The 142516-nt window shown below is 47.4% G+C and overlaps 4 protein-coding genes, 1 long non-coding RNA gene and 1 pseudogene across 32 annotated transcripts; 2 read left to right on the top strand and 4 right to left on the bottom strand.

Moving 5' to 3' along the window:
* Positions 1-36360: 36360 nt before the first annotated feature.
* Positions 36361-44104, bottom strand: LOC145536160 (uncharacterized). Of its 3 annotated transcripts, none has more exons than XR_014075675.1 (5): positions 44007-44104; positions 42115-42194; positions 41595-41685; positions 38797-38922; positions 36361-36550 (listed from the first exon to the last, which is right to left on the bottom strand). It is a non-coding gene; the product is annotated as an uncharacterized LOC145536160 (long non-coding RNA). The 3 variants fall into 3 exon arrangements; XR_014075674.1 differs by having other exon boundaries at positions 44021-44104; XR_014075673.1 differs by lacking the exon at positions 44007-44104 and adding an exon at positions 43266-43617.
* A 17892-nt stretch (positions 44105-61996) lies between these two features.
* On the bottom strand, positions 61997-77395 carry PPP1R3F (protein phosphatase 1 regulatory subunit 3F). 2 transcript variants are annotated; one of them, XM_081564876.1, is made up of 4 exons: positions 76386-77395; positions 66964-67016; positions 66667-66749; positions 61997-63769 (listed from the first exon to the last, which is right to left on the bottom strand). In XM_081564876.1, the coding sequence occupies exons 1-4, from the start codon at positions 77372-77374 to the stop codon at positions 62474-62476; spliced, it is 2421 nt and encodes an 806-aa protein (XP_081421002.1). In that variant the 5' UTR covers positions 77375-77395; the 3' UTR covers positions 61997-62473. The 2 variants fall into 2 exon arrangements, with proteins under 2 accessions (XP_081421002.1, XP_081421003.1); XM_081564877.1 differs by having other exon boundaries at positions 66667-66746.
* On the top strand, positions 76722-96116 carry FOXP3 (forkhead box P3). Of its 23 annotated transcripts, XM_081564895.1 has the most exons (16): positions 77208-77297; positions 78409-78537; positions 80539-80570; positions 80710-80881; positions 80974-81161; positions 88909-89140; positions 89660-89764; positions 89854-89992; positions 90375-90462; positions 90531-90635; positions 91552-91639; positions 91822-91902; positions 92680-92830; positions 93507-93583; positions 94761-94862; positions 95051-96116. In XM_081564895.1, exons 5-16 carry the CDS (start codon positions 81142-81144, stop codon positions 95198-95200), a joined length of 1338 nt encoding a protein of 445 aa, XP_081421021.1. In that variant the 5' UTR covers positions 77208-77297; positions 78409-78537; positions 80539-80570; positions 80710-80881; positions 80974-81141; the 3' UTR covers positions 95201-96116. The 23 variants fall into 23 exon arrangements, with proteins under 23 accessions (XP_081421010.1, XP_081421021.1, XP_081421012.1 ...); XM_081564886.1 differs by lacking the exon at positions 80974-81161 and having other exon boundaries at positions 78409-78469; XM_081564887.1 differs by lacking the exon at positions 80974-81161.
* CCDC22 (CCC complex scaffolding subunit CCDC22) lies at positions 96031-110822 on the bottom strand. Of its 2 annotated transcripts, none has more exons than XM_081564878.1 (17): positions 110670-110822; positions 109415-109592; positions 103605-103737; positions 102735-102841; positions 102517-102583; positions 102247-102425; positions 100070-100264; positions 99497-99559; positions 99288-99407; positions 98449-98568; positions 98239-98355; positions 98036-98137; positions 97618-97725; positions 97267-97362; positions 96986-97045; positions 96831-96905; positions 96031-96402 (listed from the first exon to the last, which is right to left on the bottom strand). In XM_081564878.1, exons 1-17 carry the CDS (start codon positions 110717-110719, stop codon positions 96289-96291), a joined length of 1884 nt encoding a protein of 627 aa, XP_081421004.1. In that variant the 5' UTR covers positions 110720-110822; the 3' UTR covers positions 96031-96288. The 2 variants fall into 2 exon arrangements, with proteins under 2 accessions (XP_081421004.1, XP_081421005.1); XM_081564879.1 differs by having other exon boundaries at positions 109415-109587.
* LOC145536486 (small ribosomal subunit protein uS2 pseudogene) lies at positions 106323-107184 on the bottom strand (annotated as a pseudogene).
* Positions 110823-110952: 130 nt separating the features above from the next.
* On the top strand, positions 110953-139669 carry CACNA1F (calcium voltage-gated channel subunit alpha1 F). 2 transcript variants are annotated; one of them, XM_081564874.1, is made up of 49 exons: positions 110953-111041; positions 112044-112214; positions 113579-113828; positions 114205-114310; positions 114749-114888; positions 115147-115289; positions 115394-115546; positions 116789-116985; positions 117097-117200; positions 117728-117918; positions 118169-118252; positions 118365-118458; positions 118624-118650; positions 118799-118959; positions 120092-120317; positions 121299-121506; positions 121604-121724; positions 121841-121922; positions 123236-123278; positions 123463-123514; positions 124429-124576; positions 124796-124925; positions 125418-125477; positions 125967-126073; positions 126156-126243; positions 126836-126943; positions 127035-127087; positions 128824-128970; positions 129754-129955; positions 130046-130204; positions 131154-131264; positions 131712-131795; positions 132610-132630; positions 132840-132968; positions 133293-133358; positions 133616-133707; positions 134355-134514; positions 134745-134872; positions 135157-135253; positions 135441-135543; positions 135806-135907; positions 136089-136219; positions 136451-136588; positions 137073-137242; positions 137943-138050; positions 138162-138289; positions 138395-138507; positions 138890-139087; positions 139368-139669. In XM_081564874.1, exons 2-49 carry the CDS (start codon positions 112190-112192, stop codon positions 139596-139598), a joined length of 5919 nt encoding a protein of 1972 aa, XP_081421000.1. In that variant the 5' UTR covers positions 110953-111041; positions 112044-112189; the 3' UTR covers positions 139599-139669. The 2 variants fall into 2 exon arrangements, with proteins under 2 accessions (XP_081421000.1, XP_081421001.1); XM_081564875.1 differs by lacking the exon at positions 110953-111041 and having other exon boundaries at positions 112190-112264; positions 113732-113736.
* Positions 139670-142516: the final 2847 nt, after the last annotated feature.

Raw genomic sequence — 142516 nt, 5'->3', positions numbered from 1 at the left:
TCAAGGTCTGAACTTAGTTGATAATCACTCATTTTTTAAAAAGTTTGTTGAAAGGTCTTAGAAACCTTTAAGGCACAGATATGGAGGCTATGTTCCTGGTAACTCTGCCCCCCACGTCCTTTCTTCCCATCCATGCTCTGTGTAGACATCTCTAGGCCAATGGGCTGTCAAGTGTCAGTACAGGCAGGGTTCTGGAACTCCAAATAACCTGACTTGGTACTGAATTTTGATTTATCTTCCATTTTGGGGTTTCCCATAAGATGTGTCTTGAAAAGAAGATCTGCTGTTTAAAAAGTGTTTCATAATACCCAGAAATTCCATTCCTTTTACAAGGAAATGAAAATATATGTCCATGTCTTGTATGTGAATGTTCATAGCAGCACTGTCAATAACAGCCAAAGAGTAGATGCAAGCCCAATGTCCATCAACAGATGAATAGATAAACAAAATGTAATCTATCCATACAATGGAATATTATTCAGCCTTAAAAAGTAATGAACTACTGAGAATTCCCTGGACTGGCAGTCCAGTGATTAGGACTCAGCACTTTCACTGCAGTAGCCCAGGTTCAGTCACTGGTCAAGGAACTAAGATCCTTCAAGCTACATGGCAAGGTGAAATAAAGGTGGGGCGGGGGGGAATGAAAAACTGATCCCTGCTGAAAATGAGTGAACTTTGAAAACATTATGCTACATGAGAGAATTCAGTAATAAAAGGCACATATTGTATAATTCTATTCACATAAAATGCCCAGAATAGGTAAATCCATAGAAATAGTTGATTAGTTACCTTGGTGCAGTGGAGATGGTGGGGTGGGGGGTGGGAATAGAGACTGACTTATAATAGGCATGAAGTTTCTTTGGGGGAGGGAAAAATTGTTCTAAACTTGGATTGTGATGATGTTTGGTTGACATTATAAATACATTTTAAAAACCACTTTTAAAGATGAATTGCAGAGGATTGGTTAAAGATGGCAGAGTAGAAGAACATGCGCTCATCTCCTCCTGTGAGAGCTGAAATCACAACTAGGTGTTGGACAACCATTGACAGGAGGACACTGGAACCCACCAAAATCAGATCTGCATCCTGTCCTGATTTGCTGAGTAAGGTTTTGCAATGATCAAATTGGTACTCAAGGAGGAAGAATGAGAAAAACTGTCCTCTCTCCTCCAAAATACAGGACATATAATAATATAAGTAACAAGTAACAAGAATATATAAGTAACAAGAATAAAAAATTCTGTATCCTAGGGAAAAAAGATGCCCCATGTCCAATGATAAAGGAGAAGCCACAGCAAGATGGTAAAAGGGGCACAACCATAATAAAATCAAATCCCGTACCCACCGGGTGGGTGACCCAAAAACTGGAGAACAATAACACCAAAGAAGTTCTCCTACTATTGTGAAGGTTCTGAACCTCACATCAGGCTTCCCAGCCTGGGGATCCAGCAAACAGACTAGGAATTCCCAGGGAATCTGACTTTGAAAACCAATGGGATTTGACTGCAGGACTTCCACAGGACTGGGGAAAACAGACTCCACTCTTGAAGAGCACAGACAAAATCTTGTGTGCACCAGGACCCAGGGGAAGGGTGGAGTGACCCCACAGGAAACTGAACCAGACCTACTAGTGTGGGAGGGTCTCCTGCAGAGGTATGTGTTGGCAGTGGCTCATCGCAGGGATGGGGGCACTGTCAGCAGCAGTCCTGGGAGTTGCCCTTTGGTGTGTGCCCTCTTGAAGGTCACCATTAGCCCTACCATAGAGCCTGTAGATTCCAGGGCTGGGTCACCTCGGGCCAAACAACTAACAGGAAGGAAGCACAGCTCCACGAATTAGCAGACAATTGGATTAAAGTTTTACTGAGCACAGCCCTGCCCACCAGAGCAAGACCCAGTTTTTCCCATCACCAGTCCCTCCCATCAGGAAGCTTGCACAAGCCTCTTAGCCTCATCCACGAGAGGGCAGATAGAAGAAGCTAGAACAACTACAGTCCTGCAACCTCCAGAACAAAAATCACAATCACAGAAAGTTAATTAATATGAAAATGCAAAGGATCATGTCTCAGATGAAGGCAAAAGATAAAACCCCAGAAAAACAACTAAATGAAGTGGAGATAGACAACCTTCCAGAAAAATGATTCAGGATAATGATAGTGAAGATGATCCAGAATTTTGGAAAAAGAACGGAGAAGATGCAAGAAATGTTTACCAAAGACCTGGAAGAACTAAAGAACAAAAAGAGATGAACAAAACACTAGAAGGAATCAACAGCAGAATAACTGAGGCAGAGGAATGGATAAGTGACCTGGAAGACAAAATGGTGGAAATCATTGCCACAAAACAGAATATAGAAAAAAGAATGAAAAAAAAAAAAATGAAGACAACCTAAGAGACCTCTGTGACACCATTAAATGCACCAACATTCGCATTATAGGAGTCTCAGAAGGAGAAGAGAGAAAGGACCCGAAAAAATATTTGATGAGATAATAGCTGTAAACTTCCCTAACATGGGAAAGGAAATAGTAAACCAAGTCCCAGGCAGGATAAACCCAAGGAGAAACACACTGAGACACATAGTAATCAAACAAAAATTAAATACAAAGATAAAATATTAAAAGCAAAAAAGGAAAAACGAAAAATAACATGCAAGGAAACTCCCATAAGGATATCAGTTGATTTCTTAACAGAAACACTTCAAGCCAGAAGGGATTGGCACCATATATTTAAAGTGATGAAAAGGAAGAACCTACAACCAAGAATACTCTACCCAGTAAGACTCTTGTTCAGATTTAATGGAGATATCAAAAGCTTTACAAACAAGCAAAAGTTAAGAGAATTCAGCACCACCAAACCAGCTTTACAAAAAAATGCTAAAGGAAATTCTCTAAGCAGGAAATACAAGAGAAGGAAAAGACCTACAAAAAATAAACCCAAAACAATTAAGAAATAATAAGATCATACATATTGATAAATATCTTAAATGTAAATGAATTAAATGCACCAACCAAAAGACATAGACTGGCTGGGTGGATACAAAAACAAGACCCATATATATACTGTCTACAAGAGACCCACTTCAGACCTACAGACACTTACAGACTGAAAGTAAAGGGATGGGAAAAGGTATTCTGCACAAATCGAAATCAAAAGAAAGCTGGAGTAGCAATACTCATATCAGACAAAATAGACTTTAAAACAAAGACAAAAAATAAGGGACAAAGAAGGATGCTACATAATGATCAAGGGTTCAGTCCAAGAAGATATAACAATTATAAATATATATGCACATATATATGCACCCAACACCCTCAATATGTAAGACAACTACTAACAACCATAAAAGGAGAAATCAACAGTAACACAATAAGAGTGGGGTACTTTAACACCCCCACTTTCACCAATGGACAGATCATCTAGACAAAAAATTAATAAGGAAATGCAGGCCTTAAATGACACTTTAGACCAGATAGTCTTAATTGATTTATAGAGCATTCCATCCAAAAGCAGAAGACTACACATTCTTCTCAACTACACATGGAACATTACCCAGGATTGACCATATGCTGGACCACAAGTTGAGCCTTGGTAAATTTAAGAAAATTGAAATCATATCAAGCATATTGTCTGATCACAATGTTACGAGATTAGAAAGAAACTACAAAAAATACAAACTCATGGAGACAAAGCAATATGCTACTAAACAACCAACTGATCACTGAAGAAATCAAAGAGAAAATCAAAAACTACCTAGAGACAAATGAAAATGAAAGTACAATGGCCTAAAACCTACGGGATGCAGCAAAAGCAGTTCCAAGAAGTTTATAGGATTACTGTCTTACCTCAAGAAACAAGAAAAATCTCAAATAAAAAGCCTAACCTTATGCCTAAAACAACTAGAGAAATAAGAACAAACAAACCTAAAGTTAGTAGAAGGAAAGAAATCAGAAAGACCAGAGCAGAAGTAAATAGAGACAAAGAAAACAATTGCAAAGATCAATGAAACTAAAGCTGGTTCTTTAAAAAGATAAAAAAAAAAAAAATTGGCAAACCTTTAGTTAGACTCAGCAAGAAAAAAAAGGGAGAGGACTACTCAAACCAATAAAATTAGAAATGAGAAAGAAGTTAGGACTAACTCCACAGAAATACAAAGGATTGTAAGAGACTACCGTGAGCAACTGTGCCAATAAAATGGACAACCTGGAAGAAATGGACAAATTCTTAGGTACAGTCTCCCAAGACTGAACCAGGAATAAATAGAAAATATGAACAAACATATCATAAGCACTGAAATTGAAAGTGAGATTTTAAAAAACTCCCAATAAACAAAAGTCTAGGACCTGATGACTTCACAGGAAAATTCTATCAAACACTTAGATAGATAAGAGTTAACACCTAAGTGAATCACCTTTCTGTGCACCTGAAATACTGTAAGTCAACTATACTTCAATAAAATATATATATTGAAAAAAATAAAATACTTAACGCCTATTCTTCTGAAACTGTTCCCAAAAAATTGCAGAGGAAAGAAAACTTCCAAACACATTCTATGAGGCCACCATCACTCTGATAGCAAAACCAGACAAAGATACCACCAAAAAAAGAAAATTACAGGGGAGTATCACTGATGAACATGAATGCAAAATTCCTCAACAAAATACTAGCAATCTGAACCCAACAATACATTAAAAAGATCATACACCATGATCAAGTGGGATTCACCCCAGAGATGCAAGAATTTTTCAGTATCCACAAATCAATCAATGTGATACACCACATCGACCAATTGAAGAATAAAAACTATATGATCATCTCAATAGATTCAGGAAAAGCTTTTGACAAGTTCAGCACCCATTTATGATAAAAACTCTCCAGAAAGTGGGCATAAAGGGAACATGCCTCAACATAACAAAGCCTATACATGACAAATCTACAGCTAAAATCATACTCAGTGGTGAAAAGCTAAAAGCATTTCCTCTAAGATCAGGAACAAGACAAGTATGTCCACTCTTGCCACTTTTATTCAACATAGATTTGGAAGTCTTAGCTATAGCAATCAGAGAAGAAAAAGGAGCAAAGGGAATTCAGATTGGAAAAGAAGTTAAATTGTCACTGTTGCAGATGGCATGATACCATACATAGAAGGTCCTAAAGATACTACCAGAAAACTACTACAATTCATCAATCAATTTGGTAAAGTTTCAGGTTACAAAATTAATAGTCAGAAATCTGTTGCATTTCTATACACTAACGATGAAAGATCAGAAAGAGAAATTCAAGAAATAATCCCATTTACCATCACATCAAAAAGAATGGAACTACATACCATGTTTGTGGATTGGAAGAATCAATATTGTCAAATGACTATACTACCCAAGACAATCTACAGATTCAATGCAATCCCTATCAAATTACCAATGGCATTTTCCCCAGAACTAGAACAACAAAATCTTAACATTTCTTTGGAGACCAAAAGACCCCAAGTAGCCAAAGCAATCTTGAGAAAGAAAAATGGAGCTAGAGAAATCAGGCTCCCTGACTTCAGGTTATACTATAAAGCTACAGTCATTAAAACAGTATGGTACTGGCACAAAAATAGAAATATAAATCAATGGAACAGGATAGAAAACCCAGGAATAAACCTACGCACCTATGGTCAATTAATCTATGACCATAGGCAAGGAGGCAAGACTATACAATGTTGCAAAGACAGTCTCTTCAACAAATGATGTTGGGAAAACTGGACAACTACAATGTAAAAATTGAAATTAGATCATTCTTTCTTTAACACCACACACAAAAATTAGCTCAAAATGGATTAAATACCTTAATGTGAGACAAGACACTATAAAACTCCTAGAGACAGAACACTGTCTGCCATAAATCACAGCAGTATCTTCTTCAATCTGTCTCCTAGAATAATGGAAATAAAAACAAAAATAAATGGTATCTACTTAAACTCAAAAGCCCTTGCACAGCAAAGGAAATTATGAACAAAACAAAAAGACAACCCACAAATTGGAAAATACCTGCAAATGATGTGACCAGCAAAGGATTAGTCTCCAAAATATAGAAACAGATCATGTTGCTTAACAGCATCAAAACAAACAACCCACTCAAAAAACGGGCAGAAGACGTAAATAGACATTTCTCCAAAGACAGATGACCAAGATGTTCAACATCACTAATTATTAGAGAAATGAAAATCAAAACTACAATGAGATATCACCACACCAGCCAGAATGGCTATCATCAAAAAATCCACCAACAATAAATGCTGGAGCAGGTATGGAGAGAAGGGAACCCTCCTACACTGTTGGTGAGAATGTATATTGGTACAGCCACTATGGAGAGCAGTATGGAGGTTCCTTAGAAAACTAAAAATAGAGCTACCATATGTCCCTTCAATCCCATTCCTGGGTGAATATCTGGAGGAAAACATGATCCCAAAGGATACATGCACCCCAAAGTTCACTGCAGCATTGTTTACAATAGCCAAGACATGGAAGCAACCTAAGTGCCCATCAACAGAGGAATGGGTAAAGATATGGTACATATATTTGTTGTTGTTGCTGTTTAGTCACCAAGTTGTGTCCAACTCTTTGATTCAGCCTTTAAAAAGAATGAAATAATGCCCTTTGAGGTAACATGGATGGACCTAGAGACTGTCATACTGAGTGAAGTCAGACAGAGAAGGAGAAATATCATATTACATCCCTCATAGGTGAAATCTAAAAAGAAATTATATAAATGAACTTACAAAACAGAAAGAGACTCATAGACTTCAAGAATGAACTTATGGTGGCCTGGATGAAGTATGGGGGAAGGGATAGTTAGGGAGTTTGGGATGGACATATATGCACTGTTATATTTAAATGGATAACCAACAAGAACCTGCTGTGTAGCACAGGGAACTCTACTCAATGTTATGTGGCAGCCTGGATGGGAGGGGACTTTGGGGGAGAATAAGTACATGTATATGTATGGCTGAGTCCCTTTGCTGTTCACCTGAAACTATCACAACATTGTTTGCTAATCAACTACACCACAAAACAAAATAAAAAGTTTTTTAAAAAAAAGATATATAGAGTTTTTTTTTTACTTAAAAAATTTAGAACCTTTTACTCTAGGGCAGTGGGCAGCAAGGAGATGATTTTGTCCCCCAGGATACACTTGGCAATATCTAGAGAAAATTTTTAATTGTCACAAGCAGGGAGGTGCCTCTGGCATCCAGTAGGTAGAGGCCAGTGATGCTGCTAAATATCCTACAATGCACAGAATATCCCCCACTACAAAGAATTATCTGGTCCAAAATGTCAGTAGACCTGAAGCTGAGAGACCCCGATCTAGGGTATAAGGGCTTTAAAAATAAAGGTGATTGTCCCTAATACTCTCATCAGAGTTCATTGTTGCTCTTTTATGACATTTGCACCTGCACCGCCTATACACCCATCAGACTCTGGAGTTGTTTCGCATTTTTTGTAACTAACCTCTCAGGCTAAAGTGGCCACTGAGATGCATAAATTCCTGTGTTTATATCAGTGATCAGCTCCTCTCTTTTCACAATGGTTAGAAACCACTTTAGGATCACAGTAAGAGGTACTGAAAATATTTATGCAACAAACAATTTTTTAAGATAGTTATGGCTCTACAAACTGGACAGGGCTATCTTAACATTCTAAATAAACCATCATATTATAGAAAGTTAAAAAAAAATCCATATTTTATAATCTATAAAATGTAAATCTATGCTTTAAGAAAAGACCTTACATGAAGTGCATACACAAGCCAGTAAGTTTATTTATCAGTATACAGTTGACCCTTGGACAATGTGGAGGATTAGAGGCTCTGACTGCCCCAAGCACAGTTGAAAATCTGCATATAACTTTAGACTCCACTCTCCCCCACACCCTCAGTTCCAGCAGTACTGTAGTGTATAGTTATTTCTCCCCCAAAATTGCATAAATGTAATGGACCCAGGCAGTTCTAACTCCTGTTGTTCAAGGATCAGTGAACTATTTATACAAAAGGTGTATTGTGAAGCTAGGGAATCTGGTGAGACTATTTATAGACCAGCTCCAAAAAAAGGCAAATGGGTGTGTGCTCAGCTGTGTCAGATACTTTGTGACCCCCATGGACTGTAGCCCACCAGGCTCCTCTGTCCATGAGATTTCCCAGGCAAGAATACTGGAGTCAGTTGCCATTTCCTACTCCAGGGGATCTTCCTGACCCCAGGAATCAAACCTGTATCTCCTTCATTGCAGGTGGATTCTTTACCACTGAGCTATGGGAGCAGCCCTTATGAAGGCAAATGCCTGTGGAAAAATTTTGCGACAGGCAAGCTGAACTTCATGGAGATAAACTCTGTACAGGGGCAACGCTACAACACTGAGAAACCAGAAATATCTGTCTTCATGTGTCAGAGCCTCCCTTGCCTGCTTTAATGGTTTCTCTCAGGAACAGCTCTCACATGTTAGAAGCCTTATTCTTTCTACCTTACCCCCATCACACTTCTAACAAAATCAATTCCAAGAAAAAAAATCCGACAAGGTCTTCACCTGGAAGTGTACATCCTATTGTGAATATGAGCTGGGGGGTGCACGTTTCTGTGGGATTTGTTAGCAAGAGCAATATTTGAACAGCAGTCTGCAACACTGTAGGTCTTGTTCTACTTCATACAAGCAGAATCATGCAGTATTTGTCTTTTTGTGACTGCCTTATTTCACTTAGTTTTCTGTCCTCGAGCTTTATCCATGTTGTATTGGTAGCATGTGTCAGGATTTCCAGGATCTATATTTTTTTAAGGTATAAGTCTCCACTGAAGATGTCACAGACTTGTTCTAGAACACTTGGAGTCTGAGTTTTATTCTCCCACTGGGGCTTGCTATAAATTCTCCACCATCTTTTCCCATCACTGATATTTCCAACATCCTAATGTCACTTATCTCACTCATCCTAATGTCACACATCTCACATGCGAGTAGAATAATGCTCAAAATTCTCCAAGCCAGGCTTCAACAATAGATGAACCGTGAACTTCCAGATGTTCGAGCTGGTTTTAGAAAAGGCAGAAGAATGAGAGATCAAATTGCCAGCATCTGCTGGATCATAAAAAAAGCAAGAGAGTTACAGAAAAACATCTATTTCTACTTTATTGACTATGCCAAAGCCTTTGGCTGTGTGGATCACAATAAAATGTGGAAAATTCTGAAAGAGATGGGAATACCAGACCACCTGTCCTGCCTCTTGAGAAACCTGTATGCAGGTCAGGAAGCAACAGTTAGAACTGGACATAGAACAACAGACTGGTTCCAAATAGGAAAAGGAGTACGTCAAGGCTGTATATTGTCACCCTGCTTATTTAACTTATATGCAGAGTACATCATGAGAAACGCTGGGATGGATGAAGCACAGGCTGGAATCTAGGTTGCTGGGAGAAATATGAATAACCTCAAATATGCAGATGACACCACCCTTATGGCAGAAAGTGAAGAAGAACTAGAGAGCCTCTTGATGAAAGTGAAAGAGGAGAGTCAAAAAGCTGGCTGAAAGCTCAACATTCAGAAAACTAAGATCATGGCATCCGGTCCCATCACTTCATGGCAAATAGATGGGGAAAAAGTGGAAACAGCGGCAAACTTTATTTGGGGGGGCTCTAAAATCACTTCAGATGGTGACTGCAGCCATGAAATTAAGACACTTACTCCTTGAAAGAAAAGTTATGACCAACCTAGACAGCATATTAAAAAGCAGAGACATTACTTTGCCAACAAAGGTCCGTCTAGTCAAAGCTATGGTTTTTCCAGTAGTCATGTATGGATGTGAGAGTTGGACTGTGAAGAAAGCTGAGCACTGAAGACTTGATGCTTTTGAACTGTGGTGTTGGAGAAGACTCTTGAGAGTCCCTTGGACTGCAAGGAGATCCAACTAGTTTATCCTAAAGGAGATCACTCTTGAATATTCACAGAAAGGACTGATGTTGAAGCTGAAACTCCAATAATTTGGTCACCTGATGCGAAGAGCTGACTCATGTAAAAGACCCTGATGCTGGGAAAGATTGAAGGCAGGAGGAAAAGGGGATGACAGAGGATGAGATGGTTGGATGCCATCACCTACTCAATGGACATGAGTATAGGTAAACTCTGGGAGTTGGTGATAGACAGGGAGGCCTGGCATGCTGCAGTCCATGGGGTTGCAAAGAGTCGGACATGACTGAGTGACTGAACTGAACTGAACTAATGTCTGCCAGGTCATATGGCCTAAGCACTAGAGCTGCTTGAACTGCTCCTTGAACGTGATACAGGGCCCTTTCCTGCTCTGGGTTCCGATCAAGTGTAGAAACCTTCTATGCCATCTAGCATGTGGCCCAAAGCTATAACCCCAGGTGCTGAACACCCTGCCTGCAAAATCTCCCTCTTTGGTGGGAGATGCAATATGCAAAAATTATTCTTTTATTTTGGAAGGGATGTTCTGGAACTGAGCTCTGGACCACCACTGAATTCCAAACATTTTTAGGCATGTGACAGATTCCTGAATTTTCATAATGGTCATCTTTCACCCTCTGGAGCACATGTTTTTCAGTCACCCAGTGTTCTTGCCACCTCTTACATGATAACTGATATAATGAATCAATATGATGTTCTGTGGGGTAGCCAGACAGTCCTGACTATTTTGTACCTAATTATGACAGAAGGCAAGAGAGTTAAAAAGAATTTTAGGGCAAAACTGTAAATTAATATTATTATTCATTCTGTATGACAGTAAACTCTATTTTATCTTATTTTCTGATAGGGATAGTAAAGGATGCATTCAACAAACTGAGGGCCACATACCATGTATCTGAGGCCATGTTAATCTTCTCTGGCAATGATACCACATTTGGCTGCCACTGGGACTGCTGCTACTTAGTTGAGCTTGTCAACTAAGCTCTGTCAGCCTTCAGAATACAGCCAGATTCTGCAGGAGCCAGACTGACAAATTAAATGGATATACAATGAGGATCTATTGACAGAGATTCGTGACATTGTACAGGAGGCAGTGATCAAGACCATCCCCAATAAAAAGAAATGCAAAAGGCAAAATGGTTGTCTGAGGAGTCCTTACAAATAGCTGAGAAAAGAAGAGAAGCGAAAGGCAAAGGAGAAAAGGAAAGCTATACCCATCTGAATGCAGAGTTCCAAAGAATAGCAAGGAGAGATAAGAAAGCCTTCCTCAGTGATCAATGCAAACAAATATAGGAAAACAACAGAATGGGAAAGATTAGAGATCTCTTCAAGAAAATTAGAGATACCAAGAGAACATTTCATGCAAAGATGGGCACAATAAAGGACAGAAATGATATGGACCTAACAGAAGCAGAAGATATTAAGAAGAGGTGGCAAGAATACAAAGAAGAGCAATACAAAAAAGATCTTAATGACCCAGAAAAACACGATGGTGTGATCACTCACCTAGAGCCAGACATTCTGGAGTGTGAAGTCAAGTGGGCCTTAGGAAGCATCACTACGAACAAAGCTAACAGACATGATGGAATTCCAGTTGAGCTATTTCAAGTCCTACAAGATGATGCTATAAAAGTGCTGCACTCAGTATGCCAGGAAATTTGTAAAACTCAGCAGTGGCCATAGGACGGGAAAAGATTAGTTGTCATTCCAATCCCAAAGAAAGGCAATGCCAATGAATGTTCAAACTACCGCACAATTGCACTCATCTCATACACTAGCAAAGTAATGCTCAAAATTCTCCAAGCTATGCTTCAACAGTATGTGAACTGAGAACTTCCAGATGTTCAAGCTGGATTTAGAAAAGGCAGAGGAATCAGAGATCAAATTGCCAACATCCATTGGATCATATAAAAAGCAAGGGAGTTCCAGAAAAACATCTTCTTCTGTTTTATTGACTACACTAAAGCCTTTGACTGTGTGGATCACAACAAACTGTGGAAAATTCTGAAAGAGATGGGAATACCAGACCACCCTACATGCCTCCTGAGAAATCTGTATGCAGGTCAAGAAGCAACAGTTAAAACCAGACATGGAACAGTGGACTGGTTCCAAATTGGGAAAGGAGTATGTCATGTCTGTATTTTGTCACCCTGCTTATTTAACTTATATGCAGAGTACATCATGCAAAACGCCAGGTTGGTTGAAGCATAAGCTGGAATCAAGATTGTCAGGAGAAATATCAATAACTTCAGATATTCAAGTGACACCCCCCCTTATGGCAGAAAGTGAAGAGGAACTAAGAACCCACTTGATGAAAGTGAAAGAGCCAAAAAGCTGGCTTAAAACTCAGCATTCAAAAAAAGAAGATCATGGCATCTGGTCCCATCACTTCATGGCAAATAGATGGGGAAACAATGGAAACAGTGACAGACTGTATTTTGGGGGGCTCCAAAATCACTGACTGTAGCCATCACTGCAGATGGTGACTGTAGCCATGAAATTAAAAGATGCTTGCTCCTTGGAAGAAAAGCTATGACAAATCTAGACAGCATATTAAAAAGCAGAGACACTACTTTGCTGACAAAGGTCCATCTAGTCAAAGTTATGGTTTTTCCAGTAGTCACGTATGGATGTGAGAGTTGGACCATAAAGAAATCTGAGTGCCAAAGAATTGATGCTTTTGAACTGTGGTGTTGGAGAAGACTCTTGAGAGTCACTTGGACTGCAAGGAGATCCAACCAATCAATCCTAAAGGAAATCAGTCCTGAATTTTCATTGGAAGGACTGATGCTGAAGCTGAAGCTCCAATACTTTGGCCACTTGATGCGAAGAGCTGACTCACTGGAAAAGACCCTGATGCTGGGAAAAATCAACAGCAGGAGGAGAAGGGGACAACAGAGGATGAGATGGTTGGATGGCATCACCGACCTAATGGACATGAGTTTGAGCAAGCTCCAGGAGTTGGTGATGGACAGGGAAGCCTGGCATGCTACAGTCCATGGGGTTGCAAAGAGTCAGACACGACTGAGCGACTGAACTGAACTGACAATGAGGATCACCATTTCTACATCCTTTAGATTCTTAAAGGTGGCACTAATCTCAGCCATACCTCCAGGATGTAATATTGCTTTGGAGTTAGTACCTTTGATGAGTGAAGGGCAGTGGTATGAGTTGACCTGAGTCCACTTCAAATTCATATATTGAAGTCCTAACCCTCAGTACCTCAGAATGTGACCTTATCTGGAAATAGGGTTGTTGCAGATGTAATTCGGTAAGATGATGTCATACTGGAGCAAGATGGGCCCCTAATACAATATAATCAGTACCCTTATGAAAGGGAAAATTTGGAGACACACACACAAAGGGAAAATGAGATGTGAAGATGAAAGCAGAGATCAGGGTGATGCTGCAGAAGCCAAAGGGCACCAAAGGTTGCCAGCATACCACCAGAAGCTAGGAAGAGGCACAAATAGATTCTCTCTCACAACCTTAGAAGGAACCTACCCTGCTAACACCTTGATTTTGGAATTCTAGCTTTCAGAACTGTGAGATGATAAATCCCTATTATTTAAACCAGCCAGTTTGTGGTACAGCAGCCCCAGGAAATGAATACAGGCAGTTCCAAAGGTTTCCAGTTAGCCTTCCACACTGTCACAGCTCTTACCCTACAGGCCAAGGGACCAATATAGGAGTTGCACCAACTGCCTATGTCAATCTCAATCATACGTTCAAAGTCTGGCAAAATGACCACAGGTTGGGACCATGGACTCAGTGCCCCCACTGTAAACTAGACAAAGTCTCACTGGACTTGGGTCAGGACTCTGTTTATTACCTGGTCCTTATACACCCCCACTCTGACAGTGAGGCCATGATGACACAAAGTTTCCAGGTATCAATGTCAACTCAGACCCTATGTCCAACAGTCCTTAGGAAATATGGCCATTTCCCTTCCCCAGTGTAGTTGTCCAAGACCAGTTGCAGTCGCAGGGGTTGTAGTTCATCCCACTAGTCTCCTTCTTCCAAGTTACCCTCAGGAACATAGGTCCACTAGAACTTTGGAGGAGTGGCACCTGATCATATGTGCAGAAGTAGATCGATGTGACACAAGGGGTGGGCTGTATAGACACAAACATGAGCCTCCCAGGCCTGCTTCAAGCTCCTTTGGTGTCTGCCTCAGCTTCAGAAAACCACCTGGGTTACAGCCCTCCCAGGACTGTGCACAAGCAGTGACTGAAGGAGGTAAGAGGAATAAAGGCCTGGCCAGCTCTGCACACCACAGGACACTCTGATGAGCAATGCTGACTGCAATGGGTTGAATGTTTGTGTCCCCCCCCACATACACACAAATTCACGTATTGAAATTCATGTATTGAAACATCCCAATGTGATAGTATTTGGAGGTGAGCCTGGGGGAGGTAAATAGTCATGAAGGTGGAACCCTCAAGTGGAATTAGTGCTTTTGTAAAAGAGACCAGATACCTATTGGTTCTTTTTCTTCCAGGTAAGGATACAATGAGAAGTCAGCAGCCTGTGACACAGAAGAGGGTTTTCACGAGAACCTGATCATTCTGGCACCCTGATCTCAGACTTCAAGTCTCCAGAACTGTGAGAAACAAGCATTGTTGCTGAAGCTCCCTGGTCTATGGTAATTTGTTGTAGCAGCCCAAATAGACTAAGACACTTGCTGCAGGGTTCCCTCCCAGATTGGCTGGCCAAGGCTTTGTCAGGCTCTCAGTCATAGTTCTACTTCTCCCTCTGCCCATTTCCACTTCTATCTCTCTTTCACAGGTGTTGGTCCTTAATAAATGCCTTGCTCTCAACTGTCTTGGGAGAATACACATGTGACATATGTGTTCATTCTATATTTGTGTCCGGAGAAGGCAATGGCACCCCACTCCAGTACTCTTGCCTGGAAAATCCCATGGACGGAGGAGCCTGGTAGGCTTCAGTCCATGGGGTCACCAAGAGTCGGACATGACTGAGCGACTTCACTTTCACTTTTCCCTTTCATGCACTGGAGAAGGAAATGGCAACCCACTCCAGTGTTCTTGCCTGGAGAATCCCAGGGACGGGGGAGCCTTGTGGGCTGCCGTCTCTGGGGTCGCACAGAGTTGGACACGACTGAAGCGACTTAGCAGCAGCAGCAGCATGTTTGTAACTTTTTGAAAATTGTACTTTAACAGAGATTTCACAGGCAGTATAGGAGTGTTACTAGTGCAAACTCCTGGGTGGAACAAAGAATTAGTTCTTTATTAAGAGCTGTGTGAGGTCAATTAATGTTTTAATATCATCTCAAGCAAAACTTATTTTCTGGGTTCCTCTCCTTGGGAACACATGGAGTCCGGTGTAGAGAGGGAGCTACACTAAAGAAAATAAAGGGAGGGATTTCCCTGGTGGCCCAGTGGCTAAGACTCCATGCTCCCAATGCAGGGAACTTGGGTTCAATCCCTGGTCAGGGAACTATATACCACATGCTGTAACTAAGTGTATGCATGCCGCAACTAAGACCCAGCACAGACAAATACATTAATTAATTAAAATAATTTTTTTAAAAAAGGAAAGGGAAAGGAACACTTCTTGTAACATTGTAGAATGTGTTATGTTCCTTCATGGTCTTCACTTTTCTCTTTGAGAACCCTCTCTTTACCCTCATTCTCCTCCATTTATCATGTGAATGCTCACTGTGACCTGGGTTCCAAGCAAAACTCCAGGAACTTGTCCTTCATCAAACTCTTCTGCCCACCAAAATTGACCCATTCTTCATCATCCCTGTGGGGAAGTGAAAGGCAAAGGAGAGAAGGAAAGATATATCCATCTGAATGAAGAGTTTCAGAGAATAGCAAGGAGAGATAAGAAAGTCTTTCTAAGTTGAACAATACAAAGAAACAGAGGAAAACAATAGAATGGGAAAGACTAGAGATCTCTTCAAGTAAATTAGAGATACCAAGGAAACATTTCATGCAAACATAGGCACAATAAAGGACAGAAATGGTATGGACCTAACAGAAGCGAAGATATTAAGAAGAGGTGGCAAGAATACACAGAAGAACTATACAAAAAAAGATATTAATGACCCAGATAACCACGATGGTGTGATCACTCACCTAGAGCCAAACATCCTAGAGTGTGAAGTCAAGTGGGCCTTAGGAAGCATCACACCAAACAAAGCTAGTGGAGGTGATGGAATTCCAGTTGAGCTATTTCAAATCCTAAAAGATGATACTGTTACAGTGCTACACTCAAAATGCCAGCAAATTTGGAAAACTCAGTAGTGGCCACAGAACTGGAAAATGTCAGTTTTCATTCCAATCTCAAAGAAGGGCAATGCCAAAGAATGTTCACACTACCGCACAATTGCATTCATTTCACACGGTTGCAAATTAATGCTCAAAATTCTCCAAGCCAGGCTTCAACAGTACGTGAACCAAGAACTTTCAGATGTTCAAAGTAGATTTAGAAAAGGCAGAGGAACAAGAGATCAAATTGCCAATATCCACTGGATCATAGAAAAAGCAAGAGAATTCCAGAAAAAAATCTACTTCTGCTTCATTGATTACGCTAAAGCCTTTGACTGTGTAGATCACAACAAACTGTGGAAAATTCTTAAAGAGATGGGAATATCAGACCACCTTACCTGCCTCCTGAGAAATCTGTATGCAGGTCAAGAAGCAACAGTGAGAACAGGACATGGAACAATGGACTCGTTCCACATTGGGAAAGGAGTGCAACAAGGCTGTGTATTGTCACCCTGTTTATTTAACTTATATGCAGAGAACATTATGCAAAATGCCAGGCTGGAAAGCACAAGCTGGAGTCAAGATTGCCAGGAGAAATATCAATAACCTCAGATATGCAGATGAAACCATCCTAATGGAAGAAAGCTAAGAGGAACTAAAGAGCTTCTTGATGAAGGTGAAAGAGGAGAGCCAAAAAGCTGGCTTAAAACTCCATATTCAAAAACCTAGGATCATGGCATCTGGTCCCGTCACTTCATGGCAAATAGATGGGAAACAATGGAAACAGTGGCTGACTTTATTTTTGGGGCTCCAAAATCACTGCAGATGGTGACTGCAGCCATGAAATTAATAGACGCTTGCTCCTTGGAAGAAAAGCTATGACAAACCTAGACAGCATATTAAAAAGTAGAGACATTACTTTGCCTGTAAAAGTCCGTCTAGTCAAAGTTATGGTTTTTCCAATAGTCATCTATAGATGTAAGATTTGGACCATAAAGAAAGCTGAGCGCCGAGGAATTGATGCCTTCAAACTGTGTTGGAGAAGACTCTTGACAGCACAGACATGAAACCATTCATTTCGAAAGGAAATCAGCCCTGAATATTCATTGGAAGGACTGATGCTGAAGCTGAAACTCCAATTACTTTGGCCACCTGATGCGAAGAACTGACTCATTGGAAAAGACCCTGATGCTGGGAAAGATTGAAGGCAGGAGGAGAAGGGGATGATAGAGGATGAGATGGTTGGATTTCATCACCGAGTCCTGGACATGAGCTTGAGTAGGCTCTGGGAGATGATGAAGGACAGGGAGGCCTGGCATGCTGCAATCCATGGGGTCGCAAAGAGTCAGACACAACTGAGTGACTGAACAACAACATCCCTATAGACAAGTGTGAAGTAAGTAAGTCATTAATCTGGATCAACCAGACTATTAATAGGTACTAATAGCAATGTAAACAGTCCCCTCCTATGCTTTTTCTAGAAGAGGAGTATAATGCAGGGATTTTAAAGCTATATTGGGGCCAGTAATGCAGACTGTCATAAGTAGAGGCAACCACCAATTGTGGCTTCTCAGCAGCTGCTTTGACATGGAAAGACAGAGAATGATCAGAGTGGGATTCTAAGAAACGGTTAATAATAAGCACCACGCTGGGTTATGGCCCTTGGTAGCTAGAGTGACCTGGGATACTCCAGGGGCTGGAGAAATGGTGAAGGGATCGGGGAGGAAAGTGAGACTACTCAAGTCACCTGCTTACCCAGTCTGAATCTTGTATTCTGAGGCAATTCCAGACAAGTAACTGATTTAAACAGGCTGTTTGGACTTACCTAGTGGTCTAGTGGTTAAGAATCTGTCTGCCCACTGTTTACAATAGCCAGGACATGGAAGCAACCTAGATGTCCATCAGCAGACAAATGGATAAGGAAGCTGTGGTACATATACACAATGGAATATTACTCAGCCATTAAAAAAAATACATTTGAATCGGTTCTATTGAGATGGATGAAACTGGAGCCCATTATACAGAGTGAAGTAAGCCAGAAAGAAAAACACCAATACAGTATACTAATGCATATATATGGAATTTGAAAGATGGTAACGATAACCCTATATGCGAGACAGAATAAGAGACTCAGATGCATAGAACAGTCTTATGGACTCTGAGGGAGAAGGTGAGGGTGGGACGTTCTGGGAGAATAGCATTGAAACATGTATATTATCATATGTGAAACAGAACACCATTCCATGTTCGATGCATGAGACGAATGCTCGGGGCTGGGGCAATGGGATGGCCCGGAGGGATGGGATGGGGAGGGGGGTGGGAGAGGGATTCAGGATGGGGAACACATGTGGACCCATGGCTGGTTCGTGTCAATGTATGGCAAAAACTACTACAATATTGTAAAGTGATTAGCCCCCAACTAAAATAAATAAATTTATTTAAAACAAATCTGCCTGCCAGTGTGCAGGACATAGGTTCAATCCCTGGTCCAGGAAGATCCCCCATGCTGTGGAGCAACTAAGCCCACACACCACAACTACTGAAGCCCTGTGCTCCAAAACAAGAGAGAAGCCACTGCAATGAGAAGACCACACATCACAACAAAGAGTAGCCCCTGCTCACTGCAACTAGAGGAAGCCCATGCTCAGAAACAAAGACCCAACATAACCAATAAATAAATAAATATTTTTTAAACAGGCTGTTTATCCAGTCTGCCTTTGTCTTGGAGAAATTGGCTTCAGATAAATGACACCATTCTGATTAAAACAAATAGAAATCATTCAGAAATCCTGACAAGGAGAAATGACAATCAGTTGAATACTGAAGACTGTATTGAATTGAATACTAGAGCCCTACTGACACAGTCAGCGAAAGTTATCTGGAAGACTACTTTTCTCTGTGGGTTATCAATTAGATCAAGAGTGAAGTTCATTTACCCTCCTACAGTGTTGGTGGGAATGTAAATTGGTGCAGCCACTATGGAAAACAGTATGGAGGTTCCTCAAAAAACTAAAAATAGAACTACCACGTGATCCATTAATCCCACTCCTGGGCATATATCCAGACAAAACTATAATTCAAAAAAATGCATAGACCCCTATGTTCACAGCAGCACTATTCACAATAGCCAAGATAAGGAAACAACCTAAATGTCCATCGACAGAAGAATGGATAAAGAAGATGTGGTATATACAGTGAAATACTACTCAGCCATAAAAAAGAACAAAATAATGCCATTTGCAGTAACATGGATGCAACTAGAAGTAAGTCAGAAAGAGAAAGACAAATACCATATGATATCACTTTTATAGAGAATCTTTTTAAAATATGACACTAATGAACCAATCTACAAAACAGAAACAGACTCACAAACACAGAGAACAGACGTGCGGTTGCCAAGACAGAGGGGGTTGGGGGGAGAATGGAGTGAGAGATTGGAGTTAGGTGTAAGCTATTATATATAGAATGAATCAACAACAGTTCACTGTACAGCCCAGGGAACTATATTCAGTGGTGGTGGTGGTTTAGTCGCTAAGTCATGTCTGACTCTTTGCAAGCCCAGGGACTGTAACCCATCACACTCTCCTATTCATGGGATTTCCCAGGCAAAAATACTGAAGTGGGTGCCATTTCCTTCTCCAGAGGATCTTCCTGACCTAGGAATCAAACCCACGTCTCCCGCTTGCCAGGCAGATACTTTACCAATGAGCCACCTTGGAAGTCCCAATACAAAATAAAAGTTAAAAAAATAGCTAACTTTTTTTTTTAAGAGTGAGGTTCATTTCTGTATGCTTGTATTCATTTTCAGAGTTTGTTTTTCCTCCCACACTATCACATTTTTACTTTTTGACTATGTAGCCTTCCCCACTTTCCTATGCATCACAAGAGAAAATGTTGGAAATATATGCAGCAAACACAAGTATGTATCATTGCCTTTAGATAAAGATTTCTGTTGTGTTTTAAAATTAAATTGCAGTACGGTTTCAAAATAAACCTGGTTAGAGGCTTAATATATTTCTGGAATTAACAGTAAAAACAAAGCCCATATGGGAAAATATTTCACTGCCAAAGCACCAACTGCTGGAAAGTGGGCTCTCTAAGCAGCCCTGCTCTGTGGTCCTGGGCTCATGGGCCCTCCACCAGGGCAGGATTTTGTGAAATTTCCCTAAATCTCAAATTCGACGATGCAGTTTTAGCAATGGAGAGAATGAATGGTGAATGCAAGAAGGTAAAATAAAGGAGCCCGCTGGAGAAGGCAATGGCACCCCACTCCAGTACTCTTGCCTGGCAACTCCCAAGGACAGAGGAGCCCGGTAGGCTGCAGTCCATGGGGTCGTGAAGAGTCAGACACGACTGAGCGACTTCACTTTCACTTTTCACTCTCATGCACTGGAGAAGGAAATGGCAACCCACTCCAGTCTTGCCTGGAGAATCCCAAGGATGGAAGAGCCTTGTGGGCTGCCGTCTATGGGGTCGCACAGAGTCAGACACGACTGAAGCACCTTAGCAGCAGCAGCGGGACTTGTGACTGAGCTTAGGGGCAAATGGGGAATAAGAGACTGCAGTTGTTCACTCGAGGTCAACCCCCATCACCCTGCACTCAAAAATATAGTTTTAAATTCTGCTACAGGAGAAGCTTCACCACCTTTGACAAGTGAAGAAACAGGCAAGGAGACAAGGGTTGAACTCGCCCTCTATCCGGAAAGCCCCGCCTCCACAGCCCAGAATTCTGCCCAAGCAACCACCGCGCCTGCGCCAAATCAGCGACCAATTGGAGTTTGGCGCTCGCCGCGGGGCGGGGACCCTGTGCGCTCAGAAAAAGCTCCGGAGCGCATTGACCAATCAGATTCCAAAACGAGCTTTGCGACCCCCTTCAGTTCAGTTCAATCGCTCAGTCGTGTCCAACTCTTTCGACCCCATGGACTGCAGCACACCAGGCCTCCCTGTCCATCACCAACTCCTGGAGTTTACTCAAACTCATGTCCATCGAGTCGGTGATGCCATCCAACCATCTCATCCTCTGTCGTCCCCTTCTCCTCCCATCTTCAATCTTTCCCAGCATCTGGGTCTTTTCAAATGCCTCTCCGTAGATCCAATCGCTTCCTCCATCATGTTCAAACCACTGATTCAAAGGTAAAATACTTGAAGGGCGGAGACCGAAAAGCTGCGAGGGAAGCCTCGGCAATGTGAAAGTCTCAGTCCAATAGAGGGTGCCTGCCAGAGACTCGGATAGGAATAAGGAAGATGGGTGCGGTATGCGGACGGTCAAGGTACATTCCTGCCTCCATCCTGAGCTTGTATGGAAACCCCCTACCTGGGGGTGGTAGCGGCCCTTAGTGTCCTTCGCAGTGGTTTGTTCCAAAATAGATGCCACCTACCCAGTGGTACCTCTCAGAACTGACTGTTCCATCTGTGCCTCACGCAGTAGTATAACCCGAGTGTGTGCGTGTGTGTTCAGTCGTGTCTGACTCATTGCCATCCCATGTACTGCAGCCCGCCAGGCTCCTCTGCCCATGGAATTTGTTAGGCAAGAATACTGGAGTGGGTTGTCATTTCCTCCTTCAGGGGATCTTCCTAACTCTGGGATGGAACCCGCATCTCTTGTATCTCCTACATTAGCAGGCAAATTCCACACCTGAGGCTCGCTTCCCTCGTAGCTCAGTTGGTAAAGAATCCGCCTGCAATGCAGGAGACCCCGGTTCGATCCTTAGGTTGGGAAGATCCCCTGGAGAAGGGAAAAGCTACCCACTTCAATATTCTGGTACTGGCGCAAAGAGTTGGACACGACTGAGCGATTTTCACTTTAACTTACCTGAGGGTACTGGTTCGCTTACCAACTTCTCATCCCTGCGTCCCGTACGCCCTCTAGTGGTGTGATGAAGGAGGTTTCCGTACAGATGCCCTGTGAACTGTTCCTTCCTTAGCCTCCTTCCACCCACTCCCTGGACCCTTCCACCCCTGTCTCTCCCCACTCCACACCCATATCCCCAAATGGACCGTCCCAGGCCCTGACCCTAAAGGCCTTGCAGAAAGCGAAGGCAAAGGAGTACACCCACCCTCCTTAAAGCTGCAACCCTGGAAGTAGGCTGAGGATGTCAGTAATTTGGATAGCAGTGTGGCAGCATCTATTAAAATAAAAACTGGAAATATCCTCCACTGTAATGTCAACTCCACGAAAGTAAGAACATGTGGCTTTCTAGTTCCTCGAGTCTCCCCAAAGCCTTGAGCATTATCTGGCACAGAGTAGGCACTCAGGTTGTTGACTGACTGACCCCTTTGACTAAGCAGTTCACTTCTAAGACTGTCTGCTGAAGAAACACACACATGTGCACATAGCTGTGTGCACAAGGCTGATAAAGGAAACTAAGGGAGAGGGTGGGGTGGACCCCAAATAACCATTTATAGCCAATAGCTTACAGAGTAAAATTAATGACTAGGGTTCATGTTATACCACACAGCACCTGCTGGGTATGATACAAAATGAGTGGGACCTGTGTGTGCCTACAGGAACAAGGGGGAGTGCCTTCTCCAGAACACGCAGTTAACAAAGAACAGCAAGTGGAGTATGTGTGTTGCAGAGAAAAGTGTCTGACCCCATGAGGCTAGTGCCCGATCCCTGGGGGAGGAACGGGGACTAGGCTTTGTTCACCGCAGGGCTTTCTCAGAGGAGGGGCTTGGGGAGGGCTGGCTTAGGAGCCTGGGAGTGAGCCATTCTGAAAGTCATTCGTTTATTCACAAACGCAGTGGGCTGCCAGTTATCTTTAGGACTTGGATGAAGCAAGAAGCTTATCCAGACTGACAGTGGACGGACAGGAATCCCCAGATCTTAACTGTCTCTGGGTAGTCAGGCCCCTGGAGTGACCTTCAACAGGGCCCTGAATAAGGCCCTAACACCCAGTTGGGCCCTTGCATTGCAGGGAAAGGGGGTTCCATGTCGCTTTGGGAAGGGACCTTTGGGACCCACCCGGAAATCTTGGAGCCAGTGTAACAGGAGTGCGGTCCATCCTGCTAAGGGATGGAGACTAAGCCCTAGGACTAAGGCTAGGGCTTTCTTAAAGTGACATGAACACTTTAAGAAAGATGTAACAAAATAGGCACAATAAACTTGGGAGGGTAGTGCTGTTATCACCTCCACTTTATATGTGAGAAGACCTTTATGTCTTCTTCCCCTGTGTCCCTTCTTGAACTTCCATGGGCTGCACTTCTAATTCAATGTTTTAAAAGGGTTTCATTAGTAAGCACTTATGAAATAGTTACTATATACCAGAAAGAGTCTGAAATTTTTTTGAAATATTAACTCACATAATACTTCTCACAAGTTTTCCCCTTTTCACAAATGAAGCACCTGGGAAACAGGTTTAGAAACCTGCCAGAGGTCACACAGCTGGGAAATCATGGAGCCAGAATTTGAACCAAGGCCATCTGGATCCAGAGTTCCATCCTCACAACCACATACCGCAGGGCCTTATCTTTTCTTTTTGTGCTTGTGTATATGTGAGAGAGAGAGCATGTGTGAGCATCCTTCACCAGACTATGTGACTCCTGAGGGTTTTCATGATGCCTGTGGAACTGCCGGCTTCCCAGCAGCCAGGATATACTTGACATTGTGTGGGCATCCCTCAGCAGATGCTGACTTGATGGGTTAACCCCTCCCCCTTCCATCCTGGAGTAGGCATCTCAGTTTGGGCATCTAGGGGAGTGAGCTTCTGTGTGCCTCACCCCAGGAAGATCCTTCTGGGCAGCTGGGAGTGGTTGAAGGGCTATGAGCCCATTCTGACTAGTACGGTTGTCTCAAATTTTCTGTAAGATTGAATCATTTTTGTTTTAAATGGAATAGAAAAGGCTATATCACTACACAAAGTCAGAAGCAATGTATTACCACAGAAGGTAACTGTAAAAATAAACAACGAAAAATACCATATCTTATCATTCTAAATGCCTTTTTAAAAATATTTCAACATATCAGAAATCAAGAATGCATCTTACAGTCACTGAGATGAGAAGGCCGTGGGGCACAGTTTAATTCGCCACACCCTTTCTTTCTTGTGTGTTAGTCTGTGTTAGTTGCTCAGTCGTGTCCAACTCTTTGAAACTCCATGTAAGCCCACCAGGTTCCTCTATCCGTGGAATGCTCCAGGCAAGAATACTGGTTATTTAAAATCATGATGTGACACACTGTCTATAACATCTGAGATTTAATGAGCTATGGTTAAAAAAGTTCCAAAACTTTAACTTTTAAATTTAAGGAATAATTTTGTTTTTGGCAATCATTGATCTGTCTGATTTGTAGTGTTCTAAGCACTTCTTTTTCCCAACTTTAGTGAGATATAATTGTTATATACCATTGTATGAGTTTCAGGTGTACAACATAATGATTTGATACGTGCATATATGATCACCACAATCAGTTTAGTTAACATCCATCACTTCACATAGTTACAATTTGTTTTCTTGTGATTATAACTTTTAGGATCTATTCTCTTAGTGACTTTCAAATACACAATACAGTATTGTTAACTATAGATAGTCACCATGCTGTACATTGGATCCCCAGGGTTTATTTATCTTATAACTGGTAGTTTGTACCTTCTGACTCCTTTCAACCATTCCCCAGCCCCCACCCCACCCACCCTACCCTCACCCCCACCTCTGACAACCACCAGTCTGTGTCTGTTTCTATTAATTTGTGCTTATTTTTGGATTCCACCTATTTATTAATGAGATTATTCAGTCTTTGTATTTCTCTGTCTGACTTATTTCACTTAGCATAATGCACTCCAAGGTCATCCATGTTGTCACAAATGGCAAGATCTCATTCTTTTTTATGGCTGATCCCAAGAATCTGTTAAGTGCCACCTCACTTCATCCTCACTAGGCCCTTTGAAGAAAACCCTGTCGCCCCTGTCAGTGAAGACACTCAGGCCCAGAGACGGCGCTTAACAGATTCCGTTGTCCAGCCCCGGCAGAACAGAGCCTGGCCAGGTGCCAAAGCCCATGAGGACAGCAGTTGGGGCCATCCTCATGTTCCTGCTGCCCTGAGTCCTCCAAGGGCTGTTCCCTGTCCTCACAGACCCAGCCCTGCCCTGTGTCATCCCACCTCCCGTGGGACACTGAGCCCAGCTCCTCTCAGAGACCCTCTCCCTTTCCCCCAGCCCTAAGAGAACTACCCTGGACTCCTGGTCTGGGCCTGGATTTTCTCTGGATTCTGGAGAGATTTTCAGTTCCTCCCTCACCAGGACTTTATGACAGACCCCTGTGTGTGGGCAGGAGAGAGGTGTCCTGCAGAATGCAGGGAGAAGGCAGGGTCCTGAGGGGATCCTCTGAGGCAGCACAGGTGTTGGGTGAGAGGACACAAATCGGGTGACGGTGTAACTGAGGCCCTGTGAGTAGGGCTGGGGGAAGGACTAAAGAGGCCCTGAGAGTGGGAGGGGATGCCTGGTGGCAGGCAAAGGGAGGTTTGGGAACAGATGTGTTGAGGTGTCCTTAAGTCCTGGTCTAGACCCCTGCACTGACCTCCCTCCAGATGCCCACAGGAGACTGTCACTCTCCCTGGCTGCCTCCCCCTCATTCTCAACAATGAGGCCATCTTAATGGGGGACGGGGCTACAGAGCTTTGTGTAAGGCATGCCACATGTGTGCTGAGGATCATCATCCCGAGTTTTATAGATACATAACCCCTGAATTCTGTAGATTAAGCCACAAGTATAGCATACCATGCTCTGTGTGTGTGTAAGAGACAGACAGACAGAGACATAGAGAATCAGAGAGTCAGAGACACAGAAAAAGGTGGAACCAAACAGCTTCTCTGTAGATTCATAAAAGGTAGTGATTTAGCCACTGCATGCAGGCATGCTAAGTCGCTTCAGTAGCATCTGACTCTTTTGCACCCTCATGGACTGTAGCCTTCCAGGCTTCTCTGTCCAAGGGATTCTCCAGGCAAGAATACTGGAGTGAGTTGCCATGCCCTCCTCCAGAGGGTCTTCCGGACCCAGAGACTGAACCCACATCTCTTAGTCTCCTGCATTGGCAGGTGGGTTCTTTACCACTAGTGCCTCCTGGGAAGCCCTGATTTGGCTGCTAGCAAACCCTGAAATTCACCCTAAAATTCTAGGTGCATTAACAATCCATTCTAAGGAGGCCTCCCCTGACCTCTGGTGGTCGTGGTCATAGTCATAACTTGAAGCAGTGGCTAAGGGCACAGGCTGTGGAGAAACCTGGTGTTCTAAGCCTGGCTCCTCCACTATTCCTGTCTGCATGACAGTGGGCAGATCATAGAACTTTGCTGGGCCTCAGACTCTCACTTGTAAAATGGAGACAGTGGCAGGTATTATTCATGGAAAGCACTGGCACATAGCAAGCCCAGTGCAAACAATGACTCTTAAGATCAATATTGTTGCTATTATTATTCCTAGAGCTGTCTATTGTTGCTGTATTTTTCTCCTTCGTGGGATGGGGACTGGCTACTCTCAGAAGTAAGCCCCATCTCTCTACCTCTACGGACCCATTTGGAGACAGTCACCACAAGGGCTTGGGGATGGGAAAGGAGGGTGTGATACACAGAGTAATGGCCCCCCACAAAGATGTCCACATTCTAATTCCCAGAACCTATGAATGTGTCACCTTACATGGCAAAAGGGACTTGGCAGGTGTGATACAGTTAAGAATCTTAAACTGGGGAAGATTATCCTGGATTATCTGGATGGCCCCTACGTAATCACACAGATCCTTATAAGTGAAAGGAGGAGGCAGGAAAATCAATATCCATATGACCAAATCCTGAGTCATAACAAAATCTTAACAAATTTAAAAGAACTTAAACAATGCACAGTATGTTCTCTGTCTGTAATGGAGCTAAACTAGAAATCAATGACAAAAATATCTGGTAAATTTCCAAATGTTTGAAAATTAAAGACACATAAATAAGGTACCTCAAAGCAAGTTAGAAAACATTTTTAATTAAATGACAATGAAAACACAACATAATAGAATTTGTGGTATGCACCTAAAGCAATGCTGAGAGGAAAAATTATGACATTAAATGCTTATGTTAGAAAAGACAGTTTTAGGAGAGGAAAAAGTTTCCCTTGACTCTCTTAGGGTCTTTCAAGAGGTGGAAGATTAGATCACTGATGGGAGGCTTTGATGAGGTTCTGGACATGCTACTTCCAAATATGGCACCTTGGATTTTGAGTACTTTAAGCTGAAGGACTCTGAGAAAACAGCAGAAGTAAGGAAGTAACCCTGACCTTCCCCTAACCCTTCTCAGATCCCCCTGGCTGGTCTGAAAATTAAAATGACAAAGACATTCACAGGAGAAAAGTATGCAAATTTATTTAATATGAATTTTACATGACATGGGAGCCTTCATAAGGAAATGAAGACCTGAGGAAACAGATCTGAGTAGTTTTATTCTAGGTCTGATGAAACAAAGACAGAAATACGATAGGATCAGAGAGCATGTGGTAAGTGTAGTAAACTGGGGAAAGTTAGCAAGACCTGTTTGTTCAGATGCTCCTTTCTTGTGGGTATAGGGAGGGAACTTCTTATATGAGGGTATATGATCTGTTTCAGGGAAGAAGGGCAGTGGGGAGGTCAGGGTTACTTCCATACTTCTGCTGTTTTCTCAAAGTTCTTCAGCTTGAAGTATTCAATATGGTAAGATGCCGTATTTGAAAGTAGCATATCGTGAACTTCATTAAAGCCTCACATCAATGATCTAAGCTTCCACCTCATGAAATTAGAAATAGGCAAACTTAAGCCAAGCTGATGGAAGGCAATAATACAGAAAATGAATCAAGAAAACAGAATAATAAGAGGGAAAAAAATCAATGAGGGACTTCCGTGGTAGCACGGTGGATAGGAATCTACTTGCCAATGCAGGAGACACCGGTTCCATTCCTGGTCCGAAATTCCACATGCTGAGGAGCAACTAAGCCCATGCACCACAACTACTGAGCCCTCGCCTGAGCCATTGCGCCACAACTACCAAGCCCAAAGGCTGCAACTACTGAAGCCCATGCACCTAGAGCCTGTGCTCTGCAACAAGAGAAGCCACCGCAACCAGATTGTGCACTGCAACAAAGAGTAGCCCCTGATGGCCACAACTAGAGAAAGCCCTCACAAAGCAACGAAGACCCAGCACATCTAAAAATAAATAAATAAAAGAAATGCAGATTCCTGGCCTCTTCCCATCCTAGACCTGTGAACCAGAGATTCAAAATACAAACAAACAAACAAACAAAAAACCTGCCTGCCAATGCCAGGGAAACATATTCTTCAATCCCTGGTCTTGGAAGATTCCACATGCCACAGAGCAACTAAGCCCATGAGCCACAACTACCATGAGCCCTTGTGCTATAACTCCTGAAGCCCATGCACCCTAGAGCCTGTGCTCCATAAGAGAAGCCACTGCAATGATAAGCCCTCACACCACAACGAAGAGTAGACCTCGCTCACTGCAACTAGAGAAAGTCTGTGCACAGCAACGAAGACCCAGCACAGCCAAAAATAAATAAATAAATATTTTAAAAAAAAAAACTGGTTCCTTGGAAAGATCAATGAAATTGATAGAACTCTAGCCAGACTGACCAAAAAACACAAACAAACAAAAATCAAAGAGAAGACAAATTACCAATATCAGGAGTGAAAGAGAGACAGAGGGGGAAATGGGAAGTTCATGTGTAATGGGTACAGGGTTTCAGTTTTGCAAAATGAAGACTTCTGGACATGGATGATAGTGATTGTTCACAGTAATGTAAATGTACTTAATGCCACAAAACTGTACACTTAAAAGTGGTCTAAAAGGCAAAATTTGTGTTACTGTATCTTTAAACGCAGTTTTAAAATAAATAATTGTTTAAATGAAGCAATGGTTGTTACCAAGACCCCAAAGCAGAATGTTGCGTGCAGGAGGGGGAGGCTGCTTATACACAACTGCTACAAATGCTTGTCCTGCAGCTATTGGAATTCCAGGTGCCCGTGACCCTGACCGGCCTGAACTGAGCATCCTGGAGGGGCTGGTGCCTCTTGGGGGAATTCATCCCCTGGTCCTCAGCCTCATGATGCCCAGCAGACACACCCGGTGATCTCCGGTCATCCTAAAGCCTTTGTTCCTGTGACATAGACCAGTCTGTGCAACTCTAAGCCTTACCCGGAACCTAGATAAGTATATCTTCCCCAAGGTGCCCTGGATGAGGGGGGTTGACGCCAGTCTTCAGCAAGGCTTCTGATCCACACACAGAGCTCCTGACAAATGTCTGTGATCCAAAGCCAGAGCAATAAAAAGAGATTTCCAAATACTTTTAATGGGTAGACTTGAGTCTAAACAGACCAGATGTCAAGGATTTATCTTCTTCCATGAAAATAAAACCTCCATACATCCCCTCATACCCTGCATTTTCTGTCCTTTGAGTGCCTCCTCACCTATATTTCTGAATCAGTTATTGGGTGACTTGGGGGGAAGAGCAAGCATCAGCCAGTTTTCCCTGGCTTTTGACCCATTGAAAATACTCCAAAGTTGATACAACTTAAGAACTTCTGCTCCCACAGGCCATCTTTTGTCCTTTACAAAAGGTTGTCAAGGCTAGGGGATGCCAGGGTTTGTAAGTCTATGGGCAACACACAACTCCAGTGCTCTGCAAACTCTTCCACTGGGGAGGGGAAAAAATGAATTTTCAAGATTTTATAGGAATTTGCCATAATATTGGTATCAGAACTCAACAAAGAGATCTTAATTGGATTAGGTGTATGTTTATATTTTAAGCATCCATTCATTAAGAAAAAGTAGAGAAATAGATCTTTTTATTATTTTTTTATTTTTATTTTTGGCCACACCTCAAGGCTTGTGGAATCTTAGTTACCCAAACAGGGATTGAACCTATGCCCCCTGCAGTGGAATCTCAGAGTCCTAACTAGTGGACTTCCAAGGGGATTCCCAAAAAGTAGATTTTTCTTTTTTCTCTTTGTGTGTTTAAATTTTTTACTGAAGTGAAAAAACATTTCAAAAAGATCTCTTGGAAATCAGGTAGCTAATATAAAACATTCAATGGAAGACTTGAAAAACCAAGTTGAGCAAATCTTCCAGAAAGTTGAATAAACAGATAAAAGGAGTGAACAATGTTTAAGTCTTAGTAAATGTGATCTAGAATTAGATTTTTAAAACTTTTCAGATACCAAAAACAGAGGAAAAGGCAGGGGAAATTCTCAAATAATGCAAGAATGCCCCTTAGAAATGAAGGCCATGTGTATCTAACACAAATGAATAAAGACTTAGACAAAGGGATGTTACTTAAAATTTCAAAATACTAAGTAAAAATAAATAGTAAATCCTTAAGAAAAAGAAGACAACCCAATAAAATATGTACAAGAAATGTGAACAGACAAGAATACATATGGATAGACTTCCCTGGTAGTGCAGTGGTTAAGAGTCCGTCTGCCTGCCAATGCAGGGGACATGGGTTTGATCCCTAGTTTGGGAAGATTCCACATGCTGTGGGGCAACTTAGCCCATGCACCACAACTACTGAAGCCTGTGCACCACAAGTAGAGAAATCCCACACGCAGAAACAGAGACCCAGTGCAGCCAAACATAAAAGAATACATATGGATGAAAAATTAGCACACGAAAATAGGTGCAACATACTGAAATGCAAACTCAAATTCCAAGGAGACGCCACTATAACCCCGCTTTTGTTGTTGTTGTTTAGTCACTAAGTTGTATCAACTCTTTTGCGACCCCATGGACTGTAGCCCGTCCTCTGTCCATGGGATTTCTCAGGCAAGAATACTGGAGTAGGTTGTCATTTCCTCCTCCAGGGGATCTTCCTGACCCAGGGATCCAACCTGTGTCTTCTGCTTGACCATTCCAAGAATTAATGAGGATATGAAGCAACCCTCATATATTACTGGTGAGAATGCAAAATTGTATAGCCCCTTTGAAAAATATTTTGGCAGTTTGGCACTAAAGCTGTAATAAATACATAAACTCCAGATGAATTAAAGAGAGTTTATGGCATAAGCAGAAAAAAGAAACATGTATGATGAGTGCGAATTAAGACTGAAGACAATATTTAAAACAAACAGATAGTTATAATGAGAAGTACATGGGCTTCCCAGGTGGCTCAGTGATAAAGAATCCACCTGTCAATGCAGGTTTGATCTCTGGGTTGGGAAAATCCCCTGGAGGAAGAAATGGCAACCCAATCCAGTATTCTTGCTTGGAAAATCCCATGGACACAAGAGCCTGGTGGGCTACAGTCCATGGGGTCGCAAAGAGTCAGACACGACTGAGCACACACACAATGAGAAGGACACAGGGGTTCTAAGAGTCCTGGGTTCAAAAATAGCTGCACTGGGACTAGTGATATGACTTTGAATAAGATATTTCCCTTATCCTCAGTTATTTGATCTATAAAATGAGGATAATAGAACAGTAAGATTTTTTTAATGAAAGAGGGATAGTAACAGAGAGATGGAAATGTACTTATAGTCAAACAGTACCTAAAGCACACACATCATCCCCTGGAAGAAGCCATTCCTGACCACCTGGGTTACGGAGCTCTCCTCTGTATTCTGAGCCTGCCCTGGCTCTCCCCTGCCCTGGCTCTCGTCATACTTGTTCTATCACAATCTTCTGGATGGTTCTCTACTCATTAACTCTGAACTCTTTGAGAACTTATATCCTGCATTAATCAAGCATTCCTATGTCCTCAGAACCTGCTTCGCCTAAAGCAAGGAGCTTGATTCCCAGCAGGTGCTCAAACAAGATTGTTTTTGGCTTTGGGTATGGTTTGGTTTGGTTGGTTGGTTGGTTTGGTTTGGTTGGTTGGTTTTGTTTGTTGTATGGGTTTTTGTCTGAGTGACGACGACACTAGATACCCAATCAAGTATATTGGATGATGGAGTTCAGGACACACTACCCAAAATATGGCACCTTGGCATATTGAATATTTCAAGTGGAAGGAATTTAAGAAACAGCAGGTACAGGCAGGATTTTCTGACCTTTCTCTGAAACAGATCATAAACTGTCATGTGAGAGGTGCCCTCCCTCTACCCAGAGGAAAGAAGCATCCTTATCTCCAAAGACACAGACACTGACAAGAATCTGAACAGACAGGCCTTGATATTTCCCCTAGTTTATTACACTCAGCTCACATTCTTTTTTATCTTATCACATTTTCCCAGGACTCTTCATCAAATCTAGCATAAAACACTCAGGTTTATCCACTTCTTCAGACCTTGTAGAACTTATTAAATGAATTAATATGTTTTTCTCTTGTTATCTTTTGTTACAGCAGCCCCAGCCAAGAATTTTGAAGGGTAGAGAAAAAAGATATTTTCCCTCCCTACATCATTATTAAACCAGCATTTGGTTATTGGAAATAACACATTATAACCAAGATATTGCAGGAAATATCTCTGTAAATTTCTGTTCTCTTAAAGGGGGGTGTGCGGGAAAGGGTGACCTCAGCAGGCCTGGGTTGCTCAATTCCTACACATACCAAAGAAAAGCCTGCCTCTGGGATTGGCACATGCATGGCTCCTAAGAGATAACTTCTGAGCCCCTGGAATATTTTGCCTGATAAGACTTTTTGTGTGTTTGAGACCTCAGCCCATGCTCTACCAGCAGATTCAAGTAAGTTTATCCTAGCAATGTGATTTATGGTAAATGTCTGGTTTTGCTCTTGGGAGATATGGTCTGAGTAGCCTGAGATCAGCCACATGAACTCTTGTGTTCTTATGTGACTGACTCCCAAGGAAAAAACATGGGCACCAAGGCTCAAAGAGTGTCCTGATTGGCAAAACTTCACATGTATTGTCCCAAATCATTGCTGGGAGAATATATAAGCAATATGTCCCCATGCAACTCCTCTAGGAAGGGACCCCTGGGAATCTTGCACCTGGTTTCTCCTGGATTTCATCCCATACACCTTTCCCCTTTGCTGATTCTGATCTCTGTATCCTTTCACTGTAATAAACCAAACCGTAAGTATAACAGCTTTTGAGTCCCGTGTATCCTTCTAGCAGATCATCAAGCCTGAGAGTGGTCTTGCACAGGGAGCTTGTGCCCTTTACCCCACACTTTTGACAGAAGCATGTAGTACCTGTATATTGCCCACTTTTATATTTATAATGAATCTCTGTCACTGCTCCTTTCTCGGATCAGCCCTAAGTTAGGCACTGCATCAGCTAATTCACTAGTCTTTCTATATAGAGGCCAAGGAACAGACCAGGCTCTCAATGAATACTTCTTGGATAAACACAACACTGCCAATCTTGTTATTTAATATTTATTTGGCTCTGCCAGGTCTTAGTTGTGGCATGAAAACTCCAGCCTGTGGGATCTAGTTCCCTGACCAGGGATTGAACACAGGCCCCCCGCATTGGGAGTGCAGAGTCTTAGTCACTGGACCACCAGGGAAGTCCTTGGTTATTTTAGTTCTAAGTGTAAGGCATAGATGTCATTCAGCCTTGTATCAACAGAATCAAGTATGTGAACCCATACTTGAGGTGTGGAAGTCCAGTTGACCTCTTTCACTCTTATGAGTCTCCTCTCCTTGTTTTCCTCTTGCTTTGTGGCCACCCATCACTTTTTTTCTAGGTCCTTTCCCTGTGTTCCTCCTTTGCACTTCAACTACTCTTGTGTCTTGTCTGCCCCTTCAGTGTCATATCCCCTATGGCGAACACCATATGTATCCATGTTACCTCACTTATTTCACCATAGCAAACATTTAGTGTCAATATTTTAATTTCTATTTTAGAAATGGAGACCCAAAGATATAAATACCTTTCCTACCATCACACAGTGCATGTCAGAGCCAGGGTCAAAACCTATGGCTAGTTCATGTCACAGCCTATAAGGAGACAGAGTAAGTAGGACCCAAGTCATTTGGCCTCAGCCAGATGCCCTGCTCCCTTTCCCTCTTCCACCTATGTTCTAATCCTTTCACCCAACTCTACAGCCTAAGGGCTTGTCACATGTTGTGTAGCAAATTTGGATACCCTACATTTAGTCTTTTTATTTAAACCATAGATTTTCAGTCCTTTTGGGTCAAGAAGTATCTTTAACTCAATATTAACAGGGAGAAATAATTACATTTATCATTCCTTAAGCAGGGTAGATTCTCCTTAAGCAGAATCTTTTAAAAAAGCAGTAGTGTCTTTTTTATAACTGTTTTTGGGGGTGTGAAAATACAAATGAAAGCTTGGAGATGTAACCTGCTTTTCTTGTATATAGTTGGGGGCTTTTAAGTGAGATCTGTGACTGTTAAGGCAACGGAAGATTTTGCAGAGGAAATAGAGACTTGTGGCCGCTACCACCCTACCTCTGAATAACTCTGGAGAATACACGTTTATAGGGGATGCTATGGCATTTTGCCAGGAGGCTTGTGGCATAAATTTTTTCTCTGTCTCTCCATAAACTGTCCCCAAGAGGTTTAGTGTTCTATTTTCTGTAGCACTGTAAGATAAGCATATTATTTTTAAAGGTTTGAATATCAATGATTTCATCTAGACCGCCATCTGGGTCAACACTTCATCTGTAATAGGTAGTCTGTGCTCCACATATTGGGAAATCCTTCAAGAGAACAAAGCCTTTTAAAGTGAACAATTTCATATAATTTCTAAATTTTATAAAAAATATCCGATTATACTGAAGTCATCAGATTATAACTGACACCATCAGTTCTGTACTCAACACTTCCAGAGCTACTCTAAGAGCAAGGGTTTGGAACTTAGAACTTGAACCCCCAAATCTGCTTGTTACTGCAGTCAAGAGCTAACTCAGTTTTGTGAAAACAAACTCTTTGTGAAGCTGAGATCATACATGTAAAGAACCTAGCACACATACATACTCTATAAATGTGAGTTTTTGTAGTAACTCCTATTATCATTAGATAAAAAGAACTCAATAAAAATGAAGCTGTGGTCCTAATTGTTTACAGTTCCAGGGTAGCTTGGCTGGTAACGAATCCACCTCCAATGCAAGAAATCCCAGTTCAATTCCTAGGTCGGGAAGATCCACTGCAGAAGGGACAGGCTACCCACTTAGTATTCTTGAGCTTCCCTAGTGGCTCAGCTAGTAAAGAATCTGCCTGCAGTGCAGGAGACCTGGGTTCAATCCCTGGGTTGGAAAGATTTCTTGGAGAAGGAAATCACTACCCACTCCAGTATTCTGACCTGGAGAATTCCATGGACTGTATAGTCCATGGGGTTACATTCGAGTCAGACATGACTGAGCAACTTTCACTTTCCAAGGTTGGTCAGCCATTTGTGACCAGACAGCACAGATCAAAATCAAGAACAGTGACTTAATTTTCTGTTTACTGAAGATTGATACCAGCATAGAGAGACATCATTAGAGGTATTTGGTGGGGAAGAGGGGCACTTCACAAAATTTGAAGGGATGGGTACTCAAGGCTTGCAACTCTATAGAGAATTTCGAGGTTTACATCCCAACTCATTGTATGAAGCTAGCGTAACTTTGATACCCAAGTCTAAGAAAAAGAATACATGAAATAAAGGTATATGCTAGGTCACTCATGAGGACACACATAATCCTAAACAAATTATTAGGACCTAGATTACTCAGGAATATAAAATTGGCTTAAACATAGAAACCTATCAATGAATTCAACCCATTATCATATTAATAGAGGGACATGATCATCTCAATAGATGCACTTTAAGTGTTTGATGAAATTCAACATATAATTAAGATGAATACTCTAAGCAAAGTAATTATAAACACAGAATGACTTTGATAAAGTATCTACAAAAGAAAAGCAGTTATACATCATGGGGAAATACTGAAAATTTTCCATTTCTCATCAGGGATAAAACAAGGGTGTACACCATCACCAGTTCTATTCAACATTATTTTACTAGGTGGGTCTACCTAATGCCATGAAAAAAGGAAATAAAAGCTATAATGCTTAAAATGACAGGAATGAAATTATTATTATTCAAAGATGATACGATTATGTATGTTGAAAATTGAAAATGACCTAAAAGTAAACTTTTGAACTTAATAAGCGTATTTAGCAAGGCTGCTGGGTAGAAAAAAATGACACACAAAAATTATGTCTCTATATACCAGAACAAAATGTAAAATTTCCCAAAAAGGTGTAATTTTCAGTACCATCAAATACCTAGGAATAAATTTAACAAAAGATGTATAAGACTTCTTTGGACAAAACTGCAAGACTTTATTGAATTTTTTGTTTCAAACTTTAAGTCAACGTTATAGTAGTTTCAGATGCAATATTGAGAGAATTTTAACAGCCACATTTCCAACACAAGAACAGCCTGCACGGTTACAGTTTGTCTTCATTCAGGTTACAGTCTGTCTTCATTCAATCTGTGGCTGCCCTTCACCTGTAAGTTAACAAACATTTGGGATTATTAGTTATAACTTTATTGAGATGACACTAAAGGGATACAGAGAACACTACAGTTTTAGTTTTATAAAATGGACTAAAACCAGAACCCTAAGGATGACCAACCCTTGGCTTATCTACAGTTAAACCTCTGTAGAGACTTTGAAAGTAGACTTTCAGGCACATTAACAACATTTGCTAAACACATCACTCTTTCTAGTGGTACAGAAAAACAGACTATTCAAGTTCAGAACTGATTAAACCTAATGCTTCTATTCAGAAGTAGTTTTAAGTAGAAAGTACAATTTTTTATATTTAAATCCAACCAAACAATAAAAAGCCTATTAAAAGTTCATTTAAATGTTTTGACTTGAAAAAATATTAATATAGGATATCTAAAACAATAATGTTGCTTAGAATTGCTTAAATGAAAAACAGAAAGGCTAGTACTGCATTTGTTTTGGCTCTAATGTAGAAAAGTACAAAACTCTCTATGAGCCAGTTTAGCCCTTACCTAGTAGTAGGTTAACCATTTGTCCCTGTTTGCATCCGTACTCCTGCTGTAACTATGAGTAGTGACTCTTTATACACACTTAAAAGCATTTCAGATATATAAAAAGCATTCCAGTTTGTATAATAAATTATGTGGTTACACTAGTTTTAAGCCATTACCATCAAAGGTAACATCACATTGTGAAGGAAAACAGTACCATTTCTCAGTCTAGAAGGAGAAAAAAACCTGGAAAGCCAAATATCCAGATAGATAGATAATATAGTCAATATTTGTCTTTTTTCATAATCCTTATTATGGATACTTGGCATTTTGTATTTTCTCCAAGATCATTTAAATTAGTAGGTCTTCTACTCACAAATATTTTTTTAAACAGCAATCTCGACTTATTGGTTTTATTACTTTTCCCTCTCCTGATGATTCATACCTGTGATGATTCATACCTGTCTTAATAGTCCCCTTCCTTTCCCCTTAGGTTTCTCTTGTTGCCTTTTATTATTTTTTTATATTGGATGTTCATATAGTTTATTATCTTTTCCTTTTTTAATAGCGTTATGTATTCAAGGCTATGATCTTCCTATGAGTACATCTTAGCCATGTTCAACAGGTTCCTGAATGTAGCCTGAACACTGTCTTGTAATGTAGAGTTGGGAATGGACCAGGATTGTAAAGTGAAAATATTTATAAGACTAATGCAGGGTAACTTCTTCCCTAAACATCAAGTGCTTCACTTCAGTTATGATCTTTGAAATTCAATCTCACCAATTTGATGCCTCAAGGCACAAAATTTTCATGCCACATTTGACATGGTTAGAGGTGATTGTATCAGTGTCCACATTTTATTAGGAACAGTAACTTATTAAGACTGATAGTAGAGACAGGGAGTGTACTCAGCATAGGTTATGTTACTAACACTAACCTTGAGCATCCCTGACTACATGCACTCTCTGTACTTGATCAGCCACAAAGATTAGAAAACTAGACTGTCTCTTGGTGTATTATCCGTCATTTAAAGCTTCATTCAAGAAAGGATTTAAAATGCAACTGTTTACAATTTTGTCAATTTATACATAAATAAAATTGGAAAAAATAAAATGCAATTGTGTTTAAGAGCCAGAGAATTCAGAATTCAACAGAATCTGAGGAGAGGTATCAGAACTTGAACAGAAAAACAAACATCAAGCAAAGTGTTTTTGTTCATTTTCTTAGTAGTGATGAAACTTCAAATGTAATTTGACTCAGGTCAGGATTTGATGATTTATAATAAAATAATTTTTCAATCTCTGATTTGAAGTCACTATTTTTAGAAGAACAAAGATGAGTTTAGAAGTTAAGGGGTTTGCCCAAGAGTCACACAAATTATGTTAGAGTTGGTACTAGAACCCACTTCCGGGCTTCATTGTATTTCATACAAACTGATGTGTGTTACAAATGCATATTTGTTAAATGCAGAGATCTATAAAAATATCTGAACACTATTAACTGTTGGTTGAAAGGCTTATAAAAGAAAGAAAATGCTTTTATTTTATAACTCAGTATGGCTTTGACCCAATTTGTTTCTATACCTGATAGTCCATCATAAGTCAGGCATTGAAGCTCTGAACTACATTTCAAATCATCTGTATACGTGAACACTGTTATTAAAATAACAGTAATATTATCTATATATTATTAAAAATATAATATTGTGGAAAACAGACACTCTAATTCACATGCTTAATAAGATAACATACCCATTTCTGGCATTTTCACGGGCTCTGGATTCGGCAGTCCCTTCCCCTTGACCTCAGGATCATCTCCATGCTCACAACCCATCTTTGGCTCAGCCACTTCCTGTTGATCAGCCTTCGGGGCAGGCCCTTGCAAATAAAAAGTTTATCAATTTAAGAAATAAAACATGAAAAAAAAAAGAAATAAAACATGAGATATGAATAAAGGAATGGTAATATTCCTTCAGGGTTATGAAATAAAAGCCTTAGGCTACTGCGGTAATGAATGTGATGCATGAGAAGCACAGGAGCATTATTTCAGGAGTATGTTACCAAACACCAGGAAAACACGGTTTTATTACCCCTCTTCCTTTCCCAAGACTGCCCTCAAACAACAAATTAGGTCCTCCTTTTGTACTTATCCATACTGTAATTGTGACTGTACTTACCAATGATCTGTTGGATCTCTGACTCGACTGTGAGCTCTCTTACATGGCATGAGCAGATAACAATAAATATTGAGTGGGGGAAAAAAGTCTTAAATACCTCAAATTGATTAACATTCTGCAAACTCACTGGTATGTTCCTCTTCAAAAATGTAGTGTTATGAATGACAGAAAAACTATAAATAGACATGACGACTCATGATCCTGGACTGGACTCTGGATCAAAAAAAATTCTATAAAGGGAATTATCAGAACAACTGGAGATATTTGAATATACACTGTATACTTAATGATTGCATATTCTGTCTAATTTCTTGATTTTGATAAGCATACAGTGATCAGCCAAAGAATGACTTTTTCTTTGTTCTTGGGCTATATCTACATTACTATACTTACAGTAAAAGGTCATAATATGTGTACCTTTATCTAAATGACTCAGTATTAAAAAGAGCAAACACGTCAATAAGTGTGTGTGTGTATACATATACAGGGGAAGGGGAGAGGATATGAAACCAATGTGGTAAGAACTATTAACAATTGGTAAATCTAGGTGAAAAGTATCAGTTAATTGTTCTAGGCTTGCAAATTTTATGTTTTAGAAATATAAAGTAAAAATTAAAGAGAACATATGACACCTACAATGTACTTCAGGAAGACAAGAATTATTTTTAATTGTGGTTTAAAAACATATTAACAGGGAATTCCCTGGAGGTCCAGTGGTTAGGACTCCGCACTTTCACTGCCAAGTGTCCAGGTTCAATCCATGATCAGGGAACTAAGATCCCATTAAGTCATGTGGCATGCTCAAAAAAACATTTTTAAACAGTAACAACAAAAAATTTACCACCTTAACCATTTTTAAGCATCTAGTTCAGTAATGCATCATTAGGAGAAACTAGGAATGGGCTTTACATATTTCTTTTCCTGTATTATGAAACCCTTATTTTAAATGTCAGTCGAAGAATAATTATTTCTGTATTTTGCTGTAGTGTACTAAAAACAGTGAACCTCAGCTATCTACAAAGCCTGAAGTCTACACCACGTATAGGATTTCAATTACAATTAAAATGTAATTTTCTGAAGGGTTATCTGAGTGGACTTGCGGGTCTATGACAAATTTTACAGTTGTGATGCCCACCCTCTATTGGGGTAACCAGAAACTTATTTCATTAAAATAAATAAAAGTTATATTTAAGTCCAAAGGTCCAGTATGTAACTTTCCATAAATGAATCCCATTTTTGGTACCAAATGAATAACAGTCAAACATACAGTAAGAATAAAGCAAGTATGATAGAAGGAAATGAATGGGCATAGTTGCCCATCAAATTTTAGAAACTTTTAATAATGGCCCGAGTTATGCAAATGCTTTGCTTCAAAATACTATATATATCCAGGAGAAACAATTTGTCTTTATGTTAATCTTAGAATAATCAATCTTCTGAGGACTTCCCTGGTGACACAGTAGAAAGGAATCCACCTGCCTTGCATAGGATATGGGTTCAATCCCTGGTCTGGGAAGATCCCACATGCTGCGCAGCAACTAAGCCCGTGTGCCTCAACTACTAAGCCCTCGAGGCACAACTACTGAGCCTGTATACCACAACTACTGAGCACACATACTACAACTATTGAAGCCTGTGCCCTCTAGGGCACAATTACTAAGCCTGTGTGCCACAACTACTGAAGCCTGTGGGCCTAGAGCCTGTCCTCCACAAAAATAGAAGCCACCACAATGAGAAGCCTGCACACTGCAACAAAGAGTAGCCCCTGCTCACTGGAACAAGAGAGAGCCCATGTGCTGCAATGAAGACAGAACACAATCAAAACTAATTATTTTTAAAAAATCATACTAAACCAGTATGCCAGTACCCTAAACTATTCAGCTTTTATCAAACTTCCATGTAAAAATATCAATTACATAAACAATGGCCGTCATTCATGACTCATTTCTGGCGTCCTCTGTCCTACTACATTGAACTGGGCCAATACTGAGAAACATTATAGTACAGGCATTTGAGTTTTAAGCAAAATCATTCACCTTTTTTACAGCCACATTCACGATAAGGAGACTCAAATTTTGCAGTGAAATCCAGATTTTGTATTCAATAGTCAAATGCTCTTTGACAAACACGATCCTTGAGCCTCAATTTTCTCATTTATAAAATGGGAGGAAATTTAGTGAGGGATTACCCCAAGCTACAAACTATACTCTCTTCACTTTTCCAGCCAATTTTCAGGCCATGTTTGAGATCCCTTCCTACTGCTTTCTTTCCTTCTATTACTAGCATATCATAATACATGAGACATAAAAGTGAGTGCATGCATGCATGCCTGTACACACACACACACCCAAGAGGCATTCATCTTCCCTTCACCTGGAAATGCAGACTCTCCTTCATCCTTTCTCTCTTGACCAGGTGTCATGTTCTTAAGTTCAGTAACCTCTTCAGGTTCCTCAACCTCAATCTACAGATGTGTGTGCACAAATGAAAAGTTTTGTTACTAATACGCATCAACAATATAAATATACAGAATGTAAACATATATTTGATCAAAAATAAATCTAAAGACATTTTTCCGATACTATTTACACTTACTCTTCCCACAGTGAGGCTACTCTAAGAACAGTTACCCACAGACTTCAGAAACTATTTTAATCACTATTGGGATGGATGCGTGCAATTTTGTTAATAAGCTTGAGAAAAATGTCATCAGTCACATTCCCCAGGAACGTAACAGCATACATCCAGGCAACACCAGAATGTAATCCTCCTGGATCAATGTTCCTTATTACATGGAATACCTTTATCATTATATTGTTCAACAATACTTACACGAAATTAATTTCTAATAATAAAAAACATCAAATGTTAAAATATTTAAAGCCACACTTACAAGTGCCTTGGGATATGCACAACCAAGACCTCTTCCTTTAGGCCTGTATGTTGACTTTATTCTCCGACTCATATTTCCCACTGAAAACAGAATATTGTCATTTGGAAAATGCTCTTAAGAGAAAAATTATATTAACACTTCCCTGACAAATGATGATGTATACTATTTTTGTAAAATTGAAAATATTTTCAAAATAACTCTCAAGGTAATTTGTGTGTGCTTTCCAATTACACCAAATCTGGCAACTTGCAAGAGCAACTGTGTTATAGCCAAGTTGACAGAAAAATCATCTTAAAACACACAGTAAACGAACACATATACATATATATATATACACATATATTTTAAATCATGCCACATGGCTTTTGGGATCTTAGTTCCCAGACCAGCGCTTGAACCCAGGCCCACCGCAGTAAAGCATGGAGTCCTAACCATGGGACGATCAAGGAATTACCAAGAATACATTTCTGATGACTTTTGGTTTCACAACTCGATTCACCATCATGGAGACATTTAGTGAAACACTGTGGGGAAATTTAGAATTTGAGTGACTACTGATAGAGTGTCACGTTCTCATTTGCCAAGCCCTTTCTCCCCCCTCCCCCACCATAGTTTTACTGGAACACAAAATTACACTCACTCGTTTACATTTTGACTATACTTATTTTTGCACTAAAATGGCAGAGTCGAGCTATGGAAATTAAGATTCTACAAGACACTCGCCTTCCTTCGTACCCTTTTCGAGGCATTACAATTCTGGCAATGCAGTCACAACTCCCACAGTGGTCGGTTTCTAGGCCTTTCCAATACCTCCTGGGGCCCCGTCCCCTGGTCCCGAGCGCCACAACTGCCTCTGGACTCTGGGTTGTGGTCGGTTCCAGAGCCTCCAAGACCCAGACACAGCAAATAATGTACCCGTGACTCCCCCCCCCTACATCTGACTCCCTGAGTTCATCCGCCCATCACCCTCTGTCTCCCACCACTAGGACAAGAGCTATGGCAGCCGCGACACCTACAACAAGAAAAAAAAACTCGAGGACCTTTCTCCTCAGAGGCTAAAGACCGCACTGCCCAACTCGCCAGAAACCCGCTGGTTCGCCCTCACACGCACGCACACTTAAACTCCAGACAAGGCAGATCTAAGGCCCTACCTGGTGATTCTCAACCAGATAGAAAGAACCCAGGCGTTAAGAAGCGACCCGAACAGCTCGGCACCCAAACTACGTTACACACGCTTCACGTCATAGGCCGACGGGAAGGCACGCAACAATGGGCATGCGCACTATGTCCCTCGTGCACCCCGTGGTCTGGTTTCCCCCCCAACCCCCCTCTCTGTTTGGATGACCCCACCCGCCCATCAAACGCCACCTCCCCTCATTTGATAACGCCCTTTTCTGTGCTCTGTCATCAGTTCTAAGGCCTCCAGGACCCAGACACCTCAAGCCTGCACCACAGGCTGCACCGCAAGGGCCGATGGGAAAGCGCGCAACCCTGCGCATGCGCACTATGTACCTCGTGCACCGCGTGGTCTGGCTTCCCCGCCCAACCCCCCTCGGTCTGGATGACTCCACCCGCCCTCCGCCCCCCGCCCCCTCCCCTCATTGGATGACGCCCTTTTCTGTGCTCTGTCGTCAGTTCCAAGGCCTCCAAGACACAAATACCTTCAATAGCACCCCAAGACTCACCCCACCTTCATCTGACTCCCTGACCTCGGCGGCCCACCACCCTAACTCTCCCGCCACCAGCACAAGAGCTATTCCGGCTGACCTCGAAGGCCTTACAATTCAAAAGTTAAAGATGGCACCACACTGCCTGACCAGCCCAAAGCCCACTGGCTCCCCCTGCCACACATGCACACTTACACCCCACACAGGAAATATCGGTGGACCTACGTGCTTAGTCTCACCCAAATAGAAAGAAGCAAAAGCTAAGATGCGATCCGCCGAGTTCGGCACCCAGACCACCCTGCACAGGCTAAACCGCAAGGGCCGATGGGAAAGTGCGCAACCCTGCGCATGCGTACTATGTCTCTCGTGCACCGCGTGGTCTGGCTTCCCTGCCCAACCCCCCTCTCTGGATGACTCCACCCGCCCTCCGCCCCCTGCCACCTCCCCTCATTGGATGACGCCCTTTTCTGTGCTCTGTCGTCAGTTCTAAGGCCTCCAGGACCCAGATACCTTCAATAGCACCCCAAGACTCACCCCACCTTCTTCTGACTCCCTGACCTCGGCCGCCCACCACCCTAACTCTCCCGCCGCCAGGACAAGAGCTATTCCGGCTGACCTCGACGACCTTACAATTCAAAGGTTAAACATGGCACCGCACCGCCTGACCCGCCCAAAGCCCACTGGCTCCCCCTGACACACATGCACACTGAAACCCCCCACAGGAAATATCGGTGGACCTACGTGCTTAGTCTCACCCAAATAGAAAGAAGCAAAACCTAAGATGCAATCCCGCCGAGTTCGGCACCCAGACCACCTTGCACAGGTGGCACCGCAAGGGCCGATGGGAAACCGAGCAACCCTGGGCATGCACACTATGTCTCTCCTTCACCACGTGAGCTGGTTTCCCCGCCCAACCCCCCTCTCCGCATGGATGACTCCCCCGGCCACCCGGTCCGGCCCGGCCCGGCCCCTCCCCTACCCTCATTGGATAATGACCTTTTCTGTGCTCTGTCGTCAGTTCTAAGGCCTCCAGGACCCAGACGCCTCCAGTAGCACCCCAAGACGCACCCCTCCTTCATCTGACTCCCTGACCTCGGCGGCCCACCGCCTTAACTCTCCCGCCGCCAGCACAAGAGCTATTCCGGCTGACCCCGACAGCCTTACAATTCAAAGGTTAAACATGGCACCGCACCGCCTGACCCGCCCAAAGCCCACTGGCTCCCCATTACACACATGCACACATAAACTGCAGACAGGAAATATCGGTGGACCTACTACTTAGTCTCAGCCAAATAGGAAGAAGCAAAAGCTAAGATGCGATCCGCAGAGTTCGGCACCCAGACCACCTTGCACAGGCTGCACCGCAAGGGCCGATGGGAAAGCGCGCAACCCTCGGCATGCGCACTATGTCCCTCGTGCACCGCGTGGTCTGGCTTCCCCGCCCAACCCCCCTCGGTCTGGATGACTCCACCCGCCCTCCGCCCCCTGCCACCTCCCCTCATTGGATGACGCCCTTTTCTGTGCTCTGTCGTCAGTTCTAAGGCCTCCAAGACCCAGATACCTTCAATAGCACCCCAAGACTCACCCCACCTTCATCTGACTCCCTGACCTCGGCGGCCCACCACCCTAACTCTCCCGCCACCAGCACAAGAGCTATTCCGGCTGACCTCGAAGGCCTTACAATTCAAAAGTTAAAGATGGCACCGCACTGCCTGACCAGCCCAAAGCCCACTGGCTCCCCCTGCCACACATGCACACTGAAACCCCCCACAGGAAATATCGGTGGACCTACGTGCTTAGTCTCACCCAAATAGAAAGAAGCAAAAGCTAAGATGTGATCCGCCGAGTTCGGCACCCAGACCACCCTGCACAGGCTAAACCGCAAGGGCCGATGGGAAAGTGCGCAACCCTGCGCATGCGTACTATGTCTCTCGTGCACCGCGTGGTCTGGCTTCCCTGCCCAACCCCCCTCTCTGTCTGGATGACTCCACCCGCCCTCCGCCCCCCGCCCCCTACCACCTCCCCTCATTGGATGACGCCCTTTTCTGTGCTCTGTCGTCAGTTCTAAGGCCTCCAGGACCCAGATACCTTCAATAGCACCCCAAGACTCACCCCACCTTCTTCTGACTCCCTGACCTCGGCCGCCCACCACCCTAACTCTCCCGCCGCCAGGACAAGAGCTATTCCGGCTGACCTCGACGACCTTACAATTCAAAGGTTAAACATGGCACCACACTGCCTGACCCGCCCAAAGCCCACTGGCTCCCCCTGACACACATGCACACTGAAACCCCCCACAGGAAATATCGGTGGACCTACGTGCTTAGTCTCACCCAAATAGAAAGAAGCAAAACCTAAGATGCAATCCCGCCGAGTTCGGCACCCAGACCACCTTGCACAGGCGGCACCGCAAGGGCCGATGGGAAACCGAGCAACCCTGGGCATGCACACTATGTCTCTCCTTCACCACGTGAGGTGGTTTCCCCGCCCAACCCCCCTCTCCGCATGTATGACTCCCCCGGCCACCCCGCCCGGCCCCTCCCCTCCCCTCCCCTCATCTCATTGGATAATGACCTTTTCTGTGCTCTGTCGTCAGTTCTAAGGCCTCCAGGACCCAGACGCCTCCAGTAGCACCCCAAGCCGCACCCCACCTTCATCTGACTCCCTGACCTCGGCGGCCCACCGCCTTAACTCTCCCGCCACCAGCACAAGAGCTATTCCGGCTGACCTCGAAAGCCTTACAATTCAAAAGTTAAAGATGGCACCGCACTGCCTGACCAGCCCAAAGCCCACTGGCTCCCCCTGCCACACATGCACACTTAAACCCCACACAGGAAATATCGGTGGACCTACGTGCTTAGTCTCACCCAAATAGAAAGAAGCAAAAGCTAAGATGCAATCCGCCAAGTTCGGCACCCAGACCACCCTGCACAGGCTAAACCGCAAGGGCCGATGGGAAAGTGCGCAACCCTGCGCATGCGTACTATGTCTCTCGTGCACCGCGTGGTCTGGTTTCCCTGCCCAATCCCCCTCTCTGCATGGATGACTCCCCTGGCAACCCGCCCCCTGCCCCCCACCCCCCACCCCCTCCCCTCATTGGAGAACGGCCTTTTCTGCACTCTGTCCTCAGTTCTAAGGCCTCCAGTACCCAGATAATTCAAATAGCACCCCAAGACGCACCCCACCTTCATCTGACTCCCTGACCTCGGCGGCCCACCACCCTAACTCTCCCGCCACCAGCACAAGAGCTATTCCGGCTGACCTCGAAGGCCTTACAATTCAAAAGTTAAAGATGGCACCGCACTGCCTGACTAGCCCAAAGCCCACTGGCTCCCCCTGCCACACATGCACACTGAAACCCCCCACAAGAAATATCGGTGGACCTACGTGCTTAGTCTCACCCAAATAGAAAGAAGCAAAAGCTAAGATGCGATCCGCCGAGTTCGGCACCCAGACCACCCTGCACAGGCTAAACCGCAAGGGCCGATGGGAAAGTGCGCAACCCTGCGCATGCGTACTATGTCTCTCGTGCACCGCGTGGTCTGGCTTCCCTGCCCAACCCCCCTCTCTGTCTGGATGACTCCACCCGCCCTCCGCCCCCTGCCACCTCCCCTCATTGGATAACGCCCTTTTCTGTGCTCTGTCGTCAGTTCTAAGGCCTCCAGAACCCAGATACCCTCAATAGCACCCCAAGACTCACCCCACCTTCATCTGACTCCCTGACCTCGGCCGCCCACCGCCCTAACTCTCCCGCCACCAGGACAAAAGCTATTTCGGGTGACCTCGACGGCCATACAATTCAAAAGTTAAAGATGGCACCGCCCTGCCTGACCCGCCCAAAGCCCACTGGCTCCCCCTGACACACATGCACACATAAACTGCAGACAGGAAATATCGGTGGACCTATGTGCTTACTCTCACCCAAACAGAAAGAAGCAAAAGCTAAGATGCAATCTGCAGAGTTCGGCACCCAGACCACCCTGCACAGGCTGCACCGCAAGGGCTGATGAGTAACTGCGCAGCCCTGGGCATGCGCACTATGTCTCCCGTGCACCGCGTGGTCTGGTTTCCCCGCCCAACCTCCCTCTCTGTCTGGATGACTCTCCCCGCCCCCCAGCCCCCGCCCTCCAGCCCCCGCCCCCTGCCCCCTCCCCTCATTGGCTAACGCCCTTTTCTGTGCTCTGTCGTCAGTTCTAAGGCCTCCAGGACTCAGATGCCTCCAATAGCACCCCAATACTCGCCCCACCTTCATCTGACTCCCTGACCTCGGCCACCCACCGCCCTAACTCTCCCACCACAGGATAAGTGCTATGGCGCCTGACCTCGAAGTTCTTCCTCTTCAAAAGTTAAAGATCGCACTGCCTGACCCGCCCAAAGCCCACTGGCTCCCCCTGACACACATGCACACTTAAACTCCCGACAGGAAATATTGGTAGACCTACCTGCTTAGTCTCAGCCAAGTAGAAGCAAAAGCTAAGATGCAATCCGCAGAGTTCGGCACCCAGACTACCTTGCACATGCTGCACCACAAGAGCCGATGGGAAAGCACGCAACCCTGGGCCTGAGCACTATGTCTCTCGTGCACCGCGTGGGCTAGTTTCCCGGCCCAACCCCCGCACCGGATTACCTCCCCCCGCCCCCAACCACGGATGACTTCTGTATCTGCTCTGTCAGCACCTCCGGTTTTTCCAGGGCACAGGTGCCTCAAGTAATGCCCCCAAGACTCTCCCTATTTTCTACTGTCCCTTTCCACTCTGGTGTGCTGTTTTACATTATCCCCGCCCTGTCAGTAGGACGAGGGCTGTGGTGGCTGCCTGCGAAGTAAGATAATGCCTGCTAAAACCGAAGTACAATATACTCCATAGAATTTACACATTCCCTGGTAGCTCAGCTGGTAAAGTATCCACCTGCAATGCAGGAGACCCCGGCTGTATTCTTGGTTCAGGAAGATTCTCTGGAGAAGCGTTAGGCTACCCACTCTAGTATTCTTTGGCTTCCCTGGTGGCTCAGACAGTGAAGAATCCGCCTGCAGTGCCAGAGACCTGGGTTCGATCTCTGGATTGGGAAGATTCCCGGGAGGAGGGCATGGCAACCCACTCCATTGGTTCTTGCCTGGAGAATCCCCATAGACAGAGGAGCCAGGCAGGCTACAGTCCATAGGGTTACAAAGAGTCAGACATGGCTATGCACAAGCCTCAGAACCTAATATTCAAAATGTCCAACGTATGATTCAAAATTGATCATAAATACTCAAAATAAAAATAGAACTACCATGTGACCAAGCAATCCCACTCCTGGGTATATATATATCCAAAAGAAACAAAAACACTAATTGAGAAAGATGCATGTGCCCCCAGTGTTCATAGCAACATTATGTACAGTTGTGAAGACATGGAAACAGCCAAAATATACTCCAAGAGATGAATGGATAAAGATATGTGATAGATACATACAAGGGAATAATACTCAGCCATAAAAAAGTATGCAGCAACATGGAGGGATTTGGAGAGCATTATGCTAAGTGAAATGTCAGAGAAAGACAAATATTGTATGGTATCACTTAGATGTAGAATCTAAAAAATACAACAAACTAGTGAATATAACAAAAAAGCAGACTCACATATATAGAGAACAAACTACTGCTTACCAGTGGGGGGAGGGGCAATATAGGGGTAGAGGCATGGGAAGTACAAGCTATAGGGTGCAAGATAGGCTTAATGTATTATACAACAGAGGAAATATAACCAATATTCTATAACAACTGTAAATGGAAAGTAACTTCTAAAATTGTATTAAATTTTTAAAGTGAAAAAAAAATTGCTTAAAATGTGAAAAACCAGGAAAATCTGAGCTTACATGGGAAAGACAATCAACTGACACCAATGTAGAAAAGACTAAGATGGCAAGTATTATCTGACATCGTCATATTTTAAAGATGTATTTATTTATGGCTGTGCTGGGTCTTTATTGCTTCTCATGGGCGTTCTCCAGTTGCAGAGATCGGGGGCTACTCTCTAGTTGTGGTGCACAGGTTTCTCACTGCAGTGGTTTCTAGAGCACCGGCTCTAGGCGCCTGCTTCAGTAGTCGCAGCTCACTGGCCCTAGAGCGCTGACTCAGTAGTTGTGGCACACAGGCTTACTTGTCCCTTGGCATGTGGGATCTTCCTGGATCAGGGATCAAATCTGTGTCCCCTGCATTGGCAGTCGGATTCTTTACCACTAAGCCACCAGGGAAACCCTGATATCATCTTTAAAGTTTGTTTTAGTGTTTTGGCTGCGCTGGGTCTTGATTGTGGCACACAGGCTTTCTCTAGTTGTGGTGTGTGGGCTTAGTTGGCCCTGAGGCATGTGGGATCTTAGTTCTTGGACCAGGAACCAAACCTGCCTCCGCTGCTTTGAAAATCGGATTATGAACCACTGGTCGACCAGGGAAGTCCTCAAAGCACTTATTTTTTTAATGCTTCAACAAATTAATCATGAACATTTTTGAAACCAATGTAAAAACAGGAAATCTTGGCACAGAGAGAGAATAGTTCAAGGAATAAATGGAAATTTTAGAAGTGAAAAATATGATAGCCAAATAAAAATCTCAGTGCATGGATTCAGTGGCAGCATGGGGATGAGAAAATAGTGTTCAACACACAAAAATCAAGCTTATTTCTATATACTATCAAGAGACAAAACCAGAATTTAAACACACACACACAATACTCTTTTACAACAGCTCCTCACAAAATCTAACAAAACATGTACAGGATCTGTGGATGTTGAAAACTACAAGAAGCTGATGAAAGAAATAGAAGGCCTAAACAAACGAATGTAGTGTTTATGGACTGACAGATTCGATGTAGTTAGGATGTCAATTTTCCCCGAATTGATCTTTAGATTTAATGCAATTCCATTCAAAATCTCAGCAGGAATTTTTTTTAATACAGAATAATTGGTTCTAAAATGTATGTGGAAGACGTTCCCTGGCTTTCCAGTGGTTAGGACTCTGTGCTTTCACTGCCAAGGGCCTGAGGTTCAATCCCTGTTTGGGGAACTAAGATTGCATAAGCTGTGTGGTGTGGCCAAAAAACTTTTTTTAATTAAAAAATAGAGAATAAAATGTATGTGAGAAAACAAAGAACTACAATTGTCAAAATAATTTTGAAAAGGAGGAACAAAATTGGAGGACTAACATGGTTTTTCGTGCAAAGTTGCTTCAGTTGTGTCCAACTCTATGGGACCCTATGGACCGTAGCCTGCCAGGCTCCTCCGTCCATGGGATTTCCCAGGCAAGAATACTGGAGTGGATTGCCATGCTCTCCTTCAGGGGGTCTTCCCAACCCAGGGATCAAACCCGTGTCTTCTACTGTCTCCCGCATTGGCAGGCAGATTCTTTACCATAGCGCCACTTGGGAAGCCCCAACATGGCTTTTAAGAATTACTATAATAATCGAGACAGTGTAGTATTGGCAAAGGGTTATAGACACACCTTTGTAAAATATCAGTTGGTCATATTTGTGTGTGAAGGTGTGACTATGAAGGGACAGCACAAGGAAGTTCTGTAGGGTGATAGGACAGTCATGTATCCTGAATGTAGTGGTTGTTACATGAATCTACACATGTGTTAAAATTCACATAACTCCCAAGGTCAATTTTACTGTATGATTTTTTCATTTTTAATTTTTTGTATATTTATTTATTTGGCTGTGCCGGATCTTAGTTGCAGCATGCTAGATTTCCTATCTTCATTGCAGCATGTGGGATCTAGTTACTTGACCGGGAATCGAATCTGTGCTGTCCCCTCCAAATTGGGATAGCCATCTGCAAAAGACCCTGAGCTTAGTAGACCAGGGCCTTCCAGGGTCCCCCAGGAGAAAGAGGCAGAGCTGACCTTAGGCTGCCCCCAGCTGTCCACGCAAAGAGAGGGAGGCTCCAAGGGTCACCCAGGCCTGGGGCTCACATACCCAGAGGCCTGTGACCTTCTCAGGTGTGAATGTTTCCGCCTCTGTCCCTCCTCTGTGTTCTCAGACACTTTCCCAGTCTTGGAGATGAGACGCCCCTGCTGGCAAAGGCAGGTATCACTGTAATGTGGACAGTTGGTGGCTGAGCTGTGCCTGGTGATGCCAAGACCTCCGGTGGGGCCAAGGCTTCATGCAGGCTTCCATGAATGAAAGCAAAAGGTTGATTTAACTTAGCAGCATCCTCGGATTTGGACCTGGACTCACCCTGCATCACAGACATCCAGAATGGAAAGTGGGGAGGTTATAGGAGGTGGTCCAGTAACAGCCAGGCTGAGGGCCGAGAGCTCAGGACAGAGAGAGGCCACTGTGAGATCAAGATACTAGGCCTAGTAATGAGGAGAAAGAGGGAGAGGAAAATCAGGAAGGCAAAGGACTGTACTCAGGGCTGATGAGAACATGGAAGGCACTCAGAGCCTCAGTTTGCCCATCTGTATAGTGGTGATAAAAGTTGAATTTACATCGTGCAGTTGGTGTGAGAAAAGCATGATTCATGTAATGTGATCCACTAATGTCTGGTACAGAGTAACTGTGAGGTTAATGGTGATGGTATTGTTATTTTTATTATTACAAGAATCACTCAGTCTTAAATAATTGCTGCCATGCTCTTCTTCCCCACAGCGTGGGCACCTTGTCTCCTTCAATGGTAAATCCCATTGGTCCACCTCTGTGGCTCCAGTGTGGGAACACTGGTGGTCACCACAGAGGTCTGCTGAAGGAGGGGGTATTTGATAAGGCAAAATAATGCCCCCTCAAAAGATGTCCTTGTCCCAAACCACAGGACCTGGAATATGTCACCTTACATGGCAACAGAGACTTTGTGGATGTGATTAAAGTTAAGTATTTTGAGATGGGGAGATCATCCTAGATTATCTGGGTGAGCCCAGTGTAATCATGAGGGTCCTTATAAGTGAAAGAAGAAGGCAAGAAAGAGAATGATTTGATGTGCGAAAGACTCGACTGGTTATTGCTGGCTTTGAAGATGAAAGAAAGGGGCCAAGGATTGCAGGCCACCTCTAGAAGTTTGAAAAGGCAGGGGAATGGTTTCTCCCTGAGAGCCCCCAGAAGGCCCAGAAGGAATGCAGCCCTGAGGACACCTTGTGAGACTTCTGACCTCCAGAACTGAAAGATAATACATTTATGTTGTTTTAAGCCACTGAGTTTATTGTAAATTTGTTACATCACTAATAGGAAACCACTATATGGGGAAACACATATCCTCTCCACTCCCTTCCTTCTTCCTTCTCAGGCCCCCACTCTATCAGAAATGCCCAGTCCTGTGGCCCCTGGCCTTGGGATGAGATGGTGGCTCTGTCCCTTCCGTCAGTCTCTGAGACAGGGGGAGACAGGAGGGTGCAGGTCCCCTGAGGAGGATATTTTGGGACCCAGTGCTTCTCAAGGGGGCAGACATGGAAGGGGCCTGGGATACAAAGGAGGCCCCCACCCTGCCCATTATCCACCAGTATAATAATACACATACTTGAGGGTAGACACTAAGTGTCATGAGCATCAGTGATTGTGAGATCTAGAAGGGGCTGATAACAACTGATGTTTACTTGCTCAGGCCACGCACTGCCCCAGGTGAATGTGTTATCTCATTTAACCTTCACCACAACCCTGTGAGGAGGGAAAGATATCACTCCTGATGACAGAGGAGTAAAGGGAAGCACAGAGAGATTGTGTAACTTGCCCATCATGTGACATGGTGGAAATTTAGTCCTGGACTGTGTCATTTCAGAGCCCCTCCTCTTGTTCACCCTACTCCACTGCCTGGATTACTAGATTAATAAAATGTGGTCATGAGAAATCCCCTGGAGGTCCAGTGGTTAGGACTTAGTGCTTTCACTGTCAGGGGCCCAGGTTCAATCCCTTATTGGGGAACTAAGATCCCACAAGCTGCATGGTACTGTGAAAAAAAAAATGTGGTCATAAATAAGGCCATTACACATGTTTTCTCCAAAGCCCAGTGGGCACTAACACCCTTTTATGAATGAGAAACAAAAGCCAGGAGAGGACAGATGATTTGCCCGAGGTCACACAACCAGGACTTGAAGTTCTGGCCTTTATAGCAGATTTGACTCTAAAACCACATTTCCTCAGTTATTACGAATGTGAATGAGGTCCAAGGGAAGATAGACTCCAGAGTCTGAGGACAAAATTGGCAGATCCTATCCATCCCCTCAAACCTGTCAGTCATAAAGGAAATCAGTCCTGAATATTCATTGGAAGGACTGATGCTGAAGCTTAAGCTCCAATACTTTGGCCACCTGATTCGAAGAACTGACTCATTGAAAAAGACCCTGATGCTGGGAAAGATTGAAGGCAGGAGGAGAAGGGGACGACAGAGGATGAGATGGTTGAATGGCGTCACCAACTCAATGGACATGAGTTTGAGCAAGCTCCGGGAGATGGCAAAGTATGGGGAAACTCAGTGTGCTGCCATCCATGGGATCACAAAGAGTCGGACACGACTGAGCGACTGAACTGAACTGAATTGATCCATCCCCTCAGAGAGGTATCCCCACACCACCGCTGGTGTCCGGAGATAAAGAATAAACAATTCACCCAAATATGACTTCCACAGACAGGGCTGAGGGAATGTCAGTAACTTCCAGGACTGCAGGTAAACAGACTCTGACTCCAGAGGAGGTTCTGACAGAAGTAGTGTATACTTGGTGGTCTAGACAAGGAAATTGGGGTGGCTCAGAGTCTGTGTGGAGGAGTCCCAGAAAGTCATATTACTCCTACTTCTCACTGCATTTTTTAGTTGTTTCTTTGGTGTTTTTTTTTTACTTGAGAAATGTACATCTTAATGAATATTAATGAATTTCACATCCATGAACAACCACCCAGATCAAGCAGTAGACCATTATCCACATTCCAGAAGTCCCCTGGATCCCTTCCCAATCATATTCCTCCCTCCTCCAGAAGTAAACACTATTATGACTTGGTGATTATTATTCCCTTGATTCTCTTTATAATTTTACCAGTAGTAATGGATTCGCTTTACCTGTTTTCGAATTTTGTGTAAATGGGTTATACAGTGTGTAAGCATTTATGTTTGACTTCTTTTGTTCAACAGCATATCTGTGCTGTTCATCAAGGCTGTTCATGTATTCATAGATCTTTCATTCTCATTGCACAATATTCCATTCTACGAATAAACTATTTACACACTTCATGGCACTTTTGGTTTTTCTATTTGTAGTTTTTAATATATTCTATGTTTGAGTCTTTCATCAGTTAAATGTGTTTCAGTTATCTTCTCCCAATTTGTGCCCCAATTTGTGGTTTTCATTCTCTTTATGGTGGTTTTGATCAATAGACATTCTTAATGTAATTGAATGTTTTATAATTGTCATTTATGGTTAGTGTTTTTTCTGTCTTGTTTAAGAAAAACCTCTATACTATATTAAAGTCTTAAAACTCTTTGTTTTTGTCTTTCACATTTAGGTTTTCAACCCACCTAGTGTTATTTTTATTTGTGTTGTGAGGTAGGGATCCGATTTCATTTTTTTCAATATGGAAAACAGATTGTTCCATTTATTAGAAGTCTAACCATATTGGAAGTCTGATCTCACAGTACCTCGTTGGCCACATATTCTCTGTCAACATACAAGTGGGTCTGTTTCTGAGACCACTATCTTTCATTGGTCTATTTGTCTACCCTTGCAGCAATATCACACCATCTTAATTGCTATACCTTTAGAATAAGTATAGGTGCCCTGGCTTGTTGGAAATTCCACATAAATTTAAGAATTATCTTGTTATGATACACAGACACAAATCTATTGAAATCATGACTTTATTTGTATTGAACCTATAAAACAGTTTAGAGGGAACTGACAGCTTTATGACATTGATTCTTCCATTTGATAAATATTTATATCTATTTAGTATTTTAAAATTTCTTTCTATAAAGTTTTATATTGTTCCCAAGAATGTTGGCTTCTTTTGTTAATTCCTAAGAAGTTCACAAACGGTATCTTTATTTCAATTTTCCTTGTTGTTAGCATATAAAAGCAGTAGATTTCTAAATATGGACTTTGTATCAGAAACCTTAAAATTCTAATTTTTTTCTGGCCTCACTGTACAGCATGCAGGATCTTAGTTCCCCCACCAGGGATCAAATCCATGGCCCCTGCAGTGGAAGCACAGAGTCTTAACCACTGGACCACCGAGGAAGTCCCAGAAATCTTAAACTCTTAATAATTCTTATAATTTATCCATGAACTATTTTGAATTTTCTAAATATACAGTGGTATCATCATGCAGTACGTGGATGCAACTCAAAAATGACAGAATGATCTCTGTTCGTTTCCAAGGCAAACCATTCAATATCACAATAATCCAAGTCTATGCCCCGACCAGTAACACTGAAGAAGTAAAGCTGAAGTTGAACGGTTCTGTGAAGACCTACAAGACCTTCTAGAACTAACACCCCAAAAAAGATGTCCTTTTCATTATAGGGGACTGGAATGCAAAAGTAGGAAATCAAGAAACACCTGGAGTAACAGGCAAATGTGGCCTTGGAGTACAGAATGAAGCAGGGCAAAGGCTAATAGAGTTCTGCCAAGAGAACGCACCGGTCATAGCAAACACCCTCTTCCAACAACACAAGAGAAGACTCTACACATGGACATCACCAGATGATCAACACCGAAATCAGATTGATTATATTCTTTGCAGCCAAAGATGGAGAAGCTCTATACAGTCAGCAAAAACAAGACTGGGAGCTGACTGTGGCTCAGATCATGAACTCCTTATTGCCAAATTCAGACTTAAATTGAAGAAAGTGGGAAAAACCACTAGATCATTCCGGTATGACCTAAATCAAATGCCTTATGACTATACAGTGGAAGTGAGAAATAGATTTAAGGGACTAGATCTGATAGACAGATTGCCTGATGAACTATGGACGGAGGTTCATGACATTGTACAGGAGACAGGACTCAAGACCATTCCCAAGAAAAAGAAACGCAAAAAAGCAAAATGGCTGTCTGAGGAGGCTTTACAAATAGCTGAGAAAAGAAGAGGAGCTAAAGGCAAAGGAGAAAAGGAAAGATATACCCATTTGAATGCAGAGTTCCAAAGAATAGCAAGGAGAGATAAGAAAGCCTTCCTCAGTGATCAATACAAAGAAATAGAGGAAAACAATAGAATGGGAAAGACTAGAGATCTCTTCGAGAAAATGAGAGATACCAAGGGAACATTTCATGCAAAGATGAGCTCAGTAAAGGACAGAAATGGTATAGACCTAACAGAAGCAGATATTAAGAAGAGGTGGCAAAAAAAAAAAGAGGTGGCAAGAATACACAGAGGAACTGTACAAAAAAGATCTTCATGACCCAGATAATCATGATGGGGTGATCACTCACCTAGAGCCAGACATCCTGGAATGTGAAGTCAAGTGGGCCTTAGAAAGCATCACGACAAACAAAGCTAGTGGAGGTGATGGAATTCCAGTTGAGCTATTTCAAATCCTAAAAGATGATGCTGTGAAAGTGCTGCACTCAATATGTCAGCAAATTTGGAAAACTCAGCAGTGGCCACAGGACTGGAAAAGGTCAGTTTTCATTCCAGTCCCAAAGAAAGGCAATGCCAAAGAATGTTCAAACTACCACACAATTGCACTCTTCTCACATGCTAGTAAAGTAATGCTCAAAATTCTCCAAGCCAGGCTTCAGCAATACATGATCCATGAACTTCCAGATGTTCCAGCTGGTTTTAGAAAAGACAGAGGAATCAGAGATCAAATTGCCAACATCTGCTGGATCATCGAAAAAGCAAGAGAGTTCCAGAAAAACATCTATTTCTGCTTTATTGACTATGCCAAAGCCTTTGACTGTGTGCATTACAACAACTGTGGAAAATTCTGAAAGAGATGGGAATACCAGACCACCTGACCTGCCTCCTGAGAAATCTGTATGCAGGTCAGGAAGCAACAGTTAGGACTGGACATGGAACAACAGACTGGTTCCAAACAGGAAAAGGAGTACATCAAGGCTGTATATTGTCACCCTGCTTATTTAACTTATATGCAGAATACATCATGAAAAATGCTGGGCTGGAGGAAGCACAGGCTGGAATCAAGATTGCCGGGAGAAATATCAATAACCTCAGATATGCAGATGACACCACCCTTATGGCAGAAAGTGAAGAAGAACTAAAGAGCCTCTTGATGAAAGTGAAAGAGGAGAGTGAAAAAGTTGGCTTAAAGCTCAACATTCAGAAAACTAAGATCATGGCATCCGGTCCCATCACTTCATGGCAAATAGATGGAGAAACAGTGGCTGACTTTATTTTTCTGGGCTCCAAAATCACTGCAGATGGTGATTGCAGCCATGAAAATAAAAGATGCTTACTCCTTGGAAGTAAAGTTATGACCAACCTAGACAGTATATTAAAAAGCAGAGACATTACTTTCTCAACAAAGGTCCATCTAATCAAGGCTATGGTTTTTCCAGTGGTCATGTATGGATGTGAGAGTTGGACTATAAAGAAAGCTTAGAGCCGAAGAATTGGTGCTTTTGAACTGTGGTGTTGAAGAAGACTCTTGAGAGCCCCTTGGACTGCAAGGAGATCCAACCAGTCCATCCTAAAGGAGATCAGTCCTGGGTGTTCACTGGAAGGACTAAGGTTGAAGCTGAAACTCCAATACTTTGGCCACCTGATGCGAAGAGCTGACTCATTGGAAAAGACCTTGATGCTGGGAAAGATTGAGGGCAGGAGGAGAAGGGGACGACAAAGGATGAGATGGTTGGATGGCATCACCGACTCAATGGACATGAGTTTGGGTGGACTCTGCGAGTTGGTGTTGGACAGGGAGGCCTGGCATGCTGTGGTTCATGGGGTTGCAAAGAGTTGGACACAATTGAGCGACTGAACTGAACTGATCATATACAAATGGGCTTCACTGGTGGCTCATTGATAAATAATCCGCCTATAATGAAGAAGACCTGGGTTCCACCCCTGGGTCAGGAAGATCCCCTGGAGGAAGGCATGGCAACCCACTCCAGTATTCTTGCCTGGGGAATCCCACGTACTGAGGATCCTAGTGGGCTAGAGAGTCCATGGGGTCTCAGAGTCAGACAAGACTGAAGCAACTTAGCATGCATGCACGCATCGTCTACAAATCATGGCAATTCTGTACTTCTTTTCCTTGCCGTACTGTGCTTGTTAGGCCCTCCAGTATAATGCTGAGCAGAAATGGTGATAGCAGGCATCCTGTGTGTGTGTGTGTGTGTGTGTGTGCGTGTGTGTGTGTGTGTGTGTGTGTGTTAGTCACTCGGTATAACTGTAGACTGTGTGTTTGTGTCCCCTCAAAATTCAGAAGTTGAAACCTAATCCTCAATGTGAGGATATTAGGTGGTCTTGTCTTTGGGAGGTGACTAGGTGATGAAAGTGGAGCCCTCATGAATGGGATTGAAAAAGAGAAAGTGAAAGTCGCTCAGTCGCGTCCGACTCTTTGCGACCCCATGGACTATACAGTCCGTGAAATTCTCCAGGCCAGAATACTGGAGTGGGTACCCATTCCCTTCTCCAGGGGATCTTCCCAACCCAGGAATCAAATCCTTGTCTTCGGCATTGCAGGCAGAGTTACCACCTGATCCACCAGGGAAGCCCGTGATGAATGGGATTAGTGCTTTAATAAAAGAGAGCCCAGAGAGCATCCTTATTCCTTCACTGTGTGGGCACACAGCAAGAAGAGAGCCATCCATGAACCAGGAAGTTGGCCCTCACCAGACACCAAATCTGCCAGCACCTTGATCTTGGATTTCCCAGCCTCCGTAACTGTGAAAAATTAATGTTTTTGTCTATTAGCCACCTAGTCTACACTATTTTGTTATAGTAGCCTGAACAAAGACAGGAAGTTTTCATTTAGTTTAAAACATTTACATCTATTTTAATATTTATTTATTTGTCTGCTTCAGGTCTTAGTTGCAGCATGTGGGATCTAGTTCCTGGGGCCCTGCATTGGGAGTGCAGAGTCTTAGCCACTGGACCACCAGGCAAGTCCCACATCTATTTTCTAATTAATATCTCATTAATATTCTTTTTTCACTCAGAAGGTTTTAGTATCAAGGTTATATCAGTCCCATAAAGTGAATTAGAAATGCTCCCTCTTTTTCTATAATCTAGAATTGCTTTTATAAAATTGGAATTATTATAATTACTACACATTATTATTATTCCTCAGAGCGTTTCACCACTGAAGCCATCTGAGACAGTTTTGGCAAGATATATGTCTACAAGTGATTTGCCCATTTACCTAATTTTTCAGCCCAATTGGCATAAAGTTTCTTTTTTGGACACTGAGCAAATTATCACATCAGTGGATGGCCAAGGGCACATGTCTAAACTTTGATACTTAACAAAGTCAGAGTATCCTCATTAAAAGGTGTTAAAAGAATCCTCCTGCCAACACAGGAGACACAGGTTCAATCCCTGGGTCAGGAAGATCCCCTGGAGAAGGAAATGGCAACCCACTGCAGTTTTCTTGCCTGGAAAATCTCATGGACAGAGGAGCCTGGCAGGCTACAGTCAACGGGGTCACAAAGAGTCGGACATGATTGAAATGACTTAGCACACACAGCTGTTTTCTTGGCAGAGAAACTTGGGTAAACTCCGGGAGATGGTGAGGGACAGGTAATCCTGGTGTGCTGCTGTCCATGGGGTCACAAAGAGTCAGACACAACTTACCAACTGAACAACGACAAGCTGTTTTCTACTTCCAGACCTCAGCAATGCTATTCCCTCTGATGGGACTGCCCTCTCTTCATCACCTGGTGGATTCCTTCTTGTTTTGTAGGGTAGAAGGAGGGTTGTTGTTAGTTTTGTTCGTTTTTTTGTGTGCCACGCAGCTTATGGGATCTTAGTTCCCTGACCAGGGATGGAACTTGGGCTGTGGCAGTGAAAGCGCCAAACCACTGAACCGCCAGGGACTTCCCATTTGTTTTTCAAAATGCAGCTCAGGCACTACATCCTCCAAGAAGGCTTTCAGAGTCCCTACACTGGATTGAGCATCTGTCCTAGGGCCCCCACAGCTCACTGCATCCATTGCTGCTAATGCTCTAACCACACTGTGGTACTAACCTCCTCTGTGTCTGTCTCCCCCACTAGACCGTGGGCCCCTTCATCTATGTCCTAGAGCAGAGCACACGTCAACACTTGTGGAGCTGAAGTGAGCTGTAACCACTGAATGATCAGCTAAGTTCTCTAGCCATGTCTCTGTATTTCACCACATACATTTGTTTGTTCACTTATTTCGCTCAAAAGGTATTTATTGAACACTTACTACGTGCCAGGTACTGTTCTATAAGAGTGGCCAGTGGGGAAAGAGGAAAACTTACAAGAGTGTGGTATCCTGCAAACCAAGTGAAGAAAGGATTTCAAGGTTGAGTTGATGGTCCACTGTGTCAAATACTGTCAATACATCAAGTAAGATGAGGTCTGAGATGACTGTCAATAACATAATGTGAGTATCATCAGTGTCTTCAGCACTTTTGCTGAAGTGGCTAGGCAAAACAATCCAACTGGGGCTGCTTCAGAAAAGCATTGGAGCCCTGGAGGAGAAGGACTGAAGAAAGATGACATAAAGTTTTGCTGTGAAGGCAAGTAAATAAATACATGGTGTTTTATTTTGCTATATAGAGTTTTTCATTTGCATGCAGTATATACATCTATCCTTTCTTTCAAAGGTTCTAGGTTTCCAGTTTTGAGTTAGAATGCAATGTCTTGGACAGCAACTCTACTATGACACATTAAGTCCTCTGTCCTTTCTGAGGCCATCCCAATCTTGAGCTCTCCCTGTTAGTGTCAAAGGCTGTTTTTGTTTTTCATTAACCTCAAAACCTTGTGGCTGATTCACAACTAATATCCCCTCATCCACAGCTGGCCACATGTCATAGAGTCATATGTGTGACATCAAACACTCATGTGGCCACCATTCTTCCTCCCTCCCTGGGAAAAGGTGGAAAAGACCAAAGGATCTGCCCCCACTCCCGCAAGACCACCAGACTACATGGATTAGTACCATAAGGTGAGGTGACACAGATCCTCAAGGACATATTGAAGCATCAGCAGCAGGTATAACCACATCCCACCCCACCCATCTACCCCCACCCACTCTCCATGTGGTCCTTCCACAGAACGTGGCCACCCTGCAAATTTAGGCCCAAAGAGGAAAACACTGCACAACAAGACACATTGTTTCTCATAGAGTTCTATTGTGGCATATAATAATAGGTACTCTATATAAATTAAATTAAAAATAAAGCTCCAGCAGGTTGCACAGGTTGGCTGTTAATAAATACATCTCTGGGTAATTGTGCCCCAAGACCAGCTCATGACCACTCTCCCTCAACCAGAGAATTATACAAAAATAAATACAGGCTTGAGGGTGGGGTGGGAGGGGAGGACATGCCCAATTCCATTCTGCAAGTTCTTACACCATCCCCTCGTGCCACTTCTCTCCACTGGTATTGCCACAGGGAACCCCATGCTGACTGGAAAGCTGAGGGACAGGGAGGCCTCTCTCCAGTCGAGCATTCTCAGAAGCAAAGGACTGTTCACTGAACAGACCACATATCCCATCTGAACCCTCTGGGGAGGTGGGGGGGTGATGCAGGGGATGCCCCTCCCCAGGGAGGGAAAGCCTGTTATTGCTTATCTCACAAGCAGCTTCTACAAGAACCAGACCAGAGAGAGGCACAGTGCAAGCACCAGGAGGGACATACCATTGTTCAGAGCCACAGGGACCACCACCAGCACAGCTAGGACCCCCAGAGTCTGGGTCAGGGGTCCCCAGAGCTGGGGAGGCAATATACACACTCTCTCTGCAGGGTCTGCTAGGGTAGGAGACCTCTTTGGGGGCTCAAGGCTTGGGCCTGAACCCCCTTCATCCTGGGAGCTCACATGGGGCCTAGCCAGGCTGGAAGGACAGACTTCAGTCCCTAAGGGACCAATGAGGGAGAGATCTTGCCCCTGCAGGACCAGAGCGGCTGGCTCTTGGCCAGATACAGAAATCAACCTGTCTGCCAACTCAGTGGTAAACTCCATCTGGGCTTCTGTACTCCCTGAGGAACCAGTCACCCCAGATATCATCCTATCCACATGCAAAGAGTCAGAGTCTTTGCTCGTCCCCTTCTCTGGAGCCCCACTGAATTGACCCTCTATACCCAGAACCACAGGGCTGTTACATCCAGAACCCTCCGCCCATGGGAGCCACACATCTCCCATAGTGGCTACCACAGAAGGGGCCCCCGAGAGGATTTCTGGGGGTGATTCCTTAGGGGTGTCCCCATCTGGGCTGGAGGGTATGATGGAGAGCCCCTCTTCCCCCTCCCCCTCCTCATCAGGGTCCTCGGTGTCCTTGATGAGCTCCACACCGCGCCCCAGCCGGGCATAGTGCAGCGTGATCTCCTCAGCCAGGGCACTGTTCAGGGCCCGCTCAGGGCCGGGCCACTTCAAGATCAGGTCGCGGTCTGTGAGTATGCCCAGGGGATGGCTGGGGGACACCCCTCCATCTATGGGGCCCTCCCCACCACCTCCCACCCCACCAGCAGCCACGGCAGCCCGCAGGCGGCTCAGGTGGGACAGGTAGAGCTGCTCCAGCTCCTGGTCGATGGTGTCCTCTCCAAGCAGCTCCTCCAACCCACTCACGACCTCCAGCCCCCTGGGAGGCTCGTCCATGACAGCTCCCACAATGGGCTCCTTTCGGCCCCTTCCATTCTCGCTGGATACTTCCCACATGGCCTCCATCTGTCGCTGGCTCGGTTCCAGGAGAGGCCCAGCTGCCCCCTCACTTGCATCAGGCCCTGAGGCCTGGTCCCGGGGAGAGCGACCCAGGCCACAGAGAGAGGAAGAGAGGGGAATCCTGATGGCCGGTGCCTGGGGAACCTCTGTGAAAGTCACAGGCGGGCTGCTTCTGGTGACATCACCTTCCTCTGGGAGTCTGCCAGTCACTGTAACTTCAGAAACCTGGAAACCATGGGGGGAGGAGGTGGGAGGGGAGAGAAAGGGAAGGGAATGAAGAGGCAGGGGAGGCAGAGAAACAAGCAGAGACAGTGAGAACTGGCGACAGCCTGCATCCAGCCCCACAAGTGTTTCCAGATGAAAACTCCTTAAAGAAATATAATTTCCTTAACTCCAAAGACTATGCCTATATTAAAATAGATAGAATAAAAGGGGACTTCCTGCAGATCATAAAGCTGAGGAATTCAGTGGGCACCAATATTTGGTGAACAACTATCAGAAAAACTATTGGTTGACCTCCAAAACATATCCAGGACATCATATGAATTCATGTGTTTGCTCTTAACAAAAAAATTGTAGTTCCTAGCACTGTCTTTTGACAAGGCCTAGAAACAATGACCAGTCTAGTAGCAACAAGCAGTCCTAGCTCCCAGATCTTGGTTTCTAAATACCATTCTCCACTAAAAGGAATCAGGGCTCCTGAAATAAATGACTGTTTTCAAGTCTGGGGCAGGAAAAGTACAAGATGAGGTTGTGACATATTGACATACCAGAATGTGAGAAAGTGCTCAAAGAATGTTGGGGATGTGTCAAAACAAGTCTGGAGCCAATGAAAATAAAATCCCACTGGCCAGAGACTGTTCAACTTAAGCAGTTCAATTTATTATCAAAATAAATAAATAGGTGCAATGGGTTGAAACTCATCGAATATGTTTAAAATTCATGAGTTAATAATGCCACCCCAAAACTTAAATCCCTAATTGGTCACCTTTGGTGTTCATTTCTTCCGAAAACTGGTAAATGAAAGGGAAAATTTTAAATATTTATCCAGCTTTTTCTATACAAACTATATATCCTCAGTGTATATATGCTCAAGGTAGCCAAATAGTTGATGTGAGAAAGCTTTTCTTTAGAGAAGAATTCCAGCTAATAAATAAAATGGAAGTAGAAGTAAACAGAATTGATTCTATTTAAATTACTTTAATAACAGATTTAATAAATGTATTTAATAAAAAATAATAGTTTAATAAATTAAATCTAATATTAGATCAAATTAAATAGAATTAGTAAAAATAAAGTAGAAATGTGTTTCCACGTGGATGCAATCAGCCAAATCCAGACTGTGGGAAACTCTATAGGACAAACAAGTCTTCTTCAACAAACAAACTGTAAGATAGATTTAAAATTCTAAAAAGACTCATCGACCAAATGCAATGTGTTGACCTTGTCTGGACCCTAAAACACTTACAAGGAAATTTGAACACTGACCAAATATTTGGTAATACTAAGGAATTACTGTTAATCTTCTGAGGGGAAACGATGCATTGTGGTTTTTGTTTTTTTTTGAGTGCTTAATTTTCTGAAATACAAACTGAAGTATTCATGGATGACATAATGTCTAAATCTTCTCCAAAATAATTTCATAGGGAAGGCGAGAGGAAGGGGTGGGTGGGGTATAGAGAAAGTAGGAATGGATGTGCTAAAATTTGTTGAAGCTGGGTGATAAGTATATGTAGGTTCCTAATACTAGTTTCCTTATTATTATTTTGGCTGCTCCTATGGCATGCAGAATCTTAATTTCCCTGACCAGGGATCAAACCCATGCTCTGTGCAGTGGAAGCATGGAGTCCTAACCACTGGACTGCCAGGGAATTCCTGGTTTCTTTAACTTTGATACATTTGAAAATCTTGGTAATAAAAAATTAACACACACACACACACTTACACCTCTAGAATCTCTCTCTCTCCCTGCCAGCACCAGCATCATTCACCCAGACCACTGCAGTAACCTCCTCTTCCTAAGGGTCCCCCAGCTTCTGCCCTCAACCCCACAGTCTATTTTCCTCAAAGCAGCCAGAGGGAACCTGCTAAACCCTAAGTCAGATCACAGCCCCACTCTGTTCCCCTGCCATTTAGAGTAAAAGCCAGAGTCCTCTCCACAGCCCATGAGGTCCCACACAATCTGTCCTCCCCAACCTCTCCCACCTCACCTCCTGCCGCTCCCCTGCACTCCTCGCTGCTCCTCATACATATTAGCCACAGCTCCAGTTGGGGACTTTCCACTAGCCTGAGATGTTCTTCCCTTAGTTATCCACATGCCTCACTATTTCACTTTCTTCAGCTCTTCACTCAAATCTCACTGACCACTAAGGCCTTCCCTGGCCACCCAATCTGAAGTTGCAAACATCTCCCCTCCTCTAAACCCCCCTCCCACACACACATCCACACACTCTCTCCTTATCCCTTTATTTTTTTTCCTTAGCAATCATCATCTAAAATACCATATTTTTAAAATTTGTTTTTTAATTGGTAAAATACCATATATTTTAACTACTACTTTGTTTTATTATGTCTCACACCACTAAAATGTACGGAGAAGACAATGGCAACCCACTCCAGTACTCTTGCCTGGAAAATCCCATGGACGGAGGAGCCTGGTGGGCTACAGTCCATGGGGTCGCTATGAGTCAGACATGACTGAAGCGACTTAGCAGCAGCAGCAGCCACTAAAATGTAAGTAAGCCCCATGAAGACGGTGTTTTGGGGCATTACTGTGTTACCAGTGTCCATAACAGTGCTTGGCACAGAGCAAGCACTCAATAAACATTTGCTAAATAAATGATATTTCTATAAGCCCAGGCAAATAACTGCATTCTACCCTTCTGCCACCAAGTTCTGACTTGGGGTCTCCCCCGACTCAGTGGACATGAGTTTGAGCAAACTCCGAGAGATAGTGAAGGACAGGGAAGCCCGGTATGCTGCAGTCCATGGGGTCGCAAAGAGTTGGACACGACTTAGCGACTAAACAGCAACAAACTCCTACCTAGGGTTGACCCAGAGCAAGTCAGCCCCCACCACCCAGCCTCTCATCGGGCCGTTCAGAGGCTGCCAGGTCTGCTTACCTGAAGTGTCATCTGGGGCCATGGACGGAGAGGTGTGGGGGCCACCAAAGGACCCACTGTCTCTTGGACATCAGGACGCTCTGCTGGAAAGAGGAGGACAGCGTTGGGGCCAGGCAAGTATATGAACTGGCCTGGTTTGATTAAGAAAATATATGCTTCTAGCCAGTTGTCAGATTTGCCTCTGAAGCTTTCTGTGGCAATCTAAGGCAGAGGGTGCCTCTTAATTTATGGAGAAAGAAGAGGAAGATAGAAATGGTAAATATAAGCTAAAACTCCCACAGCCTGCCAATTGCTTACCCACAGCAGGGGTATTATCGTCTGCACTCTTCATCTTCAGCTCTTCGTTAGGCCTGTGGGGCGGAGGAGAGAATGCATGGATCTGATGCCCTGAAAGGCCAGTTCTGCCACCTACCGGCACTTTCTGAGCCTCTCTGCTGGCCCACCCTCACCTGATAGCTGCAGTTTCTCTTCTGCTGCCTCTCTCTATCCTCTGGTCATAAAGTCTACACACTCACTGTAGAAAACTGACGAAATACAGGAACGTGTAAAGAAGCAGGAGAAAAGTCATGCATCAGCCAGAGGCAACCACCATTACTGTTCTGGAAAATTTCATTCCACACATTCTACGAATCATTTAGATTCTGCAGACATAATTTTGCAGCTGGTTTTGTCCATTTAACAGTAAGAAGCAGACTTATATACTTTTGTAACCATCTGAAATGGCTGCTTACTGCTCCTATCACATGGGCTGACCTTAATGTACACAGCCATTCCCTTCCTACTGGGCAGGTAGGTTCTTTCTTTCATCTTGCTCTCGCAAAGCAGACTTCAGCAGACATCATTGGACATAGCTTAATGAACATTTTGGATTATTTCTCTAGGGTATATTTCTGGCTGTGGAGGAAACCATCTTTTCCAAGAAATGGCAAGTGAGGACTGTGGGGCACAGGAAACAGCAACGGGAAGGAAGGAAGCAAATGGAAAACGGGAAGGTCAGAAGAAAAGGCAGTGATTTGAGGTCACAGAGGCCTAGGTCCCTCCGCCAGCCCTCCACCCATTGCCGTATCAGCCTGGCAGGATACTTAACCTTCCTGAACCTCACCCTCCTCATCTTAAAACGGAGCACAGAGAAGCCAGGATGTGTACACCAAGCACAGGGCAGTCGTGGGAAATGAGGACTTCAAGCCAGACACCAGGGCCTGGCACAGAGCAGGGGCTGAATAGATATTTGTTGTCTTTTCCTCCTTTGCCAGGCAAGTCTGACACCAAGGTCTGAGTGGCAGAAACTAAGTGTATTTCACCCAGTCCTTACCACATGTGAGGGCACGAGGATCATGCGGAAATCGTTGTTCTCATGAGTATCAGCTGTTTCCAATGAGGGAACCATTAACTAAAATCATGTGGAGCCCTGAGAAGAGCTGAGGCAATAGCTCAGATCTTTTTTCTTTCTAAGAAGTAACAGTATGATATTGACATTTCCGGAAGTGGTTGCAACTTTTTTGAAAACATATAATCGATTATCTTCACAATTACCTACAGAAACAGAATTATCACTAGCTGACCTGAATATAGTGCTTACTATGGTACTTCGTAGCATGGCTTCACATGTATTCACTTAATTCTCATGAGAACCCTATGAGATAATTTTATTCTTTTGAAGTAGGCAGTATTATTATCCTTATCTTACAGATGATGAAACAGAAGCCAAGTAAACAGCTCAGTCATGCAGTGAAGATAGAAACCTAGGCCTTTCAGCTCCTAAGTCTGTGCTCTCAACCAACAAACTGATGAGGGAAGCTGGGATCTTACCACAGCCCCATCTCCAATCCTTTCCAGAGTAGACAGGAAGCAGCAATAATGGACAAGATCCCTCCCTCCATCTTCATTCAAGCTTTGCTTTCGATTTGCCTTTTGCCCACACTGTCATTCCCAGTTTCCCTGCCTTTGTGGGACATGTGGCTAGGAGACCACCAGACACAGAAATGGCTGAAAGAACTGCTTTTTATTAGCACTCTTGGGGAGGAAGCTTGAACAATGCACATGGATCTAGAGTCTGGAAGATCCAGAAAGGACCATCTGTCCTTCTCCACAGACTGGGGCTCACATCTCCCAGAATCAGAGACTACAGGGCATGGAGTGGGTGACTTTTGGAGCTCAGCCATCATCTCCTGCACTTCATGGATGAGAAAGGGGGATCGGAGCAAACTGGCTTGGTCCTGCACCAGTCCCCTGATTAGGTTGAAAATCCAGGTCTTTGGATTTGTGGCCCAACACAATTTCTGCTGACTTCTTTTGCTAATGTAGTCCTTCATTAAAGAAAATGTCATCTTCCTAGGGTCTTCTCAAGAATCCTTAAGAAGACCCACAAAAAAACAGAGAGGCAACCCTCCTTCCAGGGCAGGACTAAGTCAGCCTTCCCCTGCCATCTGGCCCAGTGCATGTACACAACAATCAGACTTCTAAAAGCCACTCCAGAGCCCTGGGTGTATATGCAAGATAAGAGGGGGAACTCAGGATGCAGCAACCAGCAGGGAAAGAACTCCACGGTCCATTTGAAGGAAGAGAGAGAAAAACGAAGACAAAACAATCCTTCTGCCCCCAGAACATCTCTTCCGCAACTGGGGAGTGTTAGAAGAGGGGGAATATCCAAAAACTGGGTCAAGTAATTCAGCCAATCCCAAGATCCACGAAGTCAGAAGTACACAGGTCACTCTCCCTTCCTCTGACATCAGAGAAATGAAAGCAGAAGGCACAAACATCTATCATTCCCCTCCTCCACCGTGGACCCTTTTCACTGATACACCTAAGTCATCTGAAAACCTTCGTATCTATCCTTCAAAGCAATAACCTTCTTTTGCAGAAACTGTTCACAAATGCAGAAACTGAGGCTCAAGGAACTGTCTATACAAACTAACTACCAACTACACACCACTCTGATAACATCCAAAGAGGGTTCCATTTTGAAGACAGTTTGAAACTTTGGGCCTTAAAAAAAAAAACAACAAAAAAAAACACCAACTATCCTTGAACTGTCTTTCACAGTAAATATTTGGAGGCAGCTAGGATTTTAATCAAAAGGAGGATAGTAAAAGAAATGGGAGTACAAATGTATACTGACTCACTAATTGGTAACAGAGAAGAGGGGTTCTTAGAAAAATGGAGAGGGAGATTAAGAACAAAACTGTACCTCCAGTGTGCTAATTTTTGAGAAGGAAACCTGCCCTTTTGGCACCAACCCCACACATGCCACATGGTATCACCTTAAGGGTTATGAGCAGTCACAAGCTGGAGCACACAGATCAGGGGTCATTTTGGGCATGCATCTTCTGGGTGCTCTCCTGAGAACTAGTCGAGACAGTGTGGCCTAGAAGAGGACATGTCAGGCCTGCACGCCTATCTCCTGGGCATGAGAAGTCTTCCTGCCATCAGGAGACTCAATGGCCTCTGACCTGATGGCAGCTGAGACTGGGGGTGGGATTTCAGAAAGAGCTGCTGGGGGCCCCAGCCTAGGCCAGCCAAGACAGAACAAAAAAGTGCATCGTCACACAGTGAGTGAGCAAGTAATGATTGACAACCACCGTGGAGAAAAGCAAAGCAGACTTTTAGGGATGTCACATCACTGCCACCACCACCCAAGTCCTCCGAGAGCACCCCCAACACTCGTGTTTTCAAAGAACCTGGCCAGCCCAAAGTGGGTCATGCACTGAAACCAAAGGGAAACTCAGCAGACCCCAGCTCCCATGCAGTCAGCCCAAAGATAATGCTGACTCTCCAAGGGGACAGGTGGCTTTGGAAACTTGCCCGAGATACTTGGAATCCCAGTTACCCTGAGCCATCTGCTTTCTGAAAAGAATGGGGTTTGAAGGAGGCTGTGAAAGCCAAGTTATGTGGGGCACTGCTCTGCCTTCCCCAGCTGTGTGTGTCAGTTCTGGAACTTACGGACAACCAAGTAGGGTGGAGGGAGGAAGCTGAGCAGTTTAATGTGCTATGAGTTTCTAGCAAAGCAATGCCTCTATTCACTTCGCAGTGACCCACAGTAAGAGATACATTTTACATCATAACCCAGCACACCCTCATACATGTGTAAATATATAGACATATATCTGAAAACCAGTTGTTCTTTGAACAACACTTACCTTTACTACATGTTGTGATGCACTCATTATTTTCTATGCTGTTTTTTAATGTTTGTTGGAACCCAGTAAACTGATCTCACATCTCAATAAAGGGTCATGACATGTAGTTTTGAATAATCCCAGCTTTGCCACCTACCAGCTGTGTGACCTAGAGCAAGTTACTTAACCGCTCTGTGCCTCAGTTTCCTCATTGTGAAGAGGGTATAATAGTAATACCTACCTCAGAGAGCTGTTTGGCAGATTGAGGAAATATTTGGAAATTGCCTTTAAAGTGCTTAACCAACAGTACTCCCCTCCAAATTCCCACTGAAAGAAACTGAGGCTCTGAAGAGGAAGGAAACTTGCCCAGCTGGTAAGACCCATCACCCAGCCTGGCACAGCAGTTGAGAACTGGGGTGCCAGAGCAGGAGCTCCCAGCTCAGATCCCGGCTGTACCATTTTCATAAAATGGGGCCTCAGGCCCATGTCCTCGACCATGATGCCCTACTAGTTTTGCATGGAATAAAAGAGGATCACTTTCCCACTAAAATCCTCACTCTCCAGACAACTAATATGACCCCTGGCCCGTCCTGTTTCAACTTTGATTGTTCTGATGTCCCAACTGCTAACTCGGATAGCAAGTCAGGTCCCCATTCATTCGCCTACAGGTAACACCTAAAAATCATGGAGGCCTTACTGTGCATCAGCCCAGGGACAGACCCTGGAGACAAACTGGTGAGCAAATCCGACTAGGAGGCTTACAATTCAGTGTGCAGGAAGATATCAAAAAAAGATACTCACACTCATTCTTTCAACAAACATTTATTGAGCACCTGTTAAGTGCCAGGCACCGTGACAGGCCCTGTGGGAATACAGCAGTGAATAAAAGCAGACCATGTCCCTACCCCTCACGGAGCTTACAGTCTAGCAGGGCAGAAAGGGTCATCCAATAATTCCCTAATGAACGTCTAACTACAAACTGAGGCCAGGGCCTTCAGAAAAGGAAAGAATACCCTAGAACAAGGGGCCTTGGCCCAGACTACATGGTCAGAGAGAGTTTAGGATGCTTAGAAGAAAAATGAGCAATGGAGGGGCTGGGGAGTGAGGAGTTGCTCAGGACTCTATGGAAGAGGTGATGGAGTCAATCTTGAATGAGGAGAGTTTGAGGCATCTTTGGGACATCAGCCAAGTAGAGGTACTGAGTTAATACATATGAGGCTGAAGAAAAGAGCAGAGAGAAAGAGAAGGGCCAGAGAGTTCAGAGGAAACGCAGCAGAGGGTGGTCCCAAGGCAAGGAAAGAAAGTATTTTAAATAGGAGTGCTCAACCACTTCAAGAAGAACACAAAAATATCCCCATGGAATCTGGTAGATGCAGGGGCAGAAGTGAGTGGAGAGGTGTAGGTATCTCTTCAGAGAGGGGTCAACAGTGAAGGAGAGAAGGGTGATTGGGTGCTAGCCAGGAGCAGCATGGACAGAAGTGAGGTCAAATGACATATACTTAAGACAGTAGACGCTGGCATGTATAAAGGCCTAAAGAGAGGCTCAGCCAAGGAGGGCAGTGAAAAGCTGCCAGAAGAGAAAGTGTAACTGATTATGTCAGGTTCTGAAGCAAGTTGCAGAAAAACAGAACCCAGAGTGTAAGTAGGGGACTGGCCTAAGGGAGGAAAAACAAAGGTGGGAAATCAGTTTGCAGGCTTGGGGGCTACAAGTCGTAGGGAGTTCAATTCTTATGGTTTCTACTTGTTTTTTTGAAGCAGGAAGTCTGAAGGTAAAGAACATTCAAAAGAGTCACTTTAGGGACAATACAAGAGTGGATCAGAATACAGTAGGACTGCCAGGCAGGGTGGAAAATGATCCTGGATCTGTGGAAATGCCCATCTGCTCTGCTATATGACAGTCTCTATCAGGGCTTGCCTGCTTGGCTGATCAGTGCTATAAAAAGACCTGGGCCTGAGGTCACTGGGACGGACAGGCTTCCAGGAGGGGAACTGAAGAATCAAACTGAGGAGCTGCAAGGGGCACAGGACCAACATTCTTGGTGAGGGAAACAGGGACAAAGGCTCTGAGGCAGAAAAGGGCAAAGCACCTTGGAAAGACCCCAGTGACAGAAGCTCAGAAGGCAAAGGATGGCGTGAGGTGAAACAAGTAGACCTGGGGGCCCGACTCGGGGAGAAGGCAGGAGGCGCTCAAAGGACACGCTGAGGCCTTCCTGGTCTTTATTTTTAAGAGGAATAGGACACTTCCCAAGGGTGTAAGCCAAGGCAGACCTGGAAGACTCTCCTCCCCACGTCAGCCCTGGGATTCTGGACTCTGGGAGCCTGTTTGCTCATCCAGAAAAGGATCAAAACAGTCTTTCTCAAAGAGAACGTTGAAAGGATTAGATAAGACTGTGCACGCAAACACTCCGCGGGGTCTCTGCCAGGTCTTGTACAACAAGCCCTCCATCCCTGTCCCTACCACCCAGTTCCACCACCAACCCTTTGACAACTTAACACCAGTCTGCAGTTTTTGCCCTATTTGAACCTAGCACTGTGCCCAGCACATGGCAGGCCTTCAGTAAATGCTTGTTGATAGGTCATCTCTAAGCCTGAGGGTTATCAAAAGCCTAGTGAAGCAACTTGAGGAATGCAGCCATTTCAGTTTCTGAGCTGTATCCCAAGGGCTAGCACATACTTCTCCCATGCCCCAACATGATGTGGCTGTGCTGGTGCACAATGAGCCTGTAGCCAACATTTTCTGAACGGGAAGCCTTCTATGACAGGGCTCCTGCAGAAGGCTAGCCCCTAAGATCCTCTACCAGCTCCTAAGAGGGCTGGGTCACAGGGAGTGGCTGTTCTTCAACAGCGCTCCGTGTCACCGGCAGCACCCAGGTTTTAAAACAATAATAAGTTGAAATGTACTCGCCAAGAAAGCCACCGACCTACAAAGAAAATCTTATCGCTGATCATCGCTGATCTTGCAATGAGCACCAACCTCCCCTTTGCAAGAGCTGAGATCAAGATAAAGAAGCTATCAAAAGCCATCTGCCCACTTAAAATAATATCACAAGTCATGTTAGGAACCACAGACCTGGGGCCAGATACCAAAACAATTGTCTGAACGGGCCGCTTCAATTTCTCCTTAAAACCACCCATGTATTTTAAAAGAAAAACACCCTCTCCACCCACCGTGGCCCTGCAAGCTTTTGATTTCTCTGTTCCCTTCCTTTCACACTCTAAAATGACCAAACTCTGCTACCCAAACTGTCGCGTCTTAGACATGGCTCCCACGACAGCTGCCTGGGATGACGACTTGGGAAAAGTGACAGAAATGAAGGTGATTCTGGGGCACTGGAACAACTCAATTATTTTGATCTAGGTGATGGTTTCACAAAAGCGTACATATGTAAAAATCTATTGAGCTTTACACTTAAGATCAATAAAGAAAAAAAAGATAAAAGGAAAGCAAGACATGCTGGAAACATAGAAACACCAGGAGCAAAATGTAGAATTTGCCCTGAATCCTATCAGGCCTTCAAGAGGAACAGTAGTTTTTTAAAAAGTCCCTACCTCTCCTCCCTGGTCCTGTCACTCACTAGCTGAGTCTACTTGAACAAGCTGGCTCACTTCTCTGAGTTACCTCAGTTTTCCTCTCTATTAAATGGGCATAATCATAGCATCTACAGCATACAGCATGCACAGCAAGACTCAAGAGAGAACAAACTCGAAGCTCTCACAGAGATCAGTAAATGCTGGCCACTGTCAATCTTTCGAAGCTGTCACTATGCTTCAGTTACCTTGCCCATGCTTGCTGCATCCAATCCAAGCACCAAAGTGACTGTCACTTTCCTTTAGCAGACGGGAAAACTGAGGCTCACAGATGAAGAAACTGATGCAAGGCTAAACAGCTGATGACGGGCAGAGCAGAGATGGGGAGCGGGATCCAAGAAACTGTGATTCCCTATGTATTAATATTGACACCTATATGGCCCCACTATAAGGCAGGCTCAGTTCCAAATGCTCTTACTCATCTCCTGTGAAGTAGGTGCAATAATTATCTGTTTTACAGATGAGAGTACTGAGGCACAGTCCAGTGAAATGAGTTGCCCAAGGTCACAAGGCTAATAGACAGGACCGGGATTTGAACTCAGGCACTGATGTCAGAATCCACACTCTTACCGCTGTAAGGACAGCCTTGCTGCCTGCCCTGTTCAGGTTACTGTGGGGCTCACTGGTTGGTAAGTGGGTACTTGTCTGCTTGCTCACTTACCCAGGCACATCTGCGCACCAGCCCCGAGCTAGACCTTTCGAACCACTCACAGCCTAAGACCTTGCCAGAATCACAGACATCTTGCTGCAGCCAGAGGCTTCTGATCAAGCATATACAAGATCCAAAAAGCATTTTCCCATTCCAATTTCCAGTCCTCCCAAGAGCGGGGAAATGTATGCATTTCCCACAAGTGCACAGAGAATCTACTTATCCCAGGTTAGACTTAGGTGGTTCCCCTCAAAATCAGGCCTAGCTGCTACTCTTGAAGAACTCGTGACTTGATAAAGAAAACCCAGAAGAATCTTGTATCAAGCCACAGAAATCAATCTTATATCTTATAACCCCTTCTGGGGTTAGCGGGTTCATTCTCCCAGGACCTGAATGGTCTGTCACAGGTGGTACAGCAAAAAAACAAATATCAAGAGCTTCCAGTCCAGGCCCATCTCTTCTGCCTCTGCCAGAGGCACTGCCGGCCTGTGAAAGCAGGGGCTCGGTCCCTCAACTCCACAGGAGATATCAGACTATATTAGAGCAAAGCAGCAAAGAGTGCACAGGCTTCAAGGTCAGACATGGCTGAACTGGAAAAGCCAGGCGCCATCACTTCCTCAACCAGTTTCTCCCTCTGGAACCCTGGCCTCCTGCTCCATCAAATGGGGATCAGATTCCCCGCCTCCCACTGGCAACGCCCTTGGCTCACACTACCGTATCACTGCAGTTCTCTTCACTCCAGCACATTATCCTTCATTCACACCAGGTTCATTCCCACCTCAGGACCTTTTCACTTGCTGTTCTTTCTCCCTAGAACACCCTTGCTCCCATCATATGTGCATAGCTATTCCTCTTTATCATTCAGGGCTCAGTTTAAACAGCACCTCCTCATAAAGTCCTCCCTGTTCCCTTTTCCACAATCCCCCCGTATCTGTACATAACTCTTTATCAGCATCCAGGATTCACTCCCTCAAAGGCCCTCCCCAAACATCCTGCCTAAAGCAGCTATTCCCTCCCAAACTATCCCCTTATTCTATTTTACTTTTCTCTCAGCAGTTAATCTTATCCTATGTATCTTATATACCTGTGGGTTTTCTCAAACCATGCTTATAAAAGCTTGTATGAAACTTGAGGGCAGGGAAGATGTCTGTCTTGTTCAGGGCTTTACAGTGGACCTCAATAAATCAATGAAACCCCAGTAATTAAAATACAGCCTAGCACATGTTTGGTCTCCATTACTCTTTGACTAACTGACTGAACGTGCCCTCCTCCCTGTCCTGGAGAGCAGGCCTGAAGGTTGTTGGAATGCTTGTCCTCCATCCTAAACACAGCCCTGCGCTGGCGGAGGTGGCGCTGGCAGACATTACCTGCGCCTCATCGGCTTCATGCAGCTCTTCAGCTGCCTGGCCTCAGCCTCCACGGGGCCCTGGCACTCGGGCTGTGGCTCCAGCTGCTGCTGCTGGAGCAGCCCTTCGGCATCAGTGGGTATGGGAGCGGGTGCAATCCGGAGCAGAACTGTGTAGTTGCGGCCGTGGTTGTTGGCCCAGAAAGTGCCCTCGGGGGTCTCATAGCGCACCACGAAGTCCAGGCGCGCCCCATCGCCCGCGCCCTCAGCAAAGGGCAGCTGGAAGGCAAAGCGGTCGGTGCGGCCACCGTCGTCGGGCGAGGAGGCGGACACCTGGCCAGGGCCCAGGCCAAGGCCCAGATCCAAGATGGGATCTCCTGCTCCTGGTCCTCCCGCTCCTGCCCACGGCGGGCTGCGTGGGACGTAGCGTGCTGGGTGGTCGCAGAAGGAAGCCCAGCCGTCGTGTGAGGCCCGCACGTGCACCACCTTCTCGAAAGAGCGGTTCAGCACGCGGACCAACCCTCGCAGCACTGGCGGGCGCCCCCCAGGCACCCACACCCCGGCACCCCCGGGGACCGCTCCGGGAGGCGGCAGCAGCGCCTCCAGCTCCACCATGACGCGCCCCAAGCGCTCCAGACGACCCGGCGCGGGCGGCAGCGAAAATGTGGGCACCAAGTAAAACCCCCCGCCAGCGGGAACGGGGCAGAGCGGTGAGGGCTCGGGGAAAGCCTCCTCTTCCTCCTCCCCTTCATCCCCATCCTCGCCATCGTCGTCCTCAGCCCCGCCGCCGTCGCCATCTTGCCCGGCCGCCGCCGCCATCTTGCCCGCCCCGGGCCCGCCCCACGGCCGGTAGCGGCGCAGCTGCGCCAGCGGCAGCCCCAGGGCCTCGTCGGCGAACAGCACCCTCCGCGGGGCCACCGCTGCCTCTACTGAGGTACGGGGCTCGCCCGAAGCCAGCGAGGGGGGCGCGGGATGCCGCAGCGGGGGCTCCACAGGGGCCGTGCGCGCCATATTGGCGGCGGCGGCGGCACCGACGGCACCGGCGGCGGGACCGGCAGGGAAGGGCCTGAAGGGGCGGGCAGCCAATAGGAAGGCCAGCGCGGGGTGGGGGTTACGACTCACGGGGGACGTAGGCGGTGAGACGAAGACAGGTATACCAGAGAGCCAATGAGGAGCCGCGCATGCGTGACGTAGGCGATGAAGCGCGTGCAGGGGAAGCACACAACCAATGGGGATGCCCGAGAGTGGGCGGTGTAGGAGGCGGGATGATCGAGGAATCAATGGAGAGGCCTGAATGCGTGGGAGGTGCGGGCTCAGGATGAAGAGAGCAGACGTAGGATAGCTAGTGGGGAAGTGTGAGCTGGGGTGGCGGGGGAAATGGAACGGCTACAGGCGACGGAGGCAGCAGGGAGCGAACAGAAAGGCCAGAAAAGTAGGAGATCCGTGGGTTGCGTAGGTAGTGGGACGGAAGAGAGAGACAGCGAGGAGCCAATGGGGAGCCGCGCGCTGGTGATGTAAGGAAGGATGACGAGAATAGCTGCAGTGAGCCAATGGAGAGTCTTGTAAGTGTGCACTACGCCTTCAAGGGGCGGTGCCAGGGCAGAAGTAACCAATAAGGAGGCTAAAAAAGATGACCAGGAGGTGGTGTCAGCAGCCTCAGAAGGAGGGGAGGGGAAGAGCCAATGGAGTGGGCGATGAAGGAGCAAGGAAGAGCTGCCGTGTAGCCAATGGGGGAGCCAGAGTGAAAGCAGTTGAGACCGCAAAGGGCAGTGCTAGATCAGGATGAACCAATGCCGAAGCCAGAAAGTGTAGAAGGACCCGGAGGCGGGACTGCAAAGAGCAGAACCAACTGGGATGTTTTTAGGTGTTGCGAAGGAGATGAACAGCCAGTAAGGAGGCCAGAGAAGAGAACAGTGCATAAGCCGCCTGAGCTGTTGAGTGATCAGGCCACTGATCTGTAGAATGTAGGCAGCCCTTAGGAACAGTACGCCTCTGATGGATGAATTTACCTCTTCTTAATCCTCTGTGACTCCCTGTTGCCCCAGGAGTGTGAATGCCCAGAGCCCCTGAAGACCTAGATTGCATCCTCGCGTGAAACCTAAAAAGGCAAAACGGACCTCTCCTGTCGCAGTTACTGGGCCTGCCCGACCCAGCTCCGAGCCTTTTCTTGAGCGGTACCACTAGCCAAGAATGCCCCTGATTATCATCTTCAGTGTTCTCCAGACTTGGCATTATTCTTGAGTGAATGGCCAAATGAGAGTCAGAGCTTTGTGGGGAAGATTAGCTTTTTCTAACTCCAGCTCAGAAACACGAGTGATGACTGTACGCTTCCAGGAGTTGGTTGGCCATGTTGGCAGACTAATGTAATCACAAATCAGAGGCCTGTCTTTCTTGCCTGACTCAAATTCCACACCCCACAGTGGCCTCACCTCCCGTCTTTCTATCCCGGGTCTCTACTCCTACTGTTCCCTTCTCCAAGAGTACTGCTCCTTCTTGATCGTCTAATGAACTCCTCTCACTCCCCTTCCACTCTTACTTTGAGACCCTGCCTCCTATGGGAATTGTAGCTTGTGTCCACTGAACATGACCATTCATACATTCTCCCTCCATCCTGGGAGGATTTTCCGAACACCCACTGTATGGAAAGTTGTGACTCACAACATCCCTAGGAGAATGGCAGTTCTCCCTGCGGGCTCCCCTCCTCAGGTCTGTATCCAGGATAGAGTCATGGGCCAGGAACCAATATGTTTAGTTCCAAATAACAGGGAAACCCACGCAAAATAATATGGGCTTAAACAAGATAGAACTTTTTTTTTTTTTCACCTAAAAGTTCAAGATGTTAAGTAGTGCAGGAACTCCTTCATCTGTGTCCTGGTCTGGCCTAAGACTCTCATCCTTCAACAAATCCTGTCAGCTCTCCATTTTCTATATTTCCCAAATATGCCCTCTCCCACCCCCTCCACTGCCAGCACCATCATCAGTCACGTGGATTACTGCAGTAGCTTTCCTCTCACTGATGCCTCTGCTTCCACCCTCACTCCTACAGTCCATTCTACACTTGGCAGTCAAAGGGATCCTGTTAAATCCTATGACAGTTCACATCTCTCCCCTGCTCACAACCCTCCCATGGCCTCCTACTCACTCAGTAAAAGCCAAAGTCCTTACCATGGGGTATAAGGTCCTGTATGGTTCAATGCCCCTCCCCGCAGTCCCCTCTCTTACCTCACCTCCTACCCCTCTTTCTCTCACTTGCACCACTCTAACCACACAGACCTTCTTGGTATATTTTGAGCAGATCAGGCACACTCCCACATCAGGATCTTAGCACTGGCTATTTCCTCTGGAATTGCTCAGATATAATCTACATGACTCCCCCCTCACCTCCTTCAAATCTTTGTCAAAGGCCCACTTCTCTGTGGAGAAGAGAACGTCTTCTTGCCAACCTCTCTATTTAATCCTGTCCCCTCTCCCACAGAAGCCTCCCCTGCGAGAGGATGTAGTCCAGTGCAGAGGTGGTGACTCCGGCCTCTGCCCACTTGACCCCTTGGTCCTCGCTGTGCACGAGTCCTGGCCCCAAACAGCAGCAGCATCACCCCCTCACTCAGCCTTCTCCCTCCTTTTCTGGTGCTCCTCTCACGGAGTAAGAGGATGGGTAGGGGCCCTGTGGGGAGGATGCAACACACACCTTGGACTCCAAAAGGGGAAAAAGAGCCCCCTCTCTCGGGAGGGAACAGGTCCTGGGGCAGGGAATGGGGCCTCAGCTTCTAGAACTGACCTGGTTTATAGTTATATAGTCAGACCCCCCAAGTCCACAAGGAGCAAGGGGATATCCGTAAAGTCAGACTCCTTCCTGACAAGCACGTTCCTCACCCCATCTCTTGCTCTTAACCACATGCCACATCTTTTAAGCTCCTGCTGTATGCAGGATCCCTGAAGGCCTCCAGCCTGAGACCTTACCCCACTTGGTGCCTCCCCTGGCTGCTCAGCACACATGGGCTATCTTTGGTTCTCAGACATGTCCTACCACCTCAAAGGCCTCAACCAGTGAAATTGTTTTGAACTAATGGTAGGGAGAGTTGGGGTTTTTTTTTTTTCTTTATTGTTGTTGTTGGCTGGTTTTTTTTTTAGGTCTTTTTTCTCTATTCACTTTTTTTTTCTTGTCTTCACAAAGCCAGGCAATCAGGCCCCTCTGCGCTTTTCCAGAAAGGTAAGTCTGAGTGGAGGAAAGAGGCTCTCCTTCTTTTGACAATTTGGGAGGTGATGGGGCAAAAAAGAAGTGAAAGGGTGGGTCTTGGACAGGAGGTTTATACCATGTGAATAAGCTCTTCCCAATTTTTGTTCCCCAGGCCTGAAGCCAGTCTTCCAGACAGGTTGGAGTAAACGTTGGATGGCAGAACCCTAGGCTCTGCATAGTACTGGAATGCCAAGGGCAGCGAGTCTCAGCCATGGCTTATCTGGAGAAGATCCTGGGGGCTGCTCACCCCTGTTGACCATTGATTGGAGGGAATGCTCACTGAGGTGAGGAAATGCAGCCACCAAGTCTTGGACAACCTGAAACCTTCAAGCCCCCAGAAGAATCTCCAAATCTCAGAACCTCCCTTTCATTGAAGCCTAGAATTTCAAACGTGAGACCATTGTGCTCAAGGAAACCTGGGGGTTTCAAACTCCACCACCAATGGGACACAGAACACCTATTCACCAACTCTGTGATCCCAGGCACATTGCCGGACTACCTCGTGTCTCCATTTTCCCGATATGTATAACGGCCGTGATGACAGATGGATCTCCAAGGGCTGTGGTGAGGATTGAACATGATCAGTTGTGAGAAGTGTTCAGTGCTGTGCCTGGCACATGGAAAATCTGAGATAACTGTCAGCTATGGGGATGATGGTGGATATTTGGAATCCTAAATCCTTAGAAACTGGGATTTGTCAGAGTAGAAAATTACAAAGGCTGAAGGCCTCAGAAGCATCAGGACATGATATATCTGACCATGAGAAGTTTGGGGTCCCAACGGGCCTCTCCAGGATTTGCAAGGATGGATATATTAATACTGGGGCCTGGTTGGGACCTTCCTGGTAGGGTAGCCTCTGGGTGAGAGCTGTCAGGCTCTAAGATATAATGAAACAAGACTTTTCTCCCTTTCCTCATTCAGTGATGTTCAGTGGATTCTGGGAGCCAGTGATTCCCAGACTCTTGGATTCTGTGAATTGTGAGGGGGTAGGGAGGGACTCCCTGCATTTTTTCTCTGTGAATTAATTTCCATGCCCCTCACCCTCAGTGAGAAGATGGGTTGCAAGAATGTCCAGAGCTCCCCATCCTTGGGCAGTAAGAGCGTGATGGCCATGTCAATTCCACTTAAAGGTAAACAGGCCTGGACCAGAGCAAGGCCTCTGGAAATGCAACCCTATTCCATTTCTTTCCCTGGCATTTCCCATCCACACATAGCCTGTAGTTCATCTTTCCCTTTCCCCGGACATCCTCACATATCCCTTCACTCATGGAGTGACATCTCTACTTGCCTGAGAAGCCCCTGTGATTTATTTGAGTTCTTTTCCCTTTTTTTCTAACTCTACACAATTGTTTTAAAAACTGTGGTTTCTCATGAGCCTTGTTATCTCATTGATACCTCTCACCTCAGTAGTGAGGGGAAGAAATCATATTTTCAGATGACTCGTAAAGGGCAAAGAAAAAACCCAAAATTTCAAAATTTCCGTTTAAGTCTCATAATCAAGAAGAGAAGAAACACAGCAAGCGAGTGAGAGAGAGAGAGAAAAAAAAAACTATGAGAACCCCCCCCACCCTGTGATTATCAGCGTACACACTCATCGAAAAAAAATTGGATTATTAGAAGAGAGAGGTCTGTGGCTTCCACACCGTGGTTTTTCTTCTCGGTATAAAAGCAAAGTTGTTTTTGATATGTGACAGTTTCCCACAAGCCAAGCTGATCCTTTTCTGTCAGTCCAGTTCACCAAGGTGAGTGTCCCCACTCTCCCCCACCAGATGTGGGTACAGCGGAAGAGACGACAGTGAGGTAGGCATTGAGGGGATTGGGGGCCCTTGGGGACTGTCAAGATGCACACAGCTCCTGTGGTCCTTGTCAGGTAAGGTATTATTTACAGTAATAATAGTAATAACAAACGCCAGAAGACTGATAGATCAAGCACTTAATCAGCGCTGAGGCCAGAGGCAAAGATAAATAAATGGATCAATGTGTGGATGGGTAAGATATTTTAAATATATCAACTGCCAGTCTTTACGAATTGCAGAGCTTTGAACAACTTGAAATACTATCCAGGTAAAACTGGAAATTTCAACTACGTCTGCGGCATCTCTTCAGCTCTTCTCTCTTGATACCTCCCATCCCTCTCTGTCTCGTTCTTTTCATGTTTCTCTGCCCCACTCTTTTTCTGTCTTTCCCTGGAATGCACAATCTCCATCTCTCTGTCTCTCTCTGGCTCTGACCATCTCCCCTGTTGCTGTCTCCTCCATCTTGACCACACTCCATCTGCCTCCTTTCCTCCGTCTCTCCCACCGCCTTTCCTATTCACTCTTCTTGCCTTCTCCCTGCCTGCCTCCCCATACCCCAACATCTAGCACAGAACTTTATACAGTTGGCGGTTAATAACAGTGTGTTAAGTAACGTTAAGAAGGACATTTACGTTTTACAAGAATGAGCTTCAATTCTGTTTGCCCTGATCAAAAGGGGATTGTGGGCTGTTGGGTTGGGCTGAGCCCTTAACATGAACTTGTACTTGCACCGCATGATGAGAGCCTCCTGGGGGGCACTTCACATCATTGTCAACCATGGTTTAGCTGCGGGGTCATACCCTTAGGACCTGGGGTGTGTGTGTGTGTGTGTGTGGCTAGGATCCATGTCCAGTAACAGAGCAGATCATTCAGGGTCAGTGTGACCTCGTCTCTGCAGGCTTAGCAAGTGTTCGCTGAGTGTTAACCGTTGGTATTTTTTTTAACCAAATTAGAATCATGCTATCTGGCTATCTATTGATTTTGTTTCTGCTTTATTCAATGAATAGGAGCATTTTTGTAGGTCACTGAAAAATGTTTCAACATAAAATGATCTTTTATAACTGTCCAGACTATCCTCACATTGGTGTGAACCACAGCTGGTTTAACCAAGTGCTGATTTTTGGACATTTGGGTTGTTTCTAGTTTTTTCCCATAATCATCCCTGATTAATTCCTCTGGTTCCTGCAAGTCGAGTGGCTAGGGTAAAGGGTTTGTGCATTTTTAAGGTTTCTGACCCTTTCTACAAATTATTCTCCCAAAAGGTTGTCCTGTTTTATGTTCCCTCTACTTGAGCTAACCATGGGTGGGTATTATCATTTTTTAGTCCTTTCTCAACATAACAGGTAAGAAAAATATTACCATGTTGTTGAAATTTGCACCTTTTGATAATTTATACTGTTTGTTGACCATTCGTGCTCCACCCCCCCACTTGTCTGGTCATGTCCTTAGTCCTAATAGGGTGTTCATTATTTTAATTTATTGATGTGTCACAGCTCTTTATATAAAAGGATATTAACTTTCCCTCAGCCATACATATACAGCAAATATTTTCTCTCAATTCATCATTTGCTGAAGTTGTTTTTCTATTTCTGCTGTTTTGTGATGCTTATGATGTTTTTATATTGTCAACGAGGTTAGTCTTTTCTTCTGTGGTTACTGTCTCTGGTTTTATGCTTAGAAAGTCCTTTCCCACTTGAAAATGAGATAAATGTTCACCTGTGTTGGCTTCTATTCTCTTTTATGGCTTCATTTTTTCCATTTACTTTAGAGGTTAAGAGTGTGGGTATTGGAGCCAGACTGTCTGGGACAAACCCAACCTCAGCCCAAGCAATCTGTGTGATTTTTAGCCAGGCATCTAACCTCTCTATACCTCCATTTCCTCATAGGTACTGTGATGGTTATAATAGTACCAAACTCAAAGGGTGGTTGCAAGGATTAAATCTCTCAACCTTCTTAAATGCTTAGCATAGGGCCTGACATACAATAAACCCAAGCCCAAGATCAATGTAAGATATTATTATTTATCCCTTTAATGGATCTCGAATTTATTTTAGGGTATATGATGAGGGTGACATTTCACACTGGGCATGGAGGGGTTGGTGGGAAAATGGACTGGTCATTAACTTTATTGTCCCCTTAATTATCCCAGAAACATTTGTTAAACAGTCTCTTTCAATGTCTTCTGGTGTGAAATGCCAGATGCCACATTCATCACAAACTCCATTCCCTGTTGATGTTGGTCTGTATTTGAGCTTTTCCCCTTCTGTTCCTCAGTGTCTCTTCTGGTGCCAGGGACACAGCATTTTGTGATTGTTGCTCTTCGCTACAATGTAGCACCCACTGAAAGCCCTGGCGCCTTGCCCTTTGTTATTCCTTTGTTACTGTGGAATAACAAAGGATCAGTTCCTCCAGCCAGAGACCAACAACTGTTCTTGCTTGGAACATCTCTTTCTCTGTCTCTCTCCCTTTCCCTCTCTCTCTTTCTCTGTCTCTTTCTGTCTCTCTTGTCTGTCTCTTTGTCTCTCGCCATCTCCCTGTGTTGTTTCTGTCTCTCTTGTTCTCTCTCTCTGACTTTCTGTTCCTGTGGGTTCCTTGCTCGTCCTCACTGTCTCTCATTCTCTCTCATTATCTCTCTCATTCTCTTTGTTCCACTCTCCAAGTGTCTCTTTCTGTCCCACCCATGTCTCTCCCATCTCTCTCTGTAGCTCTTGTCCTCTGAGTCTCTCGATTTGCCTATGCCTGTTTCTCTGTCTCTCTGTATCCATGTCTCCAGCCATTCCCCTGGATAGAAGGGCAGTTATCAAATCAAAGGCCTGCAGACACCTAGCCGCTCACTCAGACACAGCGCACAAGTCCCCTGGCCCTCATCCACTCCACACCCCTCCCCTTCCCAGCATACAGAGGGGGAAGATTGAGGCCAGGAGATGGGCAGGAGGGTCCATGAAGCCCTCACAGGGACACAGTGGCAGAGTTGAGACCCGAGCTCAGATCCCGAGACTCTCAGAGGAGCCCTGGCTCTGTCTCTCTCCCCAACCATGGGCCTCAGACTACTCCTCGGCACCCATCACAGGCACAGGGGGACCCTGGGCTGCCTCCCATCTGCTGCCGTTCCCTCTTCAGCCCTCTCACAAGTTGGACCCTCAGGGTCACAGTGTGGGGCCAGCCTCACAAGAGCTAGGCTGGGTGGGGTCCCAGAGCCCCATGAGTCAGGAAGCCTCATGGCCAGAGGGTGGTGATACTAGAGGGATATCAGTTGGTCTGTTTGTTAGTCTGGCTGTGGACAGGGCTCAGCCATGTCCCCAGAGTTGGCACTGGTCCCTGGGACCCTCTATCCCAGGGCCCCTCCAGAGAGCCTGATGGTGCACTCTCTACTGGCAAAGACCAGGGTCTTGCCTGCTCCCACCATGAGGTCCTAGCCAAAGGTGTGCTGGCCTCAACGTCCCCTTCCTTCCCTCCCTGTCTCTGGCAGAGTGGCTGTGAGTCTGGGAGCTTTGTCCCAGAATGGACAGGAAGACAGACCCTTCACGGGTCCATCTACTGATCATTGACATTTCATTAAGCATTTAGTATGCATTAACTTTGGAAGATGGGTACTATTATTGTCTTCAATTTACATATGAGCCTGAGGAGAGTTACAGCTGCTTAGTGTCAGAGCCCAGTTCCAGGCTGGGGGAAGCAGAGAGGATGATTCTGACCTTCCTGCTTTCCCAGAACTTAGGAGGGAGGCTGAGGGGAGGCTTGCTGTAATTCTAGGCCTGATAGGCAGGAGGCACTGTGAACTTCAGGAAGTTCCAGTGAATTTGGGCACCAGGGACATCGGCCTTCACATAACTGAGAAGTTGGGCCCATGGACCCCACAGAGTCTGTGGGTTTGAGATTCTGGGATCCTTTGAATCTAAGAAATAATGTTCTATGATTCTAAGGTTCTGGCATAGTACCATTTGAAGACTCCAAGGGCCCCAGTCTCTGTGGGGTCTGCATGGCGCTCCCCAAGCGTCAAACCTTGGGCCTCTCCATGGCCCAAGAAGGGCCAGGTCTACAGGGCCCAGGGCTCGTCATGGTGGCCAGATGGACGTCACTCACCACATCCGCCAGCACCCACATCACCCCCACCTGGGCCAAACCGGCTGCAGGACGGGATGGCCAATTCTCGGAATGAAACCCGTGGGGTGGGGTACCTGCCCCCTTCTTTTCCTCCTTGGTACTGATGAAGCCCAGTGCATCCGGCCGCCATGACGTCAATGGCAGAAATATCTGGGGAAGTCGGGGGCTGTGACAGCAGGGCTCAGATGCAGACCCCGATACGAAAATACAATCTGTGTCCCAGAAACATCCTCCATGTGGCTTCTGAGAAATAGTCAGAAAGGGACGCCCCAACAGACAGTGCAGGAAGCCGGCTGCCCAGTCTGGCCCTCCAGGTACCCCACCACCAGACAGACCATATCCATGGCCCCTTTCTGAGAATGTATCTATGCTGCCCTGACTCAGGTGGTTCCAGATGTGTCTGGGGAAGTGGTTTCTTATATGCTCTGGCCAAGGGTCCAGGCAACTGGAGAACCAACCACAAGCTAGCCTTGTGGACCAGGCCAGAGCACTGGGAAACATTCATGCATCCACCAAAATCGGTATTGGTTTGCTCAGGTCTTCTGTGACAAAGTACCACAGACGAGGTGGCTTACACAATAGAAATGGTTTGTCGCACAGTTCTGGATGCCAAAGTCCGAGATCAAGGTGTCGGCAGGGTTGGTTCCTCATAGGGGTATGAGAATCTGTTCATGCGTTTCTCATACCTTTGCATGGTTTGCTGGCAGCCTGATGTCCCTTGGCTTGCTCAAGCCTCACTGTGATCTCTGCCTGCCTTCATCCACTCATCCATTCACTCACGTCTTCAGGGTCTTCGACACTCTCTGTGGCCCTTGTTCTGAGCCTCCATAGACCCAGGCTCTTAATTCTAAGGCAGTAATGTCCTAAGCCCCTGAAAGACTAGGGGTTTAAATACCTGGATTATTACACCTACTTCCTTCAGCCCCATAGCTCTGACACCCCCTGTGAGCTGACAGCAAAGGAAAAAAGGAGCTACTGCCCCCTCAAAACCCTCCCTTCTACTCCCCAGGTCTGCTCTCGGCAGCTTTGTGCCCATCCAGTGTTGTGGGGTGAGATTGGGACATGAATACACATGCACACACACACACACACTTTCTGGAGAAAGAAGTAGAGTTCTCAAGTCACCATGGGGCTGTGGGACACTGTACCTGGTAAGCCACTTCCATAGCATGGAAGTTGGACTTGGCAGTCCCTTCCAGTTCTGGCTTCCTCTCAGACTGGGATTAAATGAATCTGAGAAACCAAGGCCCTGCCCATCAGAGAGTGTAGGTTCTGGAGCTATTTGGGAGGACTTTCTGGACAGGGCTGGCATACAGGAAGAGAAGCAAGCATTCTGGGTAGGTTGAATAGCATGAGCAATGGCTGGGAGGCAGGCCTGCAAAGCAGAGATTGGGGTAAACTCTGGTGGGAGCCAAGTCAAGGAGCTCGTACCAGCCCTGGCTCAAGAGAATCTGTATTTCCTCCTCTCTGGTACCTGCTCTGCCAGCTCCATGCAGGGTGGGAACATGGAGATGATCTCAGAGAAGCCCGTCTAAGCTCCAGACTTCTTCACTGAGCTCCTACCCAGCCTTGCCACTTGCACATCTAATGCCAGACTTTCCATGTCCCTCCACACCTGGATCATGACCCCCGACCCTGCTCCCCCATGTCTCCCCCATCTCAGGTCATGTCAGCTCTGTCCTTCCAGCTGCCCAGCTAACACCCATAAGTCACCATGACCCTCCCTCTGTCACCTCCCACATCTAAGCTCCCACATCCATCCAGTTCTCCTGACTCCACCTTCAAAACATAACTCAGAAGCCACCCACTTCTCACCATCTCCACTGCCATCAGCCTGGTCTGGACTGTTTCTTGCCTGGACTATCATAGTAGCCTCCTCACTATTCCCCCTACTTCTCCCTTACTTCCCTAGAGCATCCCCCTCCTCTTACAGCAGCCAGAGGGATCTTTTGAGTCCATGCTCTCCTCTTACTCCCAGATATGCCCAAGTCACTGGGGTAACAATGCTCCCAGGAGAAAATCAGAACCCAGTCCTAGCAGGGTCAGCAAAGGTTGTGTGGCCTGTACCCAGTTCCAGAAGGACAGGAGGGCAGAGGCTTGAATTCCACCACTCAACCAGCCTGAATTCCCCAGCAGGGTTGTGCCTGTGTGTGTGGGGAGGCTGTGCACTCGTCTATGTATGTCTGCATGGGGGGTGTGCTTGGAGACATAGTAGGCACACCTGTGTTCCTGACACCAAGTATGTGCGTGCACATGCGCACACATGTGACCAGAGCTGGGGTCCCTTTGGGACAGTCCCCAGCCAATGCCTGCTCTGACCAGAGGGGGTGTCCACATGGTTCGAACAGTTGAGTATTTCGTACACGCACAGCCCAGCACACATGTAACTCCTTCCTCTTGTGTCCCTGCAGCCTGCCCTTGGACAAGGACCCAATGCCCAACCCCAGGCCAGCCAAGCCCTTGGCCCCTTCCTTGGTACTCAGCCCATCCCCAGGAGCCTCACCTAGCTGGAGGGCTGCACCCAAGGCTTCAGACCAGCTGGGCACCAAGAGCCTGGGGACAACTTTCCAAGGCCGGGATCTCCGAAGCGGGGCCCACACCTCCTCTTCCTCCTTGAACCCCATGCCACCATCGCAGCTGCAGGTAAGGCCTAGGGTCCAGGATGGGGCAGGCAGGGTGGGGCACCTGGGCCTACAGGTGCCGACCTTTACTGTGGCACTGGGCGGGGGGGCCCAGCCGGGGCACAGGAAGTGGTTTTCTGGGTCCCAGGCAAGTCTGTGACTTATGCAGATGTCATGGGGCCAAGAAAGTCCCCACAGAGCAGGTCTCAGAGATTCGAGGCTCTCGCCGACCTCCCAACCCATATCTCAGGAGAGGAGACCCCATCGTCGTCCCACAGGCATAGCCATGTGTCTCTCCACCCCCGTGTGACAAAGGGCTGGGGGCCCACGGAGGTGAGGTGACAGGATGGAAGCCAGCTCCACAACTTACTAGCTGGCTTGACCTTGAAACAGTCACCTAGTCTCCCTGAGCCTCAGTTTCCACATATGTAAAATGGGGATGGTCATAGTACCTAGGAGGCAGGGTTGCAGTGAGGAGTGTAGGGATTAGACATGTAGAACGAGCATAAGGATAGCATGTCACCCACCTGCCTTCCCCCAGATGCCCACAGTACCCCTCGTCATGGTGGCACCCTCTGGAGCTCGGCTGGGTCCCTCTCCCCACTTGCAGGCGCTCCTCCAGGACAGGCCACACTTCGTGCACCAGGTACCAGCTCAGCATGGGTAGGGAGGGTGGAGCAGGTGGGAGAACTGGGGAGGGGACCAGACTGAACCACAGCCCTCATGTGCCCCCAGCTCTCAACGGTGGACGCCCATGCCCGGACGCCTGTGCTGCAGGTGCGCCCACTGGACAGCCCAGCTATGATCAGCCTCCCGCCACCCACTGCTGCTACGGGGCTCTTCTCTCTCAAGGCCCGGCCCGGCCTGCCACCTGGTAACACTGCACCCCGCAGCTCCACAGTACCCCAGAGCCCCCAATCCTTGAACTAAAGCAGTGTGGGCTGCCAAATCACGGCCCTTGGGGGGCCAGAGGGGTCAGGTCTTATCATCTTGGAAACTCCAACCTCTCAAAAATGTCAGAATCTTAAAGACGCAGAATGTCAAAATCCCAGAACCACAGATCTTTTGCAAAGTTAGTCGAAATGTCAGCACAGTCTTTGAGCTGCTCTACAGAAGCTTGGGAGGTTAGGGACCACAGAGCCCCCTGGGAGTCTGGGCCTGCTAAACTCAGGGTGGGTCGGAAGCTCAAAACGAGAGGCTCGGTTGGGGCCAAGCTTCAGAGCCTGGCACCCAGAGGTGCCCTGTCCCCCCTGCAGGGATCAACGTGGCCAGCCTGGAGTGGGTGTCCAGGGAGCCGGCACTGCTCTGCACCTTCCCAAGCCCCGGCATGCCTAGGAAAGACAGGTCAGTGCGCAGGGCTGGGAAGGCTCCCTGCCCTGCCACCCCGCCCCTGACACTCTTTGTCCCCTCAGCACCCTTTCGACTGTGCCCCAGGGCTCCTACTCACTGCTGGCAAATGGTGTCTGCAAGTGGCCCGGATGTGAGAAGGTCTTCAAGGAGCCAGAGGACTTCCTCAAGTGAGTGAGCCGGGCAGTTTGTAGGAGGAGGTTTGGGGGTGCAGGTTTCAGCTCAGGCCTCATCCAGATAGGGAGTATGATAAAAGAGGCAAAAGCTGAGACTGTGGGTTCAGAGCCTGACTCCATCACTCATGGGCTCTGATCTTGGGTGAGTTACTTAGTTTCTCTGAGCCTCAGTTTCCTCATCTGTATAATGGGGCATCACAATAGAGGTGTGTGCAATGATTGCCTCCATTTTACAGACAAAGAAATTGAGGCCAGAGAGGTTACATGTCTTGATCAAGATCACCAGCTTCTGAGCGACAGCCAGGCTCCAGAATCCACACTCCTAACTGCTTTGCCCTGCTACCCTGTCATGCCAACACACCGCCCTGATTTTATTTATCCCCAAAGTCCCAGATCCTCACAGTGGCTGGTGCTGCCTCCTCTCAGCCCCATCACACACACACACACACACACTCTGTTACACACAGTTTCTCACACACACACACACACACACACACTCTGTTACACACACACAGTTTCACACACACACACACACACTCTGTTTCTCTCTCACTCTCTGTCTCACACCCACCCCCTTCTCCGACCATACCCAACTATCAGTGGCAACTCAGTGCATCCTGTCTTCATGACCAGGCCTTCGCACAGGCTGTCCTCTCCATCTGGAATGCCTTTCCCACTCTCACTTACCCATCCATCATCATCTCCAGCACCCTGGCCATACAGCAGATGCCAAGTGGCATGCGTTGAAGGAATGACAGGTGTGAGAGGGAGACTGAGGTCAACAGAGGGAAGGGAAGCCGAGACTCTGAAGAGACCTTCCTCCCAGAGTCTGAGCCCTTTCCCCTCAGAATGTTGAGCCAGAAGGCTGGGCCCGCCATGGTCACCTGCGTGGACTCTTCCCCCTACCCAGGCACTGCCAGGCAGACCATCTCCTGGATGAGAAGGGCAGGGCGCAGTGTCTGTTCCAGAGGGAGGTGGTGCAATCTCTGGAGCAACAGGTGATGTGGGGCGGGGCGGTAAATGGTCAGTCCACCCCATGCCAGGAGCCAAGCTCACCCAGGAAGGGGGCTGGGCTGAAGGAAGGAAGGGGGCAGGGTACTCCCAGGGAAGACCACAGCCCGGGCAAAGAAGTGGAGGAGAAAGAGCGGGTCGAGGCCTAACTCTCTGCCTGTCCTCACAGCTGGTGCTGGAGAAGGAGAAGCTGGGTGCTATGCAGGCCCATCTGGCCGGGAAGATGGCCCCAACCAAGGCTCCATCTGCGGTGAGCCACCCCAGGCCCACAGGTGGCATGGATGGCTGGGCAGTGGGAGAGGCTCCTGCAGGGGGCAAGGGACCTATCCTTGCACCCAGGTCCTGGGATCTCTGGGCCCCTGTCCCCAGCTCCAAACAACACCCAGACCTGAGAATCTGTCCCTTTCTGCTTACAAACTCTCTGATCTTAAGATCCCCAGACATCACGATCTTGAGTTTGCAAAGCAACAGCAAATCACCCAACACTGAACACAGACCATGTGCTGCTGGCAGAACCACCTATATAGCTCACAGGGCCTGGTACAAAATGAAATTGCAGGGCTTGGATTTCAAAATGATGATTGCAGAACATTAAACAAAGTGCCGGGCCCTGGGCACCTGCAGCGATCATATAGAAGCCAGCCCTGGGTGTCAGGCACTGTTTCTGAGCACTTTGGTGATGTTACCTTATTTAATTCCTCATGATGCCTGTGTGAGGTGGGTATTACTATCATCCCCACTTCACAGATGAGGAAAATTGAGGCCAGGGAGGCTTAGGTGACTTTCCTAAGGTCCCAGTTGGGTGGAAGAAGAGCCCAATTCAACCCTATCTTGTGGCCCCATCACTGGTGCTCTACACCCATTTGTCCACACCTCCACTCTAATAAATATGGTTTGTGCTGCTTCGTTGGATTCTACATCAGGGTAGAATTGAGGATGACCTTGCTTTTGTCAATAAAAACACTTATTTAAAACTAAAGTAGAAAGTTTAAGCCTCTGGGTCACCAGCCCCTCCCTCTTCCCCCAGGCATCATCCGACAAGGGCTCTTGCTGTATTGTAGCCACTGGCACCCCAGGCACCACCGTCCCAGCCTGGCCAGGACCCCAGGAGGCCCCCGATGGCCTGTTTGCCGTGCGGAGGCACCTCTGGGGCAGCCATGGAAACAGCACATTCCCAGGTAAGGGTGGTGCATGCCCTACACGGTGCCCCCTGACCCCTCATCTCCCTAACTGGTACAAGGTGGGGGACCACTCTTCCCTACCACTACCACCCAGCCTTTGGGAAATGGCAACTACTTGCAAAAGCTTCCTCTCTGGAATTCCATGGCCTCCAAGCCCCCATTGTGGTCTCAGATGTCCAGCTCTGTCTTCCCTGGAGGTTGGGACTCACTCACTCTGGGCTTCAGCTACTCACTCCATTTGGTCATCAGGAGGGAGAGAGCTAGCTTAATAATTCCCAGGGACTCTTTGTCTCCCCACCACCAAGAAAAAGCAGGGTGACTCGCCGAGCTCACCAATCCCCTGCCACCCACAAGGTCTGGGCTATGGGTTTAACAGGGATCAGGGCCTTTGAGTGCCCTCCTGGCCACGCCACTTAACCAGTTACATCCCTTTGGTGTGGAATTTACTACTTTTAAACCTTGGGAAGAATAAGCCCTATAGCGGTGGGAGCAGTGTAAAGAGGAAATGGTATCATTTACATAGAGTGCTTAGCCAACAGTGATTGTGATCCTGGAAAGCGGTGTACACGGTGGGATACAGGCATGCAGACTCGACAGCCGGTGGAAAGCAGAGGGTGGGAGAGGGAACGAGGAGTTCCCAGATGGCGCCTGATCCCTCCCCACCTCTTGACAGAGTTCTTCCACAACATGGACTACTTCAAGTTCCACAACATGCGGCCCCCTTTCACCTATGCCACCCTCATCCGCTGGGTAAGCGGGGTGCCAGGCTGAGAAGGAAGAGAGGGCTGGGGTGGAGGACCTTCCCCTCACAGCACACCCCCAGGGGGGCTCCTGTGTGAACAAACCCATGCCTTAGATGTGATCCCCCATCTACACCCCAAACCCACACCTCAACTGCTATCCAAGCCATGACAAGCCAAGAGCCGGCCCTAAATCCCTTTCCTAACGACCACCTCAACCCCATGCCTAACTGCCTCCTGGGCCTATAAATAGCCCCCAAACTAATCTGATCTCTGCCCCTTCCCCTATGCCCACCCCAGGTTCACCCTAACTCCTTCCTGTCAAGACATCCCCCTGCTAGACCCCATCCCTAACCCCTTCCTTGTAATACCTGACCCTTCACCTCACTCCATCCCAACCCCTTCATCTTAATCTTCCTAATGCCTTCCCCAAGACTTCACCAGAGCCCACCTGGACCTTCATCCCAGGCCCAACACCTAACCCTACACAATGCCACCCGTTCACCTGCCTCACCCCATCCAAACCCGGAGGCTCATTGCAGCCATGATCACAGACCCCTGACGCAATTCCATTCCTAAATCCAAGCAGATCAAATTCCCAGACCCTCAGCCTCACTCCACACCCAATCCCAGCCCTGATCCTTAAATGACCACACACAGTCAAGACCTAACTACAATCCAGACACACAAAATAACTAAGCCCATCTCTGCCTCCTGACCTAATGCGTCATCCGACCCCTCGCCCCTTGACTCACCCCAGCTCATCCCCAGCCTGACCCTTAACCAGTCACTTCTCTGACCTCTAACTCTGCCTGGCCCTTTACTCCTTCCAAACCCCTAACTGTACCCCACTCCTGGCCCTTAAACTTCCTAAACCCTGAAATCTCACCCCACCCCCATCCCGAGAGCTCCAACTCCACCCCAGAAATTTAACTTCACTCCAGCCCTGACCCTGAACCGGACAGCACTCCAACCCCAGCCCTGATCCTTCACCTAACCCCATCCCAGCCCCACCCTCACCCCACTTCTAACCCTGTCTCTGACCCGTCACCTCTCACCATCTCCCTCCCTTCCCCTGTCCCCACAATTCCACCCAGGTCAGAGGCCAGCCCAAGGTGGGCCAGGGCCCCTGTCAGGCTGCATTTGGGGGAGCAGCTCCCCTCACCCCCACACCCCCTAACCTCCAGGCCATCCTGGAGGCTCCTGAGAAGCAGCGGACACTCAACGAGATCTATCACTGGTTTACACGCATGTTTGCCTTCTTCAGAAACCATCCAGCCACCTGGAAGGTGAGCTCCTCTGGACAGGGCAGTGGCTGGGAGGGCCTCAAACGCCACCACAGGTGGGCCTGGGAGGGGGCTTGGAGGCGTGTTGGGAAAGGGCAGGAGGTCAGTTTGGGGTGGGCACTGCTGGCATCAGTGCATGACTGCCTGATCCCCCCACCCCCTGGCCCGGCTGGCTGGTCCTCCTTACACAGAATGCCATCCGCCACAACCTGAGCTTGCACAAGTGCTTCGTACGCGTGGAGAGTGAGAAGGGGGCTGTGTGGACCGTGGATGAATTCGAGTTCCGCAAGAAGAGGAGCCAGAGGCCCAGCAGGTGTTCCAATCCCACACCTGGCCCCTGATCTCAGAGCCAAAGAGAGAAGGGAGGACAGGGGAGGGGATCGAAGTGGCTAGGGGCAGGGGTGACCGGCTCTGGACATGCCTGCAAGGACCAAGAAGTAAGGTGTGCACTGTCCTGCTAGTCAGGCACCCCACTCCCCGGCTGACCGCCCTCTTGGATCACATGCTCTGCACCAAGGATGCTCAGAGGGACCCGAGGCCCAGCACCGCATCCACTCCCCAGCCCCCTGCAACGGGCTCTTCAGCCAAACTGAGACTTCACATCCAGTCACACACACAACCTGCCTCAGTCACTCTCACAGATGACCTTGGAGCTGGAAAAGGACACATCGAGTCGCAATCCTGTCCCCTGGACTCGATACAAACCCCCAAAACATGAAGAGCCTACCTTAGTACATTCACACCACCTCAAGTTTGCAGTCACACAGTCACACCCGCACACAGTCAACCCACGTCCCCCTAAGCACACACCCACAGCCGGCTTCCAGGCCCACAGGTGCAGTGTCACGTGAGGCAGACCCTGACAACAGCACAGAAGCAGCCTTGGGACCATCAGGATGTCAGGTTCCAGAAAGCCACCCAGACGCATGCACGCAGGTCACACACAGAAATGCATGGCTCCCGACACACATGCTTGGTCACACAGACTCTGAACTCACCAGCACGTCTTGTGCACATGCACACCCACACAGCACCCCTATGGGCCTCCGGAGTCCCAGGCAGACGCCCAGGGCTACACACACCGACTCACCAAATGTATCCAGGGTCTCACCTGCCACCCACCCCTCCCCCACCCTGAGCCCTGCACCCTTCTCCATGCCTCAGCTTAGACTGCAGACAGAGCCCCTCATTTATTTGAGATCCAAGACCCCAACCCCCACCCCATGCCCTCCACAATAAACTGAAGCCAAGCTCCCACACTCTGGATGATTGCCCCAGATAAGGGCTGGGGTGAGGTGGGCGAGGGTCTGGGGCCAAGGCTGCAGCAGGAGGAACTGGACGGTAATCAGAGGGCACAACGAGGGCCAGTGCCCCCAAGCACCCCAAATCCCTGCCTGAGGCCAGGGGGTAGACCTCTGGTGGGGGCTGCTCAGGCCTCACGGACCCGGCCCAGGAGGCCAGCGTTCTCCTGGCGAAGGGCTCGGTAGTCCTCACGGATCTTCTCCAAGTTGCTGAGGGTCTTCTTGCCCATCTCCGTCTCAATCTAAGGCAATGTGAACCGCAGCCCTTCAGCATGCAGGGCCCCTTTCCCAGCTCCTGCTTGCCACCATCACCCCACAGCAGACACTCAGGGCCCCACTGTGCTCCTCCCACCCCCACCCCAATAACAGCCTGCTCTGTCCCACCACCAGGCCTTAGCATATGTCATCCATCCACTTGAAGCATCCTTGGCTGCGTGGCAGGATCACCCAGCCCATACTTAAGCTGAAGCCTCTGCCAATGGCCCTGGAGGCAGGTATGAGGACCCTCAGGACGGAAGGCGGGGGTCAGAGCAGGCCATTGGGTGGTTCCAGGTCACACAGCCAGTTACTAATGGGCAGGGCTGAGACCCCAGCCATTGGCTAGGTCTGGTCCCACAGCCTCTCTGTCCCCTGGCCTGCCTTGCTGAGCCCTCCCACCCCCTGGCCTCACCTGCTCCTCCAGGTCTCGAACCTCCCTCATGATCGTGCCTGTGTCCTCAATGGTCTGGATAAGCTGGCTGCAGTTCTGGGGACAGCAGGAGTGGAAGGCTTACACCCAAATTTGTCCCCTCCCCAGCCAGCCCCCAGGCACACTTCTCCCCTCACCTCGTGCAAGGCAGCTAGATACTTGTAGGCCTTCCGAACAGCATCGTCCTTTTTGGCATCCTGAAGAAACAGAGGGGATCTTGAAGGTGTCAGTGGGCTGTTCCTGCCCTGCTCCCACCCCACCCCCACCTTCAGGCCCCCACAAGGCCACCCCCTCCCACTCCCCTGACTTCATCTTCCATGGGGCAAAGCCAGGCACCAAGTGTCAGTGTTACTACGAGACTCATACCTGATCCAGGCCCACTCACCCACCCCTGCATCCAGCCCGGCCTGCCCCAAACCTTGAACACAAGTTCATCAGTCACTGCAAATGTCCGGTCCAGCTTCCCAGACAGAGAGTTGATTTCCTTCTGAAGCTCCTTCGTGTCAGACAAGATCTGGCAGAGACCAGGGTACCCATGAGCCCATGTCTGGGGCAGGCAGCCAGCTGAGGCCATTCATATTCATGCTGTCACATCTAGACAGGCTCAGGGGTGGCTGGAAGGGACTGTGTGGGGCTGCGCTGTGCCAAGTATGGCCAGATAGCTCTGCCTTCCATAGGGTGTGAGGTCCCTGTGTCACCCTGCAACATACATCCTGCCCTTGGGCATGTCTGCCTGCGTGACCCACCTTCCACAGCCACACTGGTGTACCTTAGTGATCTCTTCCTTCTGCTTCCGGATGTTGCCCACAATCTCCAGGATGCGCTGGGTATAGGCCAACCGGGACACATCTCTGGGCAGGGTCTCAAGCTCTGACACCTACACAGAGACAGCGGGTGCTCCCCTTGGACCCACACCTCCCCAAATCCGAGCCACCCGAGGCCCCCACACAGGTCTTTGGTTGGTGGTTGGTCAGTCACTTCAGTCACGTCTGACTCTTTGCGACCCCATGGACTGTAGCCCACCAGGCTCCTCTGTCCATGGGGATTCTCCAGGCAAGAATACTGGAGTGGGTTGCCATTTCCTCCTCCAGGGGATCTTCCCAGATCAGGGATCAAACCCGTGTCTCCTGCATTGGTGGGTGGATTCTTTACTGTCTGAGCCACCAGGGAAGCCCCACGGGTCTTACCAGCTGCTTGTAGACCTCCTCCTTCCGGCGGGCTTCTTCGGCAGCTGCCCGAACGCTCTGGTGCAGCTCCTGAATCTCTGCCAGCCGTCGAGAAGATTCCAGCTGCCAGGGTCCCACGGAGAGAGGGTAGTGAGGCAGAGCACAGGGCTAGCCCCCTAGGGAGGGACTGAACCTGCCCCATCCATTGGGACTCCACCACCTACCTCTCTGCAGTCCTGGAGCTTTCGGAGGTGGCGGTACTCAGCGAGGAGCGGGACCCGGTGCTTTTCCCACTGACCCGCCAAGTGGATGACCCGCTGGGCACTGCTCTCTACCACGAGCTGGAGGGTGATGGTGGGAGGGGAGCTGCAGATCACACAGGCTGGGCCCACCCAACTCCAACCCTCCCAGCCCGGCCTCAGCACCAGCCCCACCTGCAGCTTGGCGAGGTTGGCAGCCCCATCAGGCAGTAGCTCCACTGCCTGGCTCTTCAGACGAAGGGCTTGCTTGCGCTCCATGATGCTGAGCTCACTCTGCCGACACTCGGTCTCCACCTGGTACCCCAGAAACCCTTACTCCCAGTCAGTGGGGGAGCCCAGCCAGCTGAGCCTGGAAAGCCCTGGCCTAGCCCAACCCCCACAGATGACAATACATCCCTCTAGCCGTTATGGCTTCCCAGGTGGCACTAGTGGTAAAGAACCCGCTTGCTAATGCAGGAGATGCAAGAGATGGGGGTTCAATCCTTGGGTCAGAAAGATCCTCTGGAGGAGGGCATGGCAACCCACTCCAGTATTCCTGCCTGGAGAATCCCATGGACAGAGGCGCTATGATCCATGGGGTTACAAAGAGTCAGATACAACTGAAGCAACTTAGCATGCACGCAGCCCCTATGGGCCCCTCAGACCCCTCCCAATAGCAACAGAGACATATAAGCAGAGACAGGCACCCACAGCAGACCCCTCTGACTCCTTGACCTCAACAATGACTTCCCTGGAAGCCCCGAGGAGGCCCACAGGCCCCTCCAGTTGCCCACAGACAGTCACACCCCTCTCAACTCTCACAGACAGCAAGGCACCTCTAACCCCTACAGGTCCCACACCCCTCTTCTCACTCCCCTTGATTCTCCTGAACCCTCAAGAGTCCCACAGTTCCCCAATGGCTTCCATGAACCCTTCTGACATCTGCAGACCTCTACAGGGTACCCTCAGCCCCCACAAGTCCCTCTAAGCCCCCTAGGCCCGACCTCAGTGGGCAGCCCCTCCCCCACCCTCACCTGCACAAGGTTGATGCCCAGCGTCTTTATGTTGGCTTCAACCTCTTCAATGTTGTGGTTCACCCTCTCCAGCTGCTCCCGAAGAGACTCCAGCTCCTGCTCCTGGGCTGCCCACGTGTCCTGGTAGACACAGGCCAGGTGGGGTGGGGGTGTCAGGCCCCACAGCCAAGGGCCCAGGACACTGCCCCACCCACCATTACTCTGCTCACCTGTTCAGGCCGCTGGGAGGTGGCCGGCACATCTGACACCTGGGCTGCCTGGGCCTCAGGCTCCTGGAGAGGGAGAAAGGAGCATCTTGGCTGTTGGGGAAGGCCCGGGCCCTCACAGCCAACCTCAATACCCCCGTCGGCGCCCTCCCAGCACAGTACTCATGTACAGTACACTGATGGCTGTCGGAATACGTGTGAGGATCAAGGCACTCTGTGACTTTAGACTGGAGTGTTTGCTCATAAAAAACCTCCCTGACCCTGACACAGCTCCTGCCCCCCTGCCCATGAGAGGGGTGAGGGCCCCTCCAGGTGACCATCCAAGAAGAGACGTCCAGAAGAAACTCTCCAGAGAAAGCTGAGCTTTGCACAAAGAGCAGTCCTACACACTTACACGGCTCCCACCCCTGGACCCTTTCTCCACAGAAGTTCCCAAGAAGCCAAGGGACCCCTCTGGGTACCCACCCAAGTGGGGAGCAGGCAGGTCTGGTAGGAACAGGGGCCCCTTGTGTGGAGAGTGTGGTGTGTATACCTACAGCAACCTTGGCTCTATTAGCATGCCTTAGCCCCACCTACCAGGTGGAAGGTGAACTTCTCGGAATGTGTGAAGCGGGAGCCCTTGGGAGCACCAGGCCTGGCCCCAGCACCCCAGGCCTGTAGCAGTTCTCCCAGGTCTCGGGCTTGTTGGGGGGGCCCTGGCCGGCCCCAGGTCTGGCGCAGATGCTCGGCCAGGTGCTTCTGTAGCCGCTGCCGCTGAGCCCGTGTGTCCTCCTGGAAACAGTGGAAGGGGGTGCAGGTCTGCTGGGTACCTGAGGCCCTGCCTCCACCAGGGAGCTGCCTGACGAGGGGCCACCCCCAAGTCTCACCCACCCTCCAGCCTCTCCAACAAAAGGACCCGGCCTCACTGTCTGGGCCTGCCATCCTGGGACCTCCCTAAGGACAGCCCCATTTCTCTCCACCCACTTGCTCTCCACGCTGGAGGAGGCTGTGGGAAGGGACAGAAGTAAGTCTGCAGCCCCCAAATTAGAGACCAACACTGAAAGGACATGTGGGGACAGAGTGGAGACTGAGTCAGATGTGCTGGGAAAAGAAGGGGGCGGAGGCAGAGTAGAGCAGAGAGATATGAGAACAGAGGCAGTTTTGAGACAACTAGAGAAATCTGATTATGAACTCAGTGCTGGATAGTATTAAGAGGTCACTGTTCATTTTCTTAACTGTGAAGATGGCCTGCTGGTTGCATTAAAGAGTGAATGCCCTGGGGCTTCTCTGGTGGCTCAGTGGTAAAGAATCCGCTTGCCAATGCAGGAGACACAGGTTTGGTCCCTGATCCGGGACAATCCCATGTGCCGTGGAGCAACTAAGCCTGTGTGCCACAACTACTGAAGACTGTGTTCTAGAGCCCGTGAGCCACAAATGCTGAAGCCTGCACGCCTAGGGCCTGTTCTCTGCAATGAGAAGCCACCTCAACGAGAAGCCTGCATACCACAACTATAAAGTAGCCCTTGCTTGCTACAACTAGAGAAAAGCCCATGCAACAACAAAGACCCAGCACAGCCAAAAATAAATAAATAAATAAATTTATTTTTAAAAAGTGAATGCCCTTTTGAATTATGAGATGTCTGCCTAAGTAGTCAGAGTTAAAATGACATGATGTGTCCCCCCATCCTGAACCCCCCTCCCACCTCCCACCCCACCCTATCCCTCTGGGTTGTCCCAGAGCACCAGCTGGGACACATGTACACCCGTGGCTGACTCAAGTCAATGTATGGCAAAAATCACCAAAATATTGTAAAGTAATTAGCCTCCAATTAAAATAAATAGATTAATTTTAAAAAATGACATGATGTCTGGGATTTGCTTTAAAATAATACACACACAAAAAAATAAGAGATTAGGAAAGATTGGGAAAATGCTTGGATCTTTTTTTTTTTCTCTTTTTTTTGGCTGCTCCACATAGCTTACAGGATCTTAATTCCCTGACCAGGGATTGAACCCCGGCCTGGCAGTGAAAGCATGGAGTCCTAACCACTGGGCTGCCAGGGAAGTCCCACAAAATGCTTCTAATTGAAAGTGGATGACAGGGCCAAAGGTCTCATGAAACTATTCTCTCTACTTCTGTGTTTGAAGTGCCTGTAAGTTTTAAAATGAGAGAAAAATATAAAGACAGAACAAATGGCAGTGGGAGAGGCAGAAGGGGACAGTTACAGAGGTGGACAAAGTGGGGAGGGGATGGAGACAGACACTGAGGTGGACAGAGGGGAGATGGGGACAGATATAGAGGTAGACAGAGGTGGGGAGACAGTGGTGGGGAGAGAGAAAGAGGGGCAGCAAAACCACAGAACGAGAAAGCCAGTGGTGGGAAGAGACGGTCAGAGATCTGGAGGCTGTAATCGGTGATGACGACAGAAAGAGGAAGTGAATTGGGGGCAGGAAGGAGGTAATAGAAGCAGGGAGAAAGGGAGGAGATCCTGATGGCTCTGGCTGCCCGTGCACGACCTTCGGTGGAACATCACCCTCAGAGGAGAGCAGTATTACCACCAAAGCTCCGAGGGGCCATACTGACTTGTGTGAGGACTGACTCTCTGGCTCCAGCGTTCTTTCAGGCAGGGAACCAGGTAGTTGCACACAGAGAGGAAACAATGGAAGAAAGGGACAAAGTGGGGAAAGAAGAGGGGCAGAGGACTAAAGGGAGATGAAATGGGAGCTGCAGGGGGGAGCGGCCTCACCAGCGGGGGCCAAGCACCAAGCAGTACCTGGGCGGGGAGGCGGGATGTCCGGTGGCCCCAGTCCTTGTCCCCGGCACGGTCCCGGCCTGTGTGTTGACAAAGCTGGATGGCATGGTGTTCGAGGAGCGAGGCCGCCCTGGCAGCCAGTTGGGGCACCTGGGTGGGGGCTGGTAGCAGCAGGGGACCTGCCTGGAACTCCCGGGACTCTAGAGGCAGCAACAGAGTCAGCCAGCCCTTCGGCCTCAGCAGGCCCACCTCTGCCCCTCCCCTCAGCCCCCTCCACAGCCTCCTCCTCACCTCCTCTGGAGCTCAACTCAGGCATGACCAGCCTTCTGGCATGGAAAGGCTTCTGGTGGGCTGAGCCCTGGTGGGAGAGCAGAATCAGAGAGCCTCTAGGGTAAATCGTGTTTCGGGGGGGTGAGTAGAGGGAAGGGGCCGAAAACCTGAGCAACCAACTGGGGACAAGGCAGGCAGGGCAGTGACAAGCAATATTAACATGAGTTGAGGGGTCCCACCTGGAGGTACTGTAGTTTAGGAGTGCGAAGGAGGGGTGGGACCCAGGGCAGGGCCAGGTGGTCCCGGATTCGGCTCCCAATGGCCCGGAGGTGGATAGCAGATTCACCTAGGGGAGAGGGGAGGGAGTGTCAATCAGGTGACAATGCCACAACTCCAAAAATGCATATACCCTGGGAAAGCAGCCTGACCCCCTCGCAGAGATACATAGCTATGTAGCTATCATTTTCACAGTCATTCAAGGAACACTTATTAAGCACCTACTCTGTACCAGTCCCCATTCTAGACACTTGGGCTACCTCAGTGAACAAACTGATAAATATCCTCCTGCTCTCCCAGGGCAGCAGGCTGATAGAGGTGAGCATGACCGAGGTCATAAGTACAATGCAGAAAACTGGCAGGTGGTCGTCAGGAAAGGAGGCTAAGGACCAGGGAGATAAAGATATCATTTTGAACAAGGCAATCCAGGGAAGGCCTCCCTGAGGTGACATGTGAACAGGAAACTCCAAGGGGTAAGGGAGTGAACCATGAGGCTATCTGGGAGAGTAAGCCAGCAGATGCAAAGGCCCTAAGGCTGGAGTGGCCTGATGTGTCTGAGGAGCATCACTGAGGCCAGTGTGGTTAGAGTGGGGGCGGACAAGGCAGGAGGTAAGGCCACAGGACCCTTCCAGCACCAACTCCCCACCTGGGTCAGTCTAAGCCCCAGTTCCCTCCCACTGACCTGTATCCCCCTCCCCACCCCAGTCCTCCCACTTAGCTCTCCCTAAGACACATACTCCACCTCCACCAGTCAAACTTTTCACCCCTTCCTCTTCTCTCAAGCCCCACAACACCCTCTCCTTCACCCCCACCATACCCCAGGCGCCCCATACCAGCAGACTGGTCTGCATCCTCAGAGGCATCAGTGGGCAGACGCTCAGCCAAGAACAGAAGCAGGTCTCGGAGGTCAGGCTCACTGGGGTAGAGGAAGTTCTGATAGCCAAGCTCCAAGGGGTAGCCCAGGTCCTGTGGGTTGGGAAGGGTGGCACCTGTGAGTCTGTCAGGCAGGACTGTCCTGACCTGAAAGCCCAGGGCAGAGACTGCAAAGGCTACCATGCTCTCACCAGCCACCACCCTCTGAACTTTCCCTTGGCTCCCCACAGCCTCCAGAACTTTAAAGTTAAAGCTGTGGCCTTGCTAAATATGATCAAAATCCAGAGTCCATAAAAGAGAAGATGAGTGTTTCTGAATACATGAAAAAATTTTAAAGAAAAAATACAATGAGCAAAGTCAAAAGCATCATAACAAGATGAGAAAAATAGTATTTGGAGTTGTTTTTTTTTTTTTTAATTTAAGATGTTGCAACTGGCTGTCACATATCCAGCCTCTATTTATGTTTAATTGAAGGATAACTGCTTTACCATAGTGTATTGGTTTCTCCCATACATCAACATATCAAAGGCCAAGAGTGAATCTACCTAGTATATAGCATACATGCTAAGTTGCTTCAGTTGTGTCTGACTCTTTGTGACCCTATGGACTGTAGCCCACCAGGCTACTCTGTCCATGAGATTCTCCAGGCAAGAATACTGGGTGGGTTACCATTGCTTTCTCCAGGGGATCTTCCCAACCCAGGGATCAAACCTGTGACTCTTGTCTTCTGCACTGGCTTTACCACTGCTGCTAGGTTCTTTACCACTAGCACCACCTGGGAAGCCCACCTAGTATATAAAGAGTGCCTAAAACCACACAAGCTTAAAGACCAGCAGTGCAACAGTAAAGGAGGCAAAAGATAGGAACAGATAGACAATTCCCAGAAAAAGAATGAAAAAATGGTCCTTAAACATACGCAAACATGTCCAACCTCACTTACAAGGGAGACTTGAATTGAAAGCACACTGAGCCCCAATGTGAGTATCACTGATCTGGGACAACCTGACATTATGTTCTCCTGAAGTTCCACTTTGTAGAGAGATACTATCACTGGCACAGAGTTACTGCCCTAGGCCTGAATCTAGTCATGAACAAACAATCAGATCAGACTGTGGGCATTCCACGAAACGACCAGCCTCCTCGCTTCAAAGACATGGGTCATCGCAAAAAGAAGTAAACAAAAACTAAGAAGGACTGCTGTTGGATACAGAAGATTAGAGATATAACAGCGAAATAAAATGTATGATCTTGATTGGATTCTGTAATTGGAAAAAAACAGGTGTAAAGGATATCTTTGTAACTACTGAGGAAATTCAACCATGTACTAAATATTAGATACTATTATTCTATCGATATTCAATTTCATGGGTGTGATCATGGTACTATGGTTATACTGGTGATTGTCCTTTTATCAATACTTAGGAGAGGTGCACTGAAAGTTTTAGGTATGAAGTATCACAATGTCTGCTGCTTTCAAATGGTTTAGAAAAGAAATGTGTGTGTGTACCCAGATAGAAAATAATGGAGTAAAATGTTAACAGTATAGAAACAGTATAGGAGAAAGATGTTATGTTTCTATTTTCATTTTTCCTTAAATTCAAAAGTTTTTCAAAGTGCAAAACTAGCAGGAAAACTATATGCAGATACTATTCCTCACCCATTGAACAGGCAGAACTCTGACACTACACTTACTCAGTGAGAGACGCTGTGGGGAAACAGATACTCTCTCATACACTGCTGTCGGAATACAGAAATTAAACAATCCCAGTGAAGGTGACTTGGCAAAATCTAACAAAATGACACATGCATTTACTCTTTCACCTAGCAATCCTACTTCTAGGAGTTTACCATGAAGATATGCCTCCAACAATTCATGAATATAGATGTGCAAGATTATTCATTACAGTATCATTTGCAAAATATTGGAAACTCCCTAAATGTCCAAGCATAGGAGAGTAGTTGAATAAACTACAGTGCATACATACAATGAACTACTCTGCAGCTGCAAAAAGGGAAAAATGAGGAAGAGCTCTATTGTCTGATATGAAATGATTTCCAGGATATACTGCAAGTGGGGAGAAAGGATAATAATTTAGGTATATTTTCTCTTTTATGTAAGAAAGGGGGGAAATAAGGATATATATTTGCTTATATCTTCATTTTTTTCTGAAAAACTGGAAAGATACATAAGAAACTAATCAAAGTAATCCCCCTCTAAGCAGCCAGGTAAGGGTAACCAGGTGAATGGTTTGGAGTGCATATGAGACTTTTCAAGGTATCACATCACTTCTGTTATACCTTGGAGATTTCTTTTACTCTTCCAGTAATTAACCATCTTTCACCTAGTTAACAATTCTTCTTCTTTTTTAAGAAACTGTTTATTTTCTCTCAACTGAATTTCCATTTTAAGAGTTTGTAGAAGAACAGCTTAAGACCCCTCGGTAGTTGTCCCTCCCCATTCAGTGGAATGGGCAGTGGCAGGCTGCTGAATAAGTACAGAAGGCACATGAGCACCTTCAGACTAGTCCACCACCTCAGGCTGAGTTGCAGTCAACTTCAGAGCTGGAGTGGTCCATTCACCCTGAATTCCTCCTTGGTCACAGCTTCTCAGTTGCCACTTGCTCTTCCTTTTCAATCTCTTCAAGATCTCTGTAGAAGTAGAGATCAGGCTACACCTCTCATGGGTATTCACACGAGATTGTGCCACACAGGCACAGAGCATCCACCACATCTGACCCACTGAGTGAGCTCCCCCGTTGTTGCATGGGGTAGCACTGTCCACATCCTGCCAAGAAGAGTCTGTGTTGCATAGGCAACAGTAGGCAGGTGAATGTAAGAGGCTTCTGTGAGAGGCTTGTGGTCAGCCCTGGGATCAGTAACCACTGATCCCACTGATCAGTAACCAATCAGTCTTGGATCCTGGAAGGCTGCCTGGATTTGGTTAGTGAAGGTTCTAGGAATATAGTGGCCAACAACAGGAGTGGCTCCAGGGGCAGCAGCAAACTTTAGCCTAGCTCACTGGCCAGTATTCCTGGAGAATGTGACACTGACATCAGCTGGGTTTTCAATGGCAACAATGGCATGAGCTGCCAACAGAAGCTTCTCCTAGGTTCTCTTCAGATTTATGATGTAGATGTCATCACTTTTCCTTCTGTAGATGTACTGTCCCATCTGGAAGTCAAGGTTGGGGCCACCTTAGTGGGTTCCTGCTGCAAGGAATTCAAGGACATCCTCCTCCTTCATCTGTAGGATATCAAGGGCTCCAGAAAGTTCCCCTTTAAGTTACGATGGGAATCCAGAACAATGCCATATGGACTCCTGTCTAGATAGCGTCGAAAGGCAACAGTTCTTCATATTAAATTTTCCCTATTCAAATTACTGCTAGGGTTTCTGTGTCTGGACTGGACTCTGACTGATAAAAATGACCTCCATAAAACAGTAAATAATGGTTTTAAAAGAGACTATGGGCTTTGGAGTCAAAAAGGTTGCAGCTGAAATCTAGCCTGTGCTACTTGACTCGCTATAAAGCTTTGGACTCATTATTTAACCACCCAGTTCAGTGTCTAGCTGTAAAATGGGGCTGACAGTACTGTCCCTAGGTGGATGCTTTAAGGGATTAAAAAAAAAATGCTTCCCTGGTGGCTTAGATGGTAAATAATCTACCTGGGTGTGAGAGACCTGGGTTTGATCCCTGGATTAGGATCCCCTGGAGGAGAGAATGACAACTCACTCCAGTATTGTTGCCTGGAGAATCCCCTGGATGGAGGAGCCTGGCAGCCCACAGCCCATGGGGTCACAAAGAGTCAAACACGACTGAGTGACTAACACTTTCATTTTCACTTAAGTGGTAAAAAGGCCCATCAAGGTTTTGGTCTGGAGCTGCATGGATTCTGAAAGCAGACTTTCTGGATTCAAATCTAAGCTTTGCTTCTTACCAACTGTGTGACCTCAGGCAAATCACTTAACCTCTCTGAGCTTTACTATCCTCACCTGAGTAAAAGAATACCAACAGTGCCCACTTCAGAAAGCTGTCTCAAGAATTCAATGGCTTAATCCCAAGCTTCCACAACAGCCAGCACAGAGCACAACACTCAGAAAACATCACGATTATATATAACATCATTATTATATAGACATATGTGTATTTGGTCACAATGTAGGACATATTTATTTCAGAGGGTCACAGTCAAAAAGTGTGAAAACCACTGTCTTTTAAGCTACTTTACTTTGGGTTTTTCCCGACACCTGCAATCAAAGAGTTGTGACTGATACAGAAACTCATTCCAGGAGTGGGGTGTGTGAAATGACAGACACCAAAATATGGAGGTGGCTGAGTCGCAGAAAGCGGTGTCAGCAGTAGGGCACATGACAAGGCAGACACCAGAAGGTGGCAGTGCTGAGCCAAGGTGGGCTACAGAAGCAGCACCCAGCTGAGTTAAGATACTTTTTCTCTCCTTGCTTTTGCATCCCCTGAAGAAGAAAATTGCTACCCACCCCAGTATTCTTGCCCAGAAAATCCCATGGACAGAAGAGCCTGGTGGGCTACAGTCCATGGCATCACAAAGAGTCAGTCACAAAGAGTTGGGCACACGGCAGGCTTTCTAGCTGCTCAGGGCAAACCAAGACTTTGGGGCCAGACAATCACGTGAACTTCTCCATCACTGAAAAAGCCACACTCTCTTCCCCACACTAAAGTTAGTGTGAGGAAAAGTAGGTCACCATCAAATCCAGTGAGAAACAACACTCAGAGAAGGGGGTAACAGAAAACTGGGGGAAGCCTAAGCCCCAGCCCCTCCTCAACATGTCCCACTGTGCCCCCATCTAGACAAACAGAGGACCCATGTTCCCCCTTATGAAGTGTCATTCTCAAGAAGATAGCCCCGGGCCAGAGGACAGACTGCCTGCCTCCAAGGCCACCAAAAGCCCCAGACAGAAGAACCCGAGAACACCTGAAAGCTAGGTGAACCTGAGAGCCAAAGGCTGGGTACAGGCCTATTTCTAAGAGACAGAAACTGCACAAGCAAGGTACAAATTCAAGAAATCTGACCACCCTGTCCCTTGGGGCTAAGTGGAAAGTTTCACTGTGGTTAACACTATTGGCCCTCTACCACCAAATACTGGGTATGTTGGGTATGCTGACATTCATTACATAGCCACAGGCTATTGGAATGCAAGAAGCCAGATCAAGCCTACCTGGCTAACAGGGCAGAGTGAAGTTTTAGTGCAGACACTGTTTAAATTAACCAGCATATCTTCCTTTGGATAACCCTCCCTCCCCCAACTTCATGTGATCCTGCAGGAGTAGCCAATCACAGTGCCCTACAGGGATGACCATAGGATCCAGGCTGGGCCAATCAGAGAATAGGTGGTTAATTTCAGGCCGAGCATTTAATCAAACAGGGCTGTTTCAGGAACTGGTAAATGGATATTATAGGGTTTAGAAAAGTTCTTGGTGCTAAGTTCAAAATATGGAAGCCAGAAGTCACCCAGGTGCAAACTGGATCAACTCATTTGATGACCCTAATAACCCTACTTTTATCATCCCTATTTCACAGAGGAGGAAACTGAGGGCTACAAGGTTTAGGGTCACACATAGCAAGTGCTATAGCCAGGGTCTCAATTATTTAGGCAGTTTGACCACAGAGCCAGCACCCTTAACCACTAAGTCACAAGGGGAGGTAGCAGAGAGGAAAGTCAAGAGTTTCAAAGGAGTCTGGTGACTGTAAAGGAGGAAGGAAGAGGCTGTGTATATTGGGAGGAAGGCACTCACCATGCAGGCCTGAGCCAGGCTCATGGCCAAACGGAAACGGGCAGACATGGCAAGAGGCAGCAGGGGGCTGAGGCCAGAGCCCACAGAGGGGTTGATCACACGCAGGCAGCGGACCACAGCTTCTACCACCAGCTCAGTGGTGAAGGCTCGCAGGGTCTGCACATCTGGAGGAACTGCCCTGAAGAAGAAGGGGGCAGGCTCAATGAGCGGGAGGGGAGCAGTCAGGAAACAGGGATGAGGCTGAGCCATGCAGTCTCCTGGAAGCCCTAATACTGGGATGGGGTGGTGAGGATGGACACAGTTCAGACAGGTCCTCAGTGTTGCTGGCTGACTTCCATTTGTAAAACTAAAAACGGTGGTGGTGGTGGGAGGTAGTCCTCAGGTCCTAAGACCTCAGTGTAGAATGGTGGATGGAAGGGATCCAAGTTCAAAAAAATCTCAAATTTCCCTATGCCTAAAAGTGCCAAATGCCTGGGGTCTGGAAAGGCCTAGGAGCCCAGATGGAATGGTCTCTGGGTTTCTGCATCCCCAGATATCATGTTCCCTGCAAGTCAGGGCCCCCTAGATATTGAACTGCTAGGGTTTTGAGGCTCAACGTCGGGAAGCTGGGGTTTTCAGGAGTTCCAAATGTCAGAGTCCCTGGATATCAAGACCACCTAGTCTCAAGCAATCTGGAAGTCAAGCTCCCTACATGTTGTCATCCTGGGTTTTTAGGACCCTCGAATGCAGGAGTCCCAGTGTGTTGGGGTCACCAGGCATTAAGGACACCACATTTTAAAGTCCTGAGATTTTAAAAGCCTTGGGTGTTGGGAAAAGAGTTTTGAAGGTTCCCAAGTATCCAGTCCCAGAGGGTTTTTGAGTCCCTGAGTGCCAGAACCCCAGGGTTTTAAGTTCCCTGGTACTCAGGATACAGGTGTTTTAGAATCTCCAGATATCAGGGTTCCAGGGTACTGATGTCAAGATCCACAGATTTCAGGATCTCAGGCCTTGAGATTGAAAGGTTTTAAGGTCTCGAGATGCCTAGGTCCTGGAGTTCGCGGCTTACCAAGTGTAGGGGTCAAAGGTTTGGGCGAGTGTATGTGTGTGTGTGTGTGTGTGTGTGTGTGTGTGTATGGAGGAGGGAGGGTCTTAGGGTCCTGGAGGTTGGATCCCTAGACGTCAGGGTCTGGGGTTTTAAGGTTCCCGGGTGACTGGGTCCGGAGTTTTGGAGTCCCGGATGTGGGCATTCCGAGGTAGGCGGGGGCTGTGTCCTTACGTGCCGGCCTGGCGCAGGGAATGGATGAGGATTCGGTCCGCCTCCTCCATGGTGGAACCGTTTTGGAGTCCGAGGTTGGGTCCAGGGCCGGGTCCGAGGAAGAGAGGCGCAGCTGAGGAAAGCCCGCTCCCCGCTCGCGGTCCAAGGAGTGTCACGGGCTCCGCGAGGAGAGTCGGGAAGTGTAGTCCCGAGAGCGCGTTCGACGCAAGCCGGATGCCTGTCGTACTGGTGTGAATGAGCGCGTGCACGCTTGAGCGCGCAATGGCTGCTGGGAGTTGTAGGTTTCGTTTTGTTTTGTTTTGCCTACAGCCGAGTGCGTTCTTCCAAGTGGGCAAGGGATTGTACTGCGCACGCGAGAGAGAGAGCAAGCGAGTGAGCGAGCGGCTGGCTTTTTGACTCATTCCTTTAAGGCATTCATCTTCTAGATTGTAAAAGTGTACAAGTTAATTAAGGCAGGGGCTTTCGCACAAAGCAACTAGGTTTGAGTCTCAGTTCTGCAGCCTGCTAAATGTGCAACAGTGGGCAGGTTACATAGCTTCCTTTGTCTTAGTTTCCGCATCTGTAAAATGGGACTATTAATAGTACCTGTTTCCTAGGATTAAAGCAGAATTAATTCATGTAAAGCAGCTGTTAAACTGTGTGTGTGATACATAATACTGTAAAAAAGCACTATGTAAGCTAAAGTCACTAGTATTCATGCATTCAATAAATGCTTTATTTTAATGTTATACATATGTGTACACTCCAGAGAATAATTACCTAGTAAACATCCATATAACCACCAATCATTATAAAGACCACCCTGTCTTCACTGATCAGTAGTGCCACGTTTGTCATTAAATCATGTGGGACAAAATAGAGTTTCTGAACTCTATTTGGTCCTTAATTACTCTAGCTCTATTACAAGTTTTGATATCTAATATGGCAAGTCCTCCCATCTTGTTATTTTTCAAAGATTATGCTTTTCTAGGTCTTTTGTATATCAATATACATTTTAGAATCAATTTGTCAAATGTCAAGGAAAAATCTTTAGAAATTTATTTGGGACTGCATTGAATCTCTGGATCACTTTGGGAGGAATTGACATCTTCATAAAATTGACTATTTCAATTAGTAAATTTAATCTATCTCTCTATTTATTTAGATCCCCTTTAATCATTTGATAATATTTGATATTTTTTTCCCATGGAGATCTTGCACATATGTTATCTTATGTCTATTCCTGCATACTTCAAATTTCAGATACTTTTGGAAAACAATGATCATTTTTCTTATTTTAGTTTCTGCCTCTGGTGCTGGCATATATTTTGTAAAAAAAAAAAAAAAATACGTATCTGTATATATATTTTTAATCAGTGCCTTTTCTGTCGCCAGGCTCTGGCCCACAAGTGTCCCATCTTCACCCCTCCTCACCCTCCCATCGGACCCTGTTATGGCCCCGCCCTGTGACCTTAATCCCTCCAAAGCTGGGGAAAGAGACGCGGGCTGTGTGCAGATGGCTCTTCAATCTCGAAAGGAGGATGTCGGCATCTGAAGGCGGGAAAGGTGAGAGCAACCTTCCACCCCTACAGACCCTTGGAGCAAGCCTGGGCTCTGCTCTATCCTCTGCCCCTCTGACCCACCCACTGCCCACCAGGATCCTACCCCTGGAGAGCCTTTAGGGGACCAGAATCATATTACCCTGTTCCCATCCCAGACAGCCCCAACACAGCCCGTAGCCTTAGATCCCAATTTGAAACCCAACCCCAATCCTGCCCTGACCTCTATCCTAGCACCCTAACTTCAACTCCAATGTCAGCCCCAAGCTTAATCCTAACACAAACTTTACCAACCAGAGGGCAATCCCCTGTTAGGGTCCAAATCCCAGCATGGATACAGACCTTACCATGAGCTCTAAAGTCACCTAAACTCAACCCCAACCCCTGGATATCAGCACTGTTGGTGAGTGAGTCTCTGACTTTCCAGAAAGAGCACAGACCCATTTTTAAGGATCAGAGAGAAAGACAGAATGCATACTTGATGGTGGTAGTAAGTCATGAAGGTTTAGAGTCAGAGACTCCCTGGGTTTAACCCAATTCAGCCGCTTCTTCAAATCACTTAACCTCTCTTTTTGCATCAATTTCTCCACCTGCAAAATGAGAATAACACTAAATGTCAGACATTCTTCTGAATGCTGAATTCATTTAATCCTCACAACAACCCTATGTTGTAGGTACTCTTATTGTCATCTCATTATACAAATAAGGAAATTGAGGCTCAGAGAGATTACATAATTTGCTCAAGGCCACAGGAAGCTACCAAGTGGTAGAATCAGGATTTAAACTCAAATAGCTTTTTTCCTCCAAAGCTGATGGTATCTTAACCAGGCCAACCCACTGCCCCTTGGAGGCTGAAATAAGGCCATGGGAATTAGAAATGGATTTAGCTGAAAAACCTAATGTAAAACTCAGATCCCACCTGAACTCAAACTCAACTTTAACCCTAACCTTGAGCCTAATTCAAATCCCAACTCATTCAACTATCTAGGCCTAACCCTAAATCATATTTTAAGTACACTTTACTCCCACCTGAAATTGAACCCAACCCAAAGTCTACCACTCAAGTTTAACCCTAAATTTGCTTCCAGCTATAAACTCAGTCCTACCTCATGCAGATTTAAGCTCTTCCACCCCAAATCTAACACAAACCCTGCTTCAGTTAGAAATATAATCTCACCCTTACTCACCTATAAACTTGCTCTTTACCCTCAGTCAACTGTAATACCAACTCATCCCCCAATCCTTAACTCAGGTACCCTCAACTCTCCCTAATTTTACATGCTCTTATCTCCTTCCCTCAGATAGAAGAATAGGATCAGGTAGGAGGCAACCAATACTTTGTCCTCACCTCGACTTGGTTTCTTCACACAGATACCACCCCAGAACCCAGTCCAGCCAATGGGACAGGCCCTGGGCCCGAATGGGGGCTATGCCCTGGGCCCTCAGCATCAGATGGTGAAATCAGCGGGGCATCGGGCTTAGGGACCCCTAAGCGAAAGACTCAGCACAGTAAGCACAAGACAGTGGCAGTAGCCAGTGCCCAGCGGTCACCCCGGGCACTCTTCTGCCTCACCCTGGCAAACCCTCTGCGGCGGTCCTGCATCAGCATTGTGGAATGGAAGCATCCTTGAAGGCCATGGGCAGGGCTCAGGGGTGAAGGTCACCAGGGTACCAAGGGTCAAGGATCAAGCCAGGGCTGGAATGAAAGAGGGCTGAGATCACCAGGGATCAAGGGTTAAGAACTGGATTCAAGGAAGAGTTGAGAAAGGTGAAGGTCTGGAGGAGGGGGCGGTGTCAGAGTCAAAGACTAAATCTCAGCCAGAGTTGAGGATGCTAAGGTTTCCGGGGGGTCAGAGTCAAGGCCTTGGTCAGAGCAGGGCCTGGAAGTGTCAAGGTTGGTCATCTTAGGGTCGAGTCAGCACTGGGTGGGGAGGGCCCCAAGGTAACATCACATTCTGAGGCCACTCTGCCTGGGTCCTTAACTGTGTCCACCTGAGGCCCTTCGACATCCTCATCTTGCTGACCATCTTTGCCAATTGCGTGGCCCTGGGAGTCTACATCCCCTTCCCAGAGGACGACTCCAACACTGCCAACCACAACCTGGTGAGGCTTGCCCCGCCCTGCCTCCAGCTAGATACAGCCCCAGTAGAGCCACACCTCAAGCCTTCCAGCCAGGCCCCACCCCTACTGACCCAGATGACCCTCTCCTGCCCAGCCGCACCCTCCGTTCTGCTTTGCTGGCCTCCCCCTGAAGTGAAAGTCGCTCAGTCATGTCAGACTCTTTGCGATCCCATGGACAATAGCCCACCAGGCTCCTCTGTCCATGGAATTCTCCAGGCCAGAATACTGGAGTGGGTAGGTGTTCCCTTCTCCAGGGGCTCTTCCCAACCCAGGGATCGAACTCAGGTCTCCCACATTGCAGGCAGATTCTTTATCCTCTGAGCCACCAGGGAAGACCCACCTGCCCCTACCCCCTATCAAACAAACCCCACTCCCTAATAACTTCCCAATCTCCCGCCTCGCCCCCGGCTCTGCCCACAGGAGCAGGTGGAATACGTATTTTTGGTGATTTTCACCGTGGAGACGGTGCTCAAGATTGTGGCCTACGGGCTGGTGCTCCACCCCAGCGCCTACATCCGCAACGGCTGGAACCTGCTCGACTTCATCATTGTTGTGGTCGGGTGCGCATCTGCAGGGGACACCCCCCACCCTAGTTCAACTTCCCACCACAGGCCTGCTAAATTCGGGGCTCAGGGAAGCGACTGCTTCAGACCGCCCCCATTTGGCAGCCAGAATCAGGAATATTGACATATTTTAAACCTATTTGCATTTCCAGTTACAGGGATTTGTACTTCTCAGAGGAGAAGGAAAGGAAGGGAAGGGAAAGGGGGATCCCAAGGCCTGACCCCCTACTTCCTTTTCCCATGTTCCCCCATCAGGCTGTTCAGCGTGCTGCTGGAGCAGGGTTCTGGACGCCCAGGGGACACCCCGCATATGGGAGGGAAGCCAGGGGGCTTCGATGTGAAGGCATTGCGGGCATTTCGGGTGCTGCGGCCACTGAGGCTGGTGTCTGGGGTCCCGAGTGAGTGGCACATCCCCTGGGCTTGGAGGTGACGGAGGGGAGCGGGAGGGGTGGGGGGCTGAACTGACCCCGCCCCTACTTTGCCCACCCCTCGCTCCCTACAGGCCTGCACATAGTACTCAATTCCATCATGAAAGCTCTGGTGCCGCTGTTGCATATTGCACTTCTTGTGCTCTTTGTCATCATCATTTATGCCATCATCGGCCTGGAGCTGTTCCTCGGACGCATGCACAAAACGTGCTACTTCCTGGGATCTGGTCAGCAAGCCCACCCATCCCGGGACAGGACATTCCCCCTCCATTGGCTCCTAAGCCCCACCCTGTTCTCAAGGAGACACACTCAAATACATGAGATTCCGCTCCCCGGTTCAGGCTCTGCCACCAGATCAACAAGCCCTACCCCCTATATTCAGGCTTCCCAGTGGCGCTAGTGGTAAAGAACCCACCTGCCAATGCAGGACACGTAAGAGATGGGTTCAATCCCTGGGTCGGGAAGATCCCCTGGAGGAGGAAATGGCAATGTACTCCAGTATTCTTGCCTGGAGAATCCCATGGACAGAGGGGCCTGGCGGGCTACAGTCCATGGGGTCTCAAAGAGTTGGACATGACTGAAGCGATTCAGCACACACACACAGCACACCCCATGTATTCAAGACTCTACCCTTAATCTCAGACCTTTCTGTGACCCCACAGACTGTAGCCCACCAGGCTCCTCTGTCCTTGGGATTCCCCAGGCAAGCATACTGGAGTGGGTTTCCATTTCCTTCTCCAGTGAATCTTCCAAACCAGGGATCCAAACGGTGTCTACCACATCTCCTGCATTAGCATTCTTTACCACTGAGCCACCAGGGAAGTGAAGATTCCTAGGCAGGCCTTTTTTATCCAGACCCAAACCCAAGGCTTGCCCCCACCCTTCTTTCAAATGACCCTCTGAAATTCACAAGACTCTGCTCCTAGGCTCATGGCTCACTGTTATTCACAAGATTCTGCCTCAAAATTTACAGTCCCACTCCCCAGATCTCTGTGGTTGGGCTCCACAGCTTCCCAGCAGTTCAGAGTCCTGACCCAGCAGTCAGAGGCTAAGGGTTGTCTATTTTTTAAATTTCATATATTTATTTATGGCTGTGCTGGGTCTTTATTGCAGTGTGTGGGCTTCTCTTGTTGTGGGTCAAAGGCTCTAGAGTGTGGACTTCAGTAGTTGTAGTTCATGGGCTCAGTAGTTGCAGTTCTCAGGCTCTAGAGCACAGGCTCAATAGTTGCAGTACTCAGGCTTAGTTGCTCTGAAGTATGTGGGATCTTTCTGGACCAGGGATCAAACCCTGGTTTCCTGCATTGGCAGGCAGATTCTTTATCACTGAGCCACCAGGGAAGCCCTAAGGTTTGTCTGATTTAGAAAAATCTAGAACCCTGAGGTAAAACTTCCCAGGTAGGCAGGCTTCCAAGGTGCCCATGACTGTGGGTGGGCACACTTCGGATTCCAGAGCTCCAGTGTTCCCACAGACATAGAGGCGGAGGAGGACCCGTCACCCTGTGCGTCCTCAGGATCAGGGCGTGCTTGCACGCTGAACCAGACGGAGTGCCGCGGGCGCTGGGCAGGGCCCAACGGAGGCATCACCAACTTTGACAACTTTTTCTTCGCCATGCTGACAGTCTTCCAGTGCATCACCATGGAAGGCTGGACCGATGTGCTCTACTGGGTGAGGTGGAATGACAGACACCCAGTGCAGAAGCTGAACCTGCCTTTCCTCCCTGAGCTCAGGCAGGAGGGTCTGCATACACTGAGAGATGCATGTCCCCCCTCTCCCCAGATGCAGGATGCCATGGGGTATGAGCTTCCCTGGGTGTATTTCGTGAGTCTCGTCATCTTTGGATCCTTCTTCGTCCTCAACCTTGTACTCGGTGTCCTGAGTGGGTGAGGAGCCTAGACACTTACCCAACCCCTCAGCCCCTGTCCCTTTACTTTGTTCCTAGCAAACTTCTAGGCATCCTTCAAAACCCATCTAAAATACCCCTTCATTCATTCCGTCAACACTGGGCATCTACTGTGTGTAAGGCACTATTTTAGGAATGGAACAAGAGACAAAATTTTCTGCCTTATTGGATATTACATACATACATACACACATATGTGTTTTGTCTTATATGAAATATGTACTATGGAAAGAAAGGAATGGGGAGATATTGTAATTACAAATAGGGACAAGCAGGGACAGGCCTCCTTGAAAAGGTGTTATCTGAGTAAAAATGGGCAAGATACTGAGCCATGTGAATATCTGAGGAAGAGTGTTCCAAGCAAAGGGAAGAACCAGTGCAAAGTCTCCAAAGCTAAAACGTGCTTAGCGTATTCAAAGAACAGCAAGGAGGTCATTGTGGCTGGGATGGTGATGGCAAGGGGGCCAGGGTGGTTCCTCTGTCTAGCCCTCTATTCTCCTCCCTCAGGGAGTTCTCCAAAGAGAGGGAGAAGGCAAAAGCACGAGGGGATTTCCAGAAGCTTCGGGAGAAGCAGCAGCTGGAGGAGGACCTCCGGGGCTACCTGGACTGGATCACACAGGCGGAGGAGCTGGACATGGAGGACCCCTCAGCTGCTGGCAACTTTGGTTCCGTGGCTGAAGAGGGCCTGGCCGGCCACCGTAGGCAATCTCAACCCAGCCCACTCCTTGCCTCACGCGTCCCTCAGATGTGGGCTGCCCTCCTGAGATCTAGCCCCAGCCCTCAGCAACTCTAGGCCCAGCTTCTGGTTATGGTCTATGACACAGAACCCAGACTCAGATACCCTTCCCAGACTGTACCCAGAACAAAGACTCCAAATAACACCCCTCACCCCAGAGCCCTAACTTCACCCCAGACCATGCTCCCCAAATGTCCTCCCTGTGCTTACAGGGCCACAACTGGCAGAGCTGACCAATAGGAGACGAGGACATCTGCGCTGGTTCAGTCACTCCACCCACTCCACCAGCAGCCATGGTGAGGATTCAACCAGGTTGAGGAGGGGGTGGGATGAGTAGGCAGAGGGGAAGCCCAAGAGCAGAACCCTGGCGTCTTCATGTGCTGACCTCTTCTCCCACCCTGCCCACAGCCAGCCTCCCAGCCAGTGACACTGCTTCGATGGCAGAGACCCAAGGAGATGAGGAAGAGGAAGAGGGCACTCTAGCCAGCTGTACACGCTGCCTGTGAGGCCCCCAGCCCTCGACCCCTGACCCAGCCCAGAACCCGGAACAGATCCTGGCCCCAGTCCTGCCTTCAGCCTCCAGCCTCCTAGCCCTGACCTCCAACGCCTGCTGCTGAGTGCCCCTCAGCCCCCAGTGATGCCCACCTCCCATCTTCCTCTTTTCCAGAAATAAGATCATGAAAACCAGCGTTTGGTGAGTTGGGAAAGCTGTGTGACTCTCAGACCCTATGACTTTGTGAACCCCACCTCTAAGCCCCCCATGACCAACAGGCTCCCCCACCTGAGCCCCCAGCACAGGTTCAGATATGTGATCTCTATCAGTGGGCTCCCTGTCCCCACAGCCGCCGTCTCCGCCGAGCCAACCGGGGCCTTCGGGTGCGCTGCCGGAGGGCTGTGAAGTCCAATGCCTGCTACTGGGCCGTCCTGCTGCTCGTCTTCCTCAACACTCTGACAATTGCCTCGGAGCACCACGGGCAGCCTTTCTGGCTCACCCAGATCCAGGGTGCACCCCCCCAGCCTGCCAGCCCTCTCCCCAGCCCCCAATTCCTTCCACACCAGAAGCTCAGATGCAGGATCTCTTGGGTGCCCCAGATCCCCAGATATGGCCCTCCCACCCAAGTAAATGCAGAAAACCTGTCCCGTCCTACCTTGCAGCTTACACTTATGTAGCCCTTGCTGTGTGTGTCAGGCTCTGTTCTCGGCAGTTTACATGTCCTCACTCAATTTCTCTTCACTGCAACTTTATGTGAATTAAGTACTAAGGCACAGAGGCCTAGCACCAAGGTCCTGAAGAGTTAAGTGACTAACCCCAGGACTCAGCTACTGAGTGGCAAACCCAGGCAGCCTGGCTTTAGAGTTCAGGCTCTTAACACCCCACTGTCTGGACAAGTTAAACCCTCTGTGCCTCTATTTCCCCATCTACAAAATGGAGATAGTGATAGTATCCACTTCATGGGATGCTAAAAGTAAAAGTGAAAGTGTTAGTTGCTCAGTTCTGTCTGATTCTTTGAGACCCCATGAACTGTAGCTTGCCAGGCTCCTCTGTCTGTGGAATTCTCCAGATAAGAATACTGGAGTGGGTAGCCATTCCCTTCTCCAGGGAATCTTCCCGACTCAGGGAGCAAACCCACGTCTTGTGCATTGCAGACGGATTCTTTACCATCTGAGCCACCAGGGATGGTGGGGAGGATTAAATGAGTTAACGTGAAAAATGCTTAGAACGTTGCCTGACCCAGATGGAGTTAACACTGTATAAGTGTTATTAATAGCCCTTACTATTATTCATTTTAATGTCAGCCCCAACCTGAATACTGAGCAAACTTCTAACCCCAACCCTCAAACTGGCCCCAGTCCCAGCTAAACACTAGGCTCTAAGTCTACCCATGAATCAGAGTTTTTCTGTATTCACAGAGGCTAACCGAGGCCCACACCCCAGCTCTACCCTCGCCCCAGCTTCAACTCTCAACACCTCGTTCACCTTGACCTACAAACTCACCCTATCCTCAATCCTAATCACATCACCAGCCTGTGCCTGGTCCGATACCAGCTGCCCCAGATCGCTCCATGGCCCCTACCTTCCCACATGTCGCCACAAAACCTGGCTAGCCCACTCACCCCTGCCCCTCTCCCCACAGAGTATGCCAACAAAGTGTTACTCTGTCTATTCACGGTGGAGATGCTTCTCAAGTTGTATGGTCTGGGGCCCTCTGTCTACGTGTCCTCCTTCTTCAACCGCTTTGACTGCTTTGTGGTCTGTGGGGGCATCCTGGAGACTACCCTGGTGGAGGTGGGTGCCATGCAGCCCCTGGGCATCTCAGTACTCCGCTGTGTGCGCCTCCTCAGGATCTTTAAGGTCACCAGGTATGTGGGTGGGTGAGAGGGGGTGGGTGTGTTTGTATGTGGCGAGGGGTGAAGACTGAGACACCAAACACAGCTGCAACAGCCACCACCCCAGCTCCAATGATGACTATATTTGCATCACCATTCATTTATCAAATATCCATTGAGTGCCTACTGCATACAAGGTGTCCTTCCAGGCCCTAGGGAAACACCAGGAATCAAAGCAGACACTAGCTCCTGCCTTCCTAGAGATTAAAGTCAGTTGGGGAGGGGTCTACTCCACTTCCCTCCCCTTCCTCAGCCTCAACTTCAGCTAGAATATGATTCCCAACCCCATCTCCAAATTCAATCCCTTACTCATCACCAACCCAAACCCCATCCCTCACCCCCAACCATAACACTATCTCTAACTCCAACCACCAGCCACTCATCATCCACAAGGTCATTTACAGCCCCAATATCCAAGCCCAAGCCCAGCCCCACCTCCAACCTCATTTCTAACTCCCAGCTACATCCCCATCACTAACCATAACCCCCACATCCCAAACTCATAACCATCAGCCTATCTCCAACTGCAAACTCATCCCCAATCCCAGCCCTAATCTTATCCCCATCCATCCTCTCCTCTATCCCAACTCTCAACCACAGCCTTATCCCCAACTCAGTCATCTACAACTCCAAATATTCCCCAAGCCCATCCCCAGCTACCATCCGTTACCCCAACCCCATTCCCAGGCCCTACCTGAAACCCAATTCTAGCTTCACCAACTTCCATATACCCACCATACTAATCTCATCTTCCCTAATGCCACCCTAACCTCAAATATAACCTTCCCTTTCCTTCTTATTCTCACCTCACTCTAACTCCAAAATCACATCCAACAGTGACATCAAAGTTCATCTTAACCCAGTCTGCCCCAGTACATCCCAAGCTGAAGCCCTGCCCTGGATCCTGACTCACCACTGGACATGTCAACCCTTCCCCCTCCATCTCTGCTGCAGGCACTGGGCATCTCTGAGCAATTTAGTGGCGTCCCTGCTCAATTCAATGAAATCCATTGCATCCTTGCTGCTCCTCCTCTTCCTCTTTATTATCATCTTCTCCCTGCTTGGCATGCAGCTGTTTGGGGGCAAGTTCAACTTTGACCAGACCCACACCAAGCGAAGCACCTTTGACACCTTTCCCCAGGCCCTCCTCACTGTCTTTCAGGTGGGACCTGGAGATCATGGGATGGGTGGGCAAGCAGGGAGGGACCCAAGGTTGGGGAGAGGGTCCCAAGAGCTTCATGGTGACTTCCCACCCCTAGATACTGACGGGTGAGGACTGGAATGTGGTCATGTATGATGGTATCATGGCCTATGGCGGCCCCTTCTTCCCAGGGATGCTGGTGTGCGTGTATTTCATCATCCTCTTCATCTGCGGCAATTGTATCCTCAGAGCCTTGGGAGGCTGGATCATGGCAGGGTTGGGGGAGGATAATGAGGACCTGGGCACTCTGTAGGCAGTCTGCTTCTCCATCCTCTCTAGCCTGAGCTCACCCCAGACATCCTATTGAATGTGTTTCTTGCCATCGCTGTGGACAACCTGGCCAGTGGAGACGCAGGCACTGACAAAGATAAGGGCAGGTGAGGTCTGACTCTGCCTCCAAGACACTCTCGCCCTGGAATCCCTGACGGGGACCCTCACACACATATCCCACACCACCAAAGATGTCTTGGTCTCCCTGGCAATCTCCATCTGCAGATCCAACCTGCCAGTCCTCATTCATTGGACATGCATTTACTGAGCACCTACTTTTTACCTGGTGGCTCAGGGCTTCCCTGGTGGCTCAGATGGTAAAGAATCTTCCTGCAATGCAGGAGACTCATTGTTACCCAGTTCAATCCCTGAATAAGGAAGGTCCCCTGGAGAAGGGAATGGGGAGGAATACCCACTCCAGTATTCTTGCCCAAGAAATCCCATGGATAGAGGAGCCTGGCAGGCTATATATAGTCTATGGGGTCCCAAAGAGACGAACACAACTGAGCAACTAATATACACATGCACACTTTTTGCCAGGCCCTGTTCTATATGCTAAGGAGACAGCAGTGGTCAAAGTAGACAGAGTTCTTGCTTTCATGGAGCTGACATTCTAGTTGGGAAAGGCAAGCAAAAGACAAACAAATGAATATATAATAATATAGTTTAATTAAATATATGTTTACAATATGTAGTGAAGGAAAAGAAAGCAGAATAAGAGAATAGAGAGATATGATGCTTGCTGTTTTGGTTAGAGTATAAGGAAGGTGACTGTTGAACAGAGGCCTGAAAGAAGTAGGGGAATGAGCCATACTGATATCTGGAGTAAGAGTGTTCAAGGCAAGGGGACAGCAAGTGCAGAGGTCTTGAGGCGATAATATTCTTAGCACATTCAAAAAACACCATGGAGGGGTTTCCCTGGTGATCCAGGGATTAGGACCCCATGCTTCCGCAGAGGGGCAGGGGGCACAGGTTCAGTCCTTAGTCAGGGAACTAAGATGCCACATGCTTCTGGGAGTGGCAAAAACAAAACAAAACACCATGGAGACACCATGGATGCCATGGAGTGGCATGAACAAGGAAGAGACTGATAGGGGCTGAGCTCAAATAGGGGGAAATAAAGAAGCCAAATCAAGGGTATTCTGGGCCATGGTGAGGACTTTCGGTTTTGCTCTGAGTGAGGGGGGAGCCATGGGAGGGGTGGGAGCAGAGGAGGAATGTCCCAGACTTAGAATTGAACAGGATCTCTCCTGCTGCTGTGAGAATAGACCAAGGAGATGAGGGAGGAAGCAGGGAGGTTCTATGGGACCTAAGAAAGGTCTGTTCTGACTACAGTGACCCCCTCCTCTACCAGCCTTGCCTATTAGCTTCAATCTTTAACAGTCACCACCCACCCCACCCCCCATATTTCTTTGCCCAGGGAGAAGATCACTGAGGAAACTCCACAGGAGAATGGAGCACTGGTGAGTTAAAAGCCTGGGCACTGTCTACACCTCCCACCACCACCAGTATCTGTCTGTGTGCGTGTCTTTAACCCCAATCCTCTGCCTATTCATTCCTTCTTTATTGCATCCCTTCTGTGCCTCCCCCGTGTCCATCCCCTGGTGAATCCCCCATCATCAATGACCCCCATCTTCCTGTCCCCAGGTGCCTGGTGGGGAGAATGAGGAAGAGGAAGCTGCAACGAATGAAGGAGCAGGCAAGTGGGCAGGGTCGGGTGGAAGAGGTGTAGGACCTTGGGGAAACCACCCAGGCAGACCTTGTGACCCCTGAGACCCTCTTCTCTGGGGAGCAGCATTCTCTGAGATGGTCTTGAAAATAATGGACTTGGTGTGTGGCCGGGAAGTTTCAAGACACTGAGATTAAAGATGTGCTTAGTCGCTCAGTCGTGTCCAACTTTTTGCGACCCCACGGACTGCAGCCCACCAAGTTCCTCTTTCAATGAAGATTCTCCAGGCTAGAATACCGGAGTGGGTTGCCATGCCCTCCTCCAGGGGATCTTCCCAACCCAGGAATCAAACCCAGGTCTCCCACATTGCAAACGGATTCTTTACTGACTGAGCCACCAGGGAAGCCCAAGAAGAGAAACCAATATTTTGTTTTATTGCAGAACTTCTCAGAGCCTTTATTATAAAATAGTGTGCAAATGCCTGAAGAGGGGCTTCCCCAGTGGTTCAGATGGTAGAGAATCTAACTGCAGTGTGGGAGACCTAGGTTCAATCCCTGGGTCTGGAAGATCTCCTGAAGAAGGGAATGGCAACCCGCACCAGTATTCTTGCCTGGGAAATCCCATGGGCAGAGGAGCCTGGTGGGCTACAGTCCTGCAGATGGCGATGTTCACTCAGCACACATTTACTGAGCCCCTACTGTGTCCCAGGGCTTCCCTTGTGGCTCAGCTGGTAAAGAATCCACCTGCAATGCGGGAGACCTGGGTTCAATCCGGTGTTCTAAGTGCTGAGGACACAGAAGTGAACAAAATGAACTGAAATCCCTTCTCTGAGGAGCTCCCATTCTAGCAGGGAGATGCGAATTTACCATGGGAAAGCACTGTTCTAGGTGCTCTACATACATCTTCTCAATTCATTCTCTCTTTTGATCTTCTTCTGGTGCCAGGCATGGAGGAAGAGGAGGAGGAAGAGGAAGAGGAGGAAGAGGAAGGGGGGGCTGGGCATGTGGAACTCCTGCAGGAAGTTGTACCCAAGGAGAAGGTGGTACCCATCCCTGAGGGCAGTGCCTTCTTCTGCCTCAGCCAAACCAACCCGTGAGTGCTGTGAATGTGCAGGGGGCCTGAGGGAGCAAAGGTGGGGAGGGAAACAGGAGGGGCTGGGGCAGGGAGAGGGGGAGGACCAGACCAGGGAGCGGCCAAGGCTCGGGTGGGGTGCACAGCCTGATGCAACAGGGCCCAGGCTGTCTCCCTTGGGCTCCCCCAGTCACTTCTGTGGTCCTGGGTTCTGACCATGGCTGTTTTTCCACTCCCCAGGCTGAGGAAGGCCTGCCACATCCTCATCCATCATCACATCTTCACCAATCTCATCCTGGTGTTTATCATCCTCAGCAGCGTGTCCCTGGCCGCTGAGGATCCCATCCGAGCCCACTCCTTCCGCAACCACGTGAGCCTTGGGCTGGGGGCTCAAGGGGACACTCCCAGGGCTGTCCTACTGGACACAAGCTATGGCCAGGGTGCAGACAGGGACAAGACCCCTAGTTAGGCAGAGAGAGACGAGCAATAATGGTAGGTGCGGCAGTACTAGCCTTTATTACGTGTGCAACACCCTTGGGGAAGCGCCAGGGAGGTGATCAGTATTTGGCAGAGGAGGAAGCTGTACTCAGTGGCTGAGCAGACCAAGGGTGCCCATGGAGCTGGGTAGAAGGAGAGGAGGCCAGATCCAAAGGCTTGTCTTTCTGATGGCCAGAGCTTTTGCCTTGTAGAGAAGTCCTTGATGGTGATGAGAGAGGGGAAGGAGAGGGAGGGAAGGAAGGAAGGAGAGAGTGAGGAAGAGAGGGAAGGAGGGAGGATGAACAGCAAAACCTACAGAGAGGGACACACAGCTAGGATCCCCCTCAGCCATGACTTGGTGCCCCCCCTCTTTCTTGCCCCCCAGATTCTGGGGTACTTCGATTATGCCTTCACCTCTATTTTCACTGTGGAGATTCTACTAAAGGTATGAATGGGCTCCTGAAGTTCATGGGGTCACAAAGAGTTGGCGGACATGACTCAGCAACTGAACAACAATTGATATGCCCCCATCATACCCCCAGTTGCCCCAACCTACTCCCCACCCCCCCTTGTAGCCCACCACTCCTGTTTCCATCCCCAACTGCCCTCCCCATCTCAAGATCTGGGGTCTGCTAAGTTGCTTCAGTCGTGTCCGACTCTGTGCGACCCCATAGACGGCAGCCCACCAGGCTCCACCATCCCTAGGATTCTCCAGGCAAGAATACTGGAGTGGGTTGCCATTTCCTTCTCCAGTGCATGAAAGGGAAAAGTGAAAGTGAAGTCGCTCAGTCGTGTCCGACTCTTCGCGACCCCATGGGCTGCAGCCCACCAGGCTCCCCCATCCATGGGATTTTCCAGGCAAGAGTACTGGAGTGGGGTGCCACTGCCTTCTCCATCTGGGGTCTAACTAGCCTGATATTCCCCTACTCCCAAGATGACAGTGTTCGGGGCTTTCCTGCACCGTGGCTCCTTCTGCCGTAGCTGGTTCAATCTGCTGGATCTGCTGGTGGTCAGCGTGTCCCTCATCTCCTTTGGTATCCAGTGAGTGACACCTTGCCCACTCCATCCCTCCAAGAGCCAAGGCCAAGCCCCGGCCATGGCCTGAGGACTGCCCTCTCCTCAGCTCCAGTGCCATCTCAGTGGTGAAGATTCTGCGTGTGCTCCGAGTACTGCGGCCCCTTCGAGCCATCAACAGGGCCAAAGGACTCAAGGTATGCACATCCCACCCAAATCCATGGGACCCAGACTCTGCCCCGCCCCTGGGGCCAAAGATCATGGTCAGAGTGGCCATTTGCAGTGATGTCTGACCCTCGTAGTTCAGTTGGTAAAGAATCTGCCTTCAATTCAGGAGATCCGGGTTCAATTCCTGGGTGGGGAAGATACCCTGGAGAAGGAAATGGCAACCCATTCCAGTATTCTTGCCTGAAGAATACCATGGACAGAGGAGCCTGGCAGGTTACAGTCCATGGGGTCGCAAGAGTCAGACACAACTGAGCGACTAAAACCACAACCTGACCACATAGCCTGGACCTGATGTTGTAACCACCTGGCCCTGAACACTGAGCACAGTTACAAGTGACTGTCCATTCCTTACCAAAGGCCACATTTCTATGATCCAAGTTCCTGATGTGCGGACTCATACCCATCTGGCAAACACTTGTTTGCAGTTGGTGCCCACATGTCCTTCACCCAAGACCGCATGTTCTCAACCCAAGTCCCTGAGCCCCACACATGCCAAGAGTTTGTGCCCCCTGGCTGCCATGGCCTGCAGTGTCCATGAGCCATATTTGTGGGTGCCTGCAGCACGTGGTGCAGTGTGTGTTTGTGGCCATCCGGACCATTGGAAATATCATGATCGTGACCACGCTCCTGCAGTTCATGTTCGCCTGCATTGGCGTGCAGCTCTTCAAGGTGAGAGGAAACACTGGAAAGGCTCAGATGTGAGTCAAGGCGGGGAGGGGGGATGAAGGCTGAATCTGTTTGACAAATATCATCCCTGCAGGGGAAATTCTACAGTTGCACTGATGAGGCCAAACACACACCCCAAGAATGCAAGTGAGTGCCCAAATCCTGCCCTCAATGCAGCCCAGGACCCCTCCCAGAGTCCAAAGAGGTCCCTGGATCTCACCCAGGCCTCTGAAACCCCTAGACCTTCCTCCAAAGAACTGCAGAGACCCCCAGAGTTTTTAAAATATTTATTTGGCTGGGCTTCCCGATAGCTCAATGGATAAAGAATCCACCTGCCAATGCAGGAGACACAGGAGATGCTGGTTCGTTTTCTGGGTTGGGAAGATCCCCTGGAGGATGGCATGGCAACCCACTCCAGTATTCTTGCCTGGAGAATCCCATGGACAGAGAAGCCTGGCCAGCTACAATACAAAGGGTCACAAGAGTTGGATATGACTTAGCAACTACACACATACAGACACACACACACACACACACATATTTATTTGGCTAAGTCAGGTCCTAGTGGCAGCACACAGATCTTTGTTGCATCATGCGGGATCTTCCGCTGCAGCTGCAGTGTACAGAACTCTCTTGCTATGGCACACAGGCTCAGTACTTACAGCCCATTGGCTCCAGAGCACACGGGCTTAGTTGCTTTGTGGCATGTGGGATCTTAGTTCCCCAACCAGGAATCAAACCCGCATCTCCTGCATTGCAAAGTGGATTCTTAACCATTGGACCACAAGGTAAGTGCCACCCCCAGATTTTATCAAGGCCCCCAAGACCCCAGAATTCCTCAAGGCCCTAAGATACACCCTGAGAATTCTAAGAATTGCAAAGGCTCTCAGAACTCACTAATCCGTAAGAGACCCCCAGTAACTGCCCCAAACCCCTCTCCACATTCCCCAGAGTTCCCTCCACTCTACTCCAGATCCCCTGGCAATTCCCAAACACCTATCACCACCACCACCAAGTCCCCAGCTTCCACCTTGAGACTCCTGTAGAGGGTAGTTGTTATTTAGCCACTAAGCTGTGTCTGACTGTTTTGCAACACCATGAAACTGTAGCCTGTCAGGCTCCTCTGTCCAAGGGGTTTCCCAGGCAAGAATACTGGAGTGGATCCCCCTACTTCAGGGGATCTTCCCAACCCCGGAATCAAACCTGCATCGCCTACGTCTCCTGCATTGCAGGCAAATTCTTTACCACTAGGGTACCTGGAAAACCTGTAGCGGGTAGTAGTTAACAGAAATTAGACATTCCTGGTTCAAATTCATCTCATGAGACTTGAGTATGTTTCTTAACCTCAATGAGTTCCATTTTCTTCAACTGAAAAATGAGGATCAAATGAGTGTGGATTTCACGAGGTTGTTGTGAGGAGTAAATGAGTTACTACATGGAAAGTGTACTGCAATGTAAAAGTAGCACATGTAAAGCCTAGCACAGTGCCTGGCATATACTTCGTGCTGATAAATGTTGGCTATTATTAGTATTGCTTTATCCTGGATGGCAATGATGATGATAATAATAATAGTGATGATAGCTAACGTATATGGTCCCAACAATGCCCCAGACACTGTTCTCATTGATTGACAAAATTAATCCTTGTAACAAGCCAGGAAATATGTTCTGTCATTATCCTTATTTCATAAATGGGGAAAACTGAAGCACAGAGAGACTCACTGCCCAAGGTTACCCAGCCAGTAAATGGAAGTTCAGGATTTGAACCCAGGCTATTCACTTCCACCACTATGCCCTGCTGCCTCCATGCTGGAGAAACCAGTCACCTTTCCATAGCTTCCCCACCCATCCTCACCCATCCAGCATGTCTGCAACATCCACAGGGGCTCCTTCCTGGTCTACCCCGATGGAGATGTGTCAAGGCCTCTGGTCCGGGAGCGGCTCTGGGTCAACAGCGATTTCAACTTTGACAATGTCCTTTCAGCAATGATGGCCCTGTTCACTGTCTCCACCTTCGAAGGCTGGCCAGCGTGAGGGACAGGGCCCTAGGGATGGGCAGGGGACTGGGCAAGAGTCTCTAGTGGATTGCTTTGGATATCCTGGGGATGGGTAGAAGAGTATCTTGGGATGTGATGAAGGTCTCTGGAGAATGGATAGAGTTTTCTGGGGACTGGTGGGTGTATCAGATGACTAAGTGGGGATCTCCTAGAAGTTGGTTGAGGGTGCTTTGGGGACCTGGGTGAGGGGGCCTCCAGGAATTGAGTAGAGATCTCTGAGGCACTAGGTAGAAGCCTAGAGAGGACTGGATATGATTTAGAGGATACCCAGGTAGAGGTCTGGGGGGACTGGGTAGAGGTCCTTGGAGGAGATGGAGCTGGAGATTCAGTGGTTTTCAGATACCTGCACAAGTCTTTGGTGTATTAGTCAAAGATGTTTGGGGGGAGATGGAACAAGGAATTCAAGCTGATGGGACAGAGGACTTAGAGATCTTTGGCTGCTTGTGGGGGAGTTCTGGGGAGCTGCACAGGGACCCCAAGATGACTGGAGGAGAATTGGGCATCTTTGGGAACTTAAGGGATTTGAGGGTCTCAGAGGGCCTGATTGGGGAATTCTCTGGAGGGTTGGATGGGGATCTCTGGGTCTCTGGAGGGCTGGGCTTTGGGAGTCTTTTATGACCTGATGTGGAGGTCTCAGGTGATTAGGTCAGGGGGTTGGGGGATATTTGAGGAGGATATTCTGGAGTATCTAAGGTGTCTATGGGTAGGTCGGAGGAGTCTGGGATATCCCCTCACTTGCCCCCACTGGCTCTCCAGGCTGCTATACAAGGCCATTGATGCAAACGCAGAGGACAAGGGCCCCATCTACAATTACCACGTGGAGATCTCAGTGTTCTTCATTGTCTACATCATCATCATTGCATTCTTCATGATGAACATCTTTGTGGGCTTTGTCATCATCACCTTCCGAGCCCAGGGTGAGCAGGAGTACCAAGACTGTGAGCTGGATAAGAACCAGGTGACCTCTGACCCCTGTTTCACCAACCCCCCTTCCCACCTCCTTGCCTTGGGACACCACTGCTCACTCATGCCTTGCACCCATGTGCAGCGCCAGTGTGTAGAATACGCCCTCAAGGCCCAACCTCTCCGTCGCTATATCCCCAAGAACCGACATCAGTATCGTGTGTGGGCCACTGTGAACTCTGCTGCCTTCGAGTATCTCATGTTCCTGCTCATCCTGCTCAACACGGTTGCTCTAGCCATGCAGGTCTGAACTCCCCACCCTGACCCCCGCCAGACACCTGACCCTATTCTGTCCACACAAATCCTTGAGAACCATCAGAAATGCTTTAGGCTGCAAGTAACAAAACCCCCAACTGACAGAAGCTTAAACTTTGAAGACATGTGTCACATTTTTTCCAATTAAAGACCAATAACCATAAGTTTCACCCTAATTTCAGGGATGTGAGAATGTGAAAAAATATGGCAGATGGCAAATATAAGTTGCCATTGACTGTGAAATGCACCCCAATTTCAGAGATTTTAAAATGTGAAAAGATGTGTATCCTGGAGTCAATAAAATGTGCGTTATCTCACATAGCAAGCATTGCAGAGGTAGGCTATTTGCTTATTGCTCACCAGGGACCCAGGCTCTTTCTGTTCCACTATTCTTAGCAAGTTGGTTTTCATGCTCATGATTGTTGCTTCGTGGTCACAAAATGGCTGCCATAGCTCCAGGCATCAAAACCACATTCAAAGCAGGAAAAAGGAAGGAAGGTTGCACTAAGGGACTTTCCTCATGTGACCCTTTTGTTGTTTAGTCTCTGAGTTGTGTCCAATTCTTTGTGACCCCATAGACTGTAGCCCGCCAGGCTCCTCTGTCCATGGGATTTTTCCAGCAAGAATACTGGAGTGGGTTGCCATTTCCTTCTTTGATCCTTTTGTTAGAAATCAAAAATATTTTTCACAGAAGCTGTCCAAGCAGCAGCAAGCTTATGCTTCAGTCTCATTAGTCAGAACTAGCTGCAAGGAAAGCTAAGAGATCAAGAGCTGGGCTTTCCAATATCCATAATGGGAGGTGGACAGTGTGAGAGTTTTGGCCAACTCATCATGCTGCCACATACCCAGACTCACCTCAGTCCAAGCCAGAGAATATTTGGTTGTTATGGGGGTTTTCTGCCTCATGCTATATCCCCACATCTGATTTTCTCCCCCAGCACTATGAGCAGACTGCTCCCTTCAACTATGCCATGGACATCCTCAACATGGTCTTCACTGGCCTCTTCACTGTCGAGATGGTGCTCAAAATCATTGCCTTCAAACCCAAGGTACCCACCCCCCCAGACCTAATCCATTCCTTAGGGTGGAGCTCATTGCATACCTCTCAGGGGGGACTTCCTTCATAGCTCAGTCGGTAAAGAATATGCCTGCAATGCAGGAGACCTGGGTTTAATTCCTGGGTTGGGAAGATCCCCTGGAGAAGGAAATGGCAATCCACTCCAGTATTCTTGCCTGGAAAATCCCACGGACAGAGGAGCCAGGTGGGCTACAGTCCATGGGGTCGCAAGTGTCGGACACGACTTAGCGACTAAACCACCACCACCAGGGGGCAGCAACCAGTGGGTCATGAGACTAAGGAGGAAGGGGGATCTAGATGCAGCCCTATCATGGTCCAACCCAGGCCCTGCCTCCCCAATGTCCCCAACCACTACTAGCCCCATACCCTAGCTTGCTAGCTCTGAGAAGATAGGGCACTGCTTTCTTCTTGTCTACAGCATTACTTTACTGATGCCTGGAACACATTTGATGCTCTTATTGTGGTGGGCAGCGTAGTGGACATTGCCGTCACTGAAGTCAATGTGAGGACTGGCCTCTCTACTAACCCACTCTACTCCTAGCAACCTTCTCTCACCTCAACACCAAACCCCAGGGCTTTCTCTAATGGGGAGGTGGTTCCCATTCATATCCTACCCACTCCCAGAGACTTAGAACTTCTTCCTCTAGCTCTATCTCTTCTGAGTCTCTGTTGGGTTCAGCCAAAGCCCTCTTCTCCCAGCACCCCCTCCCATTTATTTGCAAGTTATGCCCTGCCTCCAGCAGCTCCTAAAATGACTCTCTTGTTTTTACCATTATTTTCTTCATTGCCTCTACATCCCCCTCCATTGGCCCCATCATCTCCACCAACTCCTGCTTTGACTCCATCATCTCTTCTGATTCCTTTATTGGATCCATTTCCTCCACCAACACCATCGTCTCTGACACTGGATCTTTCACGGCTCTGTCATCACCACTGATTGCACCATTGGCTCCATCATCTTCTTCATTGGGTACTACATGGTCCTCCATTGACAATGCTGCCGAGTATCTCCATCACTGGCTTCTCCATTGGATCTTCCATCCGTTCTCTCATGTCCATGAAACCACTGGCTCCACCATTTCCTCCACTGGCTCCAATATCTCTCCTCTATCATCTGCTGTACCTTCTCCTTTCCCTTTCACCCTTATTACCAACTTTTCCTTCAACCATCCTGATCCATTACCACATAACCTTCCTCATCATCCCTGGATAATAACTCTACCACCCACCATCCCTCATATCTGCTCCATCATTTCTCCTCTTTTTCATTGGCCCTGTGATCTCATCACCTCTGTTTTGGTAATATCTCCATCCAGAATGGTGGCCACCTGGGCGAGGTAACCCCCCACCTCACAGCAGGGACTCTATTCCTTTCTCTTCATCTACCATCCTTTCCTTTCTGCCTGAAAGTCCTTAGAAATGTTCCCTAACCACTCTGGGGCCTGGGTTCTGAAGGATTTGATGGCTTGGGGAGGTCAAAGTATGAGACAGGGAGGTGGCTGAAGCAAATGTGAACTGAGCATACCCACCATACACTCAACCCCAGAGCTCTGAGGACAGTTCCCGCATTTCGATCACCTTCTTTCGCCTCTTCCGAGTCATGCGATTGGTCAAGCTTCTTAGTAAGGGTGAAGGGATTCGCACATTACTTTGGACATTCATCAAGTCTTTTCAGGTAACTCCCCCACTCCTTTGTCCATTCCTCATCCCTACCTCACACCTCAGCTTGTCCTTTTACCACTCCCAGAACTACCCCTTCCAGCATGTCATACCCATCAGCAGCTTACTATTTCCAGTTTTCTGTCTTCTGTGGGCTTTCAATTCCCAATGTGTCTTGGCCTCACAGACCTTACTCTCTATTGTATTTAATACTGTGTTGTAGGCACCTTGGGGATGGACCACATCTCTCATCAGGCCCAGGCTTGAGGGAGCAGTGCATTCTGGGGCTTTCAGTTCTCTGCCTGGACCTGAGTACCTATCGTCCTCTCCACCCCCATAGGCCTTACCCTATGTGGCTCTTCTCATCGCAATGATATTCTTCATTTACGCAGTCATTGGGATGCAGGCAAGTGGGAACACTAGGGAACATTCCTCAGGCACTCTTCTGTTGAGAGAGGTTAGACAGGAATGAGCCCAAAGTGGGGGTATAAAGACAGACAAGCCGCATAACCCTGAGTCAGTCCACACATCTGTGTAATGGGGTCAGCAGTGTCTGCTTGTCAGGGTTGTGAGGATCCTTCGGGTATTAGGTGTTGTGAAATGGGTGGGATCCTGTAAAGGGCACAGAGTCACCCCTCTGACACAGCCCTTGTGTGCCCACAGATGTTTGGCAAGGTGGCTCTTCAGGATGGCACACAGATCAACCGAAACAACAACTTCCAGACCTTTCCACAGGCTGTACTGCTTTTGTTCAGGTGACACAAACACCCCTCCCCTGCTGCTTTGAGCTCCAGCATGCTTTGGAGGGGGGCATATAGCCTCTCTGGGCCCCAGACTGCCTGAGTTATGGAAATAACAGGGCAGCATGGGACTCCATGGGGTGTCCCTGGTGGCTCAGATGGTAAAGAATCTGCCTGCAATGCAGAAGACCCAGGTTCGATCCCTGGGTTGGGAAGATCTCCTGAAGAAGGAAATGGCTACCTGCTCCAGTATTCTTGCCTGGAGAATCCCATGGACAGAGGAGCCTGGCAGGCTACAATCCATGGGGTTGCAAAGAGTCAGACACGACTGAGCAACTAACACTAGTGCTGGTGCTGTGGGACTCCATATTGCCTGAGACCTTTTCTGGTTGTGTTCTAAAGAATCTTTTAGAATAGTCTAGCCTCAGCCATCCTTTTCCTGGCTGCAAGATGTATACCTTTCATAGACCTTGCATCTATAAAATGAAAACATGACTGTCATCAACATGGCCACACCAGCTTTCAAAATATTGAAATGCTATCTTTACCAGATGTTGCGCCTGGCAAGAAGTAGGTCATCTCCTCACCCCTCTGGCCCCTACAGCCCCTTGTCATGATGTCACAGCCTCCCCTCCAAGATGGCATCCCTGTGTGACCCCCAGGTGTGCTACTGGTGAGGCATGGCAGGAGATAATGCTTGCCAGCCTTCCCGGAAGCCGGTGTGACCCTGAGTCTGACTTCGGCCCTGGTGAGGAGTTTAGCTGTGGTAGCAATTTTGCCATCGCTTATTTTATCAGCTTCTTCATGCTCTGTGCATTCCTGGTAAGGACCATTTCCCCACCACTATTACCACTGTCCCGGGGGCTGGCCCTGAGGGAGTCCGGGGATGAGGTGGGGAGCCCAGATCTGCAGAGCGGATGAAAGGGCTGGCCTGACAAGATCAAACCAAGAACTCCTGAGTCAGTGACCATATAAGCTTACCTCAGCCTCCCACCAAACCCACATACCCTGCTCTGCCCTTCACCTAACCTCTCCTACTCACTGGCCCACAGATCATAAATCTCTTTGTGGCTGTGATCATGGACAACTTTGATTATCTAACCAGAGATTGGTCCATCCTGGGCCCCCATCACCTCGATGAATTCAAGAGGATTTGGTCTGAATATGACCCTGGGGCCAAGTATGCCCTCTAACCCCATACCTGGGATCCCAGAGGACAGTGTACTGCCCCACACAGTCCTCCAACCCCAGAACCACTCACCTGTGCCTCCCATTACCCAGTCAGTAGATACTCCAAGGTTCCCACTGCCGCTGTCCTCTGCCTTTTCCCCTCCCAATTCTTCCCTGGCAGGCTATGGGGTGTTGGTGGGGGGAAGGAGTGATGAGCTGGTAGGACCTTGAGTAAGGACTAGAGGGGTTATCTCCAACCCAGTAGTGCCTCCTATCCACCCCTACCTTCCCCAGAGGCCGCATCAAGCACCTGGATGTGGTTGCCCTGCTGAGACGCATCCAGCCCCCCCTGGGATTCGGGAAGCTGTGCCCGCACCGAGTGGCCTGCAAGGTCTGTGCACCTGCCCACCACTGCCTCGGAGAGGATTGTCCACCATGTGACTGGGGTGGGCAGGGACCCTGCCTTGGGTGGGGAAGGGGTGCTTGGTGGCATCCTCAAAGGCTTCTGCCCTTGGGCATCACATGCCTGCATCCCTGGCATTTGCCCAAAGTGGTTTCCATATCCCTGCTGTGCACAGAGACTTGTGGCGATGAACATGCCCCTCAACTCAGATGGGACAGTGACATTCAATGCCACACTCTTTGCCCTGGTTCGGACATCCCTGAAGATCAAGACAGAAGGTGTGTGGGGAAGAGGGGGAGGGGCAGGAGGGAGAGGGTTCCTGGGGAAGGTGCCAGGAGCAAACTAGTTGGAGAATGGGCCCACTCCTAGCTCTGAACCTCAAAATAGGTGAGTTTGTCTTCTCCAGGTTTGTTTTCCCACCTGTCCAACCGGAGCAGTGTGTGGCTGCAGTAGAAGCTTGTGACGCCCCCTCCAACAGTGAGGGAGTAGCTGTGAAGTGTTCTTCCTATTGGCTTACGCCCATATCCTCTCCCGATGCAGGGAACCTGGAGCAAGCCAATCAGGAGCTGCGGATTGTCATCAAAAAGATCTGGAAGCGGATGAAGCAGAAGCTGCTAGATGAGGTCATCCCGCGGGCTGATGGTGAGCTGGCTCCACCCCAATTTCTTAAGCCCGCCTCTGAATGTCGAGGATTTGCTCACCACCACCAAACCAACCCTGGCTACAGACGGAGGGGTGCAGAGGGAGAGTCCAAGACTTGGTGGGAGAGACGGGGAGAGCAGAGGACTCTTATGTGACCTTGTCTCTTCTCCCTTGCTCCCAGAGGAAGAAGTTACCGTGGGCAAATTCTACGCCACATTTCTGATCCAGGACTATTTCCGCAAATTCCGGCGGAGGAAAGAAAAGGGGCTACTAGGCACCGAGGCTCCCCCAAGCACCTCCTCTGCCCTTCAGGTCTTGGGAGCAGGGGCTGAGCTGGGTGGGGATATGTGGGAGCATTGTAGCTGAGGCTGACTACCTTCTTGATCTCATGGAACCCATGTCACAGATGAAGAAACTGAGGCCCCAGGACCCATAGAGAGTCAGGGGTGGCTGTGGGGTTCCTTTCCCACCCCACACTCCTACCCAAGGGCAGGGAAGTTTAGACCCTGAGCTGTCCACTTCCCTATTTTTCTACCCCCACAGGCTGGCCTGAGGAGCCTGCAAGACTTGGGTCCTGAGATGCGGCAGGCCCTCACTTGTGACACAGAGGAGGAGGAAGGGGAAGAGGGGCAGGAGGGAGAGGAGGAGGAAAACCTCCAGGAGGACCTGGAAACGTACACAGTAAGGACAATAAGCTTTCACTCCCTCAGACACTCTTGATTGTAAAATATTGGGTTGGCCAAAAAGTTCGTTTGGGTTTTTCAGTACCCTGTTATAGAAAAACCTGAACGAACTTTTTGGGCAACTGCATCACCGACTCAGTGGACATGAGTTGAGTAAACTCTGGGAGTTGGTGATGGACAGGGAGGCCTGGCGTGCTGCAATCCATGGGGTAGCAGAGAGTCGGACAAGACTGAGCGACTGAACTGAACTGGACTGAATACTCCCTCAACCCTTTGAGTGACTTCCATACTGCCTCTGGGAGGAAGCTCCCCAAGAGAAGACACCCTACAGTAGACAAACGTTTATTTGGTACCTACCACTCACTGTTGGCCTGGGGGCAAGACCCAGATTCAGCCCCCGGGGCGCTTGCTGGATACACACTATTTGATCAAGTGACTTAGTTATAACCTGGATGCAATCCTCAATCCTGTGATTTCCATAGGCCCTGATGGGCTCCCAGCCCCCATCTCGCCGGAGCTCCGTGATTTCTGTGTCTCTGCCTGCTGGAGACAAACCTCCAGATTCACTTTCCCTTGGACCCAGTGATGACGATGGGGGGGCTCCCAACTCCAGACAGTCCAATATTCCCCAGTCTGGGTCCCGTGCCCACAGGTATGGTCAAAGCTCTGCGAGAGGCTTGTGAGGGAAGACAGGGACTAGCCACTATATGGGGACTTCAGAGGGCAGAGGTGGTGAGCATAAGAGGGCCTTCAAATGGAAATGTGGGGAGGAATGGAGATTCAAGGGCTCTGGTGGGAACAGAGGGTAATAAGAGATTCATATGAGAGAGGCAATACAGAGGTTTAATATACAAAAACACATGATGTGGAGCAAAATGGGTTTAAGTTCAGATCCTGGCTCTGCCATTTGCTAAGTGACCTTGAGCTAGTCACTTAGTTCTGTGGTCCTCAATTTCCTCACCTGTGAATGGGGAGTGATGGTAGCACTTACCTCATGGGAATGATGGATGAAATGAGATCACACCTAGCTTTTACAGCCTCCCCCTCACCACCTCCCCAACACACCCCCAGTTCTTGTGTTGAAGCTCTCTCTTCAGCAGGCCAAAGAGAGAGCCTACTTTGATTTTTTGGAAACTTTGGGTGCTTCCAATGAGACAGACAACTGTTAAAAGAAAGCCTACGTTTGCCTTAAAATGATGACATGTTAACTTTGTTTTGTGAATTTTCTCAATTAGGGAAAAATTAAAAGTCCGGTGTTTCTGTAGAAGGTAGGGCATGGAATGAGAGGGAATCAGGAGCTCAGGACCACATTGAGAGGATCTGGTCTGCCTAACTTGCCTCACTTTCCCCAGGAGAAGCTCTGGCGTTCTCATTTTCACCATTCCAGAAGAAGGAAGTTCTCAGTCCAAGGCAACCAAAGGGCAAGAAAGGCAGGATGAGCAAGAGGAAGTCCTGAGCCAGCACTCTGGCCACGACACGTAGGATGAGTTCATGAGCCCATGTGTGGGAGGAATGGTAACCCACTGCACATGCCCAGGCCTGAGCTCACCCCAGCCATTCCTCATGAACAGGCTCTCCTACCTAGATGAACAGGCAGAGACTCCCCCACGCCCCATCCTTTTGCCACCTCACAGACCCCAGAGATACATGGATGGCCACCAAGCACCACGCCGCCGTCTGCTGCCCCCAACACCTGCAGGTGAGAGTGTACATGGGCCTGGGCTCCCCTCCCCGGGCCATCAGGGCAGAGGGCTGGGGAGGCAATGACATTCCTCTTTGCCCACGGTGTCCCCCACACCCCCAGCTCGGAAGCCGTCCTTCACCATCCAGTGTCTGCGACGCCAGGGCAGCTGTGAAGATTTACCCATCCCAGGCACCTATCATCGTGGACGCAACTCAGGGCCCAGTAGGGCACAGGTGAGGTGGGGGAGGGAGGCTGAGGTCTGGAGGGGTGGGGGCAGCCGAGGCTGAATTTATCAAATACGCTACATATCAGGTCCTTCTGAAGAAGGGGGCACATGTGAATTTACACAATCCTCACTGTGTCTGTAAGGTGGGTACTATTAGCCCCAGTTTACAGATGAAGAGACTAAGGCCCAGAGAGACTTACCCAAGATCACATAGCTAGTAGGTGGCAAACCCAGGCCTTCTGTGCTCTTAAAAAAACTCAAGTCTGATTTATACCCATTCAGTTTGACTCCAGCTGTGGTTTGGGATAAGAGGTAGGCACAGGAGTGATTCCTAGATCTTCATACCCCATCCATCCATCACTATGCCCCTGATGTTTATTCTGGTCCAGGGTTCCTGGGCAACCCCTCCTCAGCGAGGCCGACTCCTATACGCCCCACTGCTATTGGTGGAGGAGGGTGCAGCAGGGGAGGGATACCTCGGCAAATCCAGCAGTCCACTGCGCACCTTCACCTGTCTGCATGTGCCTGGAACCCACTCGGACCCCAGCCATGGCAAAAGGGGCAGTGCTGACAGCCTGGTGGAGGCTGTGAGTCCAGAAGGGGAGGGGGCAGGAGGGATGGGAGAGAAGGGGAGGAGGTGGGAGCTTGGGAAGGAGGGGAACGGGGTCCCCAGTCTCTGTGTTGTGCATGTAGCTCTCTCTTTGCTCTGCAACTTCTGCTCAGCAAGATGTGTGCCCCGCTGTCCCCCACAGACATCCCCGTGTGCCTTCATGGGTTCATCACTCATTCACAGCAACCCTTCTGTGCATACTGCCTTGTTTCCATGCTGCACCCACTGTCAAAACAGATCCGATCTGTGTCCCCCAGGTGCTCATCTCTGAGGGCCTGGGCCTCTTTGCCCGAGACCCACGCTTCGTGGCCCTGGCCAAGCAGGAGATTGCAGATGCATGTCGCCTGACCCTGGACGAGATGGACAGTGCTGCCAGTGACCTGCTGGCACAGGGGACCAGCTCACTGTATAGTGACGAAGAGTCCATCCTCTCCCGTTTTGATGAGGAGGACCTAGGAGACGAGATGGCCTGTGTCCATGCCCTCTGAAGTCCTACCCTTCCCCCACTGCTCAATAAACTTCCTTCCCTCCCTTCCTCAGGAGACAGCCATGGACCACACTCCTGGATTTTGGTGTCTTTGCACTGGAGGCCTGGGGCTGCCCAGCGGCTCCCATCTATTCTATCCCCTGTATCAGCCCTGAGCCACTGCCCACACATGGGTATTTCCAGAAACCAGGACAGCCAGGCCTGATTATTCAGCGTCAGGGAAGGAGGGAGGAGGAGGAGGAGGAAGAGACAGCAGCCAAAAAAAGCTGGAGACAAAGTGGAGGTGCTGGGGGAAGGGAGGGTACTAGACAGATGGAGGGAAGTGGAGAGAGAGAGAGGATGTGTGGGGGTTTGGATGGGGGGTGGGGGAAAGTCAGAGATTCCACAAGGGGTCAGGCAGATCAGACTGAGGCAGGACAAATGGATGGAAAGAAAAGACGGAAACCTCCAGGCGAGGCCTGCCAGTAGTAAGGCCTGGAGGTTAGAATTAGCCTGGCATGTGATGTGTCTTAGGCAGAGGGACCCTCTGACAGTGTCAGAGAGGGAGACTCAATTGAGATCACCCTGTCTCCTACTTTGCCTCTTCTGCTGGAACAAAAGGAAATCTAGGACTTCCCTGGTGGTATGGTGGTTAAGATTGCACTTCCACTACATGGGCATGGGGTTCGATCCTTGGTGGGGAACTAAGATCCCGCATGCTACACAGCATGGCCAGAAAGAGAGAGAGACAATCTAACTCCATTTGTAAAAGACATGGGAGACAGCTTAGGGTGAGGTTTCTAGCCTGGGAGAACCCACTCAAGGCCAACTTGGCTTTCCTGAGACCAACTAAGAGTACCCCATTCTCAGATCCCACAGCTCCTCTTTCTGCTTCTTCTACTTTTAGTCGTTGCCCAAACTTTGAGGTCTCATTCATTCAGTGAAGGTTTAACAGACATTTGTTTTGTGCCAGGCACTGTTCTGGGTTTCCCTTCGCACAAACTGAGTTGGCTTAGACATGTATCAGGACTTGTCCAAAATGATAGTTATCCCCATGCCAAAGGAATTGAGTTAGTGTTGGAAGTGGCACAGGATGGGGCCACCTGTGGGCAGGGTCTGACCTAAGGTCTCCCCCCAGCTCTCAGAGCAGGGGTTTCTCATTTGTATAATTTGTGTCAGTTGAACCAGGATTGAAATTTGAGAGAAACCAAAATTGGAGATCTGGGACTCAGAATATAGAGTTGCACTAGGTCTGGAAACAAAGGGTGGTTGGGCTTGTGTATAGTGGGAAAGTAAGTAATGGGTAGGGTAAAGAGAGGGAAGGGAGTTGTTGAGGGATGAGGTGGGACAAGCCACCCAAGGCCAGATGATGCAGACCCTTGAATGCCAGGCCCCAACCCCTGGGGTTTTTCCTGAGCGCAGTGGGGAGCCATGAGAGGGATTTGAGCAGGGTAGTGATATAGTTAACTTTGCATTTTAAATAGATGCTCTGACGTGTGTGCTGAAAACAGAAGGGAGGGGGAAGATACTGGAGATGCTAAATTTGGCAGGAATGATGGTTGCCTTAGCCAGGGGAGGTAGCAGAGGAAATGGAGAGAAGGGAGTAGGTTCCAGAGATGTGTAGAAGTAAAATGAACCATTTACTGGGCCCCAACTAGGTGTGTTAGTGATTATCTTGTCTAATCAGTGCAACTATCCTATAAGTACCATTTTAAATTACCTTACCTGTCCAAAGTCATACAGGAGCAGATATTAGAGGTGGGATGCAAATTCCAGCAATTGGATGCCAAAGCCCATGCTCTTCATACATACATTGGAACTATACATTCAGATAGTTCGAAATTCAAAAGTACAGGGGAGTATAAAGTGAAAGTTTCCCTTCCCTCTGGAGGCAACCAGTGTTATCAGATGTCTTTTATACAGTTATAGGGTGCTGTACTGATAAGTTAGCACAGTGGCTAACAGTAACAGGTGCTAGAGCCAAACTTCCTGGGTTCAAATCCTAGCTCCGCCACTTACCAGCTGTTCAAATCCTAGTTCTACCACTTACTAGCTGTTCAAATTCTTGTTCTATCACTTTCCAACTATATTACTTTAGAAAATTCCTTCAGCTTAGTTTGGATAGTAGAAGTACCTGACTCATAGAGTTGTTGTAAGGATTTAAATGAGTGATATATGAGAAGCTCACAGAATCACCACAATTTAAAATGTTAGTTATTCTATCATTATGATATAATCCCTTCATTCTGTTTGTACATAATTCCCACATAGTTTGGCCTCTTGCATTTCTTACTTAAGTATCTTGGATATCATTACACAGCTCCATATTATTAGTAATGACAGCTACATAGTACTCCATTTTGTGGCTCTAGCTGAGATTTTTGTTAAACCGGCCACCAGTAATGAGCCTTGGAAAGTGTCCACACCTCCTTATTTTTATAATAAAAAATAAAGAGCACTGCAGTGTATCATCTTATACATACCTCCTTTAGCACATGTATGAATCTCCCTGCAAGACAAATTCCTACAAGTGTAAGTGCTGGGCCACATATATGGACTTGTTAGTTTGCTACATCCTGCCAAATTATTCTCTACAGAAGTTATACCAATTTAACTTCCATGGGCAATTTATGAGAATGCCTGTTTCTGGCCAACCTGCTAATATTGAGCATTATCAAACTGTTTTATATTCCCCACCCTCAAAGGTGAAAAACAATGTCTTGGTAGCTTTTATAGGCATTTCTTTTAGTATGAGTGAGGTGTAGCATTTTAAATTCCAACTGTATTTATCCATTGCCTTCTACAACGTGGCAATTGCCATTGACCTCGGTGGGCTTAGCTTTGGCAGCATGAAGGAGGTGTAATCCAATTAAGAGAGGACTGAGGAATAAACAGGTTGTAACAAGTGTAGAGTTGGAGTAGGGAGTTGACTAAGTTGTT

This window comes from Giraffa tippelskirchi, chromosome X (assembly GCF_054371585.1).
Source record: "Giraffa tippelskirchi isolate mGirTip1 chromosome X, T2T-mGirTip1v1.2.pri, whole genome shotgun sequence".
NCBI lineage: Eukaryota > Metazoa > Chordata > Mammalia > Artiodactyla > Giraffidae > Giraffa > Giraffa tippelskirchi.
The sequence above is the reverse complement of the archived record's forward strand: the minus strand, read 5'-3'. Positions and strand labels throughout refer to the sequence as shown.

Coding starts and splice junctions, on each gene's coding strand:
- PPP1R3F (XM_081564876.1), bottom strand. CDS start 77,374: ATGGCGCGCACGGCCCCTGTGGAGCCCCCGCTGCGGCATCCCGCGCCC. Junction 67,017..76,385: donor ATGAAGCCGATGAGGCGCAG/GTAATGTCTGCC, acceptor TCCGCCCCACAG/GCCTAACGAAGAGCTGAAGA. Junction 66,750..66,963: donor CGATAATACCCCTGCTGTGG/GTAAGCAATTGG, acceptor TCCTCTTTCCAG/CAGAGCGTCCTGATGTCCAA.
- CACNA1F (XM_081564874.1), top strand. CDS start 112,190: ATGTCGGCATCTGAAGGCGGGAAAG. Junction 132,969..133,292: donor CATTCATCAAGTCTTTTCAG/GTAACTCCCCCA, acceptor CCACCCCCATAG/GCCTTACCCTATGTGGCTCT. Junction 133,359..133,615: donor ACGCAGTCATTGGGATGCAG/GCAAGTGGGAAC, acceptor GTGTGCCCACAG/ATGTTTGGCAAGGTGGCTCT.
- FOXP3 (XM_081564880.1), top strand. CDS start 82,439: ATGCACACAGCTCCTGTGGTCCTTGTCAG. Junction 91,903..92,679: donor CAACCAAGGCTCCATCTGCG/GTGAGCCACCCC, acceptor CTCTTCCCCCAG/GCATCATCCGACAAGGGCTC. Junction 92,831..93,365: donor TGGAAACAGCACATTCCCAG/GTAAGGGTGGTG, acceptor TAGAGTGCTTAG/CCAACAGTGATTGTGATCCT.
- CCDC22 (XM_081564878.1), bottom strand. CDS start 110,719: ATGGAGGAGGCGGACCGAATCCTCATCCATTCCCTGCGCCAGGCCGGC. Junction 102,842..103,604: donor GGATGCAGACCAGTCTGCTG/GTATGGGGCGCC, acceptor CCTCTCCCCTAG/GTGAATCTGCTATCCACCTC. Junction 96,906..96,985: donor ATCTAGCTGCCTTGCACGAG/GTGAGGGGAGAA, acceptor TGCTGTCCCCAG/AACTGCAGCCAGCTTATCCA.